This window comes from Alligator mississippiensis, chromosome 5, assembly GCF_030867095.1.
Source record: "Alligator mississippiensis isolate rAllMis1 chromosome 5, rAllMis1, whole genome shotgun sequence".
NCBI lineage: Eukaryota > Metazoa > Chordata > Crocodylia > Alligatoridae > Alligator > Alligator mississippiensis.
Genome location: NC_081828.1, coordinates 211558210 through 211702388, shown reverse-complemented (window position 1 = coordinate 211702388; position 144179 = coordinate 211558210). Strand labels below are relative to the sequence as shown.

The 144179-nt window shown below is 44.5% G+C and overlaps 1 protein-coding gene across 2 annotated transcripts; it reads right to left on the bottom strand.

The window, feature by feature from the left end:
• Nucleotides 1-26616: 26616 nt before the first annotated feature.
• MINDY4 (MINDY lysine 48 deubiquitinase 4) lies at nt 26617-124645 on the bottom strand. 2 transcript variants are annotated; one of them, XM_014608967.3, is made up of 18 exons: nt 124397-124644; nt 122556-122675; nt 121946-122151; nt 118222-118480; nt 116713-117170; nt 100026-100084; nt 99578-99687; nt 97370-97486; nt 93556-93644; nt 85944-86045; nt 83480-83543; nt 80782-80847; nt 80448-80515; nt 59371-59434; nt 56353-56514; nt 38791-38971; nt 36478-36550; nt 26617-26955 (listed from the first exon to the last, which is right to left on the bottom strand). In XM_014608967.3, exons 1-18 carry the CDS (start codon nt 124502-124504, stop codon nt 26907-26909), a joined length of 2355 nt encoding a protein of 784 aa, XP_014464453.3. In that variant the 5' UTR covers nt 124505-124644; the 3' UTR covers nt 26617-26906. The 2 variants fall into 2 exon arrangements, with proteins under 2 accessions (XP_014464453.3, XP_059585209.1); XM_059729226.1 differs by lacking the exon at nt 85944-86045 and having other exon boundaries at nt 124397-124645.
• Nucleotides 124646-144179: the final 19534 nt, after the last annotated feature.

The window sequence follows — 144179 nt, the reverse complement described above, 5'->3', positions numbered from 1 at the left end:
ATGGGGCCCACGGATCTCATCCAGACAGACCCAGGATTCAAACTGTATTAAATCCCTGAAGGAGGTACTAACTCCAGCAGTCAGAGAGTCTGTTTTTCCTACCCACCTTGCCTTTCCCAGCAGTGCCTCCTTCTTGTTCCTCTCCCTTCTCTACCCTCTGTACTCCAATCACCTGGGCCAAGCCCAATATGTCCCCTGACCGCCCTTCCCGGATGTAGCAAAACAATATGGGCAGTTTCACAGGCAGACTGGGGTGGGGTGGAAGGGCAATGGTGCATTTGCACTCCCCCTTTAATTCCTGTTCCACCTAAATCTTAAAACCAACTGCTTGGGAGAGGCAGTTGCATTTCTTTTCAACCAGTGGAAGTCAATTGCCTTGATGGCTCATTATCATCTCGCTGATTCCTACTAATCTCTGTACTCCACAGGTGTTGACAATCTTCTCTCCTTTTCAGTGGTCTTGATATTCCACTATTTCACCCATAGGCGACTGGTAGGGGGGCACAGGGGCACATGCCCCCCCTGACAGGGCTGTCGCTGCTGCCGACACTGCCACCGGTATCTAGCAGTGCTCACCAGCTCCGCCCCTGCCACCAGTGACATCTACGGGTGCTCACCAGCCCTGTCCCTGCCGCCGACACCACCATCAGCTTCTGTGGGTGCCCCCCCAGACTCAGGAGGCACCGCCTATGAATTCACCTATACTTTCTCTGCAATTTTGCTATGTATTAGCCATTCCTGGTAATATCTGTCTTCTATTTCACAGCCCTGCAGATTGTTTTTAGCTCTAGCTAAAACTTTAAGTGTAGTAATATTAACTGCAGCATAGAAATGACTAACAGTGAAGCACTGAAGGCGCTGTCAAGATGCTCACAAAAGCTAGATTGTGTTTGATGAATCTGAATGAGAGATGTACATTTAAATATAAAGACTACAAGAAGAATGACACAATATCTTTTGACTCTTTTTTTTCTCGTAAGTTGTATTTTTTTGTTTTACATATAATCTAGCAAATGAGCGCACATCCCAATAACTATATTTGTTTTTGCTTTGATCTTAAACAGAATAATACAGTACTAGCCCCCCAGCATATTAGTAAAGTTTCTCATTTCTCTTTAACTGGAGAAAAATGTGTTGTGTGATATGTGATGATGGGCCACAACATCTTCACCTCCCTTTTCAAAACCCTTTTCAAAACCCATGGGGATATTCTCCTCTCCAATGGTTCTTAAATCAAATCAGTTTTTTTCTGCCCTGACTGGTGTGTGCTGTTATACGAGACTTTTCTGTTTCCGTTTTTTCCCCCCTTAAATTTAGCATTCTGCCATAAACACTACCCCACAGGACTGGATCCAGAATGCAGCTATTTAAAATGCATTCAAAGAAAATATCATTCAAAATAGACCCCTTGTGTAGCTTGGGGCTGAGCTAGAGGAAGTGGAGCAAGACGGGGGGAGCTGGATCTGACCCCAAAGGCACTCAGGAAAGCAAGCAGAGGCCACAGAGGTATTCTTCAAACTGTAGACCTCCATACTCATGTATTACTAATGAAATCACTTGAATCCCTTCCACTTGCTCAAGAGGGGGAATTAGATATAATCAGATATAAACAGGTCCATCTTTTTGCAGGAAGAGCTCAGGGATTTGAATCCCCAGGCTGAGGTCTCTAATCCATCTCTGATGGTCTATTCTGAACCGACTCCAAAGTCAAAGAGCTGAGGGCAATGACTTGAAATGAAAGTCTCCAGGCATTTGTTCATAATGAGCCCTTAATGTGCATGGCAGGAGTTAATAAAATGCATAGTTACAGAGCACTCGGGGAAGTGTTTTGTTTGGGAAACAGTCGGGATAAACACTTGTTTGAAGGGCTGGTTGCTAGAGTTGTGCTACATCTGTGAATCGTAAGCCGCTCTTTGGTTTTGCCATGAATTGTTTTTTTCTAAATGTGTTATGTACTGCCTAAAAGAACATGCATCCATCTCTAGGTCTGGGCAACCTCGAAAACCCCTTACTACATTCATACATAATGGAATCCATCAGTTCTAACACGAATCAAGCAGCAGCATGGCTGTAGTAAAATAAAATCTCCATAAACTCTACTGACTAAACCACCAAAGCACTCTCATTGTAACATGTTCCCAAGCATATATATTATACTGTTTCTGCATCAACACCTCTCTCTCTAAATCAACCCATTTCTGGAGCCCAGATACTCATAAGAATTGATCCACCCAAACCTGGAATCCAAACATTCCCAGGGTAAGGACTGAGATATTAAGAGATAAATATATGCATTGCTTACCTCTCTTCATAAGAGAGGTAAATCCAACAGAAAACTTCAGCTATCTATTTTTCCATGGATCACTAGACAATGACCAGCTTTTTGGGGTTTTTTTGGGGGTGGGGTGGGGGAAGAAGGGTCATCCTTTTTTCTATTTACTCACTTGGTCTATCTAGACTTGGCGAGGACTGCAAATGAATCTGCCAAAATTCAGAGGAAAGCATAGTCCTCACAATTTTTCAGCCTGAGCGAACACAGTGAATTTGGCCCTATTCTGTTGTGTTCTGGACTCAGACATCATGCCCATCACCATGGATGTGTGTGCCTGAGAGCTCATGATATAATTTCCTACTCAGATATGCGCATGAACTTTGGGATCATTATCCGGTCCAACCTTCTCAGAACAGAACGCTTCCCTACCACGAGTGACCAGGCCAGAAGAAATGGGACTAATCGAGTGTCTGTTTAATGTTCAATTATGGTGTACAACTTTAACACCATAACAAGAACGGTGTCATGCCCTTCTCTACTGGAAGACGAACACTTCCAGCTCTATGTTCTCTCAATAGAGATGGAAGAAGAACTGAAGAGGTAATTAATTCCAGTCTAGGCCAATTTAAGTAATCCGAGAAACGATACTTTGGCACTGAGTGCTGACATAAAGACTTTGAATGCAGGGGTAAATGGACACACCTTTTCTTTAGTTTTTGGACTGCTCACTTGTACATGCAATCAAAGCATATCAAATTAAGTCTCCATGCATAATGATGGGGGAGTATAAAATCCCCGAAGCAAGGTCCTGATAGACATCTTAAAGGTCTTAATTTTAAATTCCATCTCTGCTACAGTTTGCCAGATTTCTGCAAGGGATTAAAAAACAAGCTGGACCTAAGTGCTACCAGATGCAAGCACATCTCCTAGGGATGAACTGTTGTCTGGAAGTATGTGCACCTTAGCATCTCATCCATGTTACTGTTCTCCTGGGTGAGATTGGGCCCAGTGATACATGGCCCTAGTTTCTGAACAAAGGTGGAGGAAAGAGGCAGAAAGAAACTATTGCTACATAATTGCTGTGAATGTTGATGACTCAACAGGATCGACAATTTGGATGATTAATTGCTGCACACATTGGGTGTGGTGGTTTCCTTCTTTGTTTGCACTGTTTATATTGTATTACTATCATGCAAAATGTTTGCATAAAACTGAGGATGCTGATGCATATTCTGGGCTTGCTACTCCAAAGACAACCAAGGTTTTCCTTAGATACAAGCTCCTGACACGGCTGTTTTTAACATCTCCTTGAGGAAATCTAATAAATCAGCAGGTCCCATACTTAAGTGTCCCAACCAAAGTGCTTGAATCCGTACTGAAGTATCTAATTGTGAGTTATATTTCTTTCTCTAGTCATGGAAGACAGGCCAAACTATTGGGGTCCTATATTTACCATACAGGTGCAGTTTAATCTTCCCTCAATGGTATAGCTCGATCTTATCTATATGGGACTTGTACTTAGGATCATGTGCTTATCACAAAACTAAATGAATTCTGCAAGGGATTACATACTGTGATGACCTGCCACCATGAGGTCTTAGCAGAACTTTACAAAAAATGGTCCTTGATTGTTCAAATTCAAGAATTCACTCCCACTGGCTGTAGGCTTTTCCTCTTTATTTGGCATGTGAGAAGGGGATATAGCAGATCTGACTAACTGGTAACACCCAGAATTTCGGGCTTAATTAAGATAGGTAGGATTTACCACTCATAGTTTCATAGTTGGTTGGGTCAGAAGGGACCTGAGCAGATCATCAAGTCCGACCTCCTGCCATGGCAGGAAAGAGTACTGGGGCCAAATGACACCAGAAAGGTGATCATCCAGCCTCCTTTTAAAGACCCCCAGGGTAGGAGCCAGCACCACTTCTCGTGGAAGTTGGTTCCAGCTCCTAGCTGCCCTGACAGTGAAGCAGCGCCTCCTGATGTCTAGCCTGAATCTACTCTCAGTCAACTTATGGCTGTTATTCCTTGTTACTCCTGGCAGTGCTTGGGGGAACAGGGTCTCTCCCATAGCCTGCTGGTCCCCCTGGGTCAGTTGTAAACAGCCACCAGGTCCCCCCTCAGCCTCCTCTTGCTGAGGCTGAACAGATTCAGGTCCCGGAGCCTCTCCCCATAGGGCCTGCCCTGCTGCCCCTGATCATGCAAGTGGCCCTCCTCTGGACCCTCCCCATGCTGTCCACATCCCTCCTGAAGTGCGGTGCCCAGAACTGGATGCAGTACTCCAACTGCAGCCTGACCAGTGTCGCGTAGAGGGGGAGGATCACCTCCTTGGACCTGCTCAAGATGCACCTGTGGATGCATGACACGGTGTGGTTAGTCTTCCTGACCGTGTCCCCACACTGCCGGCCCATGTTCATTTTGGCATCAATAATGACTCCAAGATCCTTTTCTGCCTCTGCCCTGATGAGAAGGGAGTTCCCCAGCCTGTAGGTCTGCTGCTGGTTCTTCCTCCCCAGGTGCAGCACCTTGCACTTGTCAGTGTTGAAACCCATCCTGTTGTCATCTGCCCACCCCTGGAACCTGTCCAGATCTCATTGTAGCCTGTCCCTCTCCTCCAGTGTGCTCACTTCTCCCCACATCTTAGTGTCATCTGCAAATTTGAACAAGGTGCTTTTCACCCCCTCGTCCAAGTCGCTGATGAAGATATTGAACAGTGCGGGACCTAGCCCTGGGTAACCCCACTGCCCACATCCCTCCAGGTCGAAAATCACCCATCCACCACCACTCTGGGTGCGGCCTTGCAGCCAATTTGCGACCCATCTGACCATGTAGGCATCGACACCATAGTCGCCTAATTTTTTAATGAGCATGGGGTGAGAAACAGTGTCAAAGGCCTTCCTAAAGTCCAGAAAGACTACATCCACCGCGACACCTGGCTTTTGTGACCTGGTCATAGAAGACCACCAGGTTGGTCTGACAGGACCTGCCTCAGATGAGCCCATGTTGGTTGCCCCTAAGCATGATCTCCCCTGCTGGCCCCTCACAGATGAACTCCTGGATAATTTTCTCAAAGAGCGTCCCCAGGACGGAGGTAAGACTAACTGGCCTATAGTTTCCTGGGTCCTCCTTCCTCCCTGTTTTGAAAATGGAGACCACATTGCCCCTTTTCCAATCCTCTGGCACCTCGCCAGAGCATCACGAGTGCTCGTAGAGCTGTGCCAGGGGTCCCGCAATGACCTCTGCCAATTCCCTCAGCACCCTTGGGTGTAGATCATTTGGACCTGCCAATTTAAAGATGTCCTGTGATGGGGTGTAACATCTGTTGAAGTGAGTGGATTTGCAGTCCCATAGCCAGGTACCAAAATGTCCCCACTTTGCCTTTTGCAACAAGAGTCTATATGCATGCAGAGAGGAAGCTATGTCTCTATGTAACCAGCTCCAACCTCCCTAATTATCTTGACAGCTGTAAAATGCTGAACAGGCTTGTGATCAACTTCCCTAGAAAGCTGTCAGGTTCTCAAGTGCTTTCTTTTGTCTCCAAAACCCTCAGGTAAGATTTAAAATGACGGGGAGTCCTCTGTGCCTGCCACAGATGCTCTGCTTCTAAAAGTTTGTGCTGATTCAGTATTCTTGCGGAGTGGGGGAGGAGGAGGTTATTTAAAGCAGATACCAAACTGAGCTGCTTTGTGCTCCTGAGCATCAAAAGGCTACGCAATTATTCCCTTCACCTGTTTTCCCTAGAAGGAGGGAGACCGGCCCAATCTATCAGTTGCTTCCCTGACCCTTCCAACAATGAATAATTATCCAGCAATGCCTCCCTCCTGGCCGGTAAGACAGAGCAGGTCCTTTCTGCTCTGGTCTGTTCAAGTGATGTCTTTCAACTGTTTAGAGTTGGTAACAGCTTTCTTTTTTCCAAACACATTTTTTCTTTTTAATCAGTGAGTTGATTGTTTGGGTTCCAGGGGTCTTTAATTCTTCGCGACCGATGGACAAAGAAGTCTCTACTCTGTGCTCAAGACTGGGATGTGGACCTGGCTGTTTGTTTGGTTGGGGAATTTCATTTTGCCCCTTTTGGAAAAAATGATGGGGATTTCCCCTTTTCTTCACAGTTTCAAGTGCTTTCTCTCAAATTAGCATTTGTTATGCTTTTCTGGACATTGATGGTTCTTCATTAAATGGGCTAACTAACAGGTTTTGAAAGACAATAACGGTGCTGAATGAATTTGCTAAGCCCCAAGATATATTTATATTGGCCAGGAAGCTAATTTTCATTGTCATATGCATACAACATGGACATAAAACTTATCCAAATCCATAGCTGGGATAACAAATACCACCATTAGGAGCTTTTGCATTTGCCTGGGGTTTAATATTATATCAAACCCAACAGACCTGATAGGAATACAGAGTTGTTCTTCCAGATCAAGCAGTACGTGACTAAACTTCTTGGGATTTGATGCGATTACCTTGAGTTATATTCCCTTAGATTCATACCTCCATATTGATGTGTGACCTATAGTCCCTCGATCTCTCTGAGCTAGCCCTGATTGACCATCTTTTCCCCTCACCTGTTTTTTCTTAGTTCCCACTAATCTCTGGTGGAAGATTTTTCTTATTCTATAGCTCAATATCGTTTTCTAAATATACTAGATTTTTGTCGGAGGGTAATATTGGGCCCACTGAAATCAGTCATAAAAATCCCACTGACTTCAGCAGAACAGGCGAGCCCTGCTATCTTCCTGCCTTACCTGGGGATGAACCAGGCCAGCTGCGGGTGATGCTGAGCGTGGGCACAGAGGGGCCAGGCCGAGGAGGCAGGGCCCTTCCCAGCCCACCGTGGCTCCATGACAGCCTGGCCTGGCCTGGGCATGGGGAGCTGGGAGCAATCCAGGTGCACAGCTCCCACGGCCCCAGCCTGAGCTGCAGCGAGCTGGAAAGGGTCCAGCCCCTCCACACCCACCCTCAGCAGTGCCTGCGAGCCGGCTTGGCTCAGCCCCGCAGCCCCAACCCCAGGCAAGGTGGGTGGGTGGCAAGGCAGCTCTGGCCGTGCCCCCCGCCATGCAAGCAACCAATGGGACAGACAGCTGGGCAGACCCTGGCTGGGGTCTCCATGCCCAAGAGGAGAGACAGGGGAGTTTAATCCCTCTCCCTGCCCCCTGCTTCACCTGAGGCTGCTACCCTGGCCAGCTGTCCATGCCAGCGGCCAGCAGGGTGGAAAGCCAGGCAGAGCCTGGCTGGGGTCCCTGTGCCCAGGGGAGACAGGGACATTTACCATATTTTCTCGCATATAGCCTGCACACATATAACCTGCATCAATGTATAACCCGTGGAAAATTGTATTTTCAGAAAATAGTCCGTGTATAGACTGCACCCATGTATTCCCCGCACCTGATAGTGTCAGTACCGGAGGCGACTCGGCCCCAGCAACTCGTACAGTTGATCAACATGGTAAAAAGACGATTACAATATCAGCAACAGGCCACGAATGAACAAATTTCACCGTTGTGCTAGCGTGCACTGCGAGTGGCGTAAAGTTAAAACCAATGGTTATTTTCAAACGGGTAACGATGCCCCGAGAAAAGATCCCAAATGGAGTTGCAGTTATTTGCAATAAGAAAAGGTGGATGAACGAGGATATAATGAAAGAATGGACAGAACACTGTTTTCAAACACGGCAAGGCGGGTTTTCCGCGCCTAAATCTTTGCTATAGCACTCGTATCATCATCGTCCAGTATGTCGTATAACCTAGAAATACTATTCAAATAATTATTAATGCACTTATTAACTTCTGCTACACTTGTTTTTGCATAAATGGCTCTGCATAGCCCATACCCTTGTATAGCCTGCACCCATCCATTGTGTTTGTAAAAACTTATATAACCTGCGTACTATATGCGAGAAAATACAGTAATCCCCCTCCCTGCCCCACCTTTGCTTGAGGCACTGCCCTGGCCAGTGTCTGGCCATGCATCCCCACTCAGGGATAAACCTGGCAAGGACTGTTTCCCCTCCTCCTCCAGGCACACCCCAGCTGGCATCCCTTCAGACCAGGGAGGGGGTTGAGACCCCTCTCCAATCATACCCAGTGGCCTGCCAGGGCCTGGCTGTGCCCCGCCACCACCACGCCCACTGCTGCCAAAGGGAAGGGAGGGCTGCTTTAGCACCTGCTGGCTTCAAGCCTGAGCCACGGCAGGCACGTGCCTCTATTTCCAGAATCAAAAGTGAATGTCTGTTCACTTGCAAATCGGTTCAACCTCTGCAGGTTAGACTAACCTGCAAAGATTGAATCCGTTCAGGAGTTTTTGAATGACTGTATTTAGCCTTAATGGTCTTTTAGCTTATTTTTAAGGCACTAATTTCTTTCCCTTGTTGCATGCCATTTTTCTGCCGAAAACACACATTTTGTGGCATAATCGACCATAAGGAATGTGTACTGGAACAATGTGGATAAAAGCAGTACTGCAAATATTGAGACTAGCTGCGAGTTTTAATAAGGCAGGTTATTTGCCATAGGGCAACATATAAAAGCAAGCATGAGGCTCTGAGAAGATTACATAAAAACATGTAATTGCCAGGTTGTTCCCCAACCTGGCAAAATCCATGCAGACTCACACAAAAACACATTTGATTTTGCAATGAAAAAAAAAATACACTTGGCATGAAGGCATCAATTTGTTTTCTGGTGGATCTTATGGTTTTAAGTCGCACAGAACAAGAAAATGTAACTTGCTCGAGTTTAACATTTTCAAACCTTTTTACTTCTTCATGTCATAGCAAGCTTAACAATATTTGAATTGTGATAACATAGATGTTGTGATTTGTGTCTGAATTCTACTGTTTCTGAAGTTTATTTGACTTCACCTTGTCTTGGAGTTGACGTCCTTTTGGAAAAAAAACTTGCCTAATTATGCAAACTGAATGAAAGATAAGCAGATGGGTTTGATTATTCACTTTCAAATAAAAATTGAGTGGGATTTTCAAAAAGCGGTGCCAACTCTGATTCCCCCCCCCCCCCCTTTTGGCTGAAGTCTACTTCTTCTACAGTCAGTTGGATGGTTACTAGGGAATCTGATGTGAACAGAATTAGCCAGTTAACTTTTGGTTTTTAAAGCATATCCTAATATCAAGATTTTTGAAACTTTAACATAATCTCTGTTTCTGTCTGTACAAGACTTTTGTTAACATTGGGACAGACGGTCCAGAACTGAAGCTGGTGCTACCTGGACATAAAAGAGGAGAGCTCGTGGGGAGGAGTCTCAGCACCATGCTTCAAAACTTCAGCTTTGGAGCCAGCTGATCCTTTGAGCAACAGGTTTGCTGTCCTTCCTTGCATTGGGAAAAGACTGCCTTCTCCCTTTGCCTTTTAGAGTAGGGATGCATTGCCAGTTTAAGGGGTTTATGATGATGCGTTTTAATAGCCCTGGTGTCTATTTACGCCTTTACATCGGGGGCTTTTAATGTCAGATTCCTCTTTGCTGTTTCCTTTCACAGTGCATGCAATCCGCAGAACCTATTCAATGAATACTTATGAGTTAATAAGGCATGGTGTGCTGGATTTTTACCATGTAGATGCATACACAGTGTTTTAAACAGAGGCCACTGACAGCCCTTCCCGGATAAAGAAGTGATTTAAAAATTTGACGGGGAGAATTTTTGGGAGCATTCGCATTCACATTCCTCATGCCTTTTTTTTTTTTTTTTTTTACAAAGAGGGGATCTGTGGTGAGACTTAGTTTATGTATTATAGTAGTAGTCATGTTGGCACATTCCAGCCCAGCCATTGAAAGCAGAATAATGTCACCAGAGGCCGTTTCCTACACACTGCCCTGGGAGTGCTCAAAAATCTCAGCAGGAAGGCAGCTTGTTGAGGCCTGAGATCATAATGTGCTTCTCTTCCCTAATTGACACTTGGTCCTGATGCTAGAACATGTTAGTAAAACAGTTTAAAAACCCCAAGCAGCAAGGAGAAAATGCCTGCAAAGCAGCCCTTGGATTTTGCAGTTGTCCTCCTGCATAGATTAATCATCTGTGCGCAGATATCCTTGACTGAGCCAATGATAAAAAAAAACTTGGTCTCTTATATGGCTTCGACAGGGGTGTAGTCTATTCGTAGCTGTTATGGTTCCAGTTGCAATGGCAAGGAAAACATTAGGCAGTAGCTATGAATGCTGTCATATCTTAGGAAGGAAAAGAAGCAGGAAGAAATAGCTATATGAGGACGGGGTTGTTGCATCAGGCCTTTGGATTAGAGACATAAGTGGAAAATTGTACAGGACCAAATGAAGCCTTTCGGGCACCTGTCTGCATCAGGGGCAGTGTGGACCTAGGCTGTTGCATAGCATGACTCCTCCCAAACTGCCCAGAGCTGAAAATGCAGCACCCTCTTATATGTGCTCTCCTGGATGGTGCAGAAGATAGAGTGAGGCTGGTGGCTTAAACAGGGGCGGGTAACCCAGGCATCAGCCCTGGACAATGATTTTTGAGGGGGTACGAGAAAGGCTGCCAGAGCCCAGGGCAGATCCAGCAGGGTACAGTGGTGCTGTCGCACCCACCTTTAATTCCTGCTCCACCGAAAGTTTCAAGTCAGCAGTAGCAGCAACATTTCTAATCAGGCAGCAGTGAGGAAGTCAAGGGACTTCACGGCTCATTAGACTCTACCTGATTCCTTCTAAACTCTTCATCCCACGAGTGTTAACAACCCTCTCTCCTTTTTTAATGGTCGTGATATCCCACTTATAAAGCTATCGCTTGTTCTGCAATGCTGCTGTTTGACAGCTGCTCCTGGTACTGTAGCTCCTATTTCACAGCCCGGCAGACTGTTCTTCACTCGAGCTAAAAACACCAACACTCAGGTATTCATTTCAATGAAGCTCAAGAAAGCATGATTTTGTTTTTTGAATCTGAAAAAAGAGGTACATTTAATTCGAATGACCACAGGGCTAAAGAAACAATAGCTTTTACTATTTTTTTTTGCCTGGTTTGTTGGCGTTTTACACATAATATATGATATATTCAGTTCATGCATGTTCCAATAAAATTATATGTGTTTTTGCTTTGCTCTGAAATGGAATAGCTCTGCTAGGCACCTAACATATTAGAAAAACTTCTAGTTTCTTTTTACCTGGAGAAGAATATGTGTTGCTATATATGTGATAATGCACCACGCTATCTTCCCCCCTTGCCCCGGCCCATTTAAAAGTCCGAGATCCACCCATGCCCCCAGCTATTGCTGCCCTGGCCACTGCTGCAGCCCAGGGCACAGAAACTACGTGGCTTTGTCTCTTTGATACTTGTAAGCAGGTCTGTTCCTGGTCATGGAACCAAAATTGCATATACCCAGAGGAAATGGGGAAAAATAAGGGAAGAGGGAAGGGTGTGGATGAGAACTGCCCATGAGAGTCCCTAGGGATTTACCTGGAGGAGAGCACAATTTTTCAAGATGTTGTAGTGGACCATACATGACCAAGTGCAGGACAAGCTTCCATTCAGACAAATGACTAAATTCAGTCATCTGTATAATAAATACAGGACATGTCATCACATTTACTCCCTATTCAGGAGTCTTCCTGAGTACTGAGAACTTCTTGCCTGAAAAAGGTAAAATAATCAGATAAGCAAAAGATGTACCAAGATATTAAAATATGCTTCTGTGACTTCTCAGAGATCTTAACAATATATAGCAGTAGGCACTGGTCCTGCCTTGGCTAGAGTCAAGCAACATAACCAGGGCATTCAGAAGTGATGAATGATTTGGGCTACCTCAGTAGCTGGCCAATATGCATTTCAAGCGTGGTACCCAAACTTAGCAAGAGATTTGGAAATTGTAACTTCTGGCTTGGTTACCTTACTCTATCTGCTTCTTTCTCAATTTTGTACACCAATACATTATATCAAACATGCACATGTGGTTTGCAGGTTTGAACATGGCATTGATTGGCATTTGACTTAAGAGCCGCCTTTGGAAATCACATTCAAGCTCTGCTTAGTGGTTCAAGTCGTGCTTAATTCAAAATGCCCTTTCATTTCAAGATCCTTAGGAAGAAACTGCAAAGCCCCACACACGGCAAGGAATAAATGTCACGAGACAGTAAACAGCAGGTGGAAGGAACTACTGAGACCTATTCCTGGCCATGAAAAATGCAAGATTAAAGCAGCCATGGAAGTAAAGGGGAATGAATAGATGCTTCTCTGTGGATTTTGAGCACAGGGTTAAATTCATTCTCAGTGGAACCAATATTGATTTCAATCTCCCATTTGTTTTTGTCCTACCCACGCCCGCATAACACCTAACACAGCAGACTTGCAATCTCTGATAGGTCTCTCCCTACTGGCATACAGAGGATAGTCAGTAGTAAACAGCAGGTACAGTCCCTAGTTTTAGATTCGCCGTTCAGAATTAGATGCAAACAGTGACATATTGGGAAAGAGTTTCGACATTGGCCCTCTTAATACAGAAAAATATTATAGCAATATAGAGACTTTATAAAGAGGCCAGGTCGGTCCAGGGAATTTGACTATCCTGAAAGGATGGACAATATCATCTAGAATACAGGAATTGGAGGGGTGGGATCATCAACTTCAATCAAGATCTCTGAGAGCAGAAAAGAAAGGTCCAAGATAGAAACTGCTGAATCCAGTGAATACATAAGCTCAGTATAGGCCATTAGTCTTAACCAAGAACTGCGTGTTCATAGAAACCAGGGACGGCAAGTGACCTCCTGGGGTCACCAAGGCCAGTGCAATGCTATTGTAGGCAGCTGCATGATATAGTCTCAGCTCCTGCTCCAGGTTATCTAGAGCAAAGACTACACCAAGACAACAGTAGTGATCTGGTATGACTGCCAAAGACATAGCTCCCTGATATGCCTTCCTTTCCATTTCGACAGCCAGAACATTTGTCCAAGCCCTGGTTATCTTCTCGAGTGCAACTTCATCCTTTCTGGCATCCCTCATGCCCCTTCCATATGACAGTTAACATGTCTCCACTCGCTTGCCGATCTGAACCCATTTTTTCCTCCTACAAATTGCTTCACTGGCTTCCCTTCACCTAGTTTATGTCAACTGAAATCTTCCAGGCCTTGCAGAGATCTCTTTGACCCACGTCTCATGTCTTGTACTGTCTTTTCTAGCATGCAATGCACCATTTCTCCCAAAATCAGCCCACCGCCAAAAATCGGGGTGCATGCATTAAGTGGGAAAGATGATTTTCAGCCTGAGGTTGGAAGCACCATGTTTTGGTGCCTGCTCCACAACACAGCAGCTGTGGTATTTGTGCAGGTAGCTGAGGGAGTCAATTCACTCAATGACTTCTTTTTCTTCACTCTATAGGTGTTAAGGATCATCCCTCCTTTTTCATGGTTTTTACATCCCGCTAATCAAGGTAACCTTTTTTAGGGCGATTGTGCTGCCTATTAGCTGCCCCTGGGCTCTCTACTTCTGTCTTTTTAACTGTTTAGTAGTTTAGCTATTTTCAAAATCATAGCTCTACCTATGGAGACCAGCCTTCAGCAGCAGTTAGGATCTCAGCTTTAGTTAAGTATTTTCTTTATTCTGCCTTTCGAAAACAAGGTGCATGATATATTAGGGGGTGTTGTATGTGAGAAAATACAACATTTCATTTGTTGCTGAGTCCTCTTCTATTTTTTTCCCTTCCCTCCAGTAACGCAAACCTTACCATCCTTTTCACATACTCTTATCTCTGAGTCTCCCCATATGCTGCAAGTTTGCATGCAGATGGCAGCCTTCTCCTCATGCAAATCACTTCTTTAGACTGCTTCATCTGGCAAGACTTATTAGCCCCATAAATGAAGTATCTTCTCCAGTAATTGTAAAGTAAGAGGGAAAGAATGAAGTGATGGAGGGGATTAGTAGTCGTAGTAGGAGTAGTAGCATTACAATTATTAGTATTATTAGCATTACTATTATTGGTAGTAATGATGGTGATAGCAATGATGATGATGACAGTAATATTAATAATAACAATAACAGCAATAACCATCATGATGATTATGTTGATGATGTGCTTCTTACAAGCAGGCCTACATGTCCAGGACTGTGAAGATTCATTTCCCAATAGAGGAGGGATTGCTAATATATAATCTTGATACATACATATATATATATATATATATATATATATATATATATATATATATACACACACACACACACACACACACACACACACACACATATACATACACATATATAATCTTGATACATACTATATAATCTTGATATATATATATATACATACATGCATACATACATATATATATATATATATAGAAAGAGAGAGAGAGAGGAGGGATTGCTAATATATAATCTTGATACATATATATCAAGATTGTATATTAGCGATCCCCCTTTCTCTCTCTCTCTCTCTCTATATATATATATGTATGTATGTATGTATGTATGTATATATGTATCAAGATTATATAGAGGAGGGATTGCTAATATATAATCTTGATACATATATATATATATATATATATATGTCAAGATTATATATTATGTATCAAGATTATATATTAGCAATCCCTCCTCTATTGGGAAATGAATCTTCATAGTCCTGGACACATAGGCCTGCATATATATATATGTATAACTTGTTTTACTTACACCACTTCTGGGATGGAGGGGGTCCCAAATGAACAAGTTTCAGGAACCAAATACCAATACCCTGATCCCAGGAATAACCCTGTCACAGGCATTGAGGCCACATCAGAGGAAATCTTTCCTGCTGCTATCGCAGCGCCCTCTGCACAGAACCTAGCATTAACAACACAAAGTGCCTTCCCAACATTGACCATTAGCTTGCAAAATCAGAACCTAAAGAGAGATGCCTCCTGCATGTATCTGTTATTTATAAGAGCTATAATAAAATAAAACATTTTTCCCATTCTAGTGAACTTCTAGGGATCAAGATAATAGGGAATAATCCTTTATTTGGATAGGCCAAACCTTTGCATGGAATGCAAAGGACGGGTGTGCTTATCTATTCTAAATTGTGCATCTCCACTGAAGTTCATGGAGTTCCTCTGGTTTACACCAGCCAAGGGCCCAGCCCTGTATTTTACCTTGGCCTTTCCTGCATATTCACTTAATACAACCCAAGGCCATGAATTAAAAAGAACAATTCATGACTGCTTACATTTGTACAACTGACGCCTGTCCAAACGGGACTTGGACAGGACAAAGCACAATGCACTTCCTTGTTTTTATTGGTTTCTTTCACTTCATGTCATGCCAACGAAGGTTGATTTAGGAAGTTCTATTAATTAACTGCTGATGTTTTTTAACTGTTGTTCCCAGGAGGGTTACAATGACTTGTGATGGTTGTTCTGTAGGAAGTTCTTTGTGGAACGGTTATACATAACACATATTCCCCACGACTGGTTTTGCATGGACTGGTTTTGATTTTTTTTTTTTAAGCAAAGAAGGTCATTTTTCCTTTAAACAAAAGTCACCTGTTTCTCCTTTGCTCATAAATCATTTTTCTCTTATCAGGCATCTAGAGCCCGTATGGTCTTCAGACACTACAAAAGAAATATGGTCATATGCACGGTTGTGTGCTTTGCAAAACATTGTAAACCAGTCAAAACAAGGCTAATACTGCTTTTTACCACAAGCATTTCTGATGCTTTGATTGGTGGGAGATACTCAAAAATGGAAACATTGTAACCATCTCTAGTTCAAGTCATCTCTGTCTAATGGAGCTTGGGCTCCGGCAGGTGTGGACCGGTAAATGTGAATGATGTAGGCTTCTCCTCCAGTTTGATGGTTGTTCTTGTCTCTCGCAGGGGCAAGCTGCATTTGATGGCAAAAATCACCATTTTGTTATGGCTAGTATCTGGGAGCCTTGAGATTCACCAGTATATGAGTGATGACCTGTGGTTTAGGCTAAGAAGAGATCATCATCCTTGATTTTTCCTTCTTTGGGGTCCCCTGCTAGTAAAGCAAAGGCATTGTTCTAAAAAGTGTGTGGTTTCTTGCAATGAGGCATCCCTATTCATTCTTCGGCTGCAAACAGATATTGCAATAGTCCAGGAAGAAACCATTTCCCTTGGGACAAAGGGCAATCACTCATGTCTGTTGTCCCACGGCAAACCTTTAAGGCTAGGGACAGAAATTACACATAAACCACTATAAGTGATTGGAAACTGGTTCAAATCTGTAACACAACAGGAGTTTGGTGTGCATTAACCGCTTTGAAAATGGCCAAAATGGGTTTAAAATAAACCCACTGGATGTAGTATCAGACTTAGCTGATTTAGATTAAATTGGTTTATTCTCTCCCAGATCCCCTCCAGATTCAAGTTAACTCACAGTCCCCCAGCATCCCAGAATGCTTTGCACCTTTCCCAGAATCCCCCTCCCCCCTCACAGGGTGGGCGGGCGGGCTAGCCTTGGCTCAAGCTGTCTGCTCTAGCCGAGCAGGGAGGCGTACTCTAGCGCCCTCCAGCTTCTGGCTTGAGCCACTGCAGGCATGGGACTGCAGTTGCAGGATCAAAAGTGAATGTCTGTTCACTTGCTTTTCATTTCAATCTACTCAGTTTAGACTAATCTGCAAAGATTAAATCAATTTAGCTTTGAGATTTCTGACTTTCTGTACTGAGCCCATAAGATTCATGGGATAACCAGTGCTAACTGTTTGTCATGGGACTTTGCAAAGTGCATCTGAACGGTTGTTCTGGGATTGAATCAATGGCAGAAAAGCCGCACTGCATTCAGCTGCTCATTAAACCCTGACTGGGAGAGTGATGTGCATACACACCAATCCCCGGACTTTTCTATTTTGGGACAAACACAGGCACAACTTGCCCCTGAACAAATGTGTCATTTGTTCCTAACCTTACATGCCTAAAGACAGACATCTGCATCTGTATGCAGCCATGCAAAAAGTGGTCAGATTTTCAGACCTTTACTGAATGCCTATAACTCCTATTGAATTTAATACCAGTATAAATAAAAGCAGAATCTAAAGTCTCACTTTTAGTTTCCTTAGTTACAAAATAGAATAATAATTATGAGTAATGTAGTTCTCAAGTGAGCACACTCATTCAGTACTGACTCAGATGGAAGGATTTCATTGTAGTAAATGAGGCAATGAATAGAAATGCTGGTAAGAAGCCGGTTTTATTTCCCGTTCCCAGGCAGATTTTGTGGGGCGCTTAGAAAATCCCATGTCCCACCACATGATGGGGAAGAACATGCACCAGTATCACTGATTATTGGGGCGAGTTTTAATTTTAAACATTGGCAAAAAATTAAATATGTGATAACCTATCCCATTTCATTTACATTGAGATATTTTTATCTTAATGAAATTTCCCCCCCCCCCGATCTCATTTTTCTTCAGTGAGTGCTTCAGCCACTGGGTTTTATAAGAAAGGGGTACACTACCATTTTTTAATAAATATGGCCATAGTTGGTGAGCTTTATGCTGAATGCCATGGCATCAGTGGCTGTATTTATCCCCTCTGAGTACATGCCAGGGAGACCCCCAGTGAGCCAGGCTATGCCCACTCCACACACACCACCTCCTAAATAAATGAAAACAGGCTATTTAAAACATCACGTGAATAGAGACCTCTACAATGGAGATCACAGAGAGTGAAACAGGTTTTATTCTGGAAGAAAAATTGTGAGGCCATAATCATGTCTTTGCATTATATCTACGATATGCCGTGCCTAATAGAAACAGGCAGGTTTTGGTTGAGTTATACTTGAGATAAACTGGGCTTTAGGTGCTCATTTAATTGGTGAAAAGGAGAAGGAAAGAAGCACGCTGTCGGTAGGAGGCTGCCTGTTGGAGGTGTGTTTATCAAGTCAGCGTTACAGGGTGGTACATCTCAAGCGTGGAACAGTTTGTTCTAGCTTCACTGCCTGGTATTTAAGGTGGACATTCCTTCTTTATCCTTGTTTCTTAAAATTACTTTGCTATTGCTTCCTAAGGCTCACATCTGTGCTAGTGCCAGACTTGCAGAACACTTTTTTCTAATACTGCTCTGACCGCTAAGATGAACCCTGCCCGCGTTACAGCTGAGCATACAGCTCGGCAACTCCAAATTCCTCATTGGGTTTGTAGCTTTTCTTCAGAACTAACCTTTCAGGAAACCTAGCCGCTCTCAGACAAACCATACCCCACAGAGATTCACAGGTGGTAAAGCTGACTCCCAACCCATCATCAAGCATAACCGAAAATCGTCCTTCTTCCCTCGGCTGGGAAACAGAATCCAGTCTTGAAGACCTCGGCCGTTGTCCCCAATGCCTGCCCAACCCAGCATACCTCTGTGAAATAATATGTTTGCTGAATGTGACATTTAACCCTGTATCTTCTGCATATATATTGTGCAGAGAAAAAAAAATGGATCTGAATCTTTTGTGCTTTGTATTGTTGGCTGGTGTTTTGGGAACGAATAAGTGTATTTGCTAAATGCCAAAGTATCAAATGCTTGGCATAGTTGTGTGATGAATCGTAGGACTCTGCCAAATGAATTTAAGATAACGGTTAGCAAGTCAACAGAACACACGCATGCAGCGTACCTGTATCTCTGCCATCTTAATGGGGTGGGATTTAAACGCAGTCACAATGCATTAAATATATTCATATAACAGAGCTACTCTCACCAAGTCGTCTTCCCCCAGACAAGCCCCAAGATCCCTCTGTAGTTCCCATCTTGGTAATCCCTAATGCTCCACTCCACTTTGAGCTCTAAAACCTTATCACCGACTAACTCCCACAAATCCCTCATAATACACGCCAGCCGTCAAACCCTCCCAGCTCCTTCCCTAACACTGCTGGAGAAATTCTCTGAACTGAAGAAAAAGTTTCTCTGACTCAGGAGAAGGTGAACAGATATCTAGTAGGCAGAGGTAGGAATGGCGTAGCTATCAAGAGGATCCCCTTCTCCATCACAAGCCCCATTGACTTCACCAATTATATGTACTATCGAACACTTTTCCTCATCCAACTCTGCCATTCACAGCATATCCGAAGGTCAGAGCAAATCTATCGCGGCAGGGAGCCAACTGAGTGTGCTTGCTGTTGGAAAGCACATTACCTGTTACAGCAAGGAATTTATAATGAACTAGTGATTTTGGAAATCTGGTTTATGATCCTTAACTTGAGACACCTGAAAGGTGCTTGATTTTCAGAGGGTGGGATCACTTGATATATATATTCTGAAACTCTGATCTCTTGAAGATATTTCAAGTTAGACCCCCAGATTGAGGCATCACAAATCACGGGCCGTTCTTGAAAATGTTGGCCTTCGTGTCACTACATTCAATAGTGCTGTACAACATGTGATACAGACATCTCACAGCTGTCGTTTGGGTGAGATTCATCCTTGAGCAAAGACCCAGAACAGATATTCTGTGGAACACAAGGTACCAGTGACGCTAGTTTAAGTGATGGTTGAATATTGGTCTATTCATTGAAACCGGCGATTCGCACCCAGGATGTCTTCCGATCTTATCAAGGGTGTCATGGGATGCCACCCAATGGTCCGCACACATGGTTCACAAGATAAACCCAGAGGTGTCAAGAGGGAATCCATAGTGTTAAAAGCATTCTGACTTTTGAAATCCTTTGCCACAGAAGAATTGCTCTACTATTTTTCGGTAGTCAAAAACATAGTGAAAACTTGTAGCTGACATTTTCCGTGGGGTGCTTTAAGTCTAAAATGGCTGAGAAACACCAAGCTAAACAATGGTGAACTCCATCCCTAAAAGTGACCATGTACATAACATTAGGGCCAAGGATAAACGTATTATAATCACAGTGTTGTAGCCAAACATGATTCCGTCAAGAAAAAGAGGCTAGTAGATGAATTTTGAAACCCCACCTGAATATACATCACTGGAGAACACTACTTGACATCTCTGGGACTTACTGGTGCATTTCTTTCCCTCTAACACAGTGTTTCTTTCCACGCAAATGTGATACATTACAGCAGCTTTTTGTTCACTAAGAACATCGCACAAGTAGGTTATTTTGCACAGTAGCAGCAATCCCATCACACATTGGTTGAAGTTACAAGTGAAAAGATCTGATTAGAAACATTCTTCCCTCCCCTCCGACTCCATAAACGAGGTTGCTAGGGAGAAAATAACTTCCTTATTTCCAAGCTCACAGTTGGATTTATCATCTGCCAGCCAAGGAAAACAAAGAAATAGAGAGCACAAATATGCATTGGAAGTGTCTTTAATTGCAGTGGCTTCCACAGTTTACATAGCGAAGTGGACCTTAGATAGTAGAAAGAGTAGGGTTAATTGCTCTCTTGCTGTAAATTAACCTCTCTGTTTTGGATAGCCTCGTATATAAGAAAAACAATACCCACCAGTTATAATGGAGAGACATTTCCAAAGCACCTAAGTGGCTTTGGCATTTAAGTTCCTTTATAGTGCATCTACACATCACCCTACATTGCCGTAGCAATCACATGCATCTTCACGTGACTGGCAGCTACTTCACCGCAGCAGCACACTCTCCCATTTTAGTGCGCCAGTACAGCAAAGTAGCCGTGAAAAATAACTGCGCCGTGTGCATGGTGCAGTACGGGCAGTTACTGCGCCCTGCTTTAGTACTTCCAAAAGGATGCACGGCAGTAACAGTATCACCATAGGGTGATGTGTAGACATGTCCTTAATGATCAAATAAGTTTTAGACCTATATATCATGTCGGACCACATCCAAAATGCACTCAGCTGCCAAATTACAATTGGCCTAAATTGCCATTTAGATGGAACTTTTATACATATATAAATGTGTTGTAGCCAAACACATAGCTACATGTTGTGTCTATATAGATATAGTTATAGATAGTATATCCATATTTATATAGATAGTATATCTATATCTATGTCTATATCTATAGATATGTATATATATACACCTATGGATAGGTGTATATATATCTATAGATATGTATATGTATGTTTACCCAAACACACATGTATCATGTGAGTCCAAGTGAATGCTCTAAGAAAACCCACCATAATTAGTTAGCTACCTGTGGATCTCTTAGCCTTTAATATGATGACAACAGGGCTGCTATGCTGCCTTAGATTCTGTTACTGCTCATGACAAGAATTTCTTCCATTTTGGCTCAGCTGAGCATTTAAGCACCTGGGTCTGCCTAAGGCCACTGGAGATTCACAAATTAGGTACTCACAAGGCAGCAGGTGTGCTCTGAGCATACCTACACAGGCATCCAGAGCATGTCCACACCAGCACTTGCCTAACTCTTGCTAGCATATGCTCAATGCTAGAGCAAGCCAGCTATATTGCACTTCCATTTGAGGAGGTAGTGTGTATGCAGTGGACATAGCCTGGCTCCCTGGGGGTCTCCCTGGCATGTACTCAGAGGGGATAGATATAGATACAACCACTGATACCATGGCGTTCAGCATAAAGCTCACCAACTTTGCCCATATTTATTTAAAAATGGTAGTGTCCCCCTTTCCTATAAAATCCCAGTGGTTGAAGCACTCACCGAGGAAACATGAAATCAGGGGGAAATTTTGTTAAGATAAAAGTATCTTGATGTAACACTAATGGAAGGTGCAGAGGAGTTGACCACAGAGGAGGAGACCAGAGGTTGAGAACAACACAGATCAGGTCAGTGGAGGGGTCTTTGCTCAAGGAGACACTTTAAAGCACGTTCACCTGTTTTAATGTGCATTAGTCACAAAAAAACATGCACTTTTGATATTGCACATTCAAATAGGCTCATGTGCATTAAAGTGTCACTAAAAACCATGCACTTTAGTTAATGTGCATTAAAATAGGCTAATGCATATTTTCCTAGTACCTCATAAGGGAGGTACGAGATTTAATGTGCATTAATTAAAGTGCATTAATGCACATGTAGACACACCCAGTGTGTCTCAAGAACATCCTACATGTGCCTGTCACCTTAAGAGTGGGTCAACGCTAGAAAAATGAGTGTTTTTATCACAGCAATCAGAAACAATGTTGTTGCTATACTTGACAGGATTTATGCTGTTCTACCAGGTTTTCATGACCTCCATGTACAAACGAAGCTCGGTTCCTATCAACACCAGCAGGGTTGCACCATGATTTAGTGCAGTGATACAGCCAGTAATTTTCAGTGTGGACAAGGCTTGCCAAGGGGAGAGAAAACAATTCAGCTTCTACAGTTATCCAGGAAACAAGGGTTATTGTTTGTCCAGTGGCCAACTCGCCAGTGGGAACAAGAACAAGAAAAAGCAGTTTCACGTAGGACTCTAAAGAGCTACATGATCATAATAACTTTTAATCACAACCAACCTGGGCAGGTTTCAAACACAGGACAGTTATATCTACCCTGAAGCACACAGAAGGGCTGCAATGTAGTAGAAGGGTACAGGTTGTACCCATGGTGGTCTATGGACATAGGCAGATCTTTGGGTAAATCTGATCTCTTTTCCAAAAGCTTGCAAAGAAGAATTTTTTTCCAACTATTTGAGTTGGTCTAATAAAAGATATCAGATTTACCCAAAAAACCTTGTCTGCAGTGTAGTAGAGATCCCCAAGTTAAACTAGCTAGTACTGCCAGCAGTTTAGTTGTGGCAGTATGGAGTTCAACATGGGATAGACGCTTCTGCGACTGCAGTGTAGGCATACCCACAGAGCCAAGAGACTTAACTACCCATTACTATTCCACTAAGACAACTTATGAAACATGCATGCTCTAATCTCTCAGATTAATTTCCACTGATTAATTATTAAAAGAAAGGAGAGGGGTCTAAGATACTAATATTACTATTGGTTTGAATGTTTTATTTATACGGGACACTCTGTACAAGGCAAAATTAAATATACCGTTCAAGGCTGTGTTTCCTACAAAGGTGGCGTATTACATACGACACCTTATAATAACAAGCTCTCTGTTCAGCTCTGCATCTGAATATACAATGTGTCATGTCTGTTGTCGATCAGTTCGGGTTGGTTAGTTTTCAGCAGAGGGCACATTTATAATGTTACAGAAGGCATGGGAGTAAAATCGAGACGTGCATGCTATAATTTGGGAACGTTATGGATTGTTTAATGTAGTTCGGCAGACCTGCCGCTCTGTTTACGTTCAGGAAGTCACATTTGTTGGACAATGGAAAGAAATGGAAAACAATGCAAAGGGGAAAAGTAGGGGTTGTGTTTTTTGTTGTGGTTTTTTTTTTTAAATGAAGGCAAGCTGCTGTGACAGGATGTGATTCTGCATATATTTGTGGAAGGGTTTCTGCATTACCGCAGATGTATAAAGCAAACAGAGCCGGGTGGTTTTTATGCTTGCCCAATCCAGAAAAGGGATCTATGTGCAACAGTATAGGCAGAACTCAATTTTACTTAATGAAGAGGCAAAGCTCAGGAGTGATCCTGTTACCCCCTCTGGGTGCAAAAGTGCCCCCATTATAGGAACAGGAAGATGCCTATTTGCAGTCAGGGGGTGTAAAAAAATCATTCTGATACTTTAGTTGAGTAACTCAACGTAAGTCAATACCTGCACTTTGGCCTGTGTCTTAACCGACACAGGAATATTCAAGTGGGTTCATGCCAATGATAGCACATTATGCGACCAGTGATAGTGGTGATGTGCTGATGCTTCACGAGGAAGAACTAAATAGGAGTAAGTGTCCCTGTGTCCCAGCAGCCTGCGTTCCCTTTGTGAAGGGGAGTGCCCAGGGGTGGACCCAGGATTTCCCAAAGAGGGTTGCAGGATCAGCAACCTGCGCTGCAGCAGTGGCTGCACACCCTGCTCCCAGCCTCCTCCACCCCCACCAGTGCAGCTAGACATTTTTAAGTCCCTAAGGCAAATAAAAATCCCCCCTCCATTCCCCTTCCTGCTCAGAGACATAGCCTCCTCTGTTACCCTTGTCACCCCCCAACTCTGGTGCCTGCCACTGCTACTTTCTCCACCCCTGGGGGCTGGGGAAGCTCCAGACCCAGCTGGGCTGAGCAGGGGCTGGACTCAGCTGGGGAGGAGACTAGCAAGAGCGTGACGGGAGATTACCCAGATCAGGTATGGGGAAGGGGAACTCTCATCCATCCCTGCTGCCATTGTCCTTATCCCTAGCAGAGCCCAGCCCCGTGCAGTGGGCAGGAACAGCACTGATGCTTCCCCCACCCCCCCAGGCAGCAGGGCCAGATGATGGCTCTTAGGTGAGCCCTGAAGAGGGTGGAAGTATATCACCAGCCTTCAATTCCTCTGGGCTCCCCGCACAGACAGAGAGAGCCAGGCAGCAGGAAGTAACAGTTCATCAATACATGTAGTGGTCTTGTGGAAGCGTATGAAGCACATTTGTTTCTCAACGTCTGCTGATGGAAACTTGGATTGTATCCAGCTAGCTAGCTTTCAGGTAAACAGGGAACTTCTTAATGCAAACCACATGTGGCTATAATTACAGATAATGGTATACTTGGATGAAGGGGTTTCGGCTCAGCAGGAAAAGAAAAAGAAGTTTTCATAGAAATGATGGACACAAACACCCAGTGATGAAGGCACTGCAATTGCCTTCTCGGCTGGGTTTGGAGAAATACATGGAGGTTCGAAAGCTTAGTTATCCTCCCCCTTTCCAAACCTCATCTCTTCTTACACCTCCCAAATCTAACCAAAACAGTCCTCCTACCCTTAGTCTTAGCCTTGCTCTTCCCTAGAGCGCAGCAATTGTCTCTTATGGCCTGACAATCGTCCAAATGTCCCTGCCACTAAACCATTTTGTTCTCTCCATCAGATGCTCTCCCTGCGTTGATGTGCTCCTGCAGTGCGGGCTTCTCAGGACTGACGCTGTATATAAGAGTGTATATACCAGCTGTATCTTTAAGTCTCACAGGTATCTGGCTTTACCAAATTAGGAGAGCCATAAAGCTGTATTCCTCTGTTATGTTATTATTTGTTATATCTGGTCCCGGTTACACTTCTGCAGTGCCAGACAAAAAACACACACCTCCCCCCCTAAAACACCCTGCTCACAAACATTATTTATCACCTGCTACCACCCTATGAGGTAGGTGTAATTATCACCATTTTTGTAGATAAGAAAAGTGAGGCACAGAGAGATTAAGGGACTTGCCAAAGCCTGTAAAATACATCTGTGGCAGAGCAAGAGCTAGACTCAGCCCAACCCTTGTTCTTCTTTGCCTTAAGAAAAGTTTTTGATTTCACAAGTCTGGATCTAGACGTGCTGATCTTAGAACAGCCAAGACCCCGAGGCGCTTTCTGCGAACAGAAAAGGCTTCTCGCCTTGGGAACTGGAAACATTAAGAGAGAAGGGTGTATGTCCAAAGACTTTTAAAATGAAAATAATTTCTCTTCTGGTTCATGTAAAGGTTGGCTCACCTGTGATAACTAGCGGTAGAGTCTGAAGGCATATTTCTGCGTACTTAGACAGCCTGCTACAGCTGGCCCAGAGATAACTAAATTTTACTCTGAAAATTAAATCTGAAACAAAAAACTAAATTTTTCATGTGGATGAAAGGAGGCAGTAGGCAGACTGGGTATTGGGAGGGCAACATTTTGCAGATACAAAATCACATTACAATGTCCTTTTTGTTATTTGCTCCCAAAGAGATAGTGATAAATTTGATAACGAAAACCACTTTCCTGTTGCCAAATACCATTGTTACTTTGATCTGCTCGAATCGTCCTTTGACCAATCTGATCCAGTTCTGCAAGTTTTAGCTATAAATATCTCTCTCAAAGTGGTTCCTCTTGAAATCTGACCTGTGGTTTTGATAGCCTCTGGCTAGATCGCCAGAATATATAACGTTTAAGCATGTGCATATTATTTATCTGTAAGAAATATCACCCATCACAGATGTGTCTCTCTTAAAAGCCAGATACTATAGCTCTGTTTTCTTACAACTGTGAAGGTGCACCACTGTCCTCTATTAGTATACTTAGAAGTAAAAATATACTGCCACAGGTTATCCCCATATCGGAAAGAAAATAAACTAGATCACTGTAGATCACCTTCATATTATCAGGACTGCACCCAAACTAGGTGTTATATTGGTATAATGATATTGGTTAACAAAAATCACACCCCTTACGGACACTTATACTAGTGTGAAATCTTTGTGTGGACTGTCTTACTACCCCCTCCCTATACTATTGATGATGTATGCACTGGAAAACGTGATCAATGAAAATGAGTGAGAGATGTTAATGTTTGCCTTGAGCAGCGCTGTACCTTTATGGCTTGGCTTTCTGGGTTCAGGACAGTGGGGGAGAGGAAGGGCAAAGGCAATATCCACAAAAAAAAAATGCGGGCGCCGCTTCTTTCACTGCATCGGTAGAAACAATTGCAGGATACAGAAGAGATCCAGAAGCAGAGCTCGAGCAGATGCTGACAGGTTTATTGATTTTTTCCTAACGCACGATTTGGCAGTGGTGGCTCCTGCTCTCAGGCATTGTACATACAAGGCAGTGGCAAAGAACACGTGTCGATGGTGTTTACGCTGCGGACGGCCGATCTGAAGCACGTTGGGATTTTCTTCCCGCCGGCCAGCACGCAGCCTGTCATTCTGTCGCGCTGTAAATTGTATAACTGGGCAGGCCTCCTGCCCTCTCTCCCTTACTGGTGGGAACAGGAACGTGCTGTGCTCGCAGTCCAGGGTCAGCTCAGTCATAAGATGGGCTCAGCGCCGTTCCAGTCGATAACGGCTCCCTTCCACCTGGGGGTAAAAGAGATCATTTTGTGTTAGTGCATACATCTGCCATTGGAGAGAGGACCAGAAAAATCCCTGGGAGAGTCTAGGGCGGGCGTCTTTGGGGTGATCAGGTACATCTTGGTCGTTGCCGTCTCTGTGAGACCTATAAAGATTAACTCTAACCAACCACTATGCTCTAACCTCTTACAGGTTGCTAGTTACCCCGTATATTCCTTTACAGAGAAAGCTGTGAGTAGCCGATTTGCATTTTTGACCCTGTGTCTATCAACCCCCCTGCAGGAAATAAAGCACACCAATGTATACGCAGTTATCAGCTGAAATACTGCAATGACATAATTGCTGCTGACATCACTCTATCTGCTAAGACATTTGTCACGCTACCATGAAAATGGCTTTTATCTTAAGATGTCAAGACAATCTCAAACAGGAAAAAAAACCCAACATCTGTGGCAAGAGCAAGGATGGCTTTGGTAACAATACTCATTTTCCGTTGATTTACAAACAATTTCCCTAGAGCTATTTAATGCAGGCTGAAAAACGTCCCATTGCTGTTCCCTTTCACCAAGAGCTTGGGCCACAATTCTAGCACTTCAGTAGTTTTCTTTTAAAGGTCTTCAAAGGTGCCACACTGTCAGGTGCCTGATGGATAGGTCCTACAAAAGCCTTTTCCTGACTGGCACAACAGGTATGGCATGTGGGTGCTGCGCTTCGCCCTGGACTGAGCTGTTTTTTGGTGTGAGTTATCGGGTGCCCCTTTTGCTGCAGCTAACAAAGGCTGCAGTCCTGATTTAGGCCATTCAATTCTGCGGCGAGCAGGAGTCTGGGCTCAACCCCTGTTCCTAATGTTTCCTTTTGCTTGTCCAAGCACCCACCTGCTCAGCACAAGGGCTTTCTGAATCCCCTTTTGGAACAAATAAATATCTCCCTTAACTGTATGGGGAACCTCAGTGACAAACTAATGTTCAGGCACTGCAACCGAGAGATATACGACGTGCTGAATCTGCATGTGTGAATCTTGAGTTATTTTCTGTTGACTCCGCTAATGCCAACGTATGTCTAGTTTTACTTTATAACATATTCTGCGTCAGCTAGTCGGACAGCACTTTTTTGCACGCTCATGGCTGGATGACTCTTTGTGAATGCTCTGGACCAACATAAATCAATGCATTTGTTAGAGGCACCTATGAAAATGATTTGGCTCTGGCCCTCCATCTAGAACAGGGGTGGGCCATGAGCTGCATTGGGCTTGTGGTCGACTCCATTTCCCAGCAGCCCCTGCCCGTGTCGCTGTGGTTAGTTTCCAGCAGGGGCGGTGCCATGACAGCACGGGGCCAGGGTTTCCATGGAGACTGCCCCAGCAGCACTGGCAGGGCACATGGCTGGGCAGGGAGCTGCTCCGGGGCAGGGATCTTGTGGTCTGCATGGAAATCAGCCGCAGTGACATGGGCAGGGGCTGCTGGGAAATGGACCCTGTCCATCAGATGGATCTGCCATTTTGCCCAACCCTGGTCTAGAATAACATTCATAAAGGTTCGGCTGTGTTTTTTAGGTGCATGACGTATGGGAGGAACAGCACTTCCTGTGTGGTCCCTGCGTGGCACGAGAGCCATTGTCTCCGTGGAGGCTGTCTGAAGAACACAGCTGCATCGTGTTACCACAAAACCCAGAAACCACAGAGGAAGGGAGGAGCTAAGGAGTTAATAAAATATATTGCTGCATTTAGATGCTAAAGCAGGATCAAAGTTTCGTTGCTTGCGGCAGAGCTAGCAGATGCTATTTCCGCCAGCGGAGAAGGAAAACATGTGAGGATGGGCGCTGTGATGTAAGAGGACAACTGGGATAAGAGTCATTTGCACGGCATCTCCAAAACAACCCAGGGACGCACATTCCAGACATCGTTTGGTCAGCCTCCGACGGCTTGCACAGCCGTCTTGCGCTGGAAGCAACAACAGAAGAGCATACATTTGCTGTCTACTCTTTGGTCGGGCGCCGCAGATGGAAACAACGCCAGCAGGCATTTGGTTCCCCTTAATTCTCTGAAGTGCTCGCTTTCTGCCTCAAGTGCAAGGCACACTACTTTGACAATGACTTTTCCAAATTAAGTAGCAGCATGCATATAACTTCCCTTCCCATAAAACCTCTACCAAACATTCCCCCCTCTGTCATAAAAATGTCCCAAATAACAAAACGCTCCCTCGGACACGCACAGTTCTTTCCCTGGGAAGAGGGCAACAGAACAAATGCGTGGCAGATGTTGGCTGCGGTGTTTGCTGCATTACTGGAAGGTGCCTCGGGAAGAGGACTATTTATAAAATACAGTAGTGGGAAAGAAAGGGATCAAAAGAGCTCTCTTCAAAATCCCAGTCTTCGACACGTTCTCAATTCTGAAAAACGAGATGGAGAAGAGATACCATTTTCTTCTGGTACGAAATCTTATGGCACTAGGGATCAATGCAGACTAATGTTTTTTTTTTAATAAAAGTTATTTTTTAAGTATTTTCCTTCTCTGTCTAACATAAAATATTTCCCCCTCTTTCTCAAGCTGCAAAACTGCTTTATAATCACCTCTGGTCCCTGTAACCTGCTTAGCTCATGGAATCCAATTACACATACAAACACGCAGCATTTATTTTCCACGTTTCCTTTCTGATTTGTCATAATTGTAATGAAGCGCTATCAAAACAAGAGGGAAGGAAAGAAACTATAGCCTCTTCCGAATTTGCTATTCCAACAGTGATTGCTGACAATGGTTTGGATAGGGACGATCCTGCCTCAGGGAGGATGGTGGACTAGATGATCTCTGGGGGTCCCATCCAGCCCCACTTCTCTGTGAAGCACCTATACATGTGCTGGACATCTGCTCCGACATATGCTAATTAGCATGCGTTGGAGCAGACTCACTTAATCAAGTCTGTTGGAGTATGCTAATTAATACACTCCAGCAGCCTCCACATCGTGTCTATTCAGGATCCTCGTGCTTCAAAATGGTGGCAGGGGCACTTGAATTACAGCTCATTGAATGAGCTTTGGTTCAAGCATTTCCGCCACCAGGCTGAACCACGTGATGCTGCAGGCACTTTAATTAAAGCAGCTCTCAGAGTTGGTCTCATTAAAGCATTTCCCCACCCCAGAGCACATGCATAGAAGCCCTGTGATTCTGTGATATACTGCTAGCAGTCTACAGTTGCCAACCCTAGCTAATCTAGACAGATGGATTAAGGGAGACAACCCTCTACCCTGAGAACTGACCCCAATGAAAGATAATGACGGGTCATTATTTTTATTTTCCTCCTCTAAAAATTAAAGCAGCTAAACAAATGAAGAAGGGGTTGGGGAAAACACTCCATATAGCTATGTTACAATGTGACCATCGGCAAAAAAAAAATCCAGAAAAAAAGAGACTTTAATGGCAACTTTGCTTGCTGTAAATTGCTAACAACTGTGGTTTTTGGACATAAGTTTTTATAACTAAACCATGGTTTGTTAAGATTCGGTTTAGCCGGGACACAGGAATGCGATGCATTTGATATGTGCAATGCATCTGTGTTAAAGTTGTCTTTTCTAAATTTCTGAGTGCAACGTGAGCCTTGAATTAACGGTGTTCGCCAGTTAACCTCCTAGTTTGCTTGCTATTAAAAGAAAAAACGAGGAGGGGGGAAAAGATTACAAACGAATCTCAAATTATTTGGCTTGTTGGTTTACCCAGTGCTGCACACTTCCTCAATGAGGCCTGAAAGCATTTTGTTTCAGAGATATTTGGTTAGTAGACTTTCCAAGCTCTGCTGTGGAGCAGGCACGTCTGCATCCATTTTGTTGTACATGTGATGTCCGATTCACTTCCCATTGATGTCACTGGAAATATTCCCATTAAATTCAATGTAATTTAGAGTTTTTTCAATAGCTGCAAATCCTTGTCTCCCTCCTATTAAGTCCTGGTATATGCCCTTCAGATATGTGCGTGAAATTCTGACCGTCATAACAGGAGATGGATATAGATTTGAGAATGGGATCTGGCCTAAAATTGACCTGACTTATCAAAAACGATGTCTACTATGCAGACTCTGTCCCACTTTTCTAATTAAGACTTTCTTTCAAAATCCTGTGTTTTGAGATGATATATAGGGCTAGTATCACTCGTGAGTGATACTACCCATAGAAACGTCTGGTTTAAAAAGAAGAATGTTTCAGAAACTCAGAATCATAAGGAAATAAATGTTACAACGGAAAAGCTTCTACTGAGCATCATTAAAATCATAGAGAAACAGGGCTAGAAGACTTCAGGAGGGCATCTAGTCCAGACCTCTGCCCAAGGCAGGATCACACTTGTCTAAACCATCCCAGACTGATGCTGTCTAACCTGCACAAACATTTCCAGTGATGGAGATTCTCTAGTGTCTCTAAGTAATCTATGTGAGTGCTTACCCACCTTTATCATGACTTCTATTCTGCCAGTTGTATAAGTTGTATTATATTCTAATACAATAAAAGCCATGGCACTTCCACCTATGTGTCTGTCTGTCCATAATGCTCCGGGCCAACTGTGCATGTGTGGCTCAGAGCCTAAGGACAGACAGACATAGAGGAAGAGACAGAGGCAGTCGGGGCCAGGGTGTGCTCCCCGCTGTGGGAAGTGGTGCAGGGAGAGCCCCGGGGTAGGGGCGTGGCATGCAGCGTGGGTGACGTGTCGTGGCAAGGAGGCCACAGGGTGCTGTGTGGGGAACACAGCAAGACAATCCCCGAGCGAGGCAAAAGAGGGAAAGGGGCCAGGAGGCTTCCCTGGCTGACCAGAGAAATCCAGGGCAGCCTAAGGGCCAAAAGGGGAGCACATAAAAAGTGGAAACAGGGAGAGATCACCAAAGATGAATATACCTCCTCTGCTCGTGCTTGTAGGGAGGCAGTTAGAAGGGCCAAAGCTACCATGGAGCTGAGGATGGCAACCCAAGTAAAAGACAACAAGAAATTGTTTTTTAGATATATTGGGAGTAAAAGGAAGGCCCAGGGAGGAATAGGACTCCTGCTAAATGGGCAGAAACAATTGGTGACAGACAGGGGGGACAAGGCTGAACTCCTCAACGAGTTCTTTGCCTCAGTGTTTCTAAGCGAGGGGCACGACAAGTCCCTCCCTGGGGTTGTAGAGAGGCAGCAGCAAGGCGCCAGACTTCCATATGTAGACCCTGAGGTGGTGCAGAGTCACTTGGAAGAACTGGATGCCTTTAAGTCGGCAGGCCCGGATGAGCTCCATCCGAGGGTGCTGAAGGCACTGGCTGATATCATTGCAGAGCCGCTGGCGGGAATATTTGAACGCTCGTGGCGCACGGGCCAAGTCCCGGAGGACTGGAAAAGGGCCAATGTGGTCCCCATTTTCAAAAAGGGGAGGAAGGAGGACCCGGGCAACTATAGGCCAGTCAGTCTCACCTCCATCCTTGGCAAAGTCTTTGAAAAAATAATCAAGGCTCACATTTGTGAGAGCCCAGCAGGACAAATTATGCTGAGGGGAAATCAGCACGGGTTTGTGGCGGGCAGATCGTGCCTGACCAACCTAGTCTCTTTCTATGACCAGGTTACGAAACGCCTGGACACAGGAGGAGGGGTGGATGTCGTATACTTAGACTTCAGGAAGGCCTTCGATATGGTATCCCACCCCATACTGGTGAACAAGTTAAGAGGCTGTGACTTGGATGACTGCACAGTCCGGTGGGTGGCGAATTGGCTGGAGGGTTGCACCCAGAGAGTCGTGGTGGATGGGTCGGTCTCGACCTGGAAGGGTGTGGGCAGTGGGGTCCCGCAGGGTTCGGTCCTTGGACCGATACTCTTTAATGTCTTCATCAGTGACTTGGACGAGGGAGTGAAGTGTACTCTGTCCAAGTCTGCAGATGACACAAAGCTATGGGGAGAAGTGGACACGCCGGAGGGCAGGGAACAGCTGCAAGCAGACCTGGACAGGTTGGACAAGTGGGCAGAAAACAACAGGATGCAGTTCAACAAGGAGAAATGCAAAGTGCTGCACCTAGGGAGGAAAAATGTCCAGCACACCTACAGCCTAGGGAATGACCTGCTGGGTGGCACAGAGGTGGAAAGGGATCTTGGAGTCCTAGTGGACTCCAAGATGAACATGAGCCGGCAGTGTGACGAAGCCATCAGAAAAGCCAATGGCACTTTATCGTGCATCAGCAGATGCATGACGAATAGGTCCAGGGAGGTGATACTTCCCCTCTATCGGGCGCTGGTCAGACCACAGTTGGAGTACCGCGTGCAATTCTGGGCGCCGCAATTCAAGAGGGATGCGGATAACCTGGAGAGGGTCCAGAGAAGGGCCACTCGTATGGTCAAGGGCCTGCAGACCAAGCCCTACGAGGAGAGACTAGAGAAACTGGACCTTTTCAGCCTCCGCAAGAGAAGGTTGAGAGGCGACCTTGTGGCTGCCTATAAGTTCATCACGGGGGCACAGAAGGGAATTGGTGAGGATTTATTCACCAAGGCGCCCCCGGGGGTTACAAGAAACAATGGCCACAAGCTAGCAGAGAGCAGATTTAGACTGGACATTAGGAAGAACTTCTTCACAGTTCGAGTGGCCAAGGTCTGGAACGGGCTCCCAAGGGAGGTGGTGCTCTCCCCTACCCTGGGGGTCCTCAAGAGGAGGTTAGATGAGTATCTAGCTGGGGTCATCTAGACCCAGCACTCTTTCCTGCTTATGCAGGGGGTCGGACTCGATGATCTGTTGAGGTCCCTTCCGACCCTAACATCTATGAACAGGCATGGGTGGTGCCCACTGGCTGCACCACACAGCTGCAGGTCAGGGTGTACCCCTCACACGTGCTCCCCCTGCATGCCCGCAAGTCACCCCCCCCTGCAGGCGGTGTAGGCTGCCCCCTGCAGGCTGGCAGATGGGAGCATGGGGGGCGGGGGCTGGTAGCACTGACTGGCTGCAACACACAGCTGCCGGTGGGGCGTGCCCCTGCACCTGCTCCCCGCATGGCACCATGTGGCCGTGCGTCACTCCTTCTCCCATGGTGCATGCTCTCCTGCACAGGAAGTGTTGGGCGGCTGTGGCCATAAGGCATGCAGGGCATGCAGGAAGGGTGTGGTAGGGGGGCCTACTGTGCGGCAGCAGGGTGCTGTGCAGGAAGCGGATGCAGGGGGCCTGCGCAGGCAGCCACTGCAGCATGTGGGTGCGAGGTGGGGCACGGCCCCCTGCCCAATCCCCCCCACGTGCCATGCCCCCCGCGCACCCTGCACCACATCACAGGGTCATGCCAGGCAGCTGCAGCCTGCGGGTGCTCCCCCCACCCTTGCCACTGCCAACACCGCACCCCACAGCCACATGCCAGCCCCCTGTGCAACCACGTAGCACACACCCCCGCATGCCCTGTGTCACACCCCAGGGCCACTCCCTGCGCTACGCCCTGTGGCAACACACGACCCCCCAAGCAGCCATGCTCCATCCCCCCTACACGCCTTGCGCCACATGCTGGAGCCACTCTCCACACCATGCAGGCACAGCCAGTGGGCGCTCCCTGCACCATGCCCCGCACCCCACCCTGTGTCACTAGGCATGCTACATGGCTGTCAGGCATTCCCTGTGCCCCTGAACCGTGGCTGCTCCCCATGCCACTTCCTGTGGTTGCACACTGCACCCCCCACCTACCCTGCATCACACCATGTGGCAGGTCCCCACGCCATGCAGGCCCAGCCATCAGGTGCTCCCTGTATCATGCCCCATGCCACACGTCTTCACACCCTGTTCCACACCCCAGGGCCACTACGCACACCACACCCTGTGGCCACACACCCCCCGCGCAAACGTGCACCATGCCCCCCCACACACCCTGTGCCACATGCCAGGCCACTGCCCACACCATGCCCCACTCCACACACCCCACACCACACTTCAGGGCCAGTGCCTGTGGCTCACGGCTGGCAGGCATTCCCCGCAACCCTGCACCATGGCTGTGCCCCACACCACTCCCTGCGGTCACACACCACACCCCCCACTCATCCTGCACCACACCCTGGGGCCGCTTTCTGTGCCATGGAGGCACAACCATCGGGCGCGCTCTGCACCATGCCTTGCACCATGTCCCCCTGCATGTCCTGTGCCATACCCCTCAAGCCCTGTGCCTCACCCTGCGGCTGCTGCCCGTGCCACGTGGCTGCAGCTGACAGGCATTCCCTGCAGCATGGCTGCTCCCCACACCACTCCCTGTCATCGCACACCATGCCACCTGCACACCCTGTGCCACACCCTGGGGCTGCTTCCTGTGCCATGCAGGCACAGCCATCGGGTGCTCCCCACACCATGCCCTGCACCACACCCCCTGCATGCCCTAAGCCACACCCCAGGGCTGCTCCCCACACCCCACCCTGTGGCCACACACACACCCCCATGCAAACGTGCATCATTCCCCCTCATACTCCCTGAACCATACCCTGGGGCCTCTCCCCACACCACGCAGATGACAAGCACTCCCTGCACAGTGGCTGCTCTGCACACCATGCCCCGCAGCCACGCACCAACCCCCGTGCAGCCACCCACCACACCCCCATGAGTGCAAAGGAGCAGGGTGTAACGGGGCATGACCCAGAGTGGGAGGGAAGTGGCGTATGACCCAGAGTAGTGGTGGGATGGGGAAGCAGCAGGGCAGGACCCAAAGAGGTGGCAGGATGGGGTGGAGTAGGGCTAGACCTAGAGCGACGGGGGGAGGGCACAGGGCCAGAAGCAGGTCTCTGTCCCCACCCGTCATTCATAACGGGCAGTGGATTAACCATTTTTTATCATTTTTTAACTTTCAACATACCTTTGCCCCTCTCAGCAGTGCCCCCCCTCCATTCTTTCTGCCCCATTTCCCCAAATCTTTGTATTTAAATGACTTTATTTCTTTATAGTTAGTACCATTATTCCTTTATATTTAGTACCTTGCTCTCTGGAAGGCCATCCATACAATCTGGCAAAGTTTGTCACCTATGAAAGCTTATGCCTTCCTGAATGAGTTAGTCTCAAAGTTATATGCACTAGGATTGCTTTTTTCCTGCTCTTTTCAACACCAGCTCATATTACAGTTGTTCCCACTGTCCTACACTTTGAATCTAGATATCTTAAAATAACTGAACAAAGGATTTTATGTTCTTATGTACGTTTCTGTTTGTCACATGCATCTTGTGCTGTCGTAACACCCAGCTTTGGGGAAACCCAAATCTGAACCTAGTGAAGTACAAGACAAGACAGTTCTGGTATTGACCTTAGTAGGGTCACCTCTTACTGGTTTACACAAGGAACCTTTAGGCACTACACTGAGCATCCTGTCCATTAATATGGTAATGACAATAACATACAAAAGCAGAAGCCTCATTGTTCATATGTGGTGTTATCCAAGCCTGAGTGAGTGAGAGCCTTCCTTTTTTCTTAACTAGTATCTCTGCATGACTAAGTGGTACAAATTAATTTTTTGACAAGTCCCAGCCTCATTTTGAGACAGAAACTATAGAGAACTGAATGTGTTATGCTATAAAACCCTAAATTGTACTTACTTTGTCCTAATACAGTGCTCAAGGGGAGGAATAAGATCATTTTCTTTATCTTCAGTATAATTCTGAGTTGTATCTGTAGAGACAGTTTTAGGCATGGTCATTGTCATCAACATCATCAATAACAGCATAAAGGTAACACCTAAAGGTCCTAATTATAGGGCCCACAGCCCATTATGGGGTCCCACAGCCCCATTCTGATAGAAACATGAGGCAGAAAGACACCTACTGTCCCCCAAAGCACCTACAATGCAAGTAGCCCATCTCATGGCAGATCAAATACTGTCACATAGTACAGATTTCCATCAGAAAGGGTCTGGTATTGTAATGAAATGCAGTTTGAAGGAAAGTGGGAGAAGCCAACAGACACAAAGCGTGCCTCCTTCCCTTACAGTAACTGGGGTTCCCCAAGCTACACGGTTCACTCTTGGTACACACGTGCCCCACAACCACAAGACCAGATTCTTTTGAAGAGCGAGATCTGTTGGGACCAGGACTGCACCTTGCACTCAGATCCGTTGCCACGTGCGAGCCGTATGAGAATATAACTCCAACTAGCAGGGACCGACGGCAAGCCGTGGAACCTGTGTGGACACGTACCTTTTCATGCTGTGTTAAATCGGAGCAGAATCGATTAATCGAATCCACTTCGCACGAGAGCTGACACTCGCTGCGCTGCATCGCGCGCAGTTGTCTAAGCAGCGAAATGCAAGTCAGCACGCAGAAAAAGGTGGCGGTGCGCTTTTGAACTAAAACACCTCTGATTTTTTTTAGTTCAAAAGCGTGCTGCTGCCGTTTCCTCAGCATTGGCGTGCATTTTGCCATTTATACAAATATATGTGCCACAGTGCAAGCATGTGTGCAAATGCCCACAGTTACTGCAGGATAAGTAGAGTTAGGGTGTTCCTGTAACCATGATGGTCCAGGAAAATGCAAAAGCCAGAGATTTTCTGTGTGATCTCCTTTATTGAACCAACTGGACAGCTGGGAGGGATACAGACAAGCTTTAGAGTATGAAATACCCTTCCTTGGATCTCTGGAAAAATAGCAGACACGGCTTGAGATAAGGAACAAAAGCCTGTAACTGCGATATCTCCTATATATAACTCAAGCTGTGTGTCTTTTTGTTTCTCAGAGACCTAAGGTTCCCCCTCAACTGTACAGTTGGTCCAATAAAAAACTGTCACCAACAAAAATCCTTGCATCTTGCAAGATAAGTAACTATTCTTCCTCCTTTGAGTGAGAGTCCACACAGATTCCAGTCTCGGTGTCTATCACAACAGGCCTGGGTTTAGAGGTACCAGATGACCATCCTGTTATCTCAATAAAATGGACAAAAAGAGCCTGGTTTGTTTAGCCTAGCAAAACCAGGGCTGTGAGGGCACATGACTGCTGCCTATAAATACCCCAGGGTGTAAATAGGAGGGAGGGAGAAATGCTCCCTAAAGACAGGATGCTGTTAACTCAAGAAAAACTGTCATGAATAAATTTGGCCTGGAAATGAGGGAGGAAAAAAAGATTCCTACCCATAAGGGTAGTGGGGTTCCAGAAAAATTTGGAGTCATGGGGTAAGAAACCCTAACCAGGTTGAAGGTAGACTTTGACCAGTTTATGAATAAGACTCCATTGTCTAAGATAGCAGACAGCTGGACTCGATGATCCAACCCACTGCTAGATTTCTAGATGTGTTTGCTCCCAGGGCAGTTCAGGAAAGGACTTGAGCTATATTTATGGCAGATATTCTGTTCTCTGCAGCGATTCAAATGGAGCACTAGCATTGCTCTGACTGTCCGGCGCCCTCTCTGTCTACATCCCATGGAGAGGTGGATATATATGAGTCTGCAGAACTTGCTTTATGCTATGTATCGTCAGAAGAAATACAGCAATGAAGGAGAATAGGAGATTCATCCGCAAAAAATGTATGGCCCTAGGAGTCTGTGTTGATTCACGTGTTGGGCATTGACAATCGGTTGATTAAGGTCAAACCACACTATGTGACTAATGCATGCTCCCTGCTTGTTATCTGTAGCGTGATGTAGGGCATTTTAGGTTTGTTTTCATAATGTGCCTAATAGTTGTGGTGTATGAATGGCCAAAGTGGACAATTTTTAGCAAACCTGGGGTTTAAATTGCCTGTGAACACAAGGGACTGGACTTGGTAGCTCTTGCAGTTCTTAAATTCCTGTTTTATGGGTTTGAAAACCCTGAGCCTCCACATTGCTCTGAAATGAGCCACTCTTTATTTTAACTAATTAAGAAACACTAATCAAAAGCATTGTCTTCTCACCTCTTGCTGTCATGAACTCTGATACATACCAACCGTTAGCCGTATTTCTTCTTCTTGATTGGCCAAGCCATCATAGTAATATAGATCGAACAGCCGTTCTGTTCTCCAGTCACCCAGTAAGTCCTTTTGCAAGCAAAACAGCACGCTGAAGTGGCTTTCACTGCACACCAACCAAATCGGATACTTAGGGGTCTTCAAGTAGCAGCCAACCTATTTAAAGATAGAGAACATGAACAACTGAACAAAACGAAACAGCTGATTGTGCAGAGTAATAATATTAGGTGTGCTTACATATCATGGTCTCTAAGCATTAACGATGGCACATAATATACCATGGAGGGAGGTAAAAATTTAAATAATAGATAAAAATATAAAAATAGTATATAAATAAAATATATTATAGTATATATAGTAGATATAAAAAATAATAAAAATAGGTCCCTATTTTTACAGGCAGGTAATCTGAGGCACAATTCAATTAAGTAATTTGCCAAAAGCCACCCATGCACCCGATAGAAAACCTTCTATTGTTTTTTTCGGGGACTTACTGGTTTATTCAGGACTTCAAAATCAAGGAGAACCCAATTACCATTCACTAGCAACTAAATCACATTGAGTTTTGCATCGTGTTCTTATTCTTTTGTTGTATTTTTTGCCTCATGTGTAATAACAGACACATGGGAAAACAAAATCCCTGCCATGGAGAATTTACAATCTAATTTATTTCACTTAGGTCCATTATTAAATAGATCCTCATATTCAGGATCTTTTTTAACAGCCAGAATAAAACATGAAAAGGTGTGTTTAATTTTGGATTGTTCTTTTTACTCGAAGGTAGAGTAAAATAAATGCATTATTATATATCCTCCGGAAGTTGTTCAGGGAAACTAAAATATAACTTCTCATTTTAAACAGAATGGCTTTTATTATCTCTGTTATAATTTCTATTGTGGTAGTACTGAGAAACCCATTTTTTGTGCTAGGGGCTGTACAAATATTAACTTAAGAACTGCTCAACGTTAGAATGATTTTCAGGAGCCTGTTACTTTTTCCTATGTGCTACTTTTACCAGTTTTTTTTAAATTGGGAATTTAATCTGTCTATTAGTGGTGTTTGGTAGATAAGCATTGAGCCAATGGCTTCCATTTAATCATAGATTTTGTGCCACTTCTATCTCTGCAAATCTGCCGTATTGACTTTACAAATCCACGTGCAAAGAGACCAAAGAAAAATAGGGCTGGAAGCAACCTCAGGAAGCCCAACCCCCTGCTCAAGGCAGAGTCATTGTGGACTAAAGCATCCGAGACAAGTGTCTGTCTAACCTGATTTTCCCAGAACCGCTCATCCTAGCCTTGAAACAAGAACTGAACCTCACTAACCTCATCACCAGAAGCAAACTTCCTACGGCCAAAAACAAAATGTGGATCCAAACCATGCCATGACAAGAAATGCAAAACCTGCCAACAAATCTCCACCCCTGCCACAACTGCCACACCCCACAACAGACCATCACCATTCCTGGATCCTACACCTGCACCTCCAGAAATGTACTGTGTCTCATCCAATGCACCAAATGCCGTGATGGAAAACACGTAGGAGACCAAACAACAACTGTGCACCAGAATGAATGCACACCAGAAATCCATCAAAGTCATGAATACCCTGTGTTCAGTTTTGGGCCCCTGCTACAGAAAGGATGTGGACAAATTGGACAGAGTCCAGTGGAGGCCATCTAAAATGGTCCGGGGGCTGTGGGGACATGACTTATGAAGGAACTGGGCTTATTTAGTCTGGAGAAGAGAAAACAGGGGCGGGATTTACTAGCAGCCTTCATCTCCCTGCAGGGGAGCTGCAAAGAGGATGGAGCTGGACTGTCCTCAGTGGTGGCAGATGCCAGAACAAGGAGCAATGGGTGTAAGTTGCAGCAGGGGAAGTTTAGATTAGATATTAAGAAGAATTTTCTCACTTGGAGGGTAGTAAAGCCCTGGAACAGGTCACCCAGAGAGGTGGTGGACTCTCCATCCTTGGAGATCTTTAAGACCTGGGTAGACAAAGCCTTGGCTGGGATGATCTAGTTGGGGATGGCCCTGCTTCAAGCAGGGGGTTGGACCAGATGTGACCTCCTGAGGTCCCTTCCAAAGCTAACTTTCTATGATTTTATGATTAGGACTAGATCCTCAGCTAATTTAATTGACAAAACATCATAAGATACTCTGTAGTTATATTATGCTGAATATACCTGTCTCTATAAATGCCTATACATTTATGGAATTGAAATCTTCATCCATCGCATAAAATAGCGACCAACCGAAGAATACAATCTTTCCATGTAACAGGAAACTTTGTCTATTGTCAGAGATAGGGCTCTCAACTAGAGGAACTTTGAGCCTAAAATGGTATGGCAATTATTTTATGCTTAGGTTTCTAGGATTGAGTGAAGATGTTTCAACAAGGTTTTAATGGTTAATGAGTCATCCATGCGCTTTACCACGATCATTGTTGTACACATTGCATATACACTACAGCCCACAATTCTCTAGGCACATTGCCTATAAACACCAACGTGAGATGAGCTGCAGATCTGCACACACTGTATAGGCCATAGATTGATAATCATCTAAACAATCTTCTCAGCAATGAGGGTTATGCACTTTTGTTATTAAGACACAGATTTAATATATGAAATGTTATACAAGTACCAAATCAAGTTCCTTCTGAAGTTAAGTAACAATTCTCTAGCTAATTAGGTAACTGTGCTCTGACTCATTACTTTGTTAGTGTCTATTTAAAACATCCTCTTATACAAGTGCTTTGCTTTTTTAGGGTAAATTCTTGCAAACTTAAAAGCCAAAGGAAAAAAAAAAGCCTAAATCATAAAAGGAGTAACAATAAGGGAAGTACAAAAGATTTCAAATTAAGGGGAAATTGATGAAACAATTTAACTTTAAAAACATTCATGTTTTTGTCTTCATGTAAATAAAAGAAAAATGTCAGCAGTCACTCATCTCCCTTTTTTCTCATGGACGTCTGCTAAAATAAATTCCAAGCGTCACCAAACATGTGCCAAAGTGAGATTAAACAATATAAGACCGTTTCAAAGCAGTGGTTTAGTTCTGCTGTTACGCACCCGAGTCAGCCGATCACAGTCAATGGAGCTGCTCATGTAAGTAAGTTCAGCAGATCTGGGACTCGCAGAGATGCCATTTTTTAATACAAATGCTTGTACCAGGAATTCAAAGCCAATGTTGCCCCAAAGAGCAGCACTTCAGGGTGAATTGTTACATTCTGTAAATTAGGAGGGGTTTGGTCAATTAAATTAATTGAGGATCCAGTTCCAATGGCACCGTACAACACTGTGCTTTACAGGTGTTGTAATCAAGGACATTTTTTTTTTTTAAAAGGCAGGCTCAAGACAAAAGGTCCCTTTGTTCAGATTTGAAACCAATATCCAATAACATAATCAGGAGGTCAATACTGTACACCAAGGGTCAACAGCCTATGGCCTGCAGAGCCATGGATTCAGCCTGCAGATGTGGGCAGACTTTGCTGGTGCTGGGCTTTTCTTGTACAGCTGGGCAGTAGGAAGAAGTGTTGCAGGCAGCTAGATCCTACCGCCCGCCCACCTCCGGGGGGTTGAGCTGGGTTGTTCAACCCCCCCGGAGCAGAAAACGTTGCCAAGTCCTGCAATACGCTAATGGTGGGATTTCCAAATGCACTCATACTTGATAATGTGAACACCCCAGCAGACTTTGATGGGTGAAGCATCAGGCCAATACTGAGGCTTTGGGCCCTTCCTACCATTATTGTTTGATATAGTCACCTTCAACCAAAGCATGGTTTTTTGATTCTTCCGGCATTAAGCAAAAAGAGATGGGTGCTTCCCTAGTGCCTCTTGCTGGACGTGCAAGCTTGCCTCAGTTTCCCTCCCCAGCAAGTAAGACATGTACGCTCTTCTGAGGCTTCGCCCTCAGGAAATCTCTCTTTATGCACTGAAATCGCAGATGCCGAGATCTGGCACTGAGACCTATTGTGATGTTTGTTCAGGCCCATAACATTTTCCATTGTTTATTTCAGTGCACAGAATGGGTAGGAGCTCACGTTGAACCCGCTGAAGGCCATAATGCATCCGTTTGCAAATATGTCATTGTTCCTAACAGATGCTCATTAATCTATCACAGAAAAAAAGACCGGGGGCAGGAACGCAGCAAAGTAGATGTCGACTTATGCTGCCTGTTTACAATGCTAGTAAAGGCTCCCCAGCCCTTCTCCTCTCCCTCACAAATCCCTAAGCGTGCTCATAAATTTCACGGAGGCAATTTTCATCCTTGGAAAATGTCAGCCTTTCAAAAGAGAGCACCTGCAAAGAAAGGCTCATTTTCAACTCGATGGGTGGTCTTTCTACATGTCTGACTTAATTTCATACTTGCATAATGGCGCATTTAACTCTCCCATCCCATATTTACTGTGGCAGAGACATTTCTAAATCTTCATCTATTTCCCTGCGTGTGTTTTATCTTCTTATTCAACATGACGGCGTTCTGGCTCAGTTTACTTCCAAGGAAATAAGGATGAAACAGCATTATTCCTCTGCTCTTAGTGCTTCGGCAAATCTCACCAATTGAAGAGTAACAAATGAATTGTCTCATTGTTCCTTATAATGCTTAGGTTTCAGCAGAGAACAGAAGGGAATATATATTAAAAAAAAAAGTGACTGAATTGTTATGCCTGATGTGGTTGCTTTTCTAATTCAACAAATTTTGTAGTGATTTAGCATCATTTTGCAATGCTTTTTCTTGCTCTATTTTTGTATTTTTTTTTTAATTTAAATTGCATCTGTATTTTGATGTACTTGCTGGCATTTCTTGCCTTATTTCTGTTTGCTTGCGTGCAACTGGAATAAGCTTGCTAAGTGATCGACTCGAGAGTGCTACTGAGCTCGGTAGTGCTCCCTATGGATGCGAAGGTCTATTTCCCTTTGCACAAGGGCGCAGCTTGCTAACTTGGTAATGGTTAGTTAAAAATATTCTCTTGATGCATCTGAACTCAATGGGAGTCACTTGCCTGGCTGTGATTACTCATTGCCGTATGGTTTATAGGATAAGGGACACTGTCTGTTCGGTCAACAAATGTTTCTGTTAAAATGACATTTCCCAGCAGGAATTAATATTAAATGATGTTCCAACAGTGTGTATCTGAGGTGTCAGTATTGTAAACGGAGAAACCCTTTTAACTTCCCTTGTGCCATCTGGAAGAGCATTGTCTCAGTACACCCATTCAACCTGCAGTAATAAAACATTAGCCCGCATACACAGTTCAGTGCTATTCTTGTATTCATAATTGTCCCAGTTAAAGGACACTGTCAGAGCCAGGGCAGTTGTTGTCAGCCAGTAAAACGGATTACATTTCGAGCAGGTAGAAACAAGGAGAGGAGAGGAGAAGAGAGAAGAGGAGAGCAGCCCAAGATTTGCAACATTTTGAAATTGCCTAATTCAAAGAATATCACGCCCGCACAGAAATAAAGGGGCTGTAAGCAGAGATATGTGAATTAAAATACAATTCAATTGCTACTAGCCAGAAACATAATATAATTTCTACCTGGCTTTGGATAGCTTTTGTTATAGAAGGACAAACATCTCATGCGATGAAATGGAAACACGTAAAAGGTAAAAAAAAAAAAAAAAATTGAGAAAAATGGAAGTGGGTGTGAGTCTAATTCCAGACTTTTGAGGCAATGAAAAGACTCCCGCTGGCTGCAGTGGATTTTGAATAAGGCCTTACATGAGGCCCCGGCGTACAATTATTTCAAATAACTTCATCCACTAAGGACAGCTTAAGGCGAAGAAGAATAGCTGTGGGCTGTACGCAGTATTGGCAGCACTGCTCAACTGAATGCAAACACTGCGATGACAAGAGAAGCATGAAAACCCAGCCAGACAGGTGGTGATAACAAATTTCCAAACAAATTAACATCTTGTAGGAGGTCCAGAGGGTGGTTGGAGCCTCTTGGAGCCCTGCTTGGAGCCCTTAGGTCCCATACAAATTATGGCGTTGAGAACAGGGAGAAGTAGACAGTATTCCAGATACAGAAGCTTAACATTGATTTTCAGGAGACCAAATGAGCACATAGTTATCTCCCCGTGGTATCAGAGAGAGCTTCGCTCTGTCTAGTGTGGAGGGCATTTGGGCTATACTTGACACCCCCTTTCCTATTGCATTTGCTTGCAAACCCTATACAATTGTAAAACTTTGTAAGGAAATTCTGCAATCCCAGATTTTTTTCCCCGCTTAGGCTGAAAATAAAGTAAAACCAGTACATTCCAGCGCTAATAGCCAATTTAGTGAAAACAAATCCAGGAAAGTTATGAAGACAGAAAAACTTCAGTAGAGAAGGCGATCCCAGCTTTCAGGTGGAAAGGGATACAGGGGCAAGTCAAAGAGAGGTGTTTTAAGTGACCAGTATCTCATCGCTATAATTTCAGCCAGACATGTATATCCTATTTTTTTATCCCACAGTGGTTCCACAATATCTTTATAGAAACACTGCAGGGCCTTTGCAGACAGGAGAGATGAAGCACTGTCGCTACAACACAGTCATTACTGAACACTAAAAAGCAAACCTAGCAGAAAATAAAGCTCACTCACCCGTTCCCATTTTCCACAGGCATATTTTTGTTGTTGGTTTCTTAAACAAGCTGGTTAGAGATATCTCCCCCACCGCCGCAGATGACTTGGCTTTAATCCAGTACATCTGACGGAGAGACGCCTGAGAAGCAGACAAATTTCCTAGCTGCTAAAGGTTATAGGAAGAGCGTTGCACAGGGCAAATAAACAGGTGAGGTGCCAAAAGACAGAGATTGCCTTGAATCTGACAGTCAATGCAAAGCAGAGGACAGGGTGTGCTGCTTTCATCAAAGGGGCTAAAAATAATGTTTCCCATATGTGGACTTCTAATGAATAAATGGTGATCGCTTGGGATCCCCTGGACTTGTGATCATTAATAAAAAAGGCCAAGTGGCTGTGTTATGATCATTGCCAGGGAGTTTCTTCCTTTATACAAAAGTAAGAGGTGAAATGCAATGAGCCAACTGCTCGTGAAATGGGGACAGTCCGAGAGGTTCATACAAATCTCAGGTGGAGACTTGATGAGGGTTGCTGTTCTTTAATGGGACTGCTGCAAGCAGTACAGCATCTACCGGGAATGAGAACATGCCTAAACCCAGCATCTTCCCAAGTGATGAATGATTTTGGGTGTCTATCATTGGTGCCCACCTACAAGACCCAGCAACAAGAGAGAGAACTATGCATCCTCTTGCTTTTCTAAATTGAGAAATGTAGGGAGGAAGAGTCAGTGAAACCGGTTGTCACTTTTAGTTCTTGGCTCCTAGAGCTCTTTTCAGATTACAAAATTCTTCTTTCTCTAAACTCTCAGAAAAAAAGGCATGAATGTGAGAAGCTAGGATTAGCACGTAAGTTGGAGGGCAGGAAGATAAGGTAGAAGAAATGATGGTGATAATGGGTGGGGGGGATGTGGACCCTCTGTGAGTTCATGAGCTATGTCACAAAGAAAATTGGCCACTGAAAAACTTTAGGGGCTGGCACTAAATGAGGAGCAACATCACACCCTGCAGAAGATCCAGGGGTTGTCTAGGGTTTGCAGCAACACAGGCTACCAACAGGGTCAGGATGGGACTCCCACGTGAATGAGGCAGTCCAAAGCTAATATCAGCTTCAAAGCTTTTCTGCCGTCTGTGAAGGGTGTTATTTTAATTCAGGAATACCTAAGAATGGCATAGCGCCTTTCCATTTAGTAAATCCACCCCCAAAAGATTGCACATAGACGTACACAGTACTCTTAATACCATGGCACCTCAATCACTGCACTAGTCAGAATGGGCTGCCTCCAAAGCCAATAGCAGTGTAACCACGTTGGCATGGGGACACAGTGCTAATAAGCCTGTCCAACAGAAAGGCAAGTGCAACGACACTACTTCTGGCTTCAGAGGCAGCTCACGGAGCAATGTGGCGTGCTTAAGGCCACTGGTGCTGGTGACGGGAAAATTCATGTATAGCTACCGTCTGTCTCTAAATACAGAGAGAGTCTCAGCACATATCAGCTCATTTATGCTCTTTCTTCATGTTTGCATTACTATTACTAATATTGTTTTTACAGTTCCCCAAAGTGTGGTAAGAGCTTTATGGAACATGTGAAGGGTATACTTTTTTTTTTTTTAGTGTTATTTAAAGCTTCGAGTTTGGCATTAACAAAGGAAAGGCAAAGGTCCAGAGTCTCTGCACAGGATGGCAATGGAATTATCCCCTTAGGATCTTTCTACTCAGATACAAACCCTCACTCTGGAACTAGACATTGGCATATGGCATGAAGTGAATAGCTGCAAAGATGAACTCATTTTTAACGAGCAATCACGTTCCAAAATAACATATTGGATATGGCATTATGATGGGGCTCAGAGCTGTAATTAGACACCAGCAATACCAAGCAAATTAAATGCATCCCACATGTGCCAGTCAGGAAGGTTAACACATTTGGCTTGGCCCCTTGAGAAAGGTCACCAGATCAAGTGCAGAGGGACCCCTTATGCAATGTCTGGGAGAAAAGGCCTGTTAATGGGTCTCTCTGTTATTAATGTGAATGAAGTTTGGCAGAATAGCTAATCTGGTTCCCAAGGGTGCTTGGTATTTTAGGATCCAAAGGATAGACCCTGATATACCAAACCAAAGAAACACTGGACTACTTACAACTATTGCACGTCTTACATGAGGGAGATGATACTGCAGTCCCCTTCTGTGTGGATCTGCCCCAGCTTCCTGCATTTATACCCCATAATATATTGGCAAATTTAGGGAGCTCAGAGAAGGGCAACAACAGTGATCGTGGGAAGGCTGGATATAATTGTAGACTGGCTAAGATATGACCTCTGAGAACAGATTTCAAATATTTGAAGGCTAGAAATGAATTGTTTATGATTGTTCATACAGGAGAACAGCAAGGATAAGTACAGACAGTCAAAAAGTCCAAGGCTGAATTGATTCAATCTTTGTAGGTTAGTATAAGCTGCGTAGATTGAACCAATTAGCAAGTGAACAGACATTCACTTTTGATTTTGAAAATGCGGCCCCATGCCTGCAGTGGCTCAGCCCAGAAGCCGGGGGCGGGAGGTGCTAGAGCATGTCCCCTGCTTGGTTGGAGTAGACAACTTGGGCCAAGGTTAGCTTGCCCCACTGCAAAGGGGTGGGGGGGGTTGTGGGGGAGGTGCAAAGCATTCTGGGATGGTGGGGGACTGTGAGTTAACTTGAATCTGGAGGGGATCTGGGACAGAAGTTCAATAAACTGATTTAACCTAAATCAGTTAAATCTGATACTGCATCCATCCAGGTTAATCTTAAACCGTTTTTGGCCATTTTGAAAGTGGTTTATGTGCACTGAACTTGTGTTACACAATTGAACTGGTTTCCAATCACTTATAACGGTTTATGTGTAATTTCTGTCCCTAGCCTAAGGGTTTAACTCATTACTGGATGAAGTTATGAAAAGGAACAGTCAAGGCCTGGTGTCAAAAGCACTTCCTGACTGTGAGATGTAAAGCAGGGACGGTTAAAATCACAACATTCAACGTTGCATGCACATTGAGTAGAACTGTCCTATATTTTACCAATCAGCACTGGAATTACTACAGAGAAGAAAGCATTCAGTTTACAAAAGTTTGTGCACTAGGTTTCAGTATAAAATACTGAAAACAGAGGCAAAACCACTATTGCTTTAGAAGTTTAAAGAGAAAGTTGGGGGGGGGGAACACTTTGTCCTATAGGGAGATGACTGGCTGTGACCTAAAAGGACTTCTCCATCTCCAACTGCTGCAATGATCCTCTAATGCTTGAAAAAAAAAAGGTACTGTTCTTTCCATTTCTGGTTTCACTTACCATCCCTGCAGCCACAAGGTAATTTGAAGCTGATTCTATTTACTGAAACACCGAGAAGAAGAAAATAGACAGTGCTAAAGTCTTAGAGCCAAATTCTGCTCCCAGTTACACCAGGGCAAACACAGTGCAACCACCCTGACTTTATGTGACTTTGTCTAGACTCACGCTATTGTAATTAAGAGTAGAATTTGGCCGTTATATCTGAGACCCTGGCAATGAGTCTAAGGCTGGAGGACCGACGTTCACTGGAATGTGATTTATGTTCTTTGCCCACCGGCATGGATGTTGGTGTGCTCTGAGCCCTAGGAACTGAAACGTACAGTGGTGACAGCTGTTCTAAATAAAAAGGAAGACAATTTGCATCAGATGCTTATCTACTATAGACAAGAAACATGAAGCAATGTCTATTGAGGTTTCTGCAACTGAATAAGAGACACTGATTTAGAAGCCATTTAGCCGATCATGATTCCAATTCCCTAATGAGCATATATACATCGAAGAGACCACTTTCCTTCATTAAATAATCTGCAAAATAAATTAATGGTGGTCAATGGCTCTGAATCTGGCAAAAGGAAATGTCAGGGGATAGCAATGGGTCAGTATTCCCTAAACTGACATCCGATGAACATTACGGGATTGAGAATTCATCTTGCACTGTAGAGAACAGAAAACACTTCAAAGGCTGCATAATCTTTCAGAGGTCTGAGCCAAGGGATATGTTATATTCCTTAAAAGGATGATCAGAGAGGACAAAGGGTATAAACCTGTGGCAGCAGCTACATTGTGACATGCTCGGGTGGGATGGGCTTCACCTTTCCCCCAAAGGTAAGCATGTGTTCTCTTCTAGGTTGGCGGATCTCCTCTGGCGGGCTTTAAACTAGGCTCATTAGGGGAAGGGGAAGACGAGGGCAGAGGAAGCCTTGGACCACTAAACCAAGCGTCACCCACAAGAACAGCCCAGCCTAGACTGATGACAAGCAGAACAAATACCCTGGTAAGCAACAGGGGCCCGGGTAGTACTGAGATTAAGGGGCCAATGCACACATCTTCAGGAGGCCTCAAATGCCTCCACACAAATGCTCGTAGTATGGGGAACAAGCAAGAGGAACTTACCCTCCTGCCAGCTGACATCAACCCAGACATAGTGGGGCTCACCAAAACGTGGTGGGACCCAACGCACGGCTGGGCGGTGAATATCAAGGGCTATAGGCTGTACAGGAGGAATAGGACAGGGAGGAAAGTTTGGGGTGTGGCACTGTACGTCAAGGAGAAATACACATCCTTAACGGGTACCACGGGGTCAGAGGAGGGGCACACTGAAGTGCTCTGGGTTAGAATACAAGGAAGTTGAGAGGAAAGGGACTTAACAGTGGGGGTCTACTACAGACCACCCAACCAAGGGGAAGAGTTAAACCGGGAATTCTTAAGTCAGCTCACGGAGGTAGTTAGATCAAGGGAAGTGATTATCATGGGTGACCTGAACTTTCCAGACATCTGCTGGGAAGAGCAGTCAGCCAGGTCTGACTGCTCACGTAGGTTCCTAGCCAAGATACAGGACCTCCATCTAACCCGGGAGGTGTGCAGCCCCACCAGGGGAGACGCTTTGTTGGATCTAGTCCTGGCCACGGGCAATGACCTGGTGAGGGGTCTGCGGGTGCTCGACCACTTGGGCAACAGCGATCATCACCTGCTGGAATTCACCATCCAGTGCAAGGTGGCAAAGGCCTGCAGCAAGGCCGCAACCCTGGACTTCAGGAGGGCGGATTTCAATGAGGTAAAGAGAATAGTTGGGGAGGCACTGAGGTCCCGGAAGGGAGGGGAGTCGGGTGTCCAAGAAGAGTTGTCCTTCCTTAAGGAGACGATCCTCCAAGCCCAAAGGGAGGTACTCCCAACATGGATCAAAGGGGACAAGAGGACGTAAAAGGCCCCATGGCTCACCAAAAGCATACGGGAATGTCTCCTAGCTAAAAAGGAGGTGTACACTGAATGGAAGGGAGGGGCCATCACCAGGGAGGACTACACCTCGGTTGCTCAGGGCTGCAGGGGGGCGGTCAGGAAGGCCAAGGCGGAGATGGAGCTGGGACTAGCAACCTGGATCAAGGACAACAAGAAGTCCTTTTTTAAATACATAGGGGGTAAAATGAAGGTACCCGATAATGTGGGGCCTCTGTAAGATACACTAGGAAATCTGGTCGTCACACCAGACAACAAAGCTAACCTATTTAACAATTTCTTTGCCTCCATTTTTCTGAGCCGGGACCAGGTCCATCCCCCCCCACCGGGACCCCTGTGGGCCCCAGGGGAGGCGCACCCAGGCCCAGGGTCAGTGAAGACCTAGTTAGGGAACTTTTGGAGGGACTGGATGCACTTAAATCAGCTGGTCCTGATGGTCTCCACCCCAGAGTGCTGAGAGAATTAGCAGAGGCCATTGCAGGAGCCCTGGCACGGCTTTACGAGCACTCATGGTGCTCTGGCATGGTGCCACAGGACTGGAAAAGGGCCAGTGTGGTTTCCAATTTCAAAAAAATGAGGAAGGAGGACCCAGGAAACTATAGGCCAGTTAGTCTTACCTCGATCCTGGGTAAGCTTTTTGAGAGAATTATCCTGGCACATGTCCGCGAGGGGCCGGCAGGGGAGGTTATGCTTAGGGGCAACCAACATGGGTTCATTAGAGGCAGGTCCTGTCAGACCAACCTGGTGGCCCTCTACAACCAGGTCACAAAATCCTTAGATGCAGGGGTAGCAGTGGATGTAGTCTTTCTGGACTTTAGGAAGGCCTTCGGCACTGTCTCTTACCCTATTCTCATAAAAAAATTAGGGGACTGTGGCGTCGACACCTACACAGTCAGATGGGTCGCTAACTGACTGGAGGGACGCACACAGAGAGTGGTGGTGGACATGTCTTATTTGACCTGGAGGGATGTGGGCAGTGGGGTCCAGCAGGGCTCGGTCCTTGGACCCGCACTGTTCAACATCTTCATCAGCGACTTGGTCAAGGGGGTAAAAAGCACCTTGTTCAAATTCGCAGATGACACTAAGATGTGGGGGGAAGTGGGCATGCTAGAAGGAAGGAATAGGCTGCAATCGGAACAAGACAGGTTACAGTGGTGGGCAGATGAGAACAGGATGGGTTTCAACACTGACAAGTGCAAGGTGCTGCACCTGGGGACGAAGACCCAGCAGCATACCTACAGGCTGGGGAACTCCCTTCTTGTCAGTGCAGAGGCAGAAAAGGATCTTGGAGTCATTATTGATGCCAAAATGAACATGGGCCAACAGTGTGGGGATGCGGTCAGGAAGGACAACCACACCTTGTCATGCATCCACAGATGCATCTCGAGCAGGTCCAAGGAGGTGATCCTCCCCCTCTATGCGGCACCGGTCAGGCTGCAGTTGGAGTACTGCGTCCAGTTCTGGGTGCCGCACTTCAGGAAGGAAGTGGACAACATGGAGAAGGTCCAGAGGAGGGCCACCCACATGATCAGGGGGCAGCAGGGCAGGCCCTACGAGGAGAGGCTATGGGACCTGAACCTGTTCAGCCTCCACAAGAGAAGGCTGAAGGGGGATCTAGTGGCCGTTTACAACCTAGTCAGGGGGGACCAGCAGGCATTGGGGGAGTCCCTGTTCCCCCAAGTGCTACCAGGAGTGACTAGAAATAATGGTCACAAGCTGGCAGAGGGTAGATTCAGGCTAGACATCAGGAGGCGCTACTTCACAGTCAGGGCGGCTAGGATCTGGAACCAACTTCCAAGAGAAGTGGTGCTGGCTCCTACCCTGGGGGACTTTAAGAGGAGGCTGGATGAACAACTTGTTGGGGTTGTTTGACCCCAGTACTCTTTCCTGCCATGGCAGGGGGTTGGACTTGATCTGCTGAGGTCCCTTCTGACCCGACCAACTATGAAACTATTCTTTGCCCTGTTTTGATAAGTATGCATCTAATTTAGCAGGTAGGTATTTTCTTAACTGACCGTGTACAATTGTGATCTTGTGAATACTGAATTAATTAAAAATATGAACAGCTAAAATGTATATTATTAACCAAATATCACTCATTTCAGCCCTCCCAGAAACATTTAACGGCAACTATTTTTTTTTTAATATATGCTTATCACAGAATCACTGAAAATTAAGGTTTGGAGGGACCTCAGGAGGTCACATCTAGTCCAACCCCCTGCTCAAAGCAGGACCAGCCCCAGCTATGTCATCCCAGCCAAGGCTTTGTCTAGCCAGGTCTTTAAAAACTCCAAGGATGGAGCTTCCACCACCTCTCTGAGTAGCCTGTTCCAGTGCTTTACTAAGCACCTCATGAGAACGTTTTTCCTAATATCTAACCTAAACTTCCCTTGCTGCAACTGGAGCCCATTGCTCCTTGTCCTGTCATCTGCTGCCACTGAGAATAGTCTGGCTCCATCCTCGTTGGACCCCCACTTCTGGGAGTTGTAGCCTGCAATTAAATCCCCCTCGGTCTTCTCTTCTGCAGACTAAATATGCCTAGTTCCCTCAGCCTCTCCTCGAAAGTCATGTGTCCCAGCCCCTAAATCATTCGCCATCCATTGGACTCTCTCCAATTTGCCCACATCCTTTCTGTAGTGGGGGACCCCAACATTGGACACAGTACTCCAGATGTGGCCTCAACAGTGCCAGATAAAAGGGAATAATCACTTCCCTTGCTCTGCTGGCAATACTTCTACTAATGCAGCCCAGTATGTTGTTAGCTTTCTTGGCAACAAGGGCACACTGCTGGCTCATATTCAGCTTATTGTCCATTGTCACCCCCAGGTCCTTTTCTGCAGAGCTGCTGCCCAGCCAGTCAGCCCCAGCCTGTCCCAGTGCATGGGATTGTTTTGTCCTAAGTGCAAGACTTTGCACTTGTCCTTGTTGAACCTCATGGGATTCCTTTTGGCCCAAACCTCCAATTTGTTTCGGTCTGTCTGAATCCTAGCCCTACCCTCCAGCGGATCTACTAGTTCCCCAATCTTGGTGTCATCTGCAACTTTCCCGAGGGTGCACTCCATCCAATCTTCCAGGTCGCTGATGAAGATAGTGAACAAAACCAGCCACATGACCAACCTCTGGGGCAGTCCACTTGATACTAGCTGCAAGCTAGACATTGAGCCATTGATTACTAGCCTTTGAGCCTAACAACCCAGCCAGTTTTCTATACACCTTATACTCCATTCACCCAACCCATGCTTCCTTACTTTGTTTGCGAGAATTGTGGGAGACGGTATCAAAAGCCTTGCTAAAGCCAAGGTATATAATTTCCACTGCTCTCCCCACATCCACAAAGCCAGTCATCTCATCATAGAAGGCAATCAGGTTGTTCAGGAATGACTTGCCCCTGGTGAACACATACTGACTGCTCCTAATTACCTTCTTCTCCTCCAAGTGCTTAGAAATGGATTTCTTGAGATCGTGCTCCATGCTTTTTCAGGGACTGGGGTAAGGATGACTGCTCTGTATTTCTCTGGATCCTGCTTCTCCCCCTTATTAAAGATGGCACTATATTTTCCCGTTTCCAATCGTCCTTTCCTGACTGCCATGAATTTTCAAAAATAAAAGACAGCAGCTCTGCAATCACATTTGCCAACTCCCTCAGCACCCTTGGGTGCATCGCATCCAGCCCCATGGACTTGTATATGTCCAGCTTTTCTAAATAGTTCCTAACCTGTCCTTTTGCCACTGTTGGCTGCTCACCTCCTTCCCAAACTGTGCTGCCTGGTGCAGTAGTCTGGGAGCTGACTTTGATGGGGAAGAATGAGGCAAAATAGGCATTGAGCATTTCAGCCTTTTCTGCATCCTCTGTCACAAGGTTGCCTCCCCTATTTAGTAAGGGACTTACACTTCCCTGACCCTCTCCTTGCTACCGACATACTTGTAGAAACCCTTCTTGTTCCCCTTCGCATCCCTTTGCTAGCTGCATCTCCAATGCGCCTTGGCCTTCCTGATTTCTTCCCAGCATACCCGAACAATACTTTTGAACTCCTCCCTAGTCATTTGCCCAAGTTTCCACTGCTTGTAAACTTTCTTTTTGTGAGTTAGCTCATTGTAAGCTTCCTTTTTGTGTTTCAGCTCAGATTGATAAAGTCAAATTCTTTGGGAATTACTTATTTTTCAGAGATGCAGAGGTTATAAAACTAGGAGGGGCCATACAGATGATCTGTTCTGATCTGCATACCACTGGACAGAGATTTTAAACAACATTCCTGAAGCAAACTCAGTAGCTTCTGGTTGAGATAAAACCTTATCTTTAAGGATGACCCCATTTCTGACCTAATGGCTTCAAGTGATGGAGAATCTACCAGGTCTATGGATAAATTGTTCCCAGTGGTTCACACACTACCATGAGCAGAGATAGGTAGGTAGCTGTATTAGTCTGAAGGCAGGCAGAAGGCATTTGCACATTAGAGGCTATTGCTACTTGTAAAAATGAATGAACATGGAGCTGATATCAGCTCCAGGAAGACACGCCAGCCTGTGGGCAAACACTTTAACCTCCCTAGACATTCCAGCACTGCCCTCAGGTTCGCTGTTCTTACACAACTAAACTTTAAAAATGAACTTGAACAGGAAGTGATGGAACAAGAAATCACCCACAGTCTGGATTGTGTTAAGTATGGTCCAAACCTGGATTCTTCTCCCACTCCCCAGACTAGCTTTTATAATCCCTCCGTGGGTTAGCTGCTTTGTTTTTCTTTCTTCTACCCACCTTGCCTCTCCCAGCATTGCTCGCTCCTTTTTTCTCCCCTTCTCTATTTTTTTTTTGTAGTCAAATCATTGCTTTCTGTTTAGAAACTCTGCTCTCTGCAGTCCTTTCATCGTATCTAATGAAGTAAGCTGCCACTTACAAAGGCATACGCATCTCTGATTTACTTAGTCTTGAAGTAGCACATCTATCCTGCCACCTGCCTCACTCTTTCTCATCCCTGTTATTGAACTTCCATTGTCATTTTGCATTTTTTTTACTAAGGTAAAGGAAATATTAGTTTCAAAAGTGTATGTTAAAAGGAACATGATTATTTAGGATGCTAGCCAGTCTCTGTTTCAAGTATTACAGGATACTCTGTTTAAGAGCACAGGCTCAGGACTGATAAAAGGCTGTGCACTTATCCAAACCTAATGTGAGTAGTGCTATTAGAAGCATGGAAAATGAGGGAGAGCTAGTCAGTTTTATGGCTAACAAAGGCCTAGAAAATGGGTGGAGATAGCTGTAAAACTGACTAGCTCCTATCATTTTCAAGGCTTCTAACAGCAGTGCTTTGACATCTGTTTCCCCTTCATCAACGCCAATTATTACCCAGTGAATTAGGTGGCAAAGTCAATGTTGGGGCTGGAAGAAACCATGCATTTAAATGTATGCACACTTACGCAATATGTGGATAAGTTATATTTGTTATAAAGAAAAGGACAGTCACATGGGACTTGCCAATATACAGGTACTTAAATGAATTATGCATTTACTGGGCATGCATATAATTGGAGTACACTGTACCACTGTTGTTATAAATTGTCTTATTCCATCAGCTGGATGACTCGAATAAATTGGCTCCCCGTTGTGTTAGGCACCTTACAAGCTCACTGCATTCTGTGTTAGTTTCAGATTTTTAAGTTGCTTCCCATTTTAATTAAATCCAAAAGCCCATGGGACATACCTGGCAAACATCATAGTGCTCAAAGAGAGACAGCAAGCCGATATCACTGCGTCCACTGATGCCTTTTAATATGGTGATGTTGCCATTTCCAGAGTCCAGCTCTATCACATTGTTGAACACATTGGACACAGCTTTGCCAGTCACAAGCAAGTTCACAAGTTCCTGTTTATCATGTACAAAGAAAAACATCAGCTATACATCTTTCTTACGTGCCAAGAATCCATGCCATATGATTATGGTGGATTTGTATAGCTAAGGCTCCAGCATTTAACTGGTTAACTAGGGGGTGGGAAGCAGAGTTATACTATATAAGGTATCCTAACATATTTTAACAACATATTATATTCACTCTATTCACATGAAGCTGTGAATAGAGATTAGTCATGTACCATCTGAGCCATTCATGAAAGCCAGGGTGTCAAACAGATGGCAAGTAGGATGAAGCTGACCTGTGGAGTCCCCCTGTGTGACCTGTCGGGGTACTAGCAGACCACTGGAAGTTGAGGGAGGAGACCTGCCATGGGATTTGGGGCCCTTTGACTGTCCTGGCCACAACCATTAGCGGTAATCTTGGCTTGCTGCTCCCATCCCTAGACCCCTTCCCCTGGACCAAGTGCTGCTTCTGGACCTCTCCCTCTACTAGTAGACATCACCTCCTTGCCACCTCCAGACCCACCAATGCCATTACTGCTGGACCCTTTCTGCCTCTAAATCCACTGCTGTTATGGTGGCCACAATTACCACCCCCATACCCTGGGCTGGATCCAGCCTGCAAGAAGCCCCACAGTCTAAATCCAGCTTGGGACTCCAGGTGAGTTTGACACCTCTGCTTAAAGGCATACACATATGACTTGTCAGACTCCTGATTTGTGTTTGTGTGTACTGTGAGCCGGTCCTTGAAATAGTGCATTGGCATTTTTGTAAAGCCAAGGAACCGAATCGGACATTGCACATCTCAATTTGTATATCCCCCCCAAACACATGGTAGTGCCAGTGACAGGAATAATGGCACATAGCAATCTGTGGAGGCAGACTGCGCCACAGAAAAGAACTGGCTTAGCATTAATAAACAACATATGTCTGAAAACAGAGGGGGAAAAATAGGAAGAGAACTTTTCAGGAATAAGACTCCCTTAGCTCTAAGGCATAAATAACTATGTTATTGCCCTTTTCAACTTGATTTATGAATAATTGTATTTGTTTGTAAGCCAACTGTTATTCTGAAGGAACGCAAGAGGTTTACTGACTTTTAATGATGTATATGCTAGGCAAATGCATCTCTTAATCCTCTAGGAAAGTTTAGTCACCTCTCGGATGATGCAACGTGCATGTTTGCCAATAGACAGCAACATGTAAAGAACAGATTCAGGGCAGGAAAGAAGAATTCCCTTTTCCAACTGAAACTAGAAAAAAATTTGGGTACCATAGATGGAATTACTTGAGTCTAAATTTGGCCATAATGATGAGGGTTTAACAGTTCAAGGCAGGATATTTAAGGGCTAAAAATCTTTCCAAAATCAGATGCTTCTTGGTCTAAGACAACGAATTCAGCAATGCTTGTTTCAGAGTAGACTAAGAGGGAAGACCACTATTTTTTTTATCAACAAACATCACTTCTTGCATCATTATACTTACAGAGCAAGTTAACTTTTATTTTCATTTTTTCCACTAAGAATCCATTAAGGAGAATCCCAGTCTGTTAGAAAGGACTGGGAGATATCTTGGCCTCAAAAATTAATTACATCAATTGAAGACATTTTATTGAATTTATCAGGCTTTGGATCATGCTCCTAAGCTTGCCAAAATAAAGAATTAGAACAACCAAGCAAGCTTAGGAAAGTTGCAATAATAAATTAGGCACTTTATTTCAGACGGGAAAGAAGAGATAAAAAAGCAAATCTTTTGAAGCAAAGAGGAGAAAACAAAAGTCTTATAAAAGAAAAGTGAAGGAAGACACTTGAGATGGGGAACCAAGAGGACCATGAAACATTAAATGTTGTGTTTAAGCCATGCCTGCACTAACTTTGACTGGCAGTGGTGCCCTCTATCATGTTCCATTGTTCTGGATAGGCTGTGTGGTTGTATCTGTGTATCACTTGGGTGATCCAATTAGCATGGGGCTACCTGGCAGTGTCATACACGACCACATAGATGTAGCTATGTTGCTCCTGATTTTAGAGGCAGTGTGCCCAGAGCAGGATGGCAAACATAAAAAGTGTCATATTGGTTTGGAACAAAGGTCTAACCCATTATCCTATCTCCAACAGCAGCAAGTAGTAGATGTGTTAGAGCCCTATCAGATGTTGCATTTATGGCGCAATTAATGATTTACATTTATGGCATGCTAATCACACCATAAATTGAAACATGCCATATGTTTAGCCAATTTATGACAATAAAAGGGCAAACCAGCCACAAAGCTATTCAACATTTAATGTGGAATGTCTGTGTGGCTGGTCTGTGTCGAACTTTAAACTGGACATGTGGCACGTCCTGGCACACGTTCTGGACCCAGAATTCCCTATGCCTCATTTCAAAGATCAGTAGGATGGGGCACAATGCAGCCTGGGAACCAACACAGAGCCGCCCCATACCAATCCCTGGGATCAAGTGATCATTGGCATCAGGCAGGAGGCAGCACCAGCTCTCAGACAGCCCCCCAGCCCTTGCCCAGGACTTGGAGCTCTCCTCCACCCATTTAGGACCTAACCAGTCACTAGAGGAAGCCCGGGTCCCAGGGCCAATGCACATCTGGTATGGCAAGATGCATAGTTTTGGGGACTAGGAATTAAATGTCTCAGATCCTAATCATGCAATCATATTAACGTCTTGCAGAGGTTTCAGAAGGACAGCATATAAACAGGGCATGTGTATTGTGATCCATCCATTGCCATTCCCTCCCTGGCATCAATCATCGGTGTGTTTGTGGGGGGGCCAGTCACGGGGCATTTACTAAGTTCATTTTGTAGCATTTCTTAGGCATGCTGTTTCTAATATCCAGTCAACTCCCTTACTTACCTGTGTGCAGTATCCGTGGATACCTATCAATCGGTTTGTGGCCACATCAAAGTCACTGCGCACCCTAGAAAAGATATGAGACGATTCAATCACAACTCTTCCTTTCACAACACTTGGCATTTCTAATGCCTGGAAAGCCTATTCCCCAAGCACAAATATGGCTATACTTTTTTAATTTGTTTAGAATACACTTCTCTGAGGAAAATGAGAAACATATGTGCTTTTAGTTACATAAAATCTGCTGAAAATGAGTGTTAAAATTTGTTTTACAAGAAATTAGTCAAGTGCTAGGCTACTAAACTAAAGGGAGAGGAAAACAGCTGTCAGTGGTTATTGGAACTGAAGCCACAAAACTATAGCAGTGCTTTCTTCCAAACAGATTTATCAAAAAATGTCTTAGGATAAGATAAACTTCATTTTTGTACGTTACTTCCATGGATGACATTTTCGGGATGCATGTCATCTTATGTTTGATTTCTATTATATAAAATATGGATAATAGTAGCAAAGGTTTATATACCATTTTCTCCCGTTTTGAGTTCAAGAATGTTTAGGCAGTGCTGTATATATACTGTACATAGTAGTCTCCACCATAGGAAAAAATAAAGGAAGATCAATGTTTAGATCAAATGCTCTACCTTTACAAACACTGGGATTGCTACACTGTTCCACACCAAAAGTCCATTTACCCTGCTATTTTTTCTCAGAAAGTGATCAGTGATGATTTAAAAAAAAAATCTCATAACAATTGAAGAATATCCTCTCTGTAGAGGAAGATTTTTCCTCCATGCATTGCATCACTTAGTAGTTGGTTTATGTCCAGAAACATGAGAGTTTATAACCCATATCATATTTTTATCTTATCTTGTGTAATTATAGCTACTCTTATAGTACTTATAAATGTCTAACGTCTTTTTGAAACCAACCATTTTGGACTTTATGATATCTTGCGGTAATAAATGCTACTGATTAATTACATAGTACATAAAAAAAACGGAATTCCCTCCTTTAGCTAAACTATGCTGATCTCAATTTCAATGGGTCTCTCCTGATTCTTGCATTGTGCAAGAGGGTAAGGAAAATGTCCAACTGAACATTTCTCTATTTTTTAATTATTTGATATACCTTTCTCATATTCCCTCTTATTTCTGTCCTCTCAAAAAAAATGCACATGGTTTTTTAGTCATTTTTTTAACTCTGTAAGTATTTCTGTACATCTAATTTTTTTTGTTCCCTATCTTTGGACAACTTAATTAAAAATGTATTGCAATATGAAAGGGGAAAGGATACAGTGGTCAAACTGGCATGGACGCAATAGGATCTGGCTTAAATTTCAACCCAACCTTAAATGTAATTCCATTTTCTGTTTTAAAAATGGGTTCTGATACTGAAAAATGCAGTTATTTCTTGGTTTCTGCCATTCTTTTTGCATTCTTTGGTGTTATCCCAAGCATCCCAGAGGTTATTTTCTTATAGGATTTCTTCTAATGCTGAAACAAGGATTTATTGTAAATCTCATAACATTTCTAACCTCCTTTCAATCCTTTCAGGACTGAAAAAACTATGTAAACTTGTTGAGTTTCACCATGGCACCGTTACAGAATGCAAGTGAGAAGAACAATGTAGGAGTTTTAGTGATGGCTAACAGCTATATCAGCTATTTCTACTGACTCTAACACTGAATTGAAAGAAATCTGTGAAAACTCTGCGCGCGGTATGGAGAAATTTCTTTTGAAAGGATCACAACCTTACATGCCAAGGATGGAACAATAATAATCTTGGATTTTGGCCACTTCTCAGATTTAGAAACAGTTTCAACATGAAAATGTCATAGCCTTATTTGAAAAGAGAGGACTATTCAATATGCGTCAGTTGGGGACGATGGGACATACACATAGGACAATAGGAGGAAGTTCTAATTTCATCTGTAGGTGCAAACAATATGGGATTGTTGAGGTCTATCTCAGATTTTCGAGAAAAAGCACATCTGCATTTCAAATCATTTCAACTAATGAGGAAGCAACCATCAGGCATACAGCTGACAAGATTTACAACTGTTATAAATCATATTATACTGCAATTCTTCCTTCCAAGAAGTTAACATTAACAGCATGCAAACGGTCACATCTGTTTACAGTATTTACGATGAAACAAAAGGTGAGGTAGATGAAGAGCCCAGGAACCTTCGGGCACTCTATAGACACCAAAAAATAATATTGCATTATATTTCTGTCAGAACACAATGCAGTACATTGATAAAGTGCAAATTAGGGACGTGTTTCTTCAATCTGATGTCAAAAGTGCTTATGCTCATCATCTTCATCATTGGGTGTTCCCATCGTTATTAAGACCAGAAGTGGTCAACCTTTTAGCCTCATGGGCTGGATGAGTGGCATGGAACCAGTTCGCAGGCCAGATTCAGCATAGGTTTGGTCCATGGTTCAGATCCTGACCAAGGGTGGTCCTTGGATCTGGCTCTGTGCCAGCCTAACTTGGCACACCAAGACTGATCGTATGTTGGCCTTACCCCTTATACCAGATCTAACAATGCACTCACATGATTTAGCATGAAGGGTCATACTGTCCGGCACCAGGGGCTCCCCCTGGGTCCTAAAATTTGGTAGCAGGGGAAAGGCAATTAACACTGCCACCACTTTCCTGCTACCAAATTTCTGGCCACCTGGGAGCCCTGCAGGCCAGATCTATCCTGCCAGCTTCTAGGGGTTGAGCATCACTGGGCTACACCACCACTTGTCTGTAATCCCTGTAGAGGGAGATGAACCTGCCTGGAGCAGGGAGCTGGACCAAATGACATCCTGAGGTTCCCTCCAGTTGTACTTTTCTAAATATTGATCACTATTGTCACTTGTTGAGCATTTTTACTCTAAATTTTAAAGCATTTAACAGTGGAGAGTATCATTAACTGTGAGTTACGGGTAACAAAACTAAGAGATTAAGGATGTGTCCAATGCTCTCAATGGTTCAAATGGACATAGGGATCCCAGGTTTTCCTGCATGATCCCCTACAGCAGAAACTGAAGTCAATGGAAAGAGGCAACACACATGTGGCACAGCAAAAAGGGGATGAGACTGCAGTCCCCCCACCCCTGATTCCACCCTTGAATATTATTATTACTTTTCAATGTCATGCAAATATGAAAGAATTACTGAAATATTTTGGAGGCTGAAAATATAAAATCAAGTGATATATGGTGCTTGAACCATGAGAGATTTTTGCAACAGTCTGGAAGTGGTCCACTTAGAGACTGTGGTCTTCATTCAGAAAACTGCTTGGGCAAATGCTTAAGTTGAAGCACAGGCTACAGCATGCTCAGTTGCTGACCCACATAGCCATCACCACTTAGTTGCTGAGCAAAAATGCTAAATCTAGGTTTTAGACCATTCCAGAAGATCTCACAAGAGAAGGATCTTTATTGGCCCTATTTTCTATTCCCTACTTGTGCAGTATTTAAGATAATATAGGCTATGTCTCTCCTACAACTGAGATAGGATCACACCACTTGTAGACATACTGGGCATGTCTACACATGCAATTAATGCAACTGAATATACTCTGGCTCAATCTGAGCTAATCCTGACATTGCCATCTACATGTGCATTTAAGCGCAGTAATTTACTGCACTGCCCAATACTACTTGTATCTGATGGGACTACCTGGCAGAGCAGTAAATTAGTCTACTGCACACTAATTGCTGTGCACATGTAGACGGTGATGCTTTACTGCAGAGCAGATTACTCTACTACGCAGTAAAGTGCCTTGTGTAGATGTGCCTGCTGTAATTAGATTTGATATAGCTGGCTTAGTACCCATAGCAGTAAAGTTGTGGCTTCAGAAGAAGTACATCGCGTGAAAGTGATGTAATACAGTTATCCAGTGCCCTAAATCCATCGGAGTCATAAAAACATCAATGGGTCAGTTCTTCAGCTGATATGAATCATCACAGTTCCACCGGCTTCACCAAAACTGTGCCAATTTGTATTGGTTGAGGATTTGCTTCAATCTTCTATCCATTCCTATTAAACCTATTTTACCCCCATCCTATTAAGCTACCAGCAAACTGCAACCATGCCTGGATCAAAGCACAAACAGATCACCCCACAATTTAGGACAAATGAAGAAAAAGGTTATATTTAACTGAAACTGGAATGGGAATATGGATCTTAGTTTAAAAAACAAAACAAAATACCTTCTTGTGATCTGTATAGATCTGTATAGAGAAACAAAAATACTTGGTTACTGGATGCTGCAGTCTGACATATCAGATGTCTTTTTCTTACTAAACAACAGCATTTTTGATAAGCAGCTCCAATTGAATTGAAGACCTTATACGGGTTGATCTGTTGTTTGCAGGGAAAAAGCCTACATGCTAGCTCTTTAATAGTCAGTGGCTGAGCATTACACATTACATTTAAAAGTCTGATACTAGGAAAAATGGTGATATATCCAACACAAGCATAAAAACAGCTACCGCTCATTATTTACCACAATCTTCTGCATGCTTGTTAATTGGGGAAAAATCTGATGTGTGTAAGTGAGTACTTCTTCTTGACAGTCCTAGACTCTGTGGCAAAGCCACAATAGTAAATTGGTGACGTTGCACCCATGCTCATGGCAACAGACTGCTACATTAACAAACACAAAATTATGAGTCCCCTCCAGAAATAGAACTTGGGCTGGGAGGGAGCAAGACTCTTCAAATGTAAAGGTCTCAAATAATTACACTGGGGATACAGAAAATGACCGGATGGGGAAAAGGTTGATTGTATAAATGTTTTGGTTTTTCATATTTGCACAGTGTGAACATGCTTTGGTAAAGGCAACAATGATTTAAAAAGAGGTGACCCCCCCGTGTTTAATAAACCATTAAAGTTGCAATGCAGACCAATAAAGCTGAGAGCGTGGTTTTGTTCTGAATTCATCGCCTTTCCTTTTTAGGTTCGAACTCAGGAAGGCAGTTATATAGCTGTTTGACTCTAAGCATTTGAGTATTTCCATTTGTCTTCCTGGGGTTTTACCGTAGCGTGGAATGCATTCCTCTCCGTGCAGCTAGACTCCACAGAGCTGCTGACGCAAGTCCTGGCAACTCCAACCCACAGCTTTGGTTTTCCAGAGTAGATATTTTCCCCATATTTACTATGTTGAGCTCTTCTGGACCAGAGCCTGACACAGTAAGCAAAAGTACTCACCCCACACCTAAGCCCTGTGTGTGGGTTGTTCATTGTTTATTAGAAGCTGCTCCGAGCTTTTCTGGATAGGGTGGGATATACATCAAAATAATAAAGAAATAATATTTGCCCATGCTTGTCTTGAAGCATGTTTTTCAAGTTGAACAGATCACAATTTGAGAGGAAGAGATACCAGCTGAAACCAGGCTTCTCTGAAAGCATTTTCCATTTTGTTTTGCTTCACAATCATCCAGTGCTTAATTCTCAACATTTTCTGAGCCTTCCTCTTCCCCCAACACACATCTCTTTATTATTTTGGAAATGGAGTATTGCATCGTCTTGGAGGTGTGGGGTTGAATCCACTCAAGCCGGAGAAGACCTAGAACCTATTTTTACTGCTTCCTCGGTGACTACTTGAACCATCAGGCTATTACACAAAGAAGGGAAGCAACCACTCCTCCTGTTTTATACTTTTGAATGAGAGTGACAATGGGTGCTGTGATTCATGCTGAAGGACTCAGAACTCTTGGTAGAGGTGATATCTTTTATTAAACCAACTAGATTTTTGCAAAAAAAAAAAAAATTCTTTAAATTTTTAAAAATTTCTTTCTTTCTTTTTTATGCAAAACTCTAGTTGGTTTAATAAAAGATATCACCTCTAACACAAGTTCTGATTCTTTTTGTCTCTGGCTACAACCTGGATACCGTAATTCATGCTGGACTCACTAGTGCTGGTGTGAATTATATGGGCTCTAGGGACTTGGGTGGAGTTTAGGCAGACCCTGATGTGCCTGAGAAGTCAGGCAGGCCCAGATGTGCCAGAGCTCTGGATAGGAAGCAGAGGGCTGGGGCCAACCCTGTTCTCTGGAGCAGACAGCCCAGCCCAGGACTGCAAAGCATGCTGGGATGCTGGGGAACTCTGGTTTAACTTAAACCAGGGAGGGGTCTGGGACAGACACTGCATAAACCGGTTTGACCCAAATCAGTTAAGACTGATACTACACTCAACCAGGTTTATCTTAAACCAGTTTTAGCCATTTCGAAACTGGTTTATGTGCCCTGAACTTCTGTTCTGTTACAGGTTTAAATCCATTTCTAATCAGTAAGATGATTTGTGCGTGATGTCTGTTCCTAGCCATGAAGATATCTGAGTTGTAGGCACCTCAGACATTTCCAGTCCAAAATGGAGGCACTGTCTGATATTTCTTGCTGCAGGCAGGAGAACGGCTATTTGTGATCACTCTTTGGACCTCAGGCAACCAAGTGCCATAAAAGCCTCATTTAGATGCCTTTAGGACCAACTTGGCTTTGGCCCTATTCAGTCATTATCAAGACACAACAGTGGAAGGCAAAGTGAAAGCACTTGATTCTAAACTATTGGCTTTGCTAAATATTTTCTCCCAATCTTACATGAATCTAAGAAGGTGCATGCCAATTTCCATCTTTTCCTCTGTGCTTCACAGTGCTTTTTAAAGGAGAGCTATTTTTGTAGAAGCATGCAAGAGAAAGAGGATCTTAAAAATAGTTCCCAAACAGTCATTTGAATCTATATTTTCAAAAAATGAAATAAATGTCTCTTACATGTCTGCCTGTGGAGTGCCTTTGTGGTGCAGCATGACTGGAGCGGAGATGAAGCAGCATTATGGGGTGTGGTGGGTGGGGTAGGAAAAATTTCCCTGCACCAGAGTTGAGACAGCTGTTTTCTTCCATGGAAAGCCATGACATTTTCTGTAGATACTGCCTTGTCTTTTCAAAAAGCTTTTTTCCTTGCAGCAGCCACTGAAGCTGAATTCTCAACGTGTAGTCATGTCTCTTGGGTCTACAGGATATCGACCCAGGAATGCAGACTTGGAAGGGATATTGTGGTCACCCAGCCCAGTACCCTGGTTTTTTGCTCCCATAATTAGGAAGATGTTCCAGAACCTCATTCCTCTGATACTTAAAAACCTTCCTCTGATTTCCAGCCTAAATATATTCATGGTCACTTTTGTGCTCTTTTGTCTTGTGCCAACATTGTACTCTAACTTAAATAGTCTTTGTTTTTCTTGAAGTCTAAACAAGCTGGGTCCTTTTAGTCTCCTCTCTAGTCCCTTGACTGGTCTGGCAGCCCTTCCCTGAACCTGTTTTGGTTGGAAGTCATCTTTCATGAGCATGGGTGACCAGGATGGTACACTGGATCCCAGTTGCGGTCTCACCAGTGCTTTGTGCATGAGAACTGATACTTTTATAACTCTCCTGGAAATGCCTTGACTGATCCATCCTGTGGCTGGCCTTGCCTTTTTTTACCGCGTCATCACCCAAGTGGCTCAATCATCCTGTGACCGACTATGAAATCCAGCTTTCCCTTCTGTCACTTCCATCTGATGAGCTCTCCCTAACTGCAGTGATTAGCCCCTGCATGCATATCTTTGCACTCTGTGCTATTACATTTCATCCTACTTCTGTCACTCTAGTTTTCAAGGTCATCCCCTTCTTCCTGCACAATATTCACCTCCTCCACTGTACTGACAGTGCCTTCCAACTTTGCATCACCAGCACATTTCAGTAGCGTACTCCTATGATTTCGCCACTAATGTACATGTTACATAGAATTGGCCCTAACAATGACCTTACGGCAGTCCAGCTTAAAGGCTTGTCATTCAGCATAACCTGTCCCCCCATAAACCAAATCCTCGTCACTTTTTACAAATCCTGGTCCTAACCCTGTCTCAGCTAACAATTTCCCGCATCATAATATCAAATAATTAACTGAAGTACAAATATATTAGATCTATATAGACAAGGGAAAAATCAATGATCTTATGAGAGTAAGATATTAAGTTTGTCTGGAATGATGGTATCGTTTTGATAAATCCATGTAGCATTTTATCCTATTTTCTAGTGACTTTCGTGTACTTAGCTATTTCTTTCTAAATTTGTTTGTAAGCCTTGACTACTACTGAGGTCAGACTAAGTGGCCTGCAAGTGCTTACATCATTTTTCCTTCACTCGTTAAATATAAGCATTGTGTTTGCTGTTTTCCAGTCCTACATTATCGCCCATGTTTTGACAGATTTATTAAAAGTCCTTGCCAGCAGAGAGTGATTTCACATGTCGCTTTTTTCAGAATTTGGGATGGACTTTACTTTGCTCCAAATGCTTCAAGCTCTTTGAATTTTACTTCCATGCAGAGATTGCAATTCTCTTTCCATATGCCATCCTTACTTTACTAACATATTCTACAGTATTATCTTCATTGACCACCAAGACATTGTAGTTAACGAGTGCTGGCCTTACATCTAGGCTCCCGCTGAATATTAGCCCCGCTTGTTTTTTTGTTCTCTTTTGTTCATGCAGCTGAAGCACATTTATATTGCTTCTGTTTATTTTCTTTGCAAAGTCTAAGTCAGTTTGACTTGTGGAAGCAACTACTTTACCCTTACGGTCTCTGACCGAGAAGATGTAGTTTTCTCTGATGGTCCCTTTTCCCAGTCCTCCTAGGCTTGTTGCTCATGAGTTACTTGTTGCTAGCTAGGCTTGTTGCTCAAATGACCATTCCTGAAAGGTTATTCATCCACTTAGGTCTAGAGCCCTTTTCTCCCCTCGTCTGAGTTGCAAAATTGCAGATTTTTTTTATGTTTGACTTAAAGGAACTCCACATAGTCCCCAAGCTTTTTAATCAGTAGTGTAACTTAGAGTGGGGATGAGCCAATGTAGCAGGGACACCAGAGCTGTGCCTCACCTCCCTGGATTTCATACCCTGACAGCCAAAGCAGTCCTACAGCATTGCTCTTGCAGCGGCAGCTGGGTTCCTGGACACCACATTGCTACTGTAAGAGCAACCGCCAAGGCACGCAGACCATGATGAAGACTGAGCATCCCCAGCATAGGTAAGACTGCCTTCTCCTCTCTGAACCCTCTTCCCTCCTGTGCCCAGTGGCACCTCTGCACCCTCTAGCCCTCTCTCCTCCCTCTGCTGCAGGATTTGCCTAGGGCACAAACCCTGCTCATTATGCCTCTGTTTTTCAGCCCTGTTGAGTTCACTAACTAGTTACCTCCATTTCTCAAAATGCTCCCTTTACAAAAAAATGTGTTCCCAACCTGTGCTCATTAACTTTGCATTTAATTTAAACCAAGTAAACTCATGGTCACTCATGTCCAAGTTTTTTTTTTTTTTTTAATGACCAGCTCTTCTCTTATTACTTCCCCAAGCCAAGTCTAAAATAGCATTACACCTCATTCATTTCTATGACTTTGGTGAAGGAATCCAGCAGCTATCATATCTAGGAATAACAGGGATTTACCATTTTGGGGGAGGAGGTCTAGTTGCATGGTGTTTAAGGAATCCTGTTTTGATTCCAGAAATGTGTTAGCCTCGCTTCAGATTCATGGCAAAGACCAGTCCCCATTTCCCGCAGCTGTAAATGGGTCTCTTAGGTTTGGAAACCTAAGGTAGTCAGCTACGAAGCTAGCTATTTTGCTCCTTTGTGTGCCACCGGCCATATAAACTGAGGTACCTTAACCATGCTAGCTCAATGAGTCAGGTGGATCTGTGACCATGACTGGTGTTATTTGTTCTCCAAGTTAAAGTTTCTCATAATGACAAATGCTCACAGCATTTGACTCCCTGATAATATTGTGGGGATCTCTATCCAGGTCAAAACCTAGCCTGAGTCGACTCCAGACACTACCCCAGTAGAAACTTTTCTCCAGTTCTCCCCAAAACTGATTTTTGACCCAAACTGATTCTCTTTTACCCATGTTACAACTTCTTCTGTCTTTCAGTTTCTGGCAGCACTGATGTAGGAAATGACCACACCACATCTCTTCTTTTTTCACTTTCTTTCCTCAACGGTGCCTAGCCAGCATTTGTATTTCAGTCATCCTTGCTATTCCACTGTGTTTCTATTATCCCTCTGTTATACAGTTTCACCTCCCACTTCTGCAAATGTACTTATTTTGTTCCCCAGTTATTAGTGTACAAAAATCTCAGGTGTTTCTCTGTGCCCTCACCCAGATTCTTAGTTCTTTCACTAACTATATCATCTACCTGACTTCTGCTCTCATCAATATTAGCAATTTCTTCTTCCCTGTTGCCAAACTTCTACCCCATGCTATGTGTTAATCCTTTATTACTGCTCATGTGATTTTTAGCTTTCTCTGCTGTCCTCTTTCAGTGAAGAGTATGAAAGTCTTTCCTACCAAGTCCCCTGCAGTTTTAGTCTAAAGCTCTTTTCATCAGGAGGTTGGTACCCCAAGTTCTCAAGTGAATCTACTCCACTGCGGAGAGGCTTCTTTCCGTGATTGCTTCCCAAGGCCTGGACACCCTCACAAAGGCCAGGCAGCAGATATCTGTTGCTCTTCATGCTCGTCAAGCCTCTGTCTCCAATGCTCTAGGGATCAAAAGAACCCCCTGCAAATTACCTGAGTCTTCGCTTATCCAAGTTGATGCAGTCCTCCTTGATCTGTTCCAGCCAGAATTTGGAAGCGTCATTTGTCTCAACATGGCGGGCAATCCACTGATTTTTCCCTGCTCCCATCAGGATCCCTTTCAGTCTCTGGTCCATATCTCAGATCTGTGTCTTCTGGCAGACACGAGGCCAGCTTTTGTTCTCCAGATCCACTTTTCTGACAGGTTTGTCAGCTCTTCTTAACAAGGTCAAATTACAGAGATCTGTCTCTTTCTGTTGTTCAGTATGAATCTTTGGTCTTCTCCCATTGCTTCCTCATTCTGTCTCCAGATCATTTATTTTCCATTCTCTCTCATCTCCCTGGGCTTTGATCCTTGGCCAGAGTCCTTCTAATTTATTGACAGGACTACCTATGATAGAGTGGGACAGGAGTTGATGACCCCACAAAATCCCTTCCGCTCTGCATCCTATGTTCTTATGATGCTTCTTTTCTGTTTTGTGGACTGGTGTAACAGGGCGGTGCCCAGGCACCCCCCCAAAAAAATTAAATTATACCACCCTGTTCTAGGGCCAGTCCGCCCTGCACTTGCCCACCATGCCCTGTTGTTAACTGCTATATGTAGACTGCGGGAGGCTGCCCTGATCGTCCTAGGGTTGACCCTTAACTCATGTTCCCAGCTTCCTGGGCCAATCACATGGCTCCATGCCTTCCCTACAACATGCCCCATGCCTTGCAGATGACATCCCACTTGTCATATCCAGTTCATGCCCCAACTGGGACGCTTTGTGACTCATGCCCTTAACTGGGCCCTACTCTGTCATCATATCTGGTTCGTGACCCAACTGTGCCACCTTCTGATTTGTGCCCCTAACTGGGCCGTGTTCGCTCATCTTATCTGGTTTGTCCCTCCAGCTGGGCCGCCTTCTGACTCATGCTCCTAACTGGGCCACATTTCTTCGCTCAGGTCTTCTCAACCCCACTCTAACCTGGCTCAGTTCTGCTCAGGTCAACATACCCCCGTGGTCCATCCAATCATCCTCGCCCCAAGCTTTTCTGTTGGGGTGTGCTCCCCTAGCCTTTCCCCTCCACAGGGCAACCCGCAAGCCAGAGGAGGCTGAGGCTTTCCAGCACCCCATCCTGGCCTTTAACTGGAGTGGCTTAGGTGTGGCATTTCCTAGAGACTGCCCCACCACATGCAGTCACACCATACCAACCAGCTCCAACAGGGTGCAGTTTTTGGTCTTAGCCATGACCACATCTGGCCTACATAGTCTCCCTACCTTCTCCTGTGGGCCTCCCTTAGAGGTTCTGCCCCTCTCCTAGGCTGGTGACTATTGGCCCCTCTGGCCCTGACTCCATCTCATGGCTCTATCTCACGGCCCCTAATCCATGCTTGGACTCCTTATTCTCGAGCCCTCCTCCTCAGATGGCTCCATCAGCCATCATCATTCAAGCTGTACTGGCCTTGCCCCTACCTTTCAACAGTGGTCTGCCTCCGCCAAGAAATTCGACCTCCCAAAGACCCTGGCCCAGCCAATAGGCCAGCTGAGGTGCCAGGCCCTCTGCAGCACTGGCCACCCCTCATGGTGGGTTTACACCCTTTGGCCCCTCCTGGGCCCTGGCCAGCATAGGTCGGTCAAAGTCCTTGGGACCAGTAAGTTGGCCATCATCCCCTTCAATCATGGGTCCTCCCTCTTGGGTTCTTTCAAATAACTCCCCTGCTCTGGACAGGGTTCAAAGCCCCATCTCTCTGGACCTACCTGGCCACCCTCTAGCCAGATGGCCCTGAGCGCCCCCCACCCCCCCATCCTGGCTGGTCTGACCCCTCTCCTGGCCTCTGGTGTAAGCTGCTCCTTACTCGGGGCAGACCTGGCTTCTCCTTAGGCTCCTTGTATGAGCCACTCCTTCTTCTGGGCAGACCTGGCTTCTCTCAGGGACCCAATCACTCAGTCCCCCACTCATCCTGGACCCAGCTCTCTCCACAGCTAACCTGGGCCTCCTCCTAGGATCTTAGGTCCTCAGCCCTCTTCTCCTAGGGCTGACCTGGCTCTTCCTAGGCCTCAGTATCGAGGCTGGCCTGGTCTCTCCAAGGCTCATTCTCCTAGGCTGTGGACCCCACCTTGGGCCCCCAAGAACCTCCTCCTCCCCAATAGCTCCTACCCTAAACCTCTGGGTGGTTTGGATGGACACCAGGAGCTACGTTTTTCTGGCTGATGGACTTCAACACCCCAGATGTTTTGACCATCTTGCTCTTCTAGCCTGGGCTTATGTCCTGACCCAGCCCAGCTCTCCCCTAGTCAGGCATTCTCCTGGTGGTCATGTGGCACCCTTAATCAGCCTCACTTGTCAGCCCCTGAGTCTGCTGACTCCCTGATTAGGCCTGTCCGCACCTGCCAAAGGCTCTGCAGGCCTGCCTGATTCCTTAAGTGGCAGGCACCCTTGGTCCCTGCCACAACTGGATTCTCTTTTCCTTTGCTTTCCCTTTCTTATTCTAAAGCTCTTTTTATCAGAAGGGTGCTGCCCCAAGTTCTCAAGTGGGTCCCAAACACTGATAAGAAGCCTCTTTCTATGACTGCTTTCCAATGACTGAACACCCTCAAAAAGGCCATACACCAGCTATTTGTTCTCTGTGCTTCTACTTGTTTTCTAATGCAAGAAAACTCTTCGTTATCTCTATTTTTCCATCACTGATCAATCTCTTCTTTGTCCTCCTGGTACCATTCATCCATAAGTCTCCTTCCCTTCGTGAAGCTGCTTTCCTTTCTTGTCCTCTTATTTGGCAGCATCTGTAAATCTTGATTTGTCTGTTCTGCCTCCTCTCTTCTCCCCACCCATCATGTCTTCAAATCCCCATTTGAACTCCCTTGTCATCTCAACTGACATCCCTACTTCTCATATCTTCTTATTCATGAACTTCCATCAGGCAAGATTTCATATAGCAGGCATCCACCTTGGAATAATAGATACACCACCACTTCTGTATCCATCTAATTTGTTTTCTCCTCTCCTCTTCAGCTGACCCTCCAGTATTGCCTTAGTAGCCATCATTGTCCTCTCTTCCTAATCCTCAACCTTGGGAAAAAGGGACAACAACTTTCCAAACAAACTCTCATGCAAAATCCCTCATATTTGCCTTCTGGCAGTTAGCTTATAAGATATTTGCCAGGAATAGCCTTGGCTCAGGTTCAGCAAGTACCTGTCCATTAGTAGGCAAGAACCCCCTACTACAGAGATGGCTACCCTGTGGTATGCATGCCACAACTGGCATGGGCAGCCTCTGTGTGTGGCAAATAGCAGATCAAAGGGGGGACAGATGGCACAGTAGTAGACAGGGCAGGGAGCACAAAGCAGAGCAGCAGATCGGGCAGGGGAAGGTGACTGGAGTGGCACTTGGGGAGGGGAGCTGCTGCTTTGTGGCATGCCTGCTAAAAAGATTGGCCCCCACTGCCCTAGAACATGCTCAATGGGAGGCCTCTGCCCCAGCCATAATAAGTAGTTTCAAATAGACCTTGCAAACTTCACACAAACCACCAACCAACAGACAAATAAGTTCATTTACACCAAAGAAACTAACTCTGGGTCCTTCCTTCCCAAGGCTAAGTCCCACATAAACTCCCTTGCCTACGACCTTGATTCACTCTGTGCTAAATCTAATCCCATGCTTCCCCAGTGATGTAAACCATAAAATGGGGCTTGTTGAAGTGTGAGACTGAGGAACATAGATGTTTAAAGCAGGCCCAAGATGCTAATTTTTGCACTGTTGGTAAGTGACAGCTATTTCCCTTTAAACAATATCTGCTTCCCCATCTATTACAGCTGCCAACCTGCCCCTCCCCCCCCAAAAAACCCAACCCTTGTCCACAATTACATTTGTATTTATACTACAAAACTGTGAACATCAAAGGAAAACTGCTCACCCTGATAATTTCCCTTTAAGTGTTGAGACCCATCCCAATCCCCATGTGGCTGGGAGACAGCTCCCCTGCAGCCAGCACAGCTCTTCTGGCTACGTGGGGGTTGGGATGGGTCCCAGTCTCCATGTGGCAGGGAGACAGCTGCCCCTGCAGCCAGCATACCTCCCCCCTGCATTGCGGTTTAGCCAGCCCCTTGGGTCCCCTGCTGCTTGGGCTGACCAGTAATTGCTCCCAGTCAGCATCTACACATGTGCTAGAGCGCATTATCTAATACACTGTTTATCTAGTACCTGATTGTGCTGGTACTAGCAAAGGGCACATTAGATTAATTGAATGTGCGGTAAGTCCCATGCACGTGTAGATAGTGACACTTTACTGGCCATATCTACATGAGTGGCAGCCCACACAGTTGTTACTGCGTAGTCATTTAGTACTTGACTACCATTAGTACCAGTGTTACTGTCATTTAGTACTGCATTACCACACAGTACCATCCCCATACAGTTTCTTTTTTCCTGATGATACTGCGCAGTAGTAATGAGCTACTGTGCAGTAGTGTCTCGTGTAGATGCAACCACTCTGCATTAGATTAGTCTGATGCTCAGTAAAGCATCTCATGTAGACATGTCCATGGACCATGCCACTGCACATAACTTACTGTTATTTCAGGAAAGTTTCTGCAACTCTGCCACACAACACAAGGAGTTTATAAAAGACAACTAGGTATGTTGTGGGGAAATGAGAAATTAGAGATTGGCTTAGGGCCGGGAAATGGTGTCAGTAATAGGAAACAGGTCCAGGGTGGAGAACCCATTGTTCCATCTGCAACTCATGCACTGACATAGCATCACTTACTTTCTAAATACTCCCCCAGAGTAGAGCGAATGTCAGCTTTTGGGTTATTTTATATTTATCTGTTATTTATGTGTGTCAGTTAATCATCCCCTAGACAGCTATGGACCAGGTGACCCAAAACAGTGAACTACTGTAACAATGTAGTTTACTTTCTATTACACACCTCTTAACACGAGGCAAAAGGATCAGATAGCGTAAAAAACAGTTCAACCATGCATTAGCTCCTCTACAGCTTTTAAGATAAGTGGATGAAACATCTGTCATTTTAAAACAGGTGACCATATTCTTTCCCTTCAGCAATGTGGACGTTATATAGGAATGGACAAAGAAAGAGGTACTAAACAATGCAAAACAGTGTCTGAGAGGCGGGTACCTTTATAGTTAAGGCACCGACTTTAGGACGCAGGAGAGCTGGAATCAGTTTCCAGGTCAGTGGTCTTGGCCAAGTCATTCAGACCCAGCTTATGATCCTACGATCTTACATTGTTCAAGCTAAATGCTTTCTCAAACATCATAGAATAAGTTAATGGCAGAGCCGAGCATAGCAACCAACAAGCCTCGTTACTAGTGTTTTAGGTATATCTGCACCTTGCAAGGCAATGCCAGGCAGAGATACCTGAGCTACCCCCGTGCATGCTATTTACCCAACTAGAAGCTGTATAGTGACACTTGTATGGTGTTTTACACAGGCTAATAAGGCCTGCTTCTCAGCAGAGCTGATTAGCCCAGATTTAGTGTTGTGCAAGCACAGTAATGCTGCTTCTGGTATGAGAGCTGGCACGATCAAAGACCGTTTGATTATCTCTGCCTAGCCCTGCCTTGCATTATGCAGACATACCTTTAGTCTATCTGACCACATTTCCTTCTTTCTCAGCCAAAATTATTCTCCGTGAAGACTACACTTAGCATGCCAAGTGCAGCTCTGCTTAACTTAGCATGGGAAGGATATTTTTAGAAATGGAAAAAATGTAAGAAGAGCAGCAATATTACTCCACAGTTTTTGAAGGGAAAGATTAGGAAGAAAGATTAGATAAGCTTAGTCTCTGTAGCTCAGAAAAAGGCAATTCTGTTAATTTCTATGTGGAAAGCGACTGGTACAAGTTCCTAAATACAGCTTTAAATGTACATCTCCCATTTGCTCTGATATGCTCACTGAAGGAAGGCTTGAGAGTACAAGATAAGGAAATGGGAGATGTCTAGAAACAATGAGGCTCCTAATTAGGGCCTAGCTTAAAAGGGGCTTGATTGATGATGGACCAACATCTGAATCATTCAGAAATCATCATTTAACAGAAGGCATTAAATTATGGCACAAACTGCTAAACTCAAAAATGGAAAACAGCATAGTGAATTCAAGAAGAAGCTGGACACATTTTTGGAAGAAAAAGGACCACAATTACTAGAGCTCTGGGATAACACTAAGGAGATGGGTTGACTCATAATTTCCTGGGTTTACAATAGGTCAACACTAATAAACTATACAGCCTTTTTCTGACCCTCAAAGTCTTGTTATTTTGCACAGATAACACCATTGTTTTCTTCATTCTCACAGAAACACTTGAGAGGTAGAAGTTAAAAGGTTCAAACACCGGATGCTAAATACACAATTCTAGCTGTGATAAAGCAGTCAAGTCTACACTGGCCAAAAAATATCTTGAGTTTTGTATTGATCAAAACTCTGAATAACACACTCACACCATGTGCACTACAATAGCCATTATATTTAGCATTTGGCAATGCATTGCGTTTCCACAAAAGGAATTGTGGTAATGCATCTTTCTCAGTCAACATTTCCTAGGGTCTGGCAGGAGATTGGAGGGTTCTGGGTTTGATGGCTCTGTCTTGAATAGAGGTGGTAAAGGAAAGGAGGTTGGTACAATGAAGACCTACACCATAAGCGCTTTGATGGGAAGCACCATTTTAAATTAAATTAAATTGACTGGCTGGATCAGCAGCTGCTAAAAGAGCAATGGGTTTTGCTTAATTTTCATGGGTCAGGAAGTTGGAGCAGGTGAAGCATGGCTTAAGAGGAATTTGGAGGTGTTGCAGTAGCGTTTGATATGAAACGGCAATATTTTTTTTAGTTCTCCAGTAGTTAAAAAATAAATGATGTTGGGATGACCATTGCTCCTAGCACTCCTTCCCATAACAGAGACAACAACAAACCCCAATGCACTTCCTCGGGAACTGTAACCCTTGCAACCATTTCTTATTGGTTCCCTCACTGATGCTCATGTATACTTCCTGTATGATGAACTCGGTAGCACAATCTACACAGCAACACTGAAAGCAGAACCCTCTGCTTCTCCAAGTGGGGTAGGCCTGCTAAGTACAAATGCCAATGACTTGCAATGAATGCGGCATTAGATTAAAGCTTGTTGAAAACAGGCACTTCTGTCCTGCAGGAAATGTGGACATTTCCCCTTTTTTGTGTTCTGAAGCGGAATGAAAAGTCAAAATGTTGAGTTGTTCTTCATGAAATGGAAACTGTGAAGTTTTATGTTTGATTGAAAGGAAATGTTGTTGACATTTCTGAAACAAGGTGTTTCGTTTCTATTTCTTGACCCCCCATTTAAGCATTTTGGTTGTGGTTGGTTTGACACTAACCTATCTCCCTCGGAGCTGCTGCTGTGCCTCATGGGAGTGGTCATTCAAGAGCCTTTGGTCTCTTATCTCCCACACCGTTACAACCAGAGCAGAGACTTGGGTTTACCATGAGACACGTGGCCCAGCCAGGTAGTCCTGGCCAGTAGCATGCGGGTAGTTCAGGGAGACCTAGCTTGGCACAGTAGTCTGAAATGAAAGACATTGCCATGGGTTGGGAAACCAAAACATTTTGATTTGGTGGATTTGACTCAACAAGGTATATTAAAAAAAAAAATCAACAGAACTAATGGCTCCTATGGGAAGTTTTGATTTTGCTTAAGATTCGTTTTCTGTAGAAAAAAAAAATACTGAGCGAAAATTTTCAACCAGCTCTACTTGCTGGATATAACCCTATTAAGTAAAACATCTCTCCCTAGTCTTCAAATATTCATCTAGAACTATGTCAATTATGTAAATAACAACCCTTTCCAATGCCCATAACAGCCACTCAATGGTACGTATTTCTTAATGGGATGAGCAGTGAGCTTATTTCTCCTGCTATTTTTCAAATCCTAAAACAAGGATTATGACATGACCATTCATCCATAATTGAAAAGCGCATAATACAATTGTTACTCATTTCTCATAGACAAAAGTCTGAATGTACATTCCCTGTTTCTAACAACAGAGATAGATTCATGCTTCTTATAAACAGAAGATAGCTAATGGTGGACTTTATTGGCATTATACCATTCAGGGTGGGGTGGACCCTAAGGTGCATGTTTGACAGCCCAGAGGTTGTAAATTCAAGGCTATGACAGAGTCTAGCAAACCCGCAAGTTTTGCTAAATACCTTGTCACAAGGACACAGAAAAGGAAAGGATGCAAGGTGGAAAAGCAGTAGCGTTTCCAGAAATGGTCCGGTGGGGGAAGGTCACAGATTTGGCTCCTAAAGAAGCTGCTCTCTGTCACTGTCTGCCAGATGTCTAAGGGTATTTAGGTATTTGGAAGTACAGATACAAACCCAGAGGGATTTTCAAAAGTATGAAGGCACCTATTAGCAATGTGTCAACTTGTAATCTTTTTATTACTTTAATGGGAGAGAGAACCTCCCAGCTCCCATCATTAAGAAATGCATGCCGTTTTTTAGTGTCTGGTGTAGACATTCAAATCCATGAGCATTAGGAGCCTAGGCACTTTGGAAAACCCCGCTATGTGCTGATCTGCAGTGTTAGGCACCTAAAGACCTTTAAAAATCTAGTCATGTTGAACCTAAACAAAGTCACCAAACATCCTTGTGCTGCGGGTCTAAAACCAGTCATATAAGATTAATGCCAGTTATACCTTACAGAATAAGAGCAATGATATTAGACTTCTATGCTATATTAAACCACAAAATGTCAACGTTAGTGTAAAGTAAATTTGAAAATAATAATACATTGTGAATCCTTACAAGAAAGTCTGTGGTTTAGCAACTACATTTACATCTAAAATTGAGTTCCAAACTGGTATTTCTTTCAACACAGTCTAGGTTTGAAAGAAAAAGTAGAACTGTGGCAGCGTACTAAGATAATCTAAAGTCATACTCTTTTTCAATCAAAGCAGTTTTCTTCATGACAGTCATTACTGAGAGATGGAAATACAATAGATGATGGATTTTTCTGACACTTCTCTTTCACTAGAATATGACTCTGAAAAGCATTTAGAGAGTGCAATTTGATCTCGTTATATGGATTTTTTTTGCACTGATTAATCCTCAGGCTGATAGCAGCGTAGAAATACAGTTTAAAAGGACAAAAGAGAACTCTGTTAAATGCAAATAAGTACAACTGCACTCGAATGAAATTCATAATGACGTTAGCTTCATGAATACCTGTCAACTAGACTCATCATGGGTATTACACGAAAGAATGAATTCACTTAGTGATCACTGCCTCTTCTGTGATATCTGACCCCATAATGCTCGTGTCACCATTTAAAATTAAACCTAAGTAAAACTTCTCTTAAGTTCTTCCGGTCTGTAGGAGAACACAAATTTTCTGTACAGCCATAGAGACAAAGAAGACCTTAAATATCCCATCTAGCCTGTTATTTTGGTTGTAATTGAGTGGTGAATATACACTAGAGCGGACTATATAACAATTAGCAAAGCTCATGTCACCTGTTGGCTGGGGGGTTGCATGTAGCCCTAACCGTGGTGGCTCTTGAACTGATGGCAATTATTTCTGCTACCAACTGGGAGTTCGCAGACTGGAAACAACAGAAGAGGAGAAAGAGCTGGGAGTGTACGTGATAATGGCATACGTGATGCAATAAAGGGATGCAGCAATGAAAAAGGCAAATGCTACTGTAGGATGCATCAGGTAAATTCCTTCCAGTAGAGACAGGAAACTATTAATGTACAAAACACCAGTAATGCCTCATCTGGAATACCACGTGCAGTGCTGTCACCTATATCTATGAAGGATGAATTCAAACTGGGACAGGTGCAGAGAAGCACTACGAGGATAATCAGGGCCACGGGGAGCCTGTCTTCTGAGCGGAGACCAAAAAAGCATGGATTTCTCAGCTGACACATAAAATAGGGAAAACGGATGCAACTTAGGTATGTAAATACAACATGGGGAGAAGTCCCAGGAAGAGAAAACCGCTATTTTAATGAAAGGGGCATGCTGATACAAACCTGGAGACCAGGATAAAGTTTTTAACTATCCAACTAGTGAGGTCCTACCACAGCCTTCCAATAGCAGCAATAAAAGGCAAATAACTTAATTACTTTGAAGGCAAGGCTTGATAAGTTTATGGGAAGGATTATAGCATGCCACTGCCTGTGTCAACAGGGGCTTGGACTTGAGGACATAGTACTTATACTCTATGCTTCTGTTCCTAACTCTTTGCACAGCTGAAGCTCATATCCTTGAGCTCTGAATATGACCAAGGTGGATAGATTTGACACCAGTAGTATTTCCTATACTTAGTAGAGCATCTAGAAGATTGTAAATATTGCATTATCATTATTTTGTCAGCTAAGGAGTTTCTGTGCCCTCTTGCAAATTCAGAAAGACAACTGCTTCCTCCCCAGGCTACAACTTTTATATGGCCTAGGCCCCTTTACTTTTATACAATAGAAATAAAAATACTCACAGATGAATAGATCTTGATAAGATAACTGACAGAGTGAGAAGAATGCATCCACACGGACCAGTTTCAAACTGGAAAAAAAGGTACACTGTATTTACTTTGATGGTTTAATGCATGTGCTTTTTATCCCCCGTACAGACTCACAGCTCCAACTAAAATCTCTAAGATTCACTCTCATTTATGGTAGGCTTGAAATTGGTCCTTCATCTTTTCAGGCGACCTGTCCAAATTATTCCTGAAGTGATGTTTATATTAGTTTCTACTTGAATTTTATATGCTACAAGACTATCAGCTGAACAATGAATGTCAAGATTAATTGTGTCTCCATGCAGAGTACCTGATGAATATTCTTCTGAAGAAATATTGTCAGATCCTCATATTTTGTGATGGTATGTAGCATTAGCTGAAAAAAAATGTTTAAAAAATGTAATTAAAATAAATAACAACATGCTAGTATAAACCAAGACTGAATTAATGCAACCACAAAACTTAAATATATCTGGCAAGATCCCCGGCTGCTACAGACTGGATAAGATCCACTGAAATCCATTATGTCCAGAACTCCAGCTTCATTACTAAAATAATGTTTTAACTCTCATTGCAGCTGTAGTATGTATATGTTCTGAGAGTCTTGTTTTAAAAATAATGTCAGTTTTCAGCATGTTAAATGTACTGTATGATGCTCAAGTATTGCAACCAATGTAGGAATACCGAAATTTTGGAAGACAGAAGAGACCCAAGTAGTTTGGTATCTGCAGGTCCAGTCCATTGTAGTGGGTTGTCTTTAGAAGACAGAATATGTGAACTATATAAAACACAGTGCTGTCCAGTGCTTAATACAACAGCTAGTCCCATCCAATTTAAATGTTAGTGAGAGTTCACAAGAACAGGGCTGTATTTCAATAGTGTCTGATTCTTCTTTATTCATGGATTATCTCTGGTAATCCCCCCACTTCAAGTGGAACAACGATCTTGTGTCTAAACCATGGGATTCAGAGGCAGAAAATCTGGGTTACATTTTTGGATCTACCATGGGCTTTCTTTGTGTTGACAAGAAAGCACCTCCCCCTCCCCATCAAATTCTTCCTTCCCTCTATTCACTTGGGTATTATTTGTGTCGCTTATTTTGTCATGCCCTGCCTTGAGAAGCTTGTTTAAGTCTATCGCCACCATGCAGTTAGTCAGTTAAAGATATCGCCCACAAAAACCCTTGCCTCTTGCACCTTTGCAAAGCAATTGAGAACTTCAGATGGAAAGAAATGTCCAGATGACAATGCATTTACTTTCTTAGGAATTACCATCATGAGTCATTTATCTGGAGAGGAAAAGCAAGGCATGCTGTATAAAGTACAGGGAGGAAAACCGATGGCTTCTTTCTGTTGATAACAGCTGTAGCAATGGGCCTTGCAGGACCCATTCCCACTTATCTTCCACTATGGGGAAAGCTGCTGTTATTTGCAACCTTGGGACATGAATGGAAAGAGAATTTCAGGGGGTCCATATATTTTGGGTCAGGCTAAAAGCCAGCTATGTCCTGAAGCGCTGCTCTTCTTTAGAAGCTCCTCTCACTTACATTAGGGTAAATCAAGGGCAGCTTCATGGAAGTCAGTGGAGTTACCACATTTTGTCACATATAACCAGAGTGAACATAAGTCCCGGTTTGGCAGGGCCAGTCCCGGCTGGTTGGTGAAAATTGAAAGAAAAGTCCTTGAATCCTTGCTTTTCCTGTCCAAATACATGATTCTTTCATTCTATACCGATTCTCCTGCGCATGAGTGTGCCGCAGCAGAATGGCCAGAGGGAAAATTGCAGCCTGGGAAAGCCTGTATTTTGGCCCTCCTCCCCATGCCAAATCAACAGCGCTGCTGCAGGCAGAGGAAGGTGGGCAAGACACAGGGCACAGCCCAGCGGAAAGGTAGAGCAACGTGGTGCATCAGGCAGGCAGGCCGGCAGGCACTGCTGCTGCTGTGCAGGAGCAAGGTGGGCAGACTGGAGCACGCACCACCCTGTCCACACTACCCAGCCCAACCCTTCCTGAGCAGCAGCTGGAGGCAGGAGGCAGGCTGAGCTGGGCACTGCTCCAGTCCACCTGCCTTGGCACAGCACAGCAGCATCAGCAGCCCCTGCCCACCCACCTGCCTGGTGCACCATGCTGCTCTGCCTTCACTTGAAACACTCTGCCCTGGATTTCCTTAAAAATAATATGGTCACCTTACATATAACGCACCGCAGAAAATAAAACTCATTTTGTTTTGGAAAGGCAGCATCAAGGAAAAAAAAAGAACTTAACCTTGTAGGACCACTAAGTAACTGAGAAGTAGTAGCCAGGGAGCCAAGCTTGCTTCTGAGCTGGCTGCAGCCCCGTGTGCAAAGGGACTGACCCCACACACTAGCCCAAATCAATGTGCTGCGTCTGGTGCTGCATGCCAGTCCCAACCCTGCAAGCCAGGTCCAGGGCCACAGGCCAGGTCCAGCTGCAAACTGATCCCACACGCTGACCAGATCCAGCATGCTAGGTCTGCGGCTGTGCGCCAGCCTGGAGTCTGACACCATGGATTGACCCTGCATGCTAGGTCCAAATTACTGGGTCGGACCTCTGTACCATGTCTGGGGCTCTGCTCTGGGTCTGACCCTGTGTGCTAGATCTGGGCCACCTGCCAGGTCTGCTATATGGGGCTGTGTTATTTGGCTGGAAAATTTGGTGGTGGAGGCAGTGACAACATAACATGCCCTGTCTCCCAGAGCTGCAATAATTAACACTGGTCTCCCACCACCACATTTCTGGACCCATGGGGATCAGTATTTCTCATATATAACACACACCCTAATTTCAATCAGCTGGTTTTGGGGAAAAGGGTGTGTGTTTTATGGAAGAAAATATGGTAAATTAGTGTGGGAAACAGAAGAGAACCAGGTCCATTGTATTTTTTGTAAGTGAAGATTTACGTGTGTGTGTGTGTGTGCACGCGAGAGAGAGAAAATACGTACGTATAGGGACATATGAAACGTATGTGTGCGGCTGCACCAAAACTTACCGTTTCTAAGACTCCATCTGCTTTGTATTTTCCTACTGGAGTGAACTGCTGCCTTCCTGAAGGCCTATAAAAGAGAGAGTTAAACAAAGCAACAGCTCCCTTAGAAGCACCAGCAATGCAACAAAGAGAAATCAATGTGCTGTAGTGAAATGGAAAAAAAGAACTGAAAAAAAGTGGCTATTTTTTTTTTAAACTGAGCTCTCTCACACGGCAAGTTCACGTTCCAAACAAAGTCAGCTTTCATCACCAAAAAAAAGTGAGTTACTTTGTAAGTGGTTTAACAGTCTTTATATTGTGTTTAAAATTAATCAAATGCTACTGTACACAGAAAGAAGACATAGTCAAGACCTCATTGAAATCTTTTCGTTGGAACAGAACAGAAGAACAACGGGATAGCTTCAGTACACCAACAGATATATTGTGTCTACATGGAGAAACCTGTCTTACAGAGTCAAATCATGTTTAAAATATACTAAGGAAGGAGCCGCTTTAGAAAATCTCCACTTCTCAATTAATATATAGAGGCATTCTTGTCACGGAGACTGTGGTGACAAGCTGAAGCCAGTGTAGTCAATGGGACTTAAGCCATTGATTCCAGAGACAGCAGGATTTTACCCTGATTTTTACTGGATGTTAGGACAGGGAACTGCAACTAGCATGTGCCCATTAACAAGGCATTTTAGACTAGACAAAAGCATCCTGAATGGGCAGAGATCTAGGCATTTATATGGAACGGATTGTATCAGATACACATGGGCTAGGGACAGAAATGACATAAAACAGTACAAGTGATCGGCGGGGATCCAGGTTTCCCGTTTCCCATGGAAAAATGGAGAGACCTGCAGATTTAACCTTTTGTCAAGGGAAACCGCAGATTTCTCATTTTAGCAGAGAACCCCGTGGATTTTGCCGTTTTGCAAAGACCTCTCTGCAGGGGGCTGGGGGGAGCGGGAGGAGGGCGGTCAGGCAAGGGGTGCCATGTGCATGCATGTTCACATGGCCCCAGGCAGACTGGAGGGCAACTTCTGCAGGTAAGTTGGGGGGGGGGAGGGGATGGACACTGAGGCCCCCATAGGAAGGGAGGGAGGGAGGGAAGGAGTTGGGCAGGGCTGGGCCTGGGGCTGCTGCCCAGCAGGATGATGCATGGCACTTGGGGCCTGGGGCTGCAATGCGTGGCTGCATGGCCCTGGAGGGGGGTGACATGGGGCCACGGACAATTCATCTGGGGGGTGAGAGAAGAGACCAGCTCCCCACTGCTGCACACACTCCCAGGGTTGCAGGGGGTACGCATGCCCCTCAACTCTGTGCATGGGGCGGGCTCGGGCTCCTACCATGCTGCCCTTTCCCGGGGCCTCCACAGCCCAGCAGGTGCAACCTGGTCCTGCAGCCCACAGCGAGGCTGCACAGGGAAGCTGCTTGCCGCTCCGAGCTCACGCTGCCCTGGGACGCATACCCTGCACACTCAGCGGCACGGGGTCGCACAGCCACTAGCAGGGCCAGGGGGCTATGGCGGGGGGTTAGGGGCACCAGGAGGACCGGGGTGGTTGCGGGGGGAATGAGGGGCATGAGCAGGACCAGGGCGCTATGGGGGGTGGGGGATGAGGTGTCTTTCATTTTAATCACAGATTTGGGGGGGTTTATCAGACAATTTGCAATTTTTTATCAGGGAAAACCAGGCTTCCTGGTGATCAGAAACTAGTTCAAATCTGTAACACAACAGAGGTTCAGGGCACGTAAACCACTTTCAAAAGGCTGAAACCAGTTTAAAATAAACCCGGATAGATGTAGTGTCAGACTTAACTGATTTAGGTTAAATCAGTTTATGAAACTTCTGTCTCGGATCCCCTCCAGGTTCACATTAGCTCACGGTCCCAGTATACCAGGATGCTTTGCACCTCCCCCAAAAACCTCCCCTTGCAGGGTGGGCGGCTAGCCTGGGCCTAAACTGTCTGCTCCAGCCAAGCAGGGAGGCATGCTCTAGCACTCCTCAGCTTCTGGCCTGGGCTACTGCAAGCATATCGCTGCATTTTCAGAATCAAAAGTGTATGTTTGTTCACTTCCTTAATGATTCAATCTACGCAGGTTAGACTAACCTGCAAAGATTGAAACAATTCAGCCTCAGGCCTTTTGTCTCTCTCTAGTTAACCATAGGGATTATATGTAGGGTTGCCAACTCTTTCTGAATCTATTGCAGGAGGTTTCATCACATGCCATAATGACATTAATGCCTTTACGTCAGGAAGGTAAATGCACATTACTATTACAGTTAAAAAACCCACTGGATTACTGTATAAATCAAATTCAACATGTAATATTTATTTTAATGAATGACCTATCATTTATCTCCTGAGTGATTCTCAGCAGTCTCCTAGAGATTTATATCCAATTCCTGGAGACTCCAGGGCAATCCTGGAGGGTTGGCAACCCTAATTATATGCAATAACTGAAAATGTGTCTCACTTACAGTGCAATCACTGCTTTTTCGTTTTCCCCTGCTCGCCATAAAATATCTGCTATTGCCACAGTGAGGCATTTGGTCCTATGCGCTTCTGAAGGCTGGAGACACCTGTAATTTTGGGTAGATGAGAAACAAGCAAGCATTGAAAGAGGGTTTAGTGAGCCTGACCATAAAAAGGGGAACAGGTGTTGCTTCAGGGAGCATTGGAGCCCAACGGCATTGTCCAAAATGATGACTGTCAGTAATTATAGCAGTCTTTCATAAGCCATTTTGTTTCAGTAGCATATGCACAATGCTCTATGGGGATGTCTACATTGAAATCAATGTTGTGGCGATGGCAGCACACACAGACATATTCCAATTAGCTTAAGCATCAACAACACCGTGGTCCCTGGGTCATGCTTTGCAGCACAAAGTCGTTACTTGAATGACTCTTGATAGGCCTGCATATCCCATTATGAAGCCTATTGCTTCCCAGGCTACACTGCTCTTGGTATCTGACTGGAGCAGATTTAAGCCAGTGTAGGTATGCCTACACATGCGAGGGAGGACTGTAACTCTGATAGCAGTATGGATATCTCTCAACAATGACACGCAGCTGTATTTCTGGGTGCCTGATCTTTTTCAAGAGAAGCCTCTATTTCCACAGGACTGACTTAGAAGGGAAGACTCAAACAAATGAGCATGCAGAATTTGGTGAAACAAGGATTGGGGTGGTGGAGGGGGGATCATAGTAACAATTTTAAAACATCTGAGAAACACAAGTAATACAAGAGAAGATGTACCGAGCGTCATATAGATAGTTATAATAATGCATAAGGCAGTGAAATAAAAAAAGGGACAATTTAGACTTGATACTGGAAAATATTTCCTGACTCTAAGATCCACTGTAATAGGCTGTCAATTAATTGTCTAAAGGAATTAGCAAAATCTGCATCCGTACGTGTATTTGAAACTGGACTGGACATTACCCAAGTGGGCCCATCTTGCAATGGCAGGCCAATGGACTCTAGCTGAATTAATACATATTTTCCATCTCTGTATGCTAAGATATGACCGCTTTACATGCTGTATATGCTTTAAAAGGGTTCGGTGTTTCATTTCAGTCTTAATCTTGAATTTCCTAGCTGCTGTTGTGTTACAGACCAGCTGAAAAATCCGTATCTACTCATTTATTTTATCTAAAATGTCATTTACCATAAACGCAATACAGAACCTTGTTTAGCACCTTTCATCCAAGGATCGCTAAGCTTTTAACGAAAATGAATTTGTTAGAATTTGTGGCCACTCACTGAAATTAGCGATGGGTTTAAAACCGATAAGAGACCATATTTTTTTATGCAACACATAATTAATTTATAGAATTCCTTGCCACAGGAGGTGATGGAGGCAGACAGCACAGCCAGGTTGAAAAAGGGACTGGATAAATCCATGGATGAGAGATCTGTTAAAGGCTATTGAACAGAATGGTTGGAGATGTTTCCTCTGGCACGTCTAAACTAATAATGGTGGATGCTAGGCAGAATATTGGAAAGGAGACTAGCAATATCTAGTTCAATGTTCTTCCTCTGTAGCATCCATTTATGCTACTGTTGTAGACAGAATTAAAGAACTAGATGGACAATTGGTCTTAGCCAGCATGGCATTTCTTATATTCTTCAGTCTCCTGATACTCCATAAAGAAGGTCAGAAATATTTTATTTCAACGTCAGAGATGAGTAAACTAAGGCATGAAGAGCTTATGTGACTAGGATCAAAGAATGAGAAAAGGCAGAACTGGGAATACAATCCAGTGGCTCTGCCCTAACATGAAGACAATACTCCCTTCCACATGGGAAGTCCTTCTCTAATGACTTTAAGAGGACCACGCTTTGAACTTCAGATATTATCAGTCTCCGAATGCCACTAGCCTGAGAGATGAGGTCAAAAAGTGATCCCAGCAGTGTAGTTAAAAGATTTAATAATTCAAAAGACAATGCAAGAAACATCAAACATGAAAAATTAAATAAACTTTTAAGTTCAACATCAGCCTTGAGTATAAAGTTTAGTGAGAAAAAGTCTAACTCTGAATGGTATGGGACATCTGAGATAACAGATGAGGACACTCAGATAAAAATACTGTCTCCATAGCCTTCTCTTATCATCCCTTGCATTCTAATATAGATACTCAGGAATTTATGGGTGTTACCAAAACTACATTTGGAGGAGGAGGGATGTAAAGGTGCAATAAGAAAATACCCTATTTTCTCCATGCAGCTTGCACAAATATTTCATATGAGCTGCCGATACCTTGAAAATGCAAGGAAGAGCTGCACCTCAACCCATTTCAACCAGGAAGACTTCTCTCCTTTCCATATCCAGAAACAGTTTCTGCCCAAGGCAGACTCATCATAAGAAAAATATGACTCTCTCATGAATAAAACAACATATTTCTTGCCGTTCCATAATGATTTAGGTGCCTAAAGGAATTTTTTATTTGTGCACATAAAAAGTTTGCTTGTTAACCTGAAATTCCTTAGAGGATTTCTGCATATTTCTAGAGCCTCTCTCATATACAAAATATGTAAAAATAAAATCCTTTCGAATTATGAGGATGAGGGGGTGGGAAAAGAACTATTTCAAGATAAACAAGACTGGGAGAAGCTACTTTATCTGGCCCCGTTACCTTCGAATTTGAGTACCTCCGAATATTTAATCCTCACAGCACCCTTTTGAGTCAGGGAATTGTTATCACCTTCACTATTACTGATGAGAAACTGAGATTCAGTGACACAAAGGACAAAATCATCAAAAATATGTAGATGCCTAAAGAGGCAGGTTGGCACCCGTGCCTGGATTGTAAATGGGATGTAGGTGTCTAATCCATAGGAGCTAGATGCTGAAATACTTTAAAAATCTGTCCCTGGGTGGGGTTTTACAAAGTGTCTAACCACATTAGGTCCTTAACCATTCTTGATTTAATTGAGACCAAATGAATGTGTAACAGGCTTTGGGAAGTTTAGAAATGCCATTATATGCCTATCATTTTGGCATGTTTAAAAATATGGCTCTAAGTGACTTGCCGAAGGTCACTTCTTGGTCTTGAATAAGGAGTCTGCGGTAGAGATGGGAAATGAACCCCGGTTTCCAAGTACTACCCTAACCACTGCTCCATCCTTCCTGGTGTAAACTAGCATAACTAAGACAATGTTATATTATATTAATGATAATAATTAATTATATTAAAGTTATAAAAAATGATATAGGCTATTATTAAATGTAATAAGCTTACTGTTAAACATCCTAAATAATCTGGGCGAAAGCTAGCCTTGGAAAAAGCAGACTGATTTCCCACTGACTTTTAGGAGATCCCCAAGCAGTTAACTCCAAACATGTAGTTCAGACTCAGGAAGGTGTCTACTACGGCATGCGAAGCTCTGGGTGCTGATTCGATTCGGAGGAGATTCAGCCCTATTCGGTGGCCAAATCTCTGAATCCAAATTGAATCAGGGGACTAATTAAAAGGTCCAAATCGATTTGAAACTCTCCAAATCGATTTGGAAACGATATGGAGAGATTTGATGATTCGGGCAGTCCCCAGTGGCTGCAGCAGGGAGCTGGAGTCAGACTCAGAGCTGGTAAGTAGGGGCGGGGGGGAGGGGAGCATGGGGGGACCCCTGCTAAGCCCCATCCCCTGCCTGCTCCCCCAGACCCCCCTGACCTCTGCCCGCTCCCCTAGCTCCCCCTCCAAGGCTGCCCTACCTGCCCCAGCTCCCGACCCTTTAAAGAACAGCCCCTACTCACCAGGTGCTGCCCGGTGAGGGGGGATGCCCACTGCATGGGGGGCTCTGACACAAGCCCGACCCCCCCCTACTCTCCCAGTCCCCTCATGGCTGCCCCACCCACCCCAGCTTCAACCCTTCAAGAAAAAAATAAAAAACAACCTCCCCCCAGACTCACCACCTCCTGCAGCAGCCTTGGGGCTTCAGGAGGCTTGTAGAAGAGCCCCCCATGTAGTGCAGGGCAGTGGGGGGCAACAGGGATAGCCCCCCACTGGGCATGAACTGGTGAGTCTGGTTTTTTGTTATTTTCTTAAAGGGCCGGAGGTAGTGAGGGCAGGGCAGCCATGGGGGTGGCAGGGACAGTGTGGGGGGAGGGTTGGGGGCAGCTTGTGTAGAGCCCCCCATGCAGCATGGGACAGGGGCGATACATAGGGGGTTCACGTGCACCCCCAGAGTCTGGCAGTGCACCCCCTATAAAAAGGTGCTGCCAATACTGTCAGCAGTGTCTGCGGGCAGTCGCCACTTGCCACCCCACTGCTGGCACTAGTGGTGGCATCTGTGGGTGGTCCACGATCCCCACAGATTGCTGCTGCCGGTGGTAGCTGCAGCTGATTGCCAACCATTGGTCGGCATTTGCTGCCCTCTCCCCCCCGCCGCTGACAACGCTGGTGGCATCTGCAAGAGATCCCCCACTTACTTCCGCTGCGCTCCCACCACTCCCACCATGCTCCCTCCACTGCAACGCCCCCCCCAGCTGCCATTCATGGTGTGGGACAGTGGGGGGCAGTGGGGATCACCTTCCCACCTGGCAACACCTGGTGAGTCAGAGGCTTTTTTTTTCAAAGTGCCAGGAGCTGGGGCAGGCAGGGCAGCCATTGCTGGGCTGCGAGAGCGGGTGGGGGATGGGCCTGTGTGATTTGGAGATTCAGCAGCAGCTGAATCTCCGAATCAGATTCAGCTGAATCCATTCGGGACAGTGACTCGACTCATCAAATCGAATCACTGTCCCCTGAATCAGCTGAATCTGAATCCAAAGTGAATACTAGTTGCTTTGCACAGCGGCTTCACTACTACCACCCACACAGGCAAAGGCCAGCATCTGTCTTGAAAAACATACTATCCTCATATACAGAATACAAATACTATATTAGGCATTTCCTCCTGGTCCTTCAGCCAACCTTGGAGGCACCTATAAGCAGTTTTCCATGTTGACTCACATGTCAGCTATATACAATGTTTGAAGAGTTTTCCTCTAACACTTTCTCATTGCACTGAGAAATGATTGCTGTATTCTCTAAGGTGATGAACCAGAGGGAGTCCCTACTTAGCTCAATCAATTTGTCCAGATTAGAGATAAGATTTAAATCACAGTGTTGGATATAAATTACTGTGGAGCAGCATTTGCTGGCTAAAAAAGTATGCTCTAAATGTCAGCTAGTTGGAGGAGCTAGACAAGTAGAGTCATAACTGGCCACTTGAATGGGAAGCCGCATAGGGCAGAATCAATGGCTGTGCTCACAGTGGTGGTGGCCAGGCCAGCAGTGCAACTGATGCTATTTTTGCACCCCCACAAGGATCACCACCAGACCTGGTGCCCCAGTCATCCCCCTCTTCGTTGCACTACTAGGAAAAAGAAAGGTAGAGAAGGCAGATGAAAATTATCCACAGAGCATCTGCTGCAAGATCTGACCCTTCTCTTTCATTACTTTAAAGCTTTGAGATCCCTTCCCTGAAATTTCCTTGGCATTTTCTGGATCTATATGTTCAGGGTCTAGGCCAAGTAAAAGGAAAACAGCTGGGCTTAAATAGATGCTCTAGAAGCATATGGCAGTCCTTCATAAACTACTTTCTAAATTCTTGCAGGATCCCCTTTTGTGCAGTTCGTGGGACAGGGCTTAGCCTGGAGATAGGGCAGAGTTTTTCTAACCAGTTTTCTAACCGGAAGTGCCAAAGTCATTACTGCCTGCCTTGTCTCATTTATATCACATGTACTATAAGAAAGCTTATCTCTGATGGTTTTAAGAGCCATTTCAATATTCTCTCCGTCTCTATGTTTTATGACTTTTCATCCTTATCCTTCCTACCAATGAGAAATTAATCTTTTTCAGTAAAGTGTGGCTAATATTTAATGGGTTGTTTTTCCAGTCCTTAAATCTTGCATTTAAAACCAGGGATCCTTTAGCCTGAGAAGTCTGTATGAGCAGGAGAGCTGGTTTTGCATTAGGTTGTGCATTAGGTTTTTGTATGGCACTAAGATACTAGAGACATATTGGTTAGCATCTTATGAATGCTAACCAATATGTTAGCTTTACCTGCTTCTTTCTCAGACCTAAGGAAGACCACTTTGTGTCAAAAAGTTTGTCTCCCATATCTTCCAATTATACAGTTGACTTAATAGAAAGAGTCACCAAAACCCTCCTCATTTCTATCAAGAAGCCCCAGTTCCTGACAATACATGTCATGTCTCTTCTAGCATTATTGAATATTTCTCTTTTTTATGAGAGAGCTTAATTTTTGCTCCTGGCTGTTTCAATAAGAAACTTCTAACACCCATGGGACATATGTGGCTACTTTCTCTTTTATACCATGGACTTTTTATGTTAGAGCATTTCAAGGTATGAACAATGGAATGAGCTACTGTAAGAAAAAAGGAGAACATCCACTGCTCCAAAGTAGGTGGCTGTATGCACCTTTACCTTCTAGTAGATGAAAATCATGGACATTTATTTTGTACATACAGCATTTGCTGCAACAGTGTCTGCCGCTTATTCCATCCATTTGGAATTAGATTGATTGCAAACATATTTAACATCTTTGTCTTGAAGCTTCTCTGGCAGATGAAAGCCAAACTTTGGCTTTCATCTATCACGGGGTAAGAGCTTGCTCATAAAGCTGTTGCCATGTGGCTGCTGATGTTCAGTAAACTCATGCATCCTTTTGGCTCATATGAACTGGTTCATCTGCACCTGCCCTTACTCATCCAAGTTGAAATAGCCCTGAAAGTGTTGCCATGGACTTCGGTGGGGCAAGGATTATATCCCCCAAGTATGGAAAAAGTTTTTAGCCTACATCTGGGCCTGCTCTCTTTATTCAACAAATAATATGTATAGGGGCAGCAGAGCTTCAGGACAGTGCTGTCTGATTTATGTGCAATGGACTTTATTTCCAGGCAAAAGTGATGGTGGAGGTTATGGACACCTTAGTACAGAAGAAATCTTCATATACAAAAGAAACTCCCCTATGTCAATGAATAAACTCAGTGTCTTTAGCAAAGACATCAAATCTGGGGACAGTGCAATTATTAATATTTAGCAGTTCACAACAATTTTGGTGTTACAATGGACATACTATAATTTTTCTCTAAAGCAATTAAAAAAAACCAGTATTTAAATCCCATTAGAGACTTAAATAAGTGCATCCCACCCAAGGGGAAAAAAAAAGCCTAAACTAGTATGACTCAACTTTTCATGCACTGGTTCGGGTTTTCTCTTACTCTGAAAAGTCCATTAACAGTATGGTCTTTCAACTCTTGCTTGCATTATCTTTACAATAAGTTTTTCTCCATAGGATTCAGCAGGCTGCTGGCCATAATAATCTTTTTTATTTATTTTTCTTAAAGGATCCTGGTTAATCACAAGAAACGACTGTATTGATGAATAGCCAGCCTTTAAACCTGTTCTGTTAAAAGGCAATTTTCATTAGCCTCCACGAACCCAAGTAAATCTGTTAACCCTTTCTCTCTTCCAGACTTACAGACAAATGCAAAAGGATCTAGCTTCTTTCTGACCACACTAGAAAAAAAAATGATGGTTTCATTTAGAACAGAAAATATTTCTGGTGTCAGCTGTCTGGCTTACCGAGCTTCGCTATTCCTGCCGCTGTCTCCAAAGATAAGCTCTTGTAGGACACAGGCTTGAACGGCAGCCAGTACTCCACACGGGCCGCCCTAAAGTGAACAAAATGTTGCATGAACAAAACAACTGGTTCTGTTTGATACCGGCAAGAACGTCTCATAGCTGATGTGTTTTCCTTCAAATTTAAGCCATACTTTATCTGTGTGGATTCTGGGATTTGAAGCACTTATGCACTCTTTGAAACAACTCAAAAATTCAGCATTACTAACTGGAGTTGCCAGGCCCATGTATTCTTTCTAAAAATACCTAGATCACACTGTATGCATGGCTGGGATATCAAGGAAAAGAGTCTAGTCTCTTCTGAAGTCCACTGAGCGTGCAGCAAACCTGAAGTCCAAAGTAAGGTCCAATCTAACGGGCAACTAAACCTTGTGTGGCCACATCAGACAAGGCTTATTGTCCTACTTACACCTTCAAACCAGAGTTTCAGTAGTGCAGGTATCTCGCAGAAAACCTCTGTACAGAGGGGAAATGTCACCCAAGGTGAGTTAGAGGGAAAGAAGGACATCGTATGCTAACAGTGCTTCTGTTAAGCACTGTCACAGGAAGATTAAGAGCCCTTCTGCCTGTACTGTTTTCAGGTGCAAATTCATTTTTAGATATTTGAAGCCTACCCTGATATATGGGTATGAATCATAGAAAGTGAGGGTTGAAAGGGAGCTCGGGAGGTCACATCTAGTCCAACCCTTGCTCAAAGCAGGACCAGCCCCACCTAGATCATCCCAGTCAAGGCTTTGTCTAGCTGGGTTTTAAAAACCTCAAAGGATGGAGAGTCCACCACCTCTCTGGGTAACCTGTTCCAGTGCATTACTACCCTCCTAGTGAGAAAATTCTTCCTAATATCTAACCTAAATTTCTTTTGCTTAAGTTGAGCCCATTGCTCCTTGTTCTGTCATCTACCACCACGGAGCACAGTCCAGCTCCACTGTCTTTTGAACGCCCTTCAGGCAGCTGAAGGCTGCTATTAAGTCTCCTCCTAGTCTCCACTTCTCTAGACTAAGCATGGCTAGATAGCCTGGCTAGATAGCAAAATACACACTAGCCTATCTGTAGTATTTTAATCTAACGAGCACAAATCGCCACAGCAGTGAGAATGCAACAGAATGGGTTTTAGCACATGCTAATGTCCAGACTGGACCCCCAGGATCCCTGGTGGGTTTACACTTTGGTAAACTGTATACGCTAAAGCTGATGTAAGCCTATCTTCACTGCTATCCTTAGGCATGCAAACTAAATTAAGCTAAAACAGGTATGCTGCCATATGTTACAGTCACCTCTTAACTTTCTTATATAGGCAGACCAACACACAAGAAACTAGGTTCTTGTACTTGAGAATGACCCTGCACTGTAAATCAGTCACATTTTGAGAGAGGAGCTTTTAATTTTCCTGTAACGGTGTTTGAAAGTGGCACCATTATCCAGCTAAAAGCAATTTTGATTGCCAAAATCTCATCAGCTGCACTTGCAGGGCACTATGTATTCACTCTCAAGCCCAATTGGCTACAATCCCCAAATGAGGCCTCTAACATATAAATCATGTATTTTATCCTGAACATACCTGCAGCACAGAAATGCAATACTTCTACCACCCCTCAATAATCATATGAATAACTACAGACAGAAAATGTGTACATGAAAAAAAACCAGCAGGCCTATTTTAGTCCGTCTGAAAAAACTCCCAAAATTGAGTTTAGGTGATATTACAGAACTGTTTTTATATTACTTAGCACCACTAATCTGTAATAATAATAGGCTTACGCTGTCTGTCCGGAGTACTCTGATTGGTTGCCTCGGGAGCCAATCACAGTGCTTACTGAAACAACCAATTAGAGTGCTCCGGACTGACAGAATAAGTATTATTATAGAAGATCCCGAGGCATTTTCAACAGAAATGCAAGCAAGTCTGAGCTACAATGAATCACCAGCGCCCCCTCGCCCCACCCCAACCCCACCTGCCACAGAGCAGGCAGGCTCTGCCAAAAGAAGGGAAAAAAAAATAGTGCTGAGGGGCCTGGTCCTTTTTTTCCCCCCACGTAGTCTGCCCACCTCTCCCGTGGCTGGCCGGTAAGCTGCCCCCAGGCCTTGAGCTGCAGGGGGCCCTTGTGCTCCTATCCGTGGTGGCAGCACCCTTGGGACCACCGAGGCGGTGTGCCAGGTGCTGCCCAGGGGGTGCTGCTGCCACAGAGAGAAGCACAGGGGTTCCCCATAGATCAGGGGTTGTGTGAGCTGCTGGCAGCTCGCTTTCCAGCTGTAGGAGAAAAAAAAAGATCAGACCCCTTGCCACATTTTCCCCCCCTCTTTGGAGTTGGCCACGTGAGCTGCTGCCAGGTCGCACAGCCCCTGAACTGCAAAGGGGGGGGGGGGGGCAGTGCTCCCCATGCAGTGGTCACATGGCCTTTTTGATTGTGGGAAGTTCTGATTCCGTTAAAGTATTCGGTCAGCGGATAACTAAAAATCCTGTATTTAAAGAAATGCTTTGGCAATAAAAATGTCATCGCAAATGTTTTGCGGGTTTCAGCTGGTATTTAATAGTGGAGGTGGAATTTGGAAAATGTTTAAACTTACAGAGCAAGCCCACACAACCCCCTTATCTAATACAAAGTTAGGAAAAATACTGTAGTCGTTATAAATATTGTAGCCCCCCTCCACTATGGAAAGGATGTGGATAGATTAGAGAGAGTCCAGCGGAGGGCACTGGAAATGGTTGGGGGGCTGGACAACATGACTTATGGAGGAGAGGCCGAGGGAACTGGGATTATTTAGCCTGGAGAAGAGAAGACCGAGAGGGGATTTAATAGCAGCCTTCAACTACCCGAAGGGGGCTCGAAAGAGGATGGAGCTGGACTGTTCTCGGTGGTGGCAGATGACAGAACCAGAAGCAATGGGCTCACGTTGCAGCAAGGGAAGTTTAGATTGGATATTAGGAAGAATTTTCTCACTAGGAGGGTAGTGAAGCCATGGAAAAAGCTTCCCAGAGAGGTTGTGGAGCCTCCATTCTTGGAGGTTTTTAACACCCAAGTAGACAAAGCCTTGGCTGGGATGATCTAGTTAGGCAGGCCTGGACTAGATGACCTCCTGAGGCCTAATTTTCTATGATCCTATGATGCTATTTCAAATGATCAAATTGAAGTAGGCTACTAGGACTTACCTTTCTTTTGGGAAACATGGCATAGGACCTTCAGTATCCACAGATGTTGTATACCTCATCTAGAAGCTGGCGCCATCCTCCCTAATGCATTTGATTTTATATTGACTTATAGGAATAGGTGTCACCTGCAAATTCCCCAACACTGGGAAAGACCTTTTGGGTCATTAAGTCCAGTCTTTGCTATCACTACCAATCACTTCACATATATTCACATTAATAAACTTATCAAACTTAAACTACTTAAGGGTTTTTCTTCCCACCACTCTGCTTGGGAGGCTGATCCAGAACTTCACACTTTTAGAAACCTCCTAATTTCCACACAATCTTTGTCCAATGTATGCCCATTTGGTCTTGTCCCAACACTGTCTTTTAGTTTCAATAGCTATTCTCTTGCACTGGTGTTAATCCCCACGCCTCAGTTTTTCTTAACCATCTATTCAGATCATGCCTCCTCACACAATTTACAAAGGTACAGCTCTCAGTGGTAAACTCCCATTCACCAACCAAAAAAAAGTCAAGCTTCTTTTATTATCATAACACGCAACTGCTGGAAACTTTTGGTTAGAGGCAAAGATAACTGAGCTTTTTTAAGGCAGTCATTTACTGTACCTTTTTTTGCACAATGCCGTATTTCAACTGAGGTATATTATTAAATGTAAAACTCTGTATTTTCCATTCTTCACTGAAGCAACAAAGGCTTGAGCCAAACAAAAGATTTTTTATTTCCTGAAAAAAAAAGGGAGGGGAAAAAAAAAAAGTCTCATTTTAAAAAGAAATCTAAAATGTAGGTGTGTATATATATATATATATATGTTTTGCAGTAATTTGTAACAAGGAGGAGTATGGCAGCATAATGACTAACTCTATATAACCGTCCTTTTAATTTTTTGTTTTATAAATACGGTAAATAGCAGGGCTATTTAACGGAGAAAGAATAATTTTTTCCTTTCCCTGCAATGTTCCTTCAGCATATAATGCTAGGCGCTGCTCAGCTTTAGGAGTCTTTTTTTTTCTGTAGCTCATCTAAGACAGAGATCGCCTTGAAAGATTTATTGACCATTGGCTCACATGAAGCCACAAGAGTAATACACCTACTGCTGTTTACGAGCAGATGAATGTCAAGGTGTGACAGGCCTTCTTTTGAATATTCTCCACTTTCTCATGCCCCCAGTAATGTGCATTATGGCATAAAATATAAAATGTCAGAAAATAACCCTGCTGGGCATGTCATGTAGACTAGACAGTCTGTTCTGCCTGCCAAAGGCAGTGGTTTGAGGCAGAAGATATTCAAAGGTTTGACTTGGGACAGACATTCATCTATCAAATCCAGGTGTTACTCCCCAACCAAATTCAGGCTTGAAACTTGCTAGTGTAAAACAGAGTAACGAGATCCCCCTCCTCAGTGTTACATGTTTTCAGGTGCCTTGGGTCTAGAAACTGGAGTGGAAAATATTGCCGTATTTTTTGTTGCTTTTTAACTCTGGGAAGTCCAAAAGAGCGCTATGAGTATGGTTCGAGGTATGGAGAGCAGGCCATATGATGAGAGGCTGAGAGACATGGGTCTGTTCAACCTGGAGAAGAGAAGACATAGGGTGCCATCAAGTCCCCTCTAGAAGTATATAAGGGGCGCATATCAGGGACTGGGAGCTACCTGCAGGAAGACTACAACTAACGGTCATAAATTACTAGAAGACCACTTTTGATTAGACAATTTTGATAAGGAAAAACTTCCTTTACCACTCGAGTGTCCAGGGTCTGGAATAGATGCCCCCCGGGGTGGTACAATCACCTACTCTGGATATCTTCAAAAAACGTCTGGATGTGCACCTTGCTGGGGTCATCTGACCCCAGCAGTCCTTCCTACCCAAACGCAGGGGAGCTGGACCTGATGATCTCAAGAGATCCCTTCCAGACCCTAACATTTATGAATCAATGAATTATGGTACATATTCCCCAAAGAAGAAAGGAAAACGGTATCATTAGAAAAATGACAGGGGGGGAAATAAAGTGAATCAAGTTACTCTGGATTTCTAGAAATATTTGGCTTGGAGGATAGGTAGACAACTATATTTGTTTCAGTAAGAGACAAAGGTGAAGGTACAGAAAGTCTCTTATTAACTCCAAACCACTTCATTTATAACTAGCCGTAATCTAAGGGTGTTAATGAGGAAGTATATATCTTCTTGCCAGAGACACACAGTACCAATTTACACAAAGGGCCTGACTGAACTCAAATTGAAGTGACAGACTTGGGAGTTTTTCCACCAACTTCAATGAGCACTCTATTAGGCCCAAAGTGCCACGTGAAAAAGAAATTCTTATCCCTTTGCGAAGATTCATACACCCAAACATACCCTACGACATCATAATATCTTGCATCCCGTCTATTCATTTCATTCAAGGACCTGAAAACATGCTAAAAATGTAATTGCTTAATTAATTCTTCCAATATAATTCTGCAAAGGTATATATATGAATAGTCCCATTTGAGAAGTACATTAACATTGAGGCTGGAGCAAAAATGACTTTCCAAATGTCAGTGGCAAAACATATCAGAAACCCTGTGTCCCTTCCTGCATATTCTACCACTAAGCACCCTGTCAAAGATGCAAATAAAGTGAAATTCTTAACAAAGGAGTGTCTGAAAATGCAATTTTATGGCTATTAGGAATGAGTAGCCTAAGACTTTCACATGTACTAAATCTAAAAAAACCCAAAAAACAACAAAAGCAGAATCTATTGTAGCTTTGGCTTACTTAATAGAAATAAAATACTTTAACGCATCACTTTGTTCTTACTGGTATGACTTTGTCTTACTTTTGCAAGGGAAATATCCATTGCCTTTGAATCTACTTGAAGCATACAGAGTGTCGAATGGTCTGGGATCTTCCTAACTTCCCCAACTGCTGCTTCATCCTCGACATCAACTGAAAGAGAAGACAGCTTGTAATGGGCAAAACACAGCTGGTGAACACAGGTCTGCCATTTCGTATCCCCGTGCCAGCCGCTGCTAATGGTTCATCCAAAACTTCTATGAACCATTAACTTATATAGCTAAAGAGCCATCCTGACCTTAATAGTGGTAATTAAAATGGCCTCATGAGGGCTGTGAGTTATACAATTTTATATAAGCAACTCTTAATCTCCAGAATCAACTGATGAGTGTCTACCAAGAAGAAAGAGTGGGAGCAGCATTTTGCCTTGCATTATAGTTGCTGTGATTGGTATGGAAGCAAACCACAGAAGCAAAGTCTGATGAACATACCTAGTTCTAAGGCATCTTTCACCAGGTCGCCTTTATTGGAAATGGATGTTGGAGCCTTTCTAGAGTAAAATAAATGAAAGAACAAGTTACAACTGTTTACTTTACATGAAAGAGCAATAGATGCACAGGAGTCCATCTGCAGTAGGTATATGTATTTACACTTTTTTTGATAATAATGACTAAATATTTCAAACGGAGCTACAAATTTTGGCACCTAAATATGTCATCAGATTTTCAGAGGTGTGTTTGGTTTGCTGTTCCCATTGATTTCACATCAAAATGAATTCAGTATTAGGGAAACAAATTCAAATGACCCCTGTTAATCTGTAATTCTTGTATTGAGGGGCTACTGCTGCTGCCAATGTTAAAATGATATAAAAAAAATAAAAATACTGCATCGTTTTTCTTCAATTTGATTGCTTTGGAAAAAATGAGTTGTAAATCACAATTCTTTCAAAACCAGTATGGAATAATTTCCTTAGTGACATTCTTCATATGCCTGATATTATAATAGCAACAATCGCTGTCATATCACATATTTTCCATTACCTTAATTTCCTTTTTCACTCTGTGAAAGGAGATGAATGAAAGCAGTATGCATGCGTACGTACATACACGACAACACTTCCAGACTTTTTTCAGTCTGAAAACTTTTTGGCATCCTTCTCACTGAGAGCTTTCTATAATAAAAAGGCACGAACTACAGTTCCATTTTTCTCCCCAAAAGCATTAAGAACTTCAACAAAATTTGGCCGATCACAGATAGTCATGACACACCGACATTTTAGAATGCAAATAAATCACTTACTAAGTACTAGTGAGTCAAAATATGGGAAAACTAATGTCCCATAAGACCTCAGTATGATGGTTGAGAGCAAATATGCATAGTGATGTATAAAAGGCTTTGATTTATACTGGCACATGACACCACAATTTATTATTGTGTATGTTAAAACACAAATAAATTGCATTTGGAAAATAATGAATCTTTCTAAGATTGACTTTCTTCATTCTTCTAGGAATTATATATTTTTCCTGTTACTTTCTAACATCTTTCCAGCTGGTCTGGTGGACAGGAATTTCGTTTTCACTTGAACACTGAAGTCACTAAACAACCCTAACCCAAATTCACCATTTGCATTTTTTGTTTGGTCAGAAAATGGAAATGATTATTCCTTTTTCTGAAATAAAAACTTGTTTTCCTTCAAGGTCACTCTCTTTGGGGTTAATTTGATAACAAATAAAACAGCAGTTCTGAAATCTGAGAATGCTAATATTCAGTGTGGACATAGACGACAATTCATTTATTATACTTTTATTAGGAAGTAATTGCAAATGCTTAAGGCAGCAGTGTTCACACTCAAAAGAGCATGTGAGTCATGAGAAAACCCGCTTATCTTCATTTGTATTGCACTGCACTTTGCTACATGGAGGATCCCAGGTTTAGTCTCCAGTTGAACCACACCAAAGAGATGGGACATGTCACAGAGAAGAAGACTGCTAAATTCTCCCCATGGCAGTCTAGACTGGAAGGGAAGGGTCCAACCCTAGAAGAAGCCTACCTTGTATCCACAAATCATCGACACTTCTCTCTCTTTCTAGGTCTTACGAGCTTTCCCTGCCATTGCAGTACATGAGCATGTCACAAACACAAGCCAATTAAATCTCAGAATATTATCAAGAGGCATGGATTGGTTGTGTCCCCACTATTGTGCAGAGACAAATAGAGGCAAAGGAAGTTTAAGTGACTTGCCCAAATGGTCCTAGAGCCAAACTGTGCCAAAGAGAAGATCTAAATGGAGATGTCCTGAGCCCCAGTCCCTGGTCTTAAACCCTTCTTTGTAGGGTCTTACAACATGCTCATCACTTTAAAATGTGAGGGTCTTAAAAAAGAGAAAACAATAGATACCAGGTTCTGTTAATACCCTGATCCCTTCTTGGCCAAAATCTGAGCAAAATTCTCATTACAACATTAGCCCTATACAGAATGAACGTTGCATGCAGTAAACACACGAAAGGACGGCTAATTGACAAATCTCAAAAAAATCACTGCAAATAGGGATTCATTATTCATTCTTAGTGGGCTCACACAGAGACCTGTTTGCGGCCCAGTGAATTCAATATCTTTACGATGGCTCTATAGGAAAGCAAAATCATTGCTGGTAAAGTTGACAGATGAGACAAATGCAGGAGAAGGGGAAAATGATCATGACAGGTCGTTTTACAGATGCCCTGGGTAAGCTGGATTCACTTAGCCTGTGGTTTCCTATTAGTACCTAATTTGTAATGACCCCGGTGTGGCAAAGTGGGGCTCCCTGCCTAGCCACAGTGCTAGGTTCCCCGCTTGCCTTTCCCTACCTGACTCACCTGCCATGCCTTGTTCTTAAATAATTAAGATGTTAATTAAGGTGGGAGGCTGCCCATTCATGCCCCGATGCCAGGGGACACTATCTGCAGCTCCGTACCTCCCCTACACCGCAGCCCATGCCTCGCAGATGGCATCCAGATGACACAGTGCTCCCAGCCTACAGCCGGACCAAGCTTAGGCCGCAGACACGCACATTCATACCGCCCTCCTCTCACTAGGGCCTCTCACAGTCCACCCTCTCTCGCAGGGTCTCTTTCATGCATCAACCCCACACCTTCCCTCTTAAAATGGTACCTGGAGGAGGTTTCCCCTACTGCTTCTTCAAAGCAGGCTCCCCTGGGAGCCTGTGAGAGCCTTCAAGTGGCAAGCACCCCCAAAGGTGCTCCGCCACATACCTCCCCCCCTTAAAATGAGATCTGGGGGGGCTTCACTTCTGCTGGGCTCCGCAAGCCTACCCCAAAGGTGCTCCCCCACATACCTCCCCCCCTTAAAATGAGATCTGGCGGGGCTTCACTTCTGCTGGGCTCTGCAAGCCTACCCCAAAGGTGCTCCCCCACATACCTCCCCCCCTTAAAATGAGATCTGGGGGGGGCTTCACTTCTGCTGGGCTCTGCAAGCCTACCCCAAAGGTGCTCCCCCACATACCTCCTCCCCTTAAAATGAGATCTGGGGGGGCTTCACTTGGCTGCCTTCCCTGCTGGGCTCTGCCCCAGCCTACTGCAGCCCCTTCCACTGGCGAGCACCCCAAAGGTGCTCCACCACACCCAGTATATATGGAATGACTAAGTAGGATGATGTGCTATAGCTACATATTTTACTTTAAATGTGGAGTGCTTGTATGCGAACCGGGAGGTTACTCCAACGTGCTGTAATTACAGTATTTTTGGAAGCATGGGGATGCTGATACATGAGATACTCTGGGTGCTTTAATTACAGCAGCTCTCAGAGCCGCTCTAATTAACCCCCCTGGAGCACGTGTAAAAATGCCCAAGAATTCCCGTTCCACAGGCATTCTTAAACAACACGGTATCACGTGGCAGGTGTCTATGTACTGGCAGGATTGTATACTCAAGCACTGTTGTGTGATTTCCTGACCTAAGAGAGGTGGACAGATTTACAATAAGCAAAGGCATCGTCAAGACGGCAATGACTCTCAATAAGGCATGGGGCCAAATAAAAATGGGATTTCCAAATTTGAACAGTCAGGTGACCCGTTTCAGTTCAGATGCTCTGTCTTTTTGCTCGTCTTAAATAAAGGTGCTGCTCCTTCAGTTTCTGACCTTCAACTCTTAGTCCATTTATTTATTTTTAAGGATGTGGAAAGTGCCCGGCCTGACATTTCCTGTGAGAAACCTCAGGCTTTTCAGCAGTCCAAAACAATCTAACCTAAGAGATTCTAGCCAAATAAATAATCTTCCTGAAAACGCATGTCAAACCATAAATGGGAATAAGAGGAGTACTTACACTGAACGCCCGAGTTTCTCTCTTGTTTTAGTCTGGCAAAGATAAGAGCATATTGGTGAGCGTGTGCACTGTAGAAATAGCCTTTACCTCCTGTTAAAGTAATCTGAAGGGGAGTAAGGCCTAAGGGAGAACACACTCCTTTGCTACATCCGAAAGACCAATTGTTCTTATGGGGCAGTGATTTCTTGTGCTAGTCCTGCTTCCTAATACGTTCCACCAGATGTTCCCCTGCAGACCTAGTGAAAAGGAAACCTGTGAAGCCCAAACTGCAGAAGCGAACGCGCTGCATCCCTGCCTTTCCAAGCAGACGGCCCTACCGACACTACGGGCTTCAAATGCTCTGATGAGGATTGTCTTGTTGACTGATTGCATTTTAGGACAGGGGCTGTTCCTTTCCAATTGAATGTGCTTTCCAAAAATAAAATATAATGCAGAAGCTATTCCCCATTTCCAGTAATTGCACGCTGCCTTTCCTATGGAGTTTTGGAAAAATACTGAAATGGCAGATGGTAACACACACCGATGTGACATCGAAGACTCTGGTGCCATAAATCTGTTTGCACAAATTGAGAGTCACAATGGATTATGACTTAAATTTTAGGTTTTCTTCTCTGCCTGAGCTTTATGTTATGCAAGGTATTATACAACCTGAGCTATTTCTCCCCACCCCCCATCACTTGCTTAATTTTTGTATGGGTTATTTAAACTCATAACTTCTTAGATGATCCCAGCTTGCCTGACACCTGGTCATTTTGTACAAATTAAGACGTCAAGTGGAGATTTATTTCCAGGCTCAAGGCTGGGCATGCTGCAGAGGGGATGTGTTTAGTCTCTGCGGGAAGAGGATTGCTGCCCTATTCTTACTGTGCTTCCCATCCACTGAGCCACACAACGGCATTGACCTCAGCTGGGGAGGAAGCCACGGGACTCCTCTCAGGGCCCAGAGGCAACTTGATGGAACCAGAAAGGATGGAAAGGAAGCACATAAAGTCAATTTACTAAGAAGCTATTCCACCCCCTCATTCAGTGCTGGGCTTTCATGAGAAATGAAGAGCCACCCCAAACTGATCCTCCCTATAAATGCTGTTGCACAGAACGTCCTCGTATGTGTGCAATGGACACAATTAAATGTGTTATTGAAATATCAGTCAAAGCTGCCACACATAACCGCATACCCTGGTTTGGGCTTTACCCTGATCCAACAGTCGCTAATGGCAAATGTAGTCTTTTGAATTACTTCAATGGGGTCTAGTTTAGCGTGCATACTAATCCAGTCTTCCTATTTCAAGTGCACATAGGCTAGTGAAAGGAATAAGAACTCGTGGTTGAGGTGATATCTTTTACTAGACCAAGTAGATTTTTGCAAAAAAATTCCTTTAATCGCATATCTCCTATGAACTTTCATTTCTACCTAGAACTTTTACGATCTTTTCTCCTATGCCTGATGAAGGGTGTTTGTGCTTGCGATTAAAGGAATATTTTTTTTGCAAAAATCTAGTTGGTCTAATAAAAGATATCAGCTCTCTCTACCACAAGGTCTGACTCCTTTAGGCCACTATAGCTACAACCTGGATACCTAACACAGGCCAGTGAGGAACTCAGCACCTTCCAAAATTTCTCAGCATCTTGAGATCAGGACATTGGCACTTGCCTAACAGATTTTGTTATCTTAGATTAAACAGCCTGAGCTGATAAACCAAGGCCGTGTCATATTTAGCAAGGGTGTGCTGAACAAACAGCATGTACCTACAGATATTTCTTATACTTTGAAGAAATATGTGTACATTGGGTGATATTCCAGAAAAGACATGATTAGAGTCAATCACCATTCTGGAATAAATACTGTATGTTATATAATCTTCCTAGCAAGATTTGTTTCCCCTTTAAAAGGGAAATTAAACGGACACACACACACACATATATATTTTAATATATATATACCATTGTTAAATCCTTGCCTATACCATTAAAGCTGGAATCCTGATGAAGAAAATAAAGTTAAACCGGTTTATCCTTTATTCAAACCATGATGTTTTCCCTCATAAATGACAATAAATGTTAAAAAAGAGCTGTTCTTTCAATGGGGAGATCAGAGTTGTACTCTACTGACTGCTGATTTCTATTATGCTACCAGCATAAAACAGGGTGAAATAAATTATTGAGGCCCTGAATTTACCAGCGTTTCCTATATAAGTGCTTCTCAACCATTTTAGACTTAAGGTACCCCTTGTTAGGTTTGAGATACTCCTTGGAAGATGCCAGCTCTTAGCTTTCATTCATTTTTTGACTACGGAAAAATAATAGAGCAATTCTGCTGAAAAGGACTCAGAAAGGCCATAAGTCAGAATGATTTTAACTCTATGGGTTCATATGTGAAATCTCTGCATTTATCTTGCGAATCATGTGAATGAGTTTGTGCAACTAGCAGGGCTAATACAGCACAGCACCCCATCGGACCTTAAAAGAATCTCATTGCACCCTAGGGTACTGGGACATACTGGTGGAGAATCACTTAGGTATACTGAACCCTTAGTGTATAAAATCATGACTTTTTCTACCTCAATATACTTTTCTCAAGTGCAAACAGCCTTATGCTGAAACCCAAGGTCTTGTGGTCCCTCCCACCCCCTTTTGCTAAGTGGTAAGATTGAGACACAAATTGGAAAAGAAATGGGCAGGAAAGTTATAGTAAATGGACAACAGTCAAAATCCAGCTGCTTTTCTGTGTGGCATTTGGCTTATTTTAGCAACATGAATATAAATATTTGATAAATACAGTTAGCAAAAGACTCCATAAAGGTTCAGTAATGTTTGAAATAAAACACATTCTGATACATTATCCCTTTCCCCCTGCTCACCTCAATCCAGCCTAAAACATAATGGAAAGAAAGGTCCTTAACTGCATCTTAATAAAATCATATTTCCATTAATTTTTTCATCGTGTTGGCAAATTCTTCACAACTAGTCAAACTGCATAAAGAAGCCAATGGGAATATAGCCTGATGAAGGACAGGAAGATTTGACTCGACGCTAGCTGGATGTGTGCAGATGTTTATTTTATGCTATCTGGAAAACTTCTTTAGCCCAGATTCTGCATTTCTGTATCTTGATAGAAGTCTGTGAAAACCATCCTTTTCTTATAAACAAATTGAATGGCTGTGCCATAGACCATTACACAATCACGTGGGTGGCAAATTGGCGTAGGAGTCATACCCAGAGAGTGGTGGTGGATGGGTCGGTATTGACCTCGAAAGATATGGGCAGTGGGGTCCCCCAAGGCTCAGTCCTTGGGCCGGTGCTGTTGAATATCTTCATCTGCAACCTAGATGAGGGTGTGGATAGCACTCTGCCCAAATTCACAGGTGACACCAAACTATGGGGCAAAGAAAAGACACTGATGGGAAGAAACCGAACCCAAGCGGACCTGGACAGGTTAGAGACGTGGGCCGAGAACAACAGGATGCAGTTCAACAAGGACAAGTGCAAGGTGCTGCACCTAGAGAGAGGGAACCCCCAGCACACCTATAGGCTGGGGGATGACCTTCTCAACAGCACAGCGGCGGAAAGAGATCTCAGAGTCGTTGTTGACTCCAAGATGAATATGAGTTGTCAATGTGATGAAGTAATTAGCAGGGCTAACCGCACTTTGTCATGCATTAGTAGATGCATCATGAACAGGTCCAGGGAGGTGATGCTCCCCCTCTATGTGGCCCTGGTCAGACCGCAGCTGGAGTACCGTGTCCAGCTCTGGGCACTGCAATTCAAGAGGGATGTGGACAACCTTGAGAGGGTCCAGAGGAGGCGACTCGTACAGTTAGGCCTGCAGGGAAGGCCCTATGAGGAAAGGCTGAGGGACCTGGAGCATTTCAGCCTCTGCAAGAGAAGGCTGTGGGGGGGATCTTGTGGCAGTATACAAATTAATCGGTTGGGGCAGCAGGGAATAGGAGATGCTCTGCTTACCAGACCAGAGCACCCCTTGGAATAACCAGAAACAATGGCTGCAAGCTGACGGAGAGTAGATTTAGGCTGGACATCAGAAACAACTTTTTCATGGTTAGGGTGGCCAGAATCTGGAACGGGCTTCCAAGAGAAGTGGTGCGCTCCCCTACCCTGGGGGTCTTCAAGAGGAGACTGGACAAGCACCTGGCTGGGGTCACCCGACCCCAGCACTTTTTCCTGCCACTGGCAGGGGGCCAGACCCAATGATCCATTGAGGTCCCTTCCAACCCTTGCATCTATGAATCTATAAAAAAACTGCGATACTCATAAGCACTGTTCTTTTGTAGTCAGCGATAACATTTTCTCAAGCTGCCTTAACAGTCATTTTGGTGTAATATGTCAGCTGTTGTCTTTAAGCTATCCACATTTTTATTTTATTGCCCATGGAACAGCTATCTTCTGAACTTAACAATTCTCATTTTCTTCCATGAGCACTTAACAAACATGAGCTGTGAAAAATGTAAAGAAGGGTGCACATCTGTAGAACCGAGAAGGATTTTGTTTTCTACCATCACTGAGGTGCTGTGCATTAAGAAAGTTTTGGGATAAGTAGGTTGTGATTTAGGTTTCATCTGCACTACAGTAAGTTAGGAGTAACGTCATTAAAGATAATGAAATTACACCAAAAAATACCTGAGATAAAAGGAGAAATAAATGCAGGGGACACCTCAGAAATGGTGTTGCAAACCTGATTTCATTGCAATCAGGAAGCAAAGCACTTTGTGATAGTTTTCAGGCAAAACGAAGTATGTCGTTAAAAGTCAAGTACAATATTAACTGCATCCAGATATAAACTTCCATAGCAGCCAATACCTGGAGGGTCAGACCAACACAATCATTTGAAAGCCAGCTTTAAACTGGGAGGAATTCCCAGAAACGGAAGGATTTCTCCCTTCCCGAACAAAGTGTCGGTCTTTTCAACTTGGAAAAGAAAAGGATGGAAGGAAGACGTGCACTGACTTAATCTAACAATGTGCAGTTCATCTTTGCTGGAACTCTCTCCATCGAGCCCTGCCTTAAGCACCCACTCAAAGCAAGGGTAAAACTTTCCCAGCTCCAGCACAGCAGGCTGATTTCTCACTTGCAGCAAGAAACAACCAACCTGTAAGTCCTTATGTCTGTGGACACTGGAAAAAAAGTGTTGGGCTTTTTTCTTCTACTCGCACCCAGTTGATCTGCATCTTCCCCTTTCATTCGCTCATGAGCAGGGATCCTGGTTTTCTCCGATTTAAAAAAAAATCCCTAATTTTCAGATTTAAGAAGTAACCTAAAACCCACATTTTCCCATGATTAAAATGAAACACCAGTAGTATAGAGAGAGTAATATAGTGGTGTTTCATTTTAATCATAGGAAAATGTGGATTTGGGGTTGCTTTTTTTAATCTGAAAATTGGGGATTTTGGAAATCAGAGAAAACTGGGAGGATCCCTGCTCATGCACTGAAGACCAGAACGTGGAAATTTTGCCTCTGGGTCATTGCAAAACATTCAACCCCTGTTCTGTAGTTAAGTCTTCCTATAAGCAAGCACAGATGGTTTGTGGGTGGAAAGGATGCAACGGGGAGAAAAAAAAAGCCTAGATCTAAGGCAGTTCGAAAACTAATTAAGCTTAAAAATTGACAAGCGTAGGCTTGAGTCTCCCAATGGGAAACGAAGCTGTTTCACCCCAGATTTAAATCTCAGTCATTTAAAACAAAGATACAGATCCTTGAGGGCATCGTATCACATTTTTGCTTTGTTTTGCAAGTAGCAGCCATCAAAAATGCTAAGAAACAACACGTGGATTTTAAAAGCGGGCACTTTAATTATTCTGCTGGATTTCTTGGGAGGAAACCGGTATCTTTTATTTGCTCCTGAAGTTCTCCTTGACCAGAAAAGGGACTTTTAAAAACCTGTTTACTGGACTATGCGACTAGTGAAAATCCAGTGTAAGTCAAGGATTTTTTCATCATCTTGAAGAAAAAAGATAGGATCATAGTTCAACCCGCTGCAGAGATGTAGGATTCTCTGCTCCTAAACCATCCCAGACGGATGGGATGCCTACCCGGCCTCTCATTGAAAACATCCACGCTTCCCTGTGCAGCTTTTTGATTATCCCATTCTTCTTACAGCAAGATTTTTTTTTCCTGAATTTGATCTAAATCAGCATTGCTGCAGTTTAATATAAAAATCCACCTGCGTCATTCTTCATTCAGAGTACCAAAAGTGAATAACGATTCAGAAAGAAAAGCAAGATGACACACTCACTGCCTTCACTCATGTGTAGAAATGCAGAACCACCAAGCACAGATACTAATAAAGGCACAGGATTATACAACTACCAGTATTCTCCCACAACAGACCCATCACTTCCCCTAGCATACATCTAGCCCTAGCCTATAAAGAGTGCTTCCCAGGAAGTGACTGCTGTAAAATAAATGTCTGAATTGCCGTTCAAAGCTGAAACTAAGAAGACATGAGTTTGTAAGGCCCAGGAGTGGCAAAACATGCCAACATGGTTTTACACTGCATGCTGAGAAACAAACTCAGGAAAAGGGTAATGGTCTTTGCAAGGCCCTGACGAGGTATACCTAGAATGCAATATAGTTATAAACCCCTGAATATTGGAAAAATTGGATGGAAATCAAAGAACAACAACAACAATTTTGGAGGTGACCGGACAGGATTGAGTAAGCATTAAAATATTCATAGTGTATATATAATATAAATATGTGTAACATTATGTAATTCAATATTGTTTCCATATCATTCAAAATTATGTATACATTTTCATCATGTAGGAACCAGGATAACTGTCTCAAGGGTGTAAACACAATGTAGAGAGAACGAGCAGAGCAGAAAAAGCAGGTCTAAAGATGAGTCATGGGAACCGATGTAAGCACAGGAAAATTTAGGCTGAATATTAGGGAAAAGTTTCTAAGACTAAGATCTATTTGAATTTGGAAGAGATGCTCAAGGGAAGTGGTGGAAGTCCTGTCACTTGAGTCATCTAAGACTGGACTGGACAAAGCCCTGGAAAATGTGCTGCAGCACATATATATAGCATCTTGAATAATCGACTGTGAAACAAAATAACCTTAAAAGGTCTTTTCCATCTCTGATTTCTATGAGTCTATAAAATATGACTAACGTTCAAATAAAACGCTTGGTATCTATGGTAATTCCCCAACCTTGCCTTGCTGGCATTTGGACGCACGGCACAGCTAGAAAAGAATCCCCTACCAAATAACGCGTGATATTTTTGTAGCAATTAGCAAGCACCCTTTTGGGGAATTTTGGTTGAAAGGCTATACAAGACACATTCTGGGAGCGGACGCCTTGGCACTTACTTTCCTATTAGTGGAGACGGAGCACATCAGAGAGATGTTTAGGTTTTGGTTGGAAGAAGGCAGATGAAGCCAAACCGCAAGCTCATGAAACAGCCCCTACCATCTGAACCATCCATCTGCAGTGACAGGCTCCTGAGAAGAAACCGCTAGCTCACATTACAGTTCTAGCCAAGACTGACTGCAATGCAAAGGAGAGGATGGCAGGAGTGAACCAAGGGACAGGAGGGGCAGGGATGGCTGTTCATAATGAAGGACGAAGTGAAAAATCAATTTAAGTTCTTCCTGATTGTGTAAATCTCTGCCTTGAGGACTAAATATAAGAGAAAAAACTAGGGGTGTATGTAATGCTTCCATCGCTTTTTGCAGGGTCTCTCTGCCACTCCCTTTTTAACCTCTATGGGATGGGCAAATTCCCCTTAATCTGAGCTTGGTCTCTGATATTTCTGTTTGCTCTCCATGGGGTTACAACCATATCCCGCCACTTTCTTCATTGCTGAGCTCTACTCCACTTTGGGGAGAATTATTTTTTTTGGCTCCGTATGTCATGGCTGGTGGGACATGCATGCCCAAATCCTGTCTTAAACAACAGAAAGGATATTGCACTCTTACTTATTCAGTTATGGGAAGATGGATATCCTAAGCACAGCAGAACATTAGTGGCTTTGGTGCCTAACTTAAGGGAGTAGAAACACTGGGTCCAAAAGTCCTAACTCCCTAGATACCTTGGAGCTGAACACTGCAAGGCATCCATCTGCACTCCCATGGAAAGGATTTTCGGGGTGCGGCAAAATGAGTGGATCAATAAATGCAAGCCTTCAGCTGTCAGCCCACAGCCCCCAACCTGATGGATTTTGGGGGGCATAGAGGACTAGAAGGCATAGTAGTAACCTTGACTCCTTTATTATATCATGAAACGTATAATTTTGGGAGAAAAGGCAAGTGTAGGCAGGCCACAGAAGTGCTATTACTATAGGTAAATGATCAGCAACCACATTCCTGTAATATGTCATATGTTCCTGACCTAAAGCTACTCAAGTCGCGATGAATGTCTGTCCTTATATGAACTTATTGTGCCAAGGTCTTCCTGGGACCAAAGCAGTGACTTTCCTCAACAACATGTCCTATATGGTGTTATACATAGAGCGGAGTGAGTTAAGGAATTGGATTTGCTGGCGATTATTTATAACTCAGGATTCATGAAGATCTGCTGCCACCTACCTATCATTTCCCTCCTTTCTAGGATTCCACCCCAAAAATAGCGAGAATTGTGAAGCCAAGGCATGCATTTTGTACGTGAAACTACTACAAACGTGCCCGCAGATTGGGCAAAGCAGTGGAAGGATGTAAAGCTGCATTTATAAAACAAATCGTCACTGGTGTAGAATACAATTCACTGATCCAGAAAGTGAATTAACTGCACACAATTCATGTTCCTTGGCTTGGAGGAACACAGAAGTATCCCTTTCCTCCGTAGAGTAACAGCCATACACTACATTGACAGACATTATGTGAACCAGAGGTATTTTCCATCTCTAACTTCTGTGACTACAGGGAGGTTGCAAAATCATGATATGTTGATAATACAATATATCTACTCTGGGATGCACTGTTAGGCTGGGATATAGTGAAGAAACGCTGTCTCCCTTTAAGAGTCAATATTTTCTCACAACGGCCGTGTTGTAACTGTATTAAATTGTGGTTCTTGTGGATGCTTGGAAACTTTATAAGACCTAGAACAGCACATTTCAATGATGAGAGCCTCAATAGAGTCATTTTAATAAACCCCACATTCATATTTGTGGTTTCTGCCTGATTTCACTACATTGAGGCAATTATTTTGTGAGGGCGTGTGTAATAAGTAATTTTACCAGCTGCAATACTAACATCTAAACCTGCCTTTGTTTTGCATCCCCCCCAAAAAAATTTCTTGCTAGTCGGTTCAGCATTCCTCATACAAGTATGCACCACTCGGCATTTGATTTTGGTCATACCAGAAACCTAAATGTCTCCTCAATTTAATAGTCTACCTGGCTATCTATAAAAAGAGACTGTAATTCTTAGTCAGAACAAACTCCTATATAGACCATGAAATAAAGTGGTCTAATTTTGTTTTTGTACTGTAATTACAGTACCACAAAAAAGACTTCTGTTAATTAATAGCTTCCCATTTAACCCAATTGATGCTTTATTTAAGATGTATTGATGGGTCGCAAAATAGCAACCCGACTATTGTGTTCATCCTTCCCTTAAATATGGGAGTCAAAATCATGGGCCATCTGGATTTCCCCAGTGGACTTTCATAATCAGTTGTTTTTCTCTGCTCCGTTTTCGCGGCTGTTCGTTGATATTCAGATACTGCTTTGAAACAATGCTGTGGTTTTGCCTCGTAGTTTTTTGCCAAATATATGTGCAGACAAAAGATGCCTGGGGCTTATGAATAATAATAGAAACCTTTGAAAATTGCAAACCGGGGTTGCAAAGAAAAACAGGAATGAAAAATAAGACAGGAATGTCTTTCCTTCGCTACAAGAAAAAAGATTACCGATCCCTGTGGCTGAACTGGCTATGGCCAACCCTGCATATAGTTTCAGATATTAATCTAGCAGGGTTGGATTCTGCCATCGTAAACAACGATGTCAAGAGACCTGCAGGGGAAGAAGAGAGTGGAATTTGCACTCAATTAAATGTCAACGGCTGCAACGAGGGAGCTTCGTCTTGCAGTGTTGAGTGCTCTGCTCTGGCCAAACCCTGCAAAGCATTTAGGTGACTGCATAACTTTAAGCAGCTGAGCAGTCCCACTGGTTTCAAAGAGGTTACTCACGCGCTCAAAGTTCAGCAGGTGCTTAAAATGCTTCCCTGGTTTAGCCAGTGACCTGGGACAACTCTAATACGGATACAAGGGAAGGCTCTCTGTTAATGAGGGAGCTCCCTCTGCTGTCCTATCTGCAAACTGGCACAGAAATCAAACTTGCAGTGTGACATCTGATATACAGGACCGGGCAAAAAAGACCCATCCCCTATCGGGATGGCTGTCACTGCTTTTGCAAGGCTGTTGCTACCGAGCCTAGCACTGGGGGCCTGAAGTTATGTGATTTGTTGGCTGGGACGGGATTTATTCAGCTCCACCATCCTTTTACGACAGGAAGGCACACCGCATTTAAGAGCGAAGCCTCAGGACTGGAAGAAGAGGCTCTACAAGCTTTGCACTTGTGCTGGGTGCCAAACCTTCCTCCTGGCACAGGCATTCAAGGGCTTCCCTGCGGAAGAGAACTGGCTCTTCCCAAAGTAGTTGGATCAGGTCCCTAGGAGGAAGGTCTGACTTGAACGGCGGTCCGCTTCTCTCAGGTGTGGAGGACATCCAGTGTCCCACAGTCCTCTCTACTCTCCCTCCCTCTCTCCAAGGGAGAGGGAAGAAGGGATAGCATGCGTTTCATGATAGCCTGCCCAGGGATGAGCTCCCGGGGAGCCCTGTAATGACCCTGCAGGGGATCATCCTCCCCCCACATCAATCAGCTGAGCAGCATGAGAGGGGGGGCATTTCTAGAAGCAGAACTATCCCCTGGGGCAGGAGACAGCTGTGCCACAGCTGGCAGGCTCCCTGCACTCAGGGAGCCGTGCTGGGGCAGAAGATTGTCCCCCACTTCCAGGTTGCCCCAAGCAGTGCCAGGAGCAGGGGCTCTTCTCCTTTGTGGGGACGAGGGGGAATGCCACCCTCACCCCCCAACCATTCAGCTGAGTGGCAGGATGGAGGTGGGGGGCATTCTCCCACAGTTCAAACCCTCCTGGGCTGGCTGCTGCTTTGCAATAGCTGCCCACGACCACTTGACAGCCTGCTCCCTTGCTAGGCAGGGGAGAGGACAGGGTTCCCTCCCCAAAGGGCAGAGGAGACCCCGGAGGCTGCTCCTTAGTGCCGACTGGCTGCAAATCTCCCCTGTGCATCTATCCCATCAGGAATCTGGAAGGCATGTATGCTCCAGCTCCGAGGCGATTTTTCTGCCTGTAAGAATTTCACAGAAATTCACAATTTCATAGACATTCTTACAGGTGGAAATGAAAGAGCGCCTGTGGCCTGCACGCATGCTCGTATCCACACGTGATGCAAACAACACCCATCCGGTGCACAGCTCCATCACTGCTGTGATACGACAGTGGCAGCTCCGGACATTTTCAAGGCTTCTAAGAGGCTTTTTGAGGGTTCTTGTTAGAAGCCTTGCAGACGAGGGGAGATAGCAATCCTTGCATTAACAACCACTTCTCCTTTTCAAGGCTTCTAATAACAGCCTCACGATAACAGTTTTTCCTGCAGTTTTACTTCCTCTGCCTTCCAAAATTCGCAGGAGCCTACATTTGTAAATGTTTTGGGGAAGCTGCAGAGCTCCTCTTTGTGGGCAGATGTTTAGAGACGGCTGAAGTTCGTGCAGTTTCCTGAAGCAGAGAGTGGGGCCAAAAGATGCAGCTAGCTTATGCCCTCCACTGATATGAGGACAACCAATGCTTGTTAGCATGGAAGCAATAGGCACTGACATGACTGGTGGTGTGCTGTGCAGTTAAGCAAATTGCGTGCTAATCCGGCATGCGCATTATTGGTCTACACTGCACAAAGTAGTGCTATATAACAGTAGTCTGTTCTGCATCTATTATCTTACACATACGGCGAGCATACATACTCTTCTCAGATTTGGTAATCCTTTAAATTGCTGTCTCAAAATAAATTTGCACTTCTAGTGCAAGGCACTTTTTAACCTTTGCTCTCCATTGCAAAATATTGCATGCTGACCTGGAACTACGTCTGGTAATGCTGTGGCCTTGAAGGAATGTAATTTCCCTTGGAGCTTTTGTAAACCAATCCATCATCCTGGCAGCTATTGTCATAAATCTAACTTTTTTCAAACTCAGGGGCCTAATGCTATTTTGTACTGATGTGTGACTAGTTTAAAGTGTTGCTGACACCCACCCTTTTTAGCACTTACACAAGTGTTTCGATTGCAACCTGGTGGATAAAGTACCCGACGGAGATTTGGGATACCTGAGTTCCACCCTTAGCTTTACCACTGATTTACTGCATGTTCTCACTTGCCTCAGTTTCCCCATCTGTAAAATAGGGACAATGACAGTAGCCTTCTTTGTAACGCTTTTTTGGGAGCTCTTCCAGTGGAAGAGCCAGGAATCAGTCCCCTTCTCATTTCCCTCGTTTTCCCAAGAATCCCTTTGGGTTGCATGTCTTTTTTGAGATGCGATACTACTCTGATCAAGGTTCCTTGAGGGGAATTTGTAAGGGAGTGGAGAGGGTGGGAATCATCTCCCTACAAACACGACAAGCCACCTCTTTTTGTGCCTCTGATGCGGCTGGTGCTACTCTTTGTCTCCCCTTCCAGTTATACTAACCAAGAGGCATGAGATAGCCCATCTGAGTTTCGGAAATCATAGCTCAGCTTTCTATACACCATTGTTGCTTAATTGCAAGTCTTCCTCGACTTTGTAGAATTGCATTTTTACAGGAATTTTTCAAAGCTCTCCAATGATCTTACCTGGGGCCTGGTAACTGACTCTCATTCTTTTTGAGGGACCTTTCTCTTTTCTCCCTTCCAGATCCAGAATGCCTGTGAAACATATTTAATTTGAGGGTTTTTTCACCCGGCTCTGTATCAAAGCTCGGCATCGATTTCCTCTCTCCAACTCGGCTTCTCTCTCTTTCCGACAGCAGCTTGGCAAATGGGTCGTCTGTGTCTTCAGGGATATTTCTGATTTCCTCCATGGCTGAACTCCTGTACGAGCCTGACGAAGTCTTGGATGAAAGCTCCACGTCTGCTTTCATGGCAGTGTCGTTGTGCGGACAGAGGTTACCTATGGACTGTACAGAAGTCACTTTGCTCTCCTGAAAATCGCCATTTGGCAGATTCGAAGAATGACTGTGTTCCCCTTTGAACTGTAGTGTGCTACTGATGCTAGAAAATCGTTGCTTCAGAGGCCTCCTTTTTAGCGAATCCTACAATAAGTTGCCAATAAAGAAAATAACTAATTACCAAAAATACCAGATCTTTACTTCAACAGAGAGCATTAATACTTAAACTAGTGGGTTATATAAGGGATTCTGTTTTCATCGGAGACAGGTATTTGTGGGGGGAAGAAAAAGAGCTGGCTAGAACCTTCATCCAAAACTGTGATGGTCCCAGGGTTGAACTTTATAGAAGACTTGGTGTTTTTTGCACTTCCGTCTTTCATTCGGGAGCAGAAACAAAATATAAGAGCTGGTTCTTGAGCTTATACCCATCTCACATGAAATCAGAAGGTCCAGAAAACATGTTCAAAAAGCTTCTCTTTCGAAGGCACCTGACTACATTGCCAGGCCAAAAAATTTTGGACCAAATTCAGGTACGCATACAAACTTTATGAGCTTCCTAGAAATGAGGTATTCTAACTAATCCTTTGAGTTTTCTCTGTTACTAACAATTTGGGGCTGAATTCTTCACTCTTTACTTACATCAACTTCTCATTAACACAACATGGAACGAAAGGGAAAAAATACATAGGTGCTTTTTCAAGAATACGTGCTGATGGGGAACTGTACAAAACACAGAAATAAGTTAGCTGAAATGTAATTCTTTGAACCAAAATATTGGTTGGGAGAGGCTGGAATTTGCAAAGAAACCTAAGGAACTCATGTACTCATTTCCACTGAAATTCAATACAATTTGTGCCCATCTCCTTTATGACCCTTTAAAATCCCCGGCTTAAAGAGATAAAAGGTAACAAGTAAAATAAACATGCACAAGTATCATATAAGCAAACATCACAGAGCTGCGGTGATGATTAATTATTGCACGACTGGATAGTCCTCCGTGATTCTAAATCATCTGAGAGGTTTCTTAATGAATTAACTCTAATCATTTATTTAAATTCCTTCATAAATACAACATCTGAATTTAGTCATTTGTTGTAAAATCAGTCTTTCTGTTATGTTAAATACCCATCTCACTGAATATGTTAATCCTTAGTACCAATCAACTGTTTTATATATTCAGGTATTGAAAAATCACCTCTTGTGAACTCGCTGTTGGTCCAGCCATCATTCCTCTGAGGATAAGACTGGACCTAGACCTTTGCTTCTCTTTCATTGTGGTCTTCATCTCCTCAGAATTTCTTATTATTTTTAAATCCTCCATGCTGTTTTTAAACTTTTTATCCCCTTCAGAGAATGAGCTACTATTTGGACTTATCCCAGTGTTGGATTTCTCACTTGTCTGATGATGTCTCCTGGATGGAATGACTTTATCAAGCAGGTCATCAATCTCACATCTATAAGGGGGAAAAAAAAGGAGCATACATTCAAGAAATAAAATGATACGCAAATACTATCAATAAAAGATTATTTACTATAGCGGAGTTACGTGGTAGGAGCAATCAGCAAAATGTCTAGCAACATCTCAAAATATCTACATATAGCCTTTCCATATTTAAACAAGGACCTGTTTATATTATTAATTAACGTGAATTATACAGGAAATAACTTACTAAGAAGAATGTTCATTCCTTCATCACTTGTCATGATTTTCTTATTCAATGTAAGACTGAATGATTTTGAGATACAGAAAAAAAAAAAAACAGTTTTAAAAGTGTTTCCTTCCTACGTATTATAATTATAGGAAGAAAGCATGGTGCCTTATAGACTTACTTGTTCAGAAAGGCATGAACTTTCATGGGCTCTAGTCTATGATAGCATTTGACAAAGTAGATGAAAGCCTACGAAAGCTTATGCCTCTCTGGACAAGCTAACCTATAAGATGCCATGCAGTCTAACTTCAGACTAACATTGGGTGCATCTATACGTCACCCTACAGCAATGTAGCAATGCGTGCACCACCCATACGGCACAGCATGGGCACTTACTGCGCCGTGCTTTACTATTTCCAAAAGGACGTGCTGAAGCATGGTGCCGTAGCAACGTTGCCGTATGGCGACTTGTAGATGTGCCCATTGTTAACTACCGCTCTCCATTATAATTTTGTGATTTTTGTATACCTTGCTAATACTGTGCTCCAAAAGGTTCTCTGACTCCTTATTGAGTCACAGGATGTCTAGACATGCTGGAAGAGTTGGGGTACCCATATTTTAGAAAAAAAAAGTGTAGGTTGCCTAACTTTTTTTTTAAAATCAACTCCACAGAAGCCAGTGAGGACTACTCAGAAAGAAGTTAATTCAGGAGGAATTTGATAGTGCTGAGGTCATGTAGCCACTACGGTCCAGGTAATTTGTGAGAGGCAATTATTTTTTGTTGGTGATATCTTGCATTGAACCAACTGCACAGCTGGGATAGATTTGGAAAAGCTTTCCGGGTATTACTATACACTTCCTTGTATCTCTGGGAGAGGCAGGCACAACAGAGCTAAATAGCACATGGAACAAGGGCTTGTGTAAAACTCTGCTAAATAGCAGACGGACCAAGGGATTTCTGTAAATAAAAGCCAGGTACGTCAAGTTGTTATAACATCTTCTCTGTTGGCTGCCTGATAATTTATTTACGTCCTCATTTTATTCGCCCGTGGGATTTTATGAGAGTCCTTGGCCCATCTACTGTTTAGTCCTGCTACGCCCGGTTCTTTCCCAGAGTCCCAAGAAGCTGTACTGCGATACCAAAACTCAAAGTATATGCCAACCACACTATCGGTCCAATAAAAGTTATCAAGTACAAGACTTCTGGTCTCTCACACAAGGAGAAAATGGTGGCTAGACTGAATTCAGTAGCAACACTATTGAGTTTGCTAGGGCCAGGATGTCTCTCCATGACCTAAGCTAATGCCAGATGATTCACAGGAAAGCATAAAGCCCATTAAGCTCCTTGTGCCATTGTGCCAGACCACAGAAAGCATTAAAAGGGGAGCAGTAGATGTCCCTTGCTTTTTCTTGCACTCCCCCCCCCCAATCTGTAGTAAAGCCTTCTGATCTGTCTGCTTATTGCAAGGCCTTTTCAGTACGGTCAAGTCCAGGGCTGCATCAAGAGCTGCAGAAATCATGAGATTGTCTTAGAAAGCATTGGTGGCATGCGTGGGGAGCAAGCCTGTAACGTAACAATACAAGCCTTCATGCTTGTTCTTAAACTCCTCTTGGGTTTAAAAAATACAGGGTATACTTATCAAAGGCTAAAAAAAATCTCTTTTTTATTGGAAGGGAACTTCATAGCATCATTGCAGCCCAGGAGCTGGGCTCAGCCCAAGGCACAGATGGAGGAAGTCCCCCAGGGACTGCAGGGGTCTTGCTCTGCACCCACCCCCAGGCTGTTGGGGTGCTGCCAGTTGCATGGTGCAAACCCTTTTGCATGGTGCAAACCCTTTAATTTCTCCAGCTGCCCCCAGGGAAGGGGCATTTGAAGAGTGGGCAGCGAGCAGAAGCAACCCCTGTCTGCATCCCCCAGCGCAGAGGCTGAGCTGTGCGTGCGTGTATGTGTGTGTATCTCTTTAAGAACGCGACTTCCCACTCCGTTCTCCCCCACTCCCCCTACAGGGAAGAACTGCGCATGCCCGGGCTGTGGAGGCTCAGGACCACAGAGTTCCACAGGGGAGCTGCAGGAAGAGCGCAAAACCCTTTCACTTCCTGTGGCCGTTGCCACTCTGCCCCAGAGCGGCCTCTCACTGGTCACGCATTCCCCCTTCCCCTGGGGCGCGTGTGCTGCGCTGCGCATGCGCGGCGCGGGCGAGTCTATATAAGGCAGGGAGAAGCGGGGCACGTGGCAGTGGAGTCAGGCGCTGTGCAAAGCGTATGCTGCGTTAAGGCCGTCGGCGCTCGGGGTTTTAGAGCTGATTTCATTACTGCGGAAAGACTGATACCTAGTTAAAGCAATATTATATTTAAAGAAAGAATAATGAGAACGACTTACTTAAAAACAAACTAAAAAAAAAAAGGGCTTGCACCAGGCTGCAAAGAAATGCAGCATTTCATGCCTCTGGCTGCTAGTCTTGCAGCAGGGGTGAGCAAGGCATTATTTTAGTGCCAGTGGGTTATTGGAAAACTGCAGCAAGAGAGTCCAGGGCTGCTTCAGCCTGCTCGGGTGCATGGCTGGCGGTCATCCAGGGCTTGCAAAGGCCATATAAATGGGAAGAGTCCCTTTTGATAAGCCTTTAACAACATATTTTTTAGAAACCTATGAATTTTTGTCTGCCTGATCATTGAATATACTTAGCCACACAATGAGATTGTCAACTAGCTATGTAGCTATCTCTGGATAGGAATAGTGCTGTGTAAACTTAAGTATAGTAGATTGAGGTGCAAACCACACTTTTTTTTACATGTAGTATGTTAGAGATGTGTATATATTTTTTTTTTCAAATACTTATCACTATTAAAGTAGCAGGTATTCACATTCAAAACTCCCACCAATCACAGAAATTCACACATGCATAGATATTCGGGTTGGAAGGGATCAAGTAGATCAAGTCTGGCTCCTTGCCGCAGGGGTCAGATGATGACTTGTAATTGTCTTGCATGATTTAAATGAGAAGAGCTAATCGGATCAAATGCTGTAAGTGCAGCAGCACAAGGTGCAGTCAAGAGCACCCCACAATTTTAAAGGATGACATTTTTTTAGCATTGGTCCTACTGGCATTTCTGCATTGATGGCAGGATACTATTGCTAGCATGCAGTTATCTAAAGTTGGGTGTCCTGTGTAGCTAGTAAAAATGCATGCAACCTGAAGATGGGAACTGAATCTGCATCCTTAGAACTTGGAAATGATTGTAGGGGTTATGCTAAAGGCAAAAAGACTGTACCTGTAGGCTTCAGTTTTAAATGCATCGGATCTTATTGTATTCCCACACATGTCGTCTTCGGAGTAGTCTGCTGTACTGACTAAGGAGGGTTTATTTGGAGGAAGTAATGCCACAGAATTTGAAATGATGCTACTCATGCTTCCAAAATGTTCAAGGAAATAGTTTGTCATCATTTCTAGAATTGTTTTCAGTGGGTTCTCCTTGGCCTGTTGGGAGGGGGAAGATCAAATATAATTTATAAAAGTAGAAATGAAGCATCCAGTTTTCCTTAGTTGCTATCAAGCTTTTAAAAGAAAAGTGTCAAGCAGAATCAAATACATGGATATTTTGAAATATAGGGAGCAATACATGGATTTAACAGGACAGTAGTTGGCAAATTCCAGCGGCCGCTTTTGATTGTTGAATTGTTAGTGAACTATGTTACAGGATCAGGACTGAAGATATATCGCAAAGTCATGAGCTGAATAACATGATCGGGCCCTGTGCAGAAGCGTGAAGAGTTCATTTTCATCTGTCCTTATTTCATTAGCATTTTCATCACAGTTGTAGATATAAGGCTGTGACCCTATAAGGCCATTGGTTGGTCTGGTACAAAACTCAGTTTTCTTACCTTGTTTTCTTTGTACAGAGACTGTATATGGAGAACATTTCTGAGTTCATTCCTGTTGTTGATGCTAAGAGCAGAGCGTGGAAATTCCTGGTCCATGGTGGCCATAGTCTTTTTTAAACCCTTGAGAGAGGGGAAAAAAATGTTTTAGATGCACTGCAGCAGACAGTGTAAACTTTAAGTGCTATTCTCCAGATTGGATTTAATCTCAAACTTGTTTGTTTTAAGCCACATTTTATGTTCTCATTTTTTTTTTCTTTATGCCTTACATCAATACTGCTCAGTAGCTGAATGTAAAATTCCACTTGTGTGTTTGAGCAAAGGCCAGCAAATTGCTACATTAAAGCAAGGCAAACCTCAGTCTTACTGCGTTGAGCTCATCACAAAAACAACAGTGCTACCAGCTTCAAATACTACGTTTGCATTTAAACGTTACTCGTATTTTTTTTCCTTAAACGTCAGTGCAACATTGCAGTGAAACGAGATGCTTAGTTCAGGGTTAACCAGGGAAAAGTTGAACTTAAAATACAGTAAAGCAGATTACACATTTGTAGGAAATGAAGTTCCTATTTTTGCAAATGGGATTTATTTTTAAAAAATCCACCAGGCTTCAAGACACATGTAGGGGTGGGATTTGCTAATGAATGATTGCAGGACCTATAGTTCTGAGATTAAATGTACGTTTAAGGAATGTCACTTTAAAAAACAAAACTATTGTAGAAATAGCTTTCTTTTTTGATACAATATGTATTTTCATTCATGGCAGAATGAAATCAGAAACTATATGAAATAGGTGCTGGGGGAAGAAGCTTGGTCACATTTTAGCAATACAATTGTTTAAATTGCTGTTTTTATAAGAACTCATATTTAATTTTGTGCCGAAGTACTTTTTTAACCTTAAAAAGTGCCATTTGCTCATGAAGATCCTGGTTCAAGTAAGCAGCGACTGTTCGTTGCAGGGAACATAGCAAATTAGTAACTTCCAGTGTTGAAGGTATAACATTTGCAGGTGGCATCTTTCAGTTGGCATATGCTAGAGCTCATCAGCAGAAGTGCATATGGAGGGAATATTGCAAATTGAAGAATATATGTAAAGCCCAATGCAGGGCCTGCCTAATAACTGCTGATAGGATGTTAGCTCTAGTCTGTATATGCAGACTTGGAAGCTGAATGATCCTAAAAATATAACTTCAGGAATGCTGCATATAATGCTTTGTGCGAGGTATCTCTCTTTAAAATTTTCTGGAAGTTTTAGTCATTTTTGTCTAAACATCTGGTGCTTTCCAGGGTGATGGGTGTGACTTTCTGACAAGTAAAACATTTTTTTTTTTCGATCTAAGGTGTCACTTTTAAAGCATCATTATTAATAAAAAGTTGTGTTCTACTTTTTTCTCTTTTTGCTTCCTCATCGGCGACTCTATGAATTAGGTTAGAGAAGCGTGCAGTGTTGAGCATGCGCAAGAACAGAACGAACGTTTGCCAGGGAATGTCTTAAATTACAGCATCTGATATCTTAATTTCTAGAGGCATCAATAGAGTCAAAAACAGCCCTTTTCAGCAAAAGATTTATTTTTCACTATGCAAAAGTTGTTGGGGTTGTTTTTTTTTTCCTTTCTTTGAAGGTATCTGTTGTATTGGAAGTGTTACTGTTAAAGAAATGTTTTGTGGGAAATGTAGTCTCACATCTCTCGATTGCTGATGGCTGGTATTAACAGTTCAGAATAAAATGACTGGAAAACAGCCTTGGCACTCCCCTTGCAGCATCTCAAGCCTTCAGATGGCCGGGTTATTTTGTTAACCTTTCAAAGATCTTATTAACCGGAGTAAAAGGAGACAAATTTTACCTTTCTACTGAGAAATTCTCTCACCACAGATGCAGCGACCTCCTCCACAAAGCAGTTATCCATTTTTATCCCGAAAAGCACAGGGGTGATCTGTACTTGATCGAACATGAGTCAGGCAGGTTGTCCCTGCTCTTCTACCCGGCCATTAACCACTTGCATGCCTGGAGCAGAGGGCTCAGATTGCAGCCTGCCCGCCCTGTGTTGTCAGTTGCAGTGTCCTGGCTGTGTTGCCACGGAGACGATGTCATAAAGAGGTGGAGAGCTCCTCCCCCTAACGAGGAAGTGGATGGATTCTCCCAAGCAATCCTGGAAGCAGCTGTGTGCAGTGATGCAGCTAATACTCGTGTCACAACGTGAGGGTGCTTTGAAAAGCCTTGTTCTGGGAAATGAATCCAGAACTTCTGGTGCAAGCAGGAAGCATTTTTAAACTAAATTGCTACAATTTATCCATTTATTCTAATGATTACTTCAAGATATATGTCTAGAAGCCCCGTTATTAACAGTTTTCTATGATCTTAATTGAAATCTGTCTGTTGTAAGGGGCGTGGGACTTCAGTTCCTTTGGATTTAGGAAGATTAGATCCTGAAGTACTGTTTTACTTGTAATGCTGGTTATTAAGCTACTTTTCTGTGCTTGTTCTTGCAAAGATCATAGTGACTGGAGTGAAATGGGACTTTTCCTTTTTTTTTTTTTTCTTTTACTGAACTTGTAACAACTTAATCCGGGCAGGCAGTCTCCAGAATGCTGCATTTGGGGTTTTGGGGGTGTTCCTTTTGGTCATTTTGCCGATTTATATCTTCTCCAGATTCACTGCTGCAATAACCAGCATGCTCCCTGCCTTGTATTGAATGCCTTGAATTTATATGTTGCTGTTTTTTAATGTTCCATTTGCTGTTTTATTTCTAAAGCATCTATTATAAAATATCAGATGGAGTAAACATCGTTCTTCTAGCTTAATAATTCATTTTCAAGCCCTGTACTAGGTATTCCCTTTCTTTGCTGTTTTGTTTTTCTAGTCTTTCAGTCGTTCCCTTGTTTCCCTCCATGAGACCTTCCACTTGTTGTCTCTTTAGGTCTTGGGAACGCACGCATGCCTTTTCCGAGACCTGGTAGCCTCGAGGGGGAAAGATATTCAGGACTTGCAGAACAAGGAGAGGTCTCACCTTCTCCACCTGGATAGCCTCACATTAGGAGTTCCTAAAAGGAAAACAATCACTGCCCCACTATCCCAAATTTTTAAAGGTTTCTCTTGTTATATATGTAGCTTGACTTCAGACTATACACCAGTGGAGAGCTCTTACTGCTTTGTAAGGGCTGCTGTTTCATGTGGGCAGGACTGGAGCCTCCTAAGCTTCAGTAGTGTAACTAGGGGTGCTTGTCCATGTAGCGCTTTTCCTACATACACATGACAAATCACCAGTTCACTAGCTTAATATAGTCTGAAGATGCACATTTTGACCTTGATTACCGTGTTAGTCTTTTTTTATCGTGGTACTTAAGCCACCTTAGACGTGTTTTATTTTTAGCGTGGGGAATTGTGTCAACAGGATTATTTTTAACATAATAGTTTTTCAACGTGTATCCGACATACGGCCGAAAACGGCATTGCCCCTGCTCTGCAACGATTTCTCCACCAGGTTCCACTTAGCTTCACTGGGAAAGCCCTTGACTGTCTGTTGCAATGCAGCTACAAGACACCAGGTGTGATTCTTGCAAATCTTTACTGGTCCAGCAGTTCAAGGTTCAGGTTAATTTAGAAAATACTATTTTTTGGACTGAGCATTGTTCCCAGTGTTTGCAATGCAGTTCCAAAAAACCCTTGGGCAGCACCCCAACGTTTCTCCTGCTCTTTATATACTGTAAACCTCTGAACCCCTTTCCTCCTCCTGCCCCCAAGGGTGGCTCACCACATACCCCTGCGGCACACTGTACCCCGGCGTAACTCCTTCCTTCGCAGCACAGCTGGGCCATGCATACTCACGGTATTTCTCCCGCTCTTCACATTTATTCATTTGGAACACAAACCTATTTAGCAACTTGGGCCATGTGCTTTTAGCTGTGGGCTGCTACTGTGGGCAGTGGTGGGATTCAAGCCTTTAACTGATTCCAGGGGACAAAAAAAGGGAGTGTCTAGAAAAGCGGGGCCAGTAAGCGAAGTGAGGCCGTCAGGCAGGCGAGTGGATGGAGAGGCCGAGACAGCGTATTGGTTACAAAGAGATTTTACTTACGTCTCTGATGACACTGGCGTAGGTGAGGAGTACTTGCTGAGTTACAGATAACGTAACACGACGAGTCGACAAGTTCGTGAACGCAGCGAGCCTGCCAGGGAAGGGGTACGTTGGGCCAGTCGTTGACGGGGAGACGTCAGGGTTGATGAGTCCGCGGATTGCCTCTTAGGGGTTTTCCAGAGAGGTCTCTGGTTTGGGCGGAAACTAAACAGGCTGTTATAAGGCGGGTTAACCAATGACGGACCGCCAGGTATGGTACCGGATTGTTGACGCAGGACATGCCCATATATTAGGTGGCAACGACAGTTGCTCGGGGTGGAGTTTTACCGCTCGCTCAATCTATTGTGACATGGGCATTTAACTATTCCGGGGACTCGTGTGTGACCTGCCCCCTTGCTCATGGCACCATAGATGCACGGGTTTGTTTAGACGGCTGCTTCGTCCACGAACTCGTCGGCTTCAGGAAATTCTGACAAACGGGTGTACATGAAAACGGATAACTTCACCAAACGGTTTTTGATTAATTGTACAACACAACATCTCATACAAATAACGTAATCGTTATAAGCGGTAGTAACACAGTGATAAAGGGGGCTTAACAAATGAATGAGCCAGGAAGATGTATCCCATCCTATCCAACTAAAGAAGTCAGCTAGCCATCCTTTTCCCAATTCGGAGATCTTATTCGTATCTGCTGCGATCTTTCTTATTGTTTCCATTTGTTGTTCTAATGGCACGGAGACGTTCGGGATGCTGATACAACAATGTGTTGTGGATAAATTAAGGTATTGGCATAGCCCCCCTTGTTGTATTAGTATGGCAGCTAGCTGGTTTTGTATCGCCATGTGTGATGTGGCTTGCATTTGTTGGTTTATCAGGGAAAATCCTTTTGAAGTGTTGTTGGGTAGTCGTTCAATTTGTTCAGCCAACTGCGCTATAGCTATTCGTGCCTTGCCTATACCTAGTCCTCCCCAGCCGAAAGAGCCCTCGAATACCCACTGTATGGCTTATAAGCCACGCTCCGTACACGAAAGGGAACTCCAAACAGGCGTGGCGCCTAGGGCGACGAAGTATGGTCGGGCTACCCGGGTGAGATGTATTAATGCTTAAGGGAGGGCAAAGTAATATGCTAGCTAAGAAACAGTTTACATTTGTTAGCGTGGCTTGAAGAGTAGTATACAGGTGCCTGTCTGAACAGGCCCATAGTAGGCCAACCGGGGCAGTGGTATTGATATTGGCACAACTCTTTCCTCCATTTGTTAGTAGCTAGCTCGCTGGGTAATTTAGTGGTGTTGGGCAGTCGATCGTATCCATGACACCACTGGCTAAGGGTAGCCGCCCTGTGTACGGGATAAAAGAACGAGGACCACTTTAATGGGTCAGAAATATTAAGGGCTAGGGTGACGTCCCACGTAACCAGCGAGGTGCGGTAGTCAAGGGCAGTGGTGACAACGGGAATTTTAGTAATGCTTGTTAGAGGCCCATGTGGAAGTTTTAGGAACCACGATGGGTTGGACTTTGTCAGGTCCCATACTAAGGAGTTATCGGGCCTGGCCCAGCGGACTCTCTCGGGGTTGATTCCCCGTGGTACTTCGGAACAGTAAATTGGAACTGGGGAATCCTCTACTGAGTCACCCAGGAGGCTTGCAACACTTTTTGTGCAACTTGTAGTCATCATACTCCTGACTATTAGATTTTGAGCCCATGTGTAGTTGTGCTCTATGAGTGATTGTTGGTGTATCCTGGTATCCACAACTACATTGCGGGATTTGTCCCTATTCCTGGCTACAAACCAATCGCTAACATTATAGGCTTATACATAGGGGTTTAACACTGGACTGGTCACTGAAATGGGTAAACGTATACACACAGTTAATCCATCCTTGGAGTTGGTCGCCTCAGCCCACGCTGACAGCATAGTTAGCACGGTGTTCGAGTCTTGGGGTGAGCTAAGCGTAATGTGGTAGAGGAAGATCATCCCGAGTACTGCCTGTATTTTTCTAAAAGGAAGCTTCTTGTCTCTCCTCATTTTCTCGGAGTGTAGGGTCGATCGTGTATGCAGACGGGGATGCTCTGCTAGGCTGGGATAATTCTTTCCCCTCTTGCTGTTGTCGATTCCCTCACCTAGGGACCTGTACAAGGCAAGATTTATGACTGTATTAATTACCTTGAACATTCGTCAGCGGGGTGCACCGGGTTAACCACTTATGGTGTGCTATAATGAGGGGACAGTCGGGATTTTCTTGTAATAAAACGGAATAAGTGTTTGGATACGGTTCAGACTGACGAACTGTTCCTTTTTGGACTATTGGACGGGATTGGCGAGGGTGTGGTATCGTGACCCACACTGACTCGTCGGGTTGGAACTTAGGTTTCCAGGGTAAGTGTTTTCAGGGTGTCGCCTCGTCCCATAGAGGTTTGGTAGTGTTTAGCGAAATAAGGACGTCATGATTGTGCTTAGTCCAGTTTTTATACGTCCCTCCTCCCCTGAGAAGTTGTTCTTTATATAAGCCGATATGCCTTTCCACGACACCATTGGATTGTGGGTGGTATGGCAAATGGAGGTGCCATGAGACGCCGTGGAGGTGGGTGAATTTGTCCAGCGCGTTGGAATTGAACGGGGGTCCCCCATCTGATTGGATTTTGTGTGGGATTTTCGGGGCTGCAAATGCAGCGGTCAATGCATTGATGACAGCGGTAGCATTGCTTTTTCATAAAGGGATGACTTGTAATTGGCGGGTCCCCAAGTCGACGATGACTAGTCCCTTATTTGGCGGTTTTGCCCCCGGTAGTGGTCCTAACAGATCTACTTGCCACGTCTTCCCAGGAGAGAAGTGTTCTGGGTTTAGTGCACCAACATGGTGATTAGTACGATGGCATTTTTCCTTCGCGCAGGCCTTGCAACTCTTGGCGATCCGCTTCCAATCGGCTTGGGAGGCATACGGACCCGATCTTTGAGTTTTGAGCTTCTATCTCCGATAGCTGGCTTGGGGTCCAGGGTGCCCCCATTGTTCGTGGAGCCATATTAAGAACGGATCTGCTTCGTGGGTTGATTCTCGAGTTGAGGCTGCCAGTACCACGTCACGTCGCAAAGGGTCTTCTAGCAACTTATCGATACTTGTATGTACTGGGTCAGTGTCGGGCCTGTGCGAGCGCATGTGTTTTACGAGCGGAGGGGTCATAAAGGTGGAAATCGCCTTCCTAATATCCCTCCAAACGGATCGATTTTTCCGTCTCTGTTGCTTTGCACGTCACAATCTTATAAAAGTAAATGGAGTCAATCGCTATGACTGGAACGGGGAGTGTGTCATCGTGATGATGGAGGCAGTGTTGCACGGCCGCCTTAAAACCTAGGAGTTCACAAAGTTGAGGCAAGTTTTCTTCTGGGATCGGGTTGAATATTTCTGCGTGATGGCATGGCTTACAATAGTTTCCATAGCCGCCTCCTTTCCGGGACATTCAGTCCGACCCAATCCACGCAGGATCCATGGTTCTGTATAAGACAGGTGGGTGGTCGTTGGGTGGATCAGGGATGAGTGTTGCATCTTCATGTTTCCAACAATACCAGTGATAATGATGGTTAATGACCAACGTGTTCCACGTTTTGGGCTCCCCTTGGAAGTGTTGGTCAACCCTTTCTGGGTCTATTGAAGGTATCAAGGTTGCAAGGGGGGCTCAAAGAGTCCCGTGACCCGATGACAGTGATTTGGCAAGCTGGCCTGCTAGAAGGGTCTTCGCTAATTGTCCATAACGATTTTGGGTGGCCTGCAGGGTCTTACACGTGGTGAAGACGACTTCGTCACGACCATTATGCGCCGTGACCCATATGTGGGTGGCGGTATATCTGAGGGTGACGACTAAAGGTTTGCTCAGATTAATAGCTGTAAGTGAGGTGTTTTTGATAGCTGTTAAGAGGCGTCAGAGGTGTCCATCATCCCTTGCCGTCCAATGTGTGGACTTTTGGGTCTTCTCACGGATTTGATGCTGTAACTTTGCTATGACAGGCAGGTGTAGAGGAGGGATGTAATGCCGGTACCAGTGGAGGTGGCCCAGGAGTTGTTGGAGTGGTCTTCTGTCTGTTGGCAGAGGGTGGGTTAAGGGCTCCAAGTCTGGGGCCCCATGAATAGTGCCGCGTCTGGTGGTGCCGTCGAAGGTTGTACCTAAAAACGTGATATTTGCGGTGGGATGTAAACGCGATTTCTCTAAGTTGACGGTCCATCCATTCTTTTGAAGGTGGTTGACAAGATGAGTAGCAGCATCGCTGACGACCGAGTTAGCCCGACCCATGATGGCAATATCGTCGACATAGTTCCAAGTCCTATACTCATTGTTCTTTGAGTAATCATTCGTGGTCGCAAATGTCTCCAATGTGCGATTCATGGCGCCGGTGGCTAGTGACGGAGAGTTCTGATACCCCTTGTCCTGGGTGCTGGACCAGCCGGGTCAGAAAGCGGGGTTTTCGTTAAGTAAAGTGGGATCGTTTGGGCAGGCGTGTGGATGGAGAGGCAGGACAGCTTAATGGTTTCAAAGAGATTTTACTTACGCCATTAGTTGGTTCTGGCGTAGGTGGAAGAAGCTTGCTTGTTACAAAAACAAGGTGAATGTTGAATACAGACAGGTAACAGGATCAACTATCGAGCGGGTGAGTTGATGAGTTCGCAACGCAATGGGCTAGCACTCAGGACAGGGTACGTCGGATTAGTTTGGCGACGGGGAGATGCTGGAGGATGGCCGGTCCCCCAACAGGCCTCTAAAGGTAATCTCTCAGATCTCCGGGCAGCGTGCTCGGAGGTCCTCACAGAGGTCTCCGCCTTGGGCGGAAACTGTTTAACCCTATATATGGCTAGCGAGCCAATAGCTAACCATCTTTTCGGACTAATTTGCATCCAGCCAATAAAATCGTACAAATTTACATAATGGGACGGAACCTTTCCTTACTATCACTGAAACTCAACATAAAATACTAGCTTCTGGAATCTTCTACTCACATACTCCGATATATGACATAGGATGCACCCATATAAGGTGGCCATGACAAAACAAGAAAGGAAAAGGGGGGTAAAACTGCCCGCTCGACCCATTGTGGCAGGAGCATTTAACTCCGTTGGGGACTTATTTATGACATGCCCCCTTGCTCATGGCACAATGGCTACTCGCTCTAACTCAACGACTACTTCGTTGCCAAACTCGTCATTATTAAGGGGTACAGGTAAATGGGTGTATACAACGTTGAATAACGACATGAGGTTGTGTTTCATAAACCGGATCAAGAAGCATATAGTAACGCAAATACACAAAATCGTAATAACAATGAAAAGTTCAAGCATAATGCCTTCGGGTGTCATTGTAGTTATATGTCTCAGGCCTCGGTATTTACAGCGACGTTTCTCTTTCCACCCGTTGTAATGGTTATCACGTGCTTTCGAGTCGTTAATACCGGTTTCTGAAAGACAAAACTTGCAAATACATGAGTTTGGTTTAGATGGTGTTGTCGTGTATAAACTCGTTCTTGGGGAGTTCTGGAAACCTGGTGTATACAAAGGGAGATAACTTTGTTAAACGTTGTTGAATCAACTGTACAATACAACATCCCATGCAAACAATTATTGCTATGGCTATGAACGGTAACAATATAGTAATGAGTGGGGTCAACAAGTGTATGAGCCAAGAGGACGTATCCCACCCAATTAAATCCGCCAGCCATCCCTTTTCTAGTTGAGCGATCTTATTCGTATTTGTAGCAATTTTTCTCATTGTGGCTACTTGTTGCTCCAAAGGTACGGAAACGTTTGGAATACTAATACAGCAATGGGTTGTAGACAAATTTAGGTACTGATGTAGTCCTCCTTGTTGTATTAATATAGCATCGAGGGCTAATCTATTTTGCATCGTCATGTGCAATGTAGCTTGTAATTGTTGGTTCACCAAAGAAAATCCTAGAGCAGTATCGTTAGCTAATTGCTCAACTTGCTTGGCTAATTGTGCTATTGCCACTCGTGCTTTTCCAATACCTATTCCTGCCCATCCGAAAGTACCCTCGAATCCCCATTGGAAAAATTTGCTTACGCGCTCTGAGCCCGTGAGTGAACTCCAGTCCGGGGTGCGTCTTTTAGAGCGATGAAGCATAGTTGGGCTAATCGGGTAAGCAGTATCAGCGCTCAAAGGTGGACAGAGCATTACTGAGGTTAAAAAACATTGTACTTACGAAAGTATCCCGTTCAGAGTCGTTTATAAACGACCATCTGTACAGGCCCAACAAACATTTCTATCGGAGCAGGGGTGGATAGTTCCGCACATTCGCCCGAAAAAGTGACTCGTTGGGCCCACTTGGGTCCATTGAGGGCAGTGGTCACATTATGGCAGGCAAGACTCACTAACGCCGCATGCAGAATGGGATAGTAAAATGAGTACCAGGTATGGTTTTTAACTACGTCAACCGCCAAAGATTCATTCCAGGTGATTATAGAGAAAGGCTTAAAAAGGGGTGAAAGAATAAGTCCGGGGCTAGATCACATGAGACGGTTAACATAAGGTGGAAGGGCCAGGTACCATGGGGGAGTTATCCCCTGTGGGTCCCATGTTAAAGAACTATCCGGCCTGGACCATTCCACCCCAGGGGGGTCGATTCCCCACGGAATTTGGGAGCAATATAGGGGCCCGTTAGCGGGTATCAGAGCCTCTTTACCACTGTTGGTTGTTACCGTAATTATGGTTGTGGCTGTACAGTGTTTCTTAGTAGTGTTAAATTGGGCTATGGTGAAATTCGTCGGCCAACTGTACTTGGTAGTCATCCATGGCTTACTTCTGGTTATATATATATATATATATAGAAGTACCCGACTCTGGATCTAACGTTAAACCATTCAGTGACGTTAAGGGTGTGCGGGCCAGGAGCAGTCCAAGGCCCGGGGGGGGGGGGGGGGGTTTCGTGGCGGGCTGTGGCCAGCAGCCTGGACACGCCGGGTCGGGGAAGGCAGGCGGCACGGTAGAATTAGGCACGGACGCTTAGCGATTGATTTAAGATTATTTTACTTGCATCGAAGATGGTTGTGGGAAAACTTGCTTGAGTTGCAGTTACAGACAGAAAAGAAGAGAGGCAGATGAGAGTTCCTTCCCGTGAACCTTCTAGCCCATCCGGTTGAAAGCTCTAAACCGCGAGCCTGTCGTGTCAACCGAAGAAAGTACTCGAAGCAAAGAGCTCTGAATACACTCACACGAAGTTTGCTAGGCTCCGTGGAACTTGCGCGCAGGGAAGGGGTTCGTCGAGGGATCGTTCGGCGACGGGGAGAGGCTAGAGGTTGATCAGATCTCTATAGCCAGCTCTGAGGTACACGCGCTGGGTCCGATAGGCTCCGCAGTGCACCTAGAGTTCTCCTCAAGATGTTTATGAAGTCCCCCCCTTGCAGGGTTCTCCTCCGGAGATCTCCAACTTGGGCGGAAACCGCTCAAGCCTCTTATACGGCTAGTAAGCCAATCGCTAGCCGCCACGTGGGAATAATTTAGAACTGGCCAATAGTGGGACACAAATTTGTATACGAATGGCGGGAACTCCTTGCACCGTGCATTTCTCTTTTTGCAACTAAGAAACGCACTCTGGAAAGAAAGCTACGAGTGACAGGAAATGATTTAGCAGTGCCGAACCACACAAACAAAAATCACACCCTTGGGTTGTGACATCCCCCCTTGCTGAAGGCATAGCTAAATTAGACCGCACGCTCGTCACTCGAGTGATTAAGAGCTCTTACCACAGGTTGCTAAACTAAATGAGTAAACACAAAATTCGCTAACGTAAGAAGTTCATCCTCTAGGGATCTAATCAAATAATGACCAACACAAATACATATACACATGATTAGATTTATAACGAAGAACTGCACAATCGGCTTCAGTGGGCGTCATGGCGAAGTTGCGCATCAGGCCCCCACTTCTTTCGATGATGTTATCCTTCTTGGGGCTTCTCTTCGCCACGCACTCTGAATTCCGGATCTGTAAACAAAACTCTCAAAAAATAAGTTAACGTATCTCAAAATATTTTCAAAGTTTCCATGGAACTACACTATCAATTTTAAAATGTATAATACAGGTGTTTGCTACTTTGAACTACCCTCTCTTGCACACTCAACTAGATGAAATCGTCGAGGAGCTGTCGTCTAATTCTTCTAGATAATGGAAACCAGTTGCCATTGATATGCGTCCCCTAAAATCCGAAGTTGCCGCTTATTGAGTCCAGAACGCTGTAGGAGAAATCCAAACATGTATCGCTCCTCAGGTGTTCTCTGTGGCAATGATGGAAGATCGGATTCACGATGTCTTGCGCCTTGAGTCTCGGTCGGGTGTCGACGTTCCCGATCACCAGATAATCTTGGCTCCATCAGGATACGCAGTCGGGACGTCTGACATAGGAGGTTACTCACGGGTTGGTTCACCATTGGGTTGAGCAGAATCTGGAGGAAGACGATGTTCTTTCGCCCATAAATCTCAAGACAACTATCTATGCTGTGAATAGTCGCTGGAACGGTTCCAGGGTCTCGTAGATGATGGTGAGGCCATGGTCTTATTCGCTGGAGTGAAGTTAGTCCCAGTGCACATGTTCTGGGGTTCCAGGCACAGTACGAGACTCCGATGATTGCTAGCATGAGATGCTCGGCGCTGGTATGTTCTGGCCATCCGTCATGCCATGCGTGGGCTTTCTGACCAATCAGTCCTGCAACAAGCGCTGGCAGTGGAATAGCCCAGTGAACGTTAACCGCTACCATGTCGATGTCAGTGACATGTTCTCTACTCTACAAAGCTTGTCTTACCAAGAAGCTTGCAAGTTCCATGACTAAACGTCCCAACCATACAGCTAGAGTTTCTTCAGGTTGGATTCTCGATTCTCTGCACAAATCCTGTAGTTCAGTTCTGGTGCGAGCATAGTAGGTGTGTGGGCCGGGCCCCGATCCCGCCGCCAAGTGCGAGTCGGTGGGGGGTGCGATCCGCAGCCTGTCTTTGCGCACGTGGGCTGTGGCCAGCAGCCCAGGCACACGGGGTCGGAGAAAACCGGTGGCGAGCTAGAATTAGTCACAAACGCGTAGTGGTTGATTAAAAGATTATTTACTTACACCCAAAGATGGTAGCGGTGTAGGCTGGACAGCTTTCCAGGTGCAGCTCCGCTTAAATCCTCGTTGGAGGACCACGACAAATTCTTTCCCACGGAGTTGTTTAGGCTCCGCGGGTTCGGCAATTTTTTCCCACGGAGTTGTCGAAGCTCCGTGGGCCGTCCGGTTCCCAGGCCCCGGAGTTGTTTAAACACTGTGGGTTCGAAAATTGGGTTCGGTTCCCTGGTCACCCAGAGTTGTTAAGACTCCGTTGGTTCAAAAATTGGGTTTATAGGAAAGGGATACATCTTGGATTGCGCTCAGCAATGAAGAGAGGCTAGAAGCGGTTCGTTTTTTTGTTCCCCCCTCCGGAGTTGTTAAAGCTCCGTGGGTTCGGTTATTAAGCCTCTATTGCCTGTTTAAGAAAGGCGCGTTGGGTCCGCAAGGGTCCACATCGCTTAGAGATCTTCACACAGCGCGAAGTCATCTCCTCCTGGCGAGTTCTGTATCTCTCCAGTTTTCCTCACTCTCCGGCTTGGGTGGAAGCTACCCAAGCCTTTTGTACGGCTAGCAAGCCAATAACTAGCAGCCACGTATGCCTACATTTAGAACCGGCCAATAATGTGGCCCGAATCTAAATATAAATGGCGGGAACTCCTTTGCGACTGTCACAACCCAATTAAGTAGTGCCCATGTCACAAACAAGTAAAACCATTCAAAACAGTTTTTTTCTGCACTAGGTTAACTAAGGGTTAACAATAATGATAGTAACCGCTTTTTTGCTGCGCATGTCAAAAAGAAATTTATAACTGCGACACTAACTAGAAATGAAACTTAGCCTTCTGTGCTGTACATAAATCATTGTAATTGGTCAGAATGACGGGAGTGTCCCTATGATAACACCCTAGCAAAGACCGCTAGATAATTGGTGATCCTAATTAAATTTATGACGTGGCGAAAAGCAATTGGCTATTACACAAATAAAACCCGTCTTCACTTCCATGAAGAATGGGAGACCTCCGCGCACACACCTGAAAAAACCTGAACGTATGCGTGAGAATAACTGACAAATAGATCGCTTGTCAGTTTCCCCCGTCTCGACCTTATCAGACGTAAATCAACGACCTTCCGGCCCGATTTTTTTTCTCCGTTTATCTGCCCGACCAACGAACTCTTATGCAGACCAACCTATGACCTACGAACCTTAAGCTGTAACTAACCAAGTGTCTCTGACCTCCGTTATTCACCACCTTGATGGCGTGAGTAAATAATCTTGCTTTGCAACCGATAAGCGTCTGCCTAATTAATTCCACTCCGAGCATCACAAGTACCTGCCTGACGGCCTTCTAAGGCCCCGGACCCTTATCTGCCCGGGTGGGAGTCAGGGAGAGCTGCCGGCCAGCTGCCCTGGGTCTCAACAGCGACGTGCATCATTAGTATGCAGCAAAGAAATGCACCCTGTAAAGAAGCTATAAAACGGCAGGAAAGCCTTTTGCACCTGGAGCTCCCCTCCACAGCAGAGAACTCCACCATGTAAAGAAACTATAATTTGGCGGGAAAAATAATTTAGCGGTGCCGAAGCACACACAAACAAAAACCACAACTTTGGGTTGTGACATCCCCTCTTGTTGAGAGCAGAGCTAAATTATTTTATACTCTCCTAATGATCTAGAACCTTGTCGTGAGTCGTCAAACGAACAGATAAGCTAACAAACAAACATAAAATTCGCTGCCCTGGGATTAAGTTATATAACAATCAAGAAGTAATAATCAACACAAAAACATCATCTGATTCATAACAAAATTGTACGATCAGGGTTTTAGTGGGCTTCGTGGCGAAGTCGTGCGTCAGGCCCTCACTTTTCTTGGTGATGTCATCCCTCTGAGGGCTCCTCTTTGCCACGTACTCTGAATCTCGGATCTGTAAACAGAAAACTTTTAAAAAACAGATTAATCTTATTCGACAAACTTAAACAATTTTTATGGCTCAATTAGATGAAATCGTTGAGGATTCATTATCTTGCTCTTTTAAATAACGGAAACCTAACTCATAAGCCAACTGCCGTTGGCCTGCGTCCCCTAAAATCCAAAGCTGTTGCTTGTTAAATCCGGAACGCTGTTGGAGAAATCCAAACATGTATTGCTCATCTAGGGTTCTCGGTGGCAGTGGTGGAAGATCGGATCCACGACGTTTGGTGCCTTGAGGTCCGGTCGGGTGTCGACAGTCCCGATCAAGAGAAACCTTGGCTCCATCAGGATACGCAATCATGGTAACTGACAAAGAAGATTACTCACGGGTTGATTTATCATTGGACTGAGCAGAATCCGAAGGACGACGATGTTCTTTTGTCCGTAAATCTCGAGGCAACTATCTAAACTGAGTGGTTAGTGGAATGGTTCCAGGATCTCGCAAGTGACGGTGAGGCCATGGTCTTATTCGCTGGAGCGATGTCAGTCCCAGCGCACGTGCTCTCGGGTTCCAAGCACAATATGAGACGCCAATGATTGCTAGCATAAGATGCTCTGCGCCGGTACATTTTAGCTGTCCTGCATGCCATACGTGGGCCTTTTGACTAATCAATCCTGTAACAAGCGCTGGCAGTGGAATAGGCCAGTGAGTATTATATGTTATCATGTCGATGTCAGTGACATGTCCTTTACTCCACGAAGCTTGTCTCGCTAATCCCGTTTAAATTCCATGGCCATAAAATCTAGCCATGAAATTATAGCTTCATCAGATTCTATCTCAGATTCTTTGTACAGCTGCTGTAATTCTGTTCAAGTACGAATGCGACTGGTGACGACATCTCGCTCATCAGTTGCTTGGTTGACCGTGGCTGTAGGGCAAGCTGTTTTTTTTGGGAGTTGATGTTGTTAAAGGCTGAACTGCTGCCGCGGGAGTCACTGCTGCTGTTATTGTTTCAGGCAGGAGGGGAGGATGCACTGTTCCGCTTGACTCTCCTTCGTCGGCAGGAAGGCGTGGTCGGTAGGGGCGTTGCTGCGTCGCTAGGCGGGGTTGCTGGAGACGACGCTGAGTCGATGGGTGGAGTCGCTGACTGAACTTCGCTGACTGAACTCTCGCGGGTTCTTCAGAAGCTCCACCCTTTTTTTCCGGTTCTTTCACTCGGTCTCTCTCTTGCTCGGCGCCATCTTGGACCGGCGTTTTCGGCTCTTTTTTTTCAGCAGCTTCTTTGACGGCTTGGATCGCCATCTGCAGCTGGGCTTTCAAACTCAAGTTCTTTTGTATTAAATTTATCACAGTATGAAAAGTTGTACCACATTCTCCCCCCTTGTCGTACCGCAAGGCCACTCTTTCATCTGCGGCGCGTTCCTCCGTCTCCAGATCTTCGCGGAGCTTGGATGGAAGCTCGCGACCCCGTAATCTAGGCATTACCATATAAGGGGAGAACCGGCCGATTGGCTCCAGTCCTTCACTCTCCCGAGCATATCGTAGGCATCGGGCACACTCCCGGGTGAAAGTCGGGTTCGTTTCGCCCGCCAGGTTGGGTCCGGCGAGAGAGACAGTATCGAGGGGCCTGTTCAGGCCCCGCTCGTCTCATCATATACCCGAACGCCGCAGGCAACAAGTACACTTCCCTCTCTCTCGGGGCTCCATCTTTGGAGACTCCCTCTTCTCCCTTTAGCGACAGGCGTCTGCTCACAAATCTTTCACCCGTTCCGCCCGCCTGGTGGTAAGCAATATGCACCTCCACTTCCTCAAAGCTTTTCACTTGGCGTTGGTTATCGCGCCAAGGGCAGTTCTGAACCAACTCTAGCTCTAGCGTGTTTTTTCCTGATCCCATCCTCGTCGCCATGTGTGGGCCAGGCCCCGATCCCGCCGCCAAGTGCGAGTTGGGGGGGGGGGGGGGGCGATCCATGGCCCATCTTTGCGCACGCGGGCTGTGGCCAGCAGCCCTGACATGCGGGGTCGGAGAAAACCGGCGGTGAGCTAGAATTAGTCACAAACGCGTAGTGGTTGATTAAAAGGTTATTTACTTACACCCAAAGATGGTAGCGGTGTAGGCTGGACAGCTTTCCAGGTGCAGCTCCGCTTAAATCCTCGTTGGAGGACCACGACAAATTCTTTCCCACGGAGTTGTTTAGGCTCCGCGGGTTTGGCAATTTTTTCCCACGGAGTTGTCGAAGCTCCGTGGGCCGTCCGGTTCCCAGGCCCCGGAGTTGTTTAAGCTCCGTGGGTTCGAAAATTGGGTTTGGTTCCCTGGTCCCCCGGAGTTGTTAAGACTCCGTGGGTTCGAAAATTGGGTTTATAGGAAAGGGATACGTCTTGGATTGCACTCGGCAATGGGGAGAGGCTAGAGGCGGTTTGTTCTTTTGTTCCCCCCTCCGGAGTTGTTAGAGCTCCGTGGGTTCGGTTATTAAGCCTCTATTGCCTGTTTAAGAGGCGCGTTGGGTCTGCAAGGGTCCACATTGCTTAGAGATCTTCACACAGCGCGAAGTCTTCTCCTCCTGGCGAGTTCTGTATCTCTCCAGTTTTCCTCTGTCTCCGGCTTGGGCGGAAGCTACCCAAGCCTTTTGTACAGCTAGCAAGCCAATAGCTAGCCACCGCGTATGCCTACATTTAGAACCGGCCAATAATATGGCGCGAATCTAAATATACATGGTGGGAACTACTTTGCAACATGCATCATTAGTATGCAGCAAAGAAATGCACCCTGTAAAGAAGCTATAAAACGGCGGGAATGCCTTTTGCACCTGGAGCTCCCCTCCACAGCAGAGAACTCCACCATGCAAAGAAACTATAATTTGGCGAGAAAAATAATTTAGCGGTGCCGAAGCGCACACAAACAAAAACCACAACTTTGGGTTGTAACAGTAGGCAGTAGCAACTCGGTTAGTTGTTGTTAGAGGCTGAACTGCTGCTGCGGGAGTCACTGCTGCTGTTATTGCTTCAGGCAGGAGGGGCGGATGCACTCCTCCGCTCGATTCTCCCTTTTGTCGGCATGAAGGCATGCATGGTCACCGAAAGCGATGCTGCGTCGGTGGGCGGGGTTGCTGGACACGACGCTGCGTCGGTGGGCGGAGTCGCTGACTGAACTCTCGCGGGTTCCTCCGAAGCTCCACCCTTCTCTTCCGGTTCTTCCACGCGGTTTCCCTCTTGCTCGGCGCCATCTTGTCGTGGCGTTTCAGGATTCTTTTTCGCAGCCGCTGCTTTGACCGCTCGAACAGCTATACGCAGCTGGGCTTTTAAACTTAAATTCTTCTGCATTAAATCAGTTACTGTATGAAAAGTTGCAGTTAGTACTCCCCCCTTGTATTGTGGGGCCACCCTCTCATCCGCGGCGCATTCCTCCTTCTCCAGATCTTAGCAGAGCTCGGATGGAAGCTCGCAACCCCTTAATCTAGATGCTGGCATAAAGGGGGTGAACCGGTCGATCGGTACCGGTTCTTCACTGTCCTGAGCACATCTTAGGCAACAGGCACACTCCCGGGTGAGGGTCGGGTTTACTTCGCCTGCCGGGTTGGGTCCGGCGAGGGACACAGTGTCGAGGGGCCTGAACAGGACCCGCTCATCGCTCATTATACACCTGAATGCCGCGGGATGCAAATACACTTCCCTCTCTTTCTCGGCTCCATCCTCGGAAGCTCCCTCTTCTCCCTTCAGTGAAAGGCGTTTGCTGATAAATCTCTCACCCATTCTGCCTGCCTGGTGGTAAGCGATATGCGCCTCCAGTTCCATAAAGTTTTCTACTTGGCGTTTTCCACTGCGCCAAGGGCAGTTCTTAACTAATTTCTAGCTCCAGCGTGGCTTCCCCTGATCCCATTCTCGTCGCCATGTCTCGGACAGCCGGAGCCGACTCGAGGTGATATACAAATTGCTTGGTTGTTTGGGCGGGCTGGTGAATGGAGAGGCAGACAAAGCGTATTGGTTGCAAAAACTTTACTTACGCTGCTAGTAGCCGCGACGCAGGTGGTCCGGTCGCTTAAACAACTCCACGAGTTGCTCCAGCTGGCAAGGCTCAGGTCAGCTAATCCGTCCACAAATTAAGCCGGCAGGGAAAGGGTACATCGAAGGATTGCGCTCTGCGACGGGGAGAAGAATCAATAGATGATCAGGCTATCGATCAGCTCAACCGCATGTCAGATACCTTTAGAGGCACTCTGCAGCGTGCTCAAAGTTCTCCGACTTGGGCGGAAGTCGCACAACATTTTATACGGCCAGCAAGCCAATCGCTAGCCGCCACGTGGGAATAATTTAGAACTGGCCAATAGTGGGACACAAATTTGTATACGAATGGCGGGAACTCCTTGCACAGTGCATTTCTCTTTTTGCAACTAAGAAATGCACTCTGGAAAGAAAGCTACAAGTGGCGGGAAATGATTTAGCAGTGCCGAAGCGCACACTAACAAAAATCACACCCTTGGGTTGTGACAAAGGGGAATCAGATAGGGGGTAAAGACAGGGTCATCAACTGAAAGGGGAAGACGTAAACAAGCGGTGAGACCATCCCTATCTGATTGGTCACCTGTAGCTTCAGCCCAGCTTGACAATACTTGTAAAACCGTATTATCCGTTGTAGGATTTTCCATATCAAGGTAACTAAAATTGGGTTAGCAAATAGAAGTCCAAGTGAGAAAATGTTATAAGGCATTGCTCTCTCTCTCTGCACGTCGACGGTCGTCTCGTGCTCTGAATCTCAGCATAGCAGTGTGACACACTTGCTCTTGTGTCTTCGGCGACGTCCTTCCTCTCTTTTTTTCTTTCTATCTCAAGATTCGTTGCCGGCTCGTTTGTTGAGGAACCTGTAGGAGATAAGACTTTTAACAGGATTAGTCACTTGCAACATTCATCTGTAAAGCTTGTCAAGTCAGCCAATTGTGCGGGCCGGGTGTGATCCAGGCTCTTGTCACGCTGCACGCGGGCTGTGGCCAGCAGCCCGGGCACGCTGGATCGGAGAGGGCGGGCGACGAGCTAGAGTTAGGCACAGATGCGTAATGGTAGATTTGAAGATTGTTTACTTAGACCGGAGATGGTTGCGGTGCAGGCTGGAAAACTTGCTTGAGTTGCGGTTACAGACAAGACGACACGAACAATCACGTGGAGTTTGCTAGGCTCCACGTAAACAGAGCTCCGGATGCCCTGGACAAGCGCGCCACTGAAATGGAAACTCGTAGATACGTCTTATAACATTTTGTTGTTCGAAGACGGGAAGAGGTGGGCGGTGGATCAGGCCAACAGACTCCTCTGAATCTCACACAAGGTTTCTATTGCCCTGCTGTGTACCCAGAGTCGCCACGACATCGATGTGGAGTCCTCCTCGGCCTGGGCGGAAACCGCTCAAGCCTCTTTTACGGCTAGCAGGCCAATCGCTAGCTGCCACGTGGGAATAATTTAGAACTAGCCAATAGCGGGGAAGAAATTTGGATACGGGTGGAAATGCACCCCACAAATAGAGCTGCAAATTGGTGGGAACTCTTCCCTTGCACGCAGGTTCTCTATGCAGCAAAACTCCACCGTGCAATGAAGCTGTAATTCAACGGGGATAATTCTAGTGCTGAAGCACACACAAAATCATACCTTTGGGTTATGACAATTAGGAATTGAAATACAGCAATACTCATCAGATAAATTTAGATATTTGCATACTCCTCCATTATGAAGTAATATAGCATCTAGGGCAAGTCGATTTTGCATATTCATCTTTGAGGTTTCTTGTAACTGCTTGTTTAGCAGGAATAGAGCTTCATTGGTGGCGTTGAACCTTATTTCTACTTCCTCTGCTCATTTTACAATGGCTTCCCGGGCTCTCATGATTCCTACATACCAAAGGAACAACCCTTCCATTACCCATTCAAAACGTTTGCCTACTTGTTGGCTATAGGTCATTCTGGACCAAGTGGTGGCGGAGCGTTTTCCCCTGGCCTCGGTGTGTGTGAACCAGGGAGTGTATGGGTTGGAAGTGTTTGTGGCAAGAGGTGGGCAGAGTTCTACACCGGCAATAAAGCAAGCCCCATCAAAGTGAGCAGGTAAAGCAGTATATGGTACACCGTTGTTACATGCCCACATGAGACCTCGGGGTGCATTGGTCGGCAGCCCCTTTCTACAACACCAAAGGCCCTGGATTCTAGGTGTGCAGTAGGGGTGTGTTGCGCACTCCCGCTTGTCTCAATGGGAAGAAAGCACTTAGCAGCTGATGTTTCCCGTCGAAAATAGTGAGATTTACCCCTCTGCTTACTTTCCACCTTTCCTCTTGGCATGGGAGTGCTATTAAGGAAAAGGAACCATGAAGGCTGGAGACTATGGGCTTGCCATGGTAGGAATTGTACTTGATCTTCATCGGTGCCCACTTCCGAGCCCCCCAGGGGATACGATGACAATCAATTGGCTCTACTTTGTTACTCCCTAGTCCCCAACTCCTACAGTTTAGGCTAGAGATGTTTTTCTCTGTTATTTGACCTGACGGCCAGTAGTACGCTGTCATTTTACTCCCTCTTATGCATGTATAGTTGGGAAAAGA

Excerpts from the sequence above, each read along its gene's own strand:
- MINDY4 (XM_014608967.3), bottom strand. The coding sequence starts at position 124,504 with ATGTTCGATCAAGTACAGATCACCCCTGTGCTTTTCGGGATAAAAATG. Across the intron at positions 80,516-80,781 it reads TTCAGAAGAATATTCATCAG|TTTGAAACTGGTCCGTGTGG; the intron begins GTACTCTGCATG and ends CTTTTTTTCCAG. Across the intron at positions 26,956-36,477 it reads GAGCACTGTATTAGGACAAA|GTGGAAGGGAGCCGTTATCG; the intron begins GTAAGTACAATT and ends TTTTACCCCCAG.